Consider the following 144,179-nt stretch of genomic DNA (forward strand, 5'->3'; position numbering starts at 1 on the left):
ACTTCTTTAGGATATGCTGACTTGGAATCCCTAAGTGGGCAGGTGATTCCACTGTGGAATAGGCTTAAATAATTCTGCCATCATGTTTTAATAATGCTTTATTAGTGTAACATGCATTTAATAGAAAATACATAAATATGTGCTGTGTAGGGATTCATGTTAAATCAAGAAGTGGTCTAAATCCAACTGAGTAATCCAAGTTTCATAAAAGATGATTGAATTTCCAGTGTATTTAAATGTCACATGTATTTAATAATACAGGTGTAGTCTTTATGAAGTGTAATGCTGGAAAACATAATAATCCCATGTATTTGTCCACATACTGTATACTATGAATTTGCACCTAAAAGCTTTATAACATATTTCACATTACTCTAATGAAGTAAAAATGAGCAATCATAAAATCTGATAGCAGTTTGGACTATGGTAATTGTAAACCAAGCTAACTAATTGTTTTAGTATATTCTCTCTGTTGTTACTTGCAAGTCTGATTAGATTACAATGTGCTTTGGCACCATAGCATACTTTTAAAGTTTCACATTCTAAGCATTTTGTCCTTTTGGTCCGAATTGTCAAGGAGATGCTTAGAGCCCATTATTCATTCAGCTGTTTTCATCTAAAAATGGTTACTGAAGTATAGCAAAATGGAATTGCAGTTGTCAAAGATCTGGCTGCTCCACATGGATTTCAATGATTTTTAACTGTTTTTAATCCAGCAACAAATAGTGGACTTCCTGTTGCTATGACAAAAGAAGACAGTTCCTTTCACTGCTTGTGGTTCTGCACAGTATGACATTTGTTAGTATAAGGCATCTGTTTTCTATGTCAGCTACTAACTCCAGGCACCACTGTGAGTCCCTATGGCAGCTTAACTATGTATGGTGTCAGACGGTCACTGCTGCAGTCTATCATAAGACAAAACCAAAGGAGGAAAGCAAACTGCTTGCGTGAAGCAATTGTATTTGGAACTCTATTCCCAGAGTTCTTTTTAAGAATGTTGTTTTTTTTTTTGTTTTTTTTAAACAGCTGTTAACCTCTAACTATGGTTCGGTGGGTGGAGCTAGGCCCACCTGCATCCTATCATCTTCTTTTATCAATTAAATCTACCTTATTTAGTCGTCAGTCACCCCTATCAAACTGTCCTGTGCTTTTTCATTTTTGTTGGTATAAACCTAAGCGGATTTGAAGACTCTCAACTTCTATTGATCAAGAATAATGGAGTACTTACAGCCTCTGTCTTTTGATTTAGAGGATTCTCAGGACTTTCTCTCTATACCAGTCCACTGTCCTCCAGCCTCAATCCAGGGTCCTTCCAGCCCCTGATTTTCACTCCCCCCAGCATCTCAGTTAGATCTGATCAGGCTCCCATTCAAATTTCTCCATGTCTACCTGCCACCCGAGGTCCTACTCTTCGCTGATCCAAGTGTCTCCTGCCTCAGGATGCTCCTCCCAAGCGACTGTTGTGGAAGGATTGGACCATGAACAAGCTAATAAAAACCCTACTTAAAAATGGTAGTGCAATTCCAGCAAGGAGTGATAGAGAATCTCTTTTTCTTCTCTATTACAGTTCCACTTCAGCAGAACCAGTTTTTCTACCTATAAAAGCTCCTCAGCAGCACCCAGCCGTTTAGCATCTCCAACCAGACAACAGTCAGTCTGTCTCAAAGCAAGTCATCCCCACAGCCAGCACTTCTAACCAACAGCCAGCCAGTGAAATTCAGCAACAACACTCCATGATATTTAAAGGAAGAAAATCATTCATGCAGCTTTTTGCCAACACACTATTTTTGGTCAGTACCAAACTGTCAGATTTGGATAAAAGGGTTTCTAATATGGAACAGGAGAAACAAAATTCAGCTCTCTTATTAATTCCTGAAACAAACGCTGTAGTGGCAGTTTCTTCTGGTTCCACTTTAACCTCGGTCATTTCATCAGACCCTCCAATCTACAACCTTACTACTGCATCTGCATACCACTCCTCCTCTTCAACTTCAGCTCGACATCACTCAATATCTCAACAAATCAGATGAAACATAATCGAAGGGAAGGATGTCAATCTCATCTCATTATTGATGGCGACATCAGAGTTTCTAGATCACCGAGTTGTGGATAGTGGAGATCTATCAGTTATTTTAAAATCCAGAGACCCCCAAAAAATAACATTGGGGTAATTAATCCTTGCCTTCTCTATATTCAGAGACATTCTCTATGTTCTGTTCATCCTAATCAAAGAGCTCAACTAGATTCCTATGAATATTACATAGTGGAACTGTCTGTCAGATATGGAGGGACCATGTTTTTGGATTATCACAGATCTTTTTCAGCAAAAGCAACAGCTATTCTGGCAGCCAATAACCACATAATTAACTGGGCACAACCTGATTCAGATTTATTTAATAGAATTTTTGACGGTCTCAGAGCCAATGCATGCAGGGTCTGCGCTTCTACAGTTCACTCAACATCCGTCAACCATCATTAGCGTCAAACTCTATATCAGCACCTGGCATCTCAGTACCTCACTTCTCAAACAGAGCTTTCTTCCCTAATCCTACCCATGCTTCAGCCCCTCCAGATCCATCCTTAAGACAGGACAAATATGGGCGCAGAATTAGATTGTCCAGTGGCAGACAAATCTGTAATAATTTTGAAAATCTAAAATCACATCTAAAATCTACAGCTTTTCTTGAAATATACCCATTAGTTGCAAAAGCTAGCTATGGGGTCATTTCTGGTCTCAGAAATCATTATTATTCTACTACGATAATATAGCTACAGTGCATATTATAAATAAAGGACGTTCCACTTCCCCTCTTATCATACAATTACTGATGCGGCTAGTATGGATTTGAGTTGCCAACAATTTCCTAATACAAGCTCGCCACCAATTAGGCTTTTATAAAAATGCAATTGATGCTCTTTCTCGTTTACAGATTTCCAAATTCAACAGTCTGGTCCCTATCGCTTATTAACTATCAATAAGCTATTTAATTCAGCTCAAGATTACATGGCTTCAGCACTTGCCCCTTCTACGAGATCCTCATACTCTACAGGTTGGGCTTGTTATGTAACTTTCTGCACCCAAAACAGGATTAATTCTACTCCATTTAACTAGGACTGGATCATGGCTTTTATAGTTCATGCAAAGGACTCTCTACATCCGGCACCAGCTACAATCAAAACCTATTTATTAGGAATTCAACACCAATTTCGCTTGATGTCCATCGCTTCTCCAACTATATTATCAATCCCATCTGTCTGTCACCAGATGCAAGGAATTTGCATGTGCTCTCCAGCTCCATGTCCTGCTCTCTATTGACATTTTTGTCAACTTGATTTCAATTGTCTGCCAAGGGTGCTTCTCTCCATATGATGATTTAACTATAGAAACCATATGCCTAGCCGCATTTTGGAGGTTTTTCAGATGCTCCGAATATATTGCTCCTTCTAGTTCCAGCTTTCCTACTCTAGGTATCCACTGCAGTGACATCAAGCTCATTCCAGATTACAATTTCATCCTATTCCTTCGCATTTCAAAAAAGGATCAGCTGCGGCAAGGACAATGTATTCAGCTTTCAAAAATCAACTCTCCTCTATGCCCTTAAACTTCCATGCTGAAGTACATCACAGAACGCAAGGCCATTTCATCTTCTGACCCTTTGTTCATCAATTCAAACCGATTTATTGTGTCAAGACACATCTCTCCACTGTAGTGTCCAGAGCAGGTCTTCCCCCAAATCCTACACTCCTCATTCATTCAGAATAGGGACAGCTAAATCAGCTGCAAAAGCAAATATCAACCAGCATTTAATAAAGAATATTGGTCACTAGACCTCATCAGCAGTTGAAGCTTATATTCATTCTTCATCATTCGAATATCCTCAGCCCATCAGTCCATTGCTAGTATATCCGGAGTGGGTACAACCTTTCCGCCAGGGCCACCAAAGATTTCCTCCTAAAAAGAAAGTTTTTTTTTTTTTCTTTCCACCATGCGGAGGGTCTTCACATAGTCAGTAGGATAGAGCTTACTAACCCCTTTGTCGTGTTAATCGTCTTCTTCCCTTTTTTGTGTTGTTTTCTCTCTCTTTTCTCCTTTTCTTTATGCAATGGCTGTTCCTCTTTTTTCTTCTCATAGGTGTCTACAGCGGGGAGCCAGTTGCCCATTCTTTGGGGAGTTAGTGACTCCACTTTCTCCAACGCTTTGTTAAGTGCCATTTCATTTACGTTGTAGAGGAAGGTTCTCCAGAGGTGACCCCGGGCCAAACCCCTCCTTTAGCATGTATGATTCTTTGCCTACATTAACGTAAGGGTCCCCAAGTGGTGGAACCCCTCTTGTTTGTCGGGTCTCCTCAAAGACGATGACCCCTCTCCTGTTATGTTAGGGTTTTTGAAGAGGCGCTCTATATGTTCTAATAATTACTAAGTTTTTATTCTCTTTGTATGTTGAGTCATCTCAGAGACGATGACCTCTCTTCATCTGTCAGGTTACCTCAGAGATGGTGGCTCCCCTCCTTTGTGTCGGGTCTCCTCAATGATGGAACCCCCCCTTCTATATATTGGGCCAAGAAGAGGTGGAGCCCCTCTCCCTACATGTTTTATATGTTACTAACTCCATGTCTTAAACATTACATCAGGTGGCCTGGCTCCACCTCGTGAAACATACTTTAAATAACTTTGTGAATAGGGCCCAATTTTGTTAGCCCCCCTGTGTATTAAAACTACAAGTGATGAAATCAGTAAATAAACTATTCCTGCTTTATTCTTGTCACTTGATTCTTTTATTATTAACACTAGAAGACCCGGAGATATAGTCATACTTAGAAGCCCCACAGCAGTCTTTCTGACGACTGTATTCAAAACATTGTAAATAATAGAACGAAAAGAGAGACAGTAAAACGTAATTCATTTTTTCTATTGAGTACGCCACAAACATCTGAACAACCAAAGTGTATATACATGAACATTTCTTTTGCAAATCAAAACAAGAAAATGGAAATAAATAAACATGTGACCAGACATCAGTTTACAACATATTGTACATACAGTGCCTTAAAAAAGTATTCAGACCCCTGACCAATTCTCTCATATTACTGAATTACAAATGGTACATTGAAATTTTGTTCTGTTCGATATTTTTTTTTAAAACACTTAAACTCAAAATCAATTATTGTAAGGTGTTATTGGTTTTATGTTGGGAAATATTTTTAAGAAAAATAAAAAACTGAAATATCTTGCTTGCATAAGTATTCAACCCCCACACATTAATATTTGGTAAAGCCACCTTTCGCTGGAATAACAGCTTTAAGTCTTTTGGGGTAAATATGTACCAGCTTTGCACACAGTGTCGGAGTGATTTTGGCCCATTCTTCTTGGCAAATTTGCTCCAGGTTGTTCAGGTTGGTTGGACGACGCTTGTGGACCGCAATTTTCAAATAGTGCCACAGATTCTCAATGGGATTGAGATCAACTTTGACTGGGCCACTGTAGGACATTCACCTTTTTGTTCTTGAGCCACTCCAATGTTGCTTTGGCCTTATGCTTGGGGTCCTGCTGAAAAGGTGAATTTCCTCCCAAGCTTCAGATTTTTAACAGACTGAAGCAGATTCTCTTGCAGTATTTTCCTGTATTTTGCTCCATCCATTCTTTCTTCAATTGTAACAAGATGCCCAGTCCCTGCTGATGAGAAGCATCCCCACAGCATGATGCTGCCACCACCATACACTGTAGGGATGGTGTGTCTTGAGGCATGGGCAGTGTTAGGTTTGCGCCACACATAGCGCTTTGAGTTTTGGCCAAAAAGCTCTATCTTGGTCTCATCTGACCACAAAACCTTTTCCCACATCGCAGCTGGGTCACTCTCATGCTTTCTGGCAAACTCCAGACATGCTTTCAGATGGTACTTTTTGGGAACGGCTTCTTTCTTGCCACCCTCCCATACAGGCCAGTGTTATGCAGAGCTCTTGATATGGCTGACTGGTGCACCATTACTGCACTCCCAGCCACTCAACTCTGTAGCTCCTTCAAAGTGATTGTTGGCCTCTCTGTGGCATCTCTCACAAGTCTCCTTCTTGTTTGAGCACTGAGTTTTGAGGGATGGCCTTTTCTTGGCAGTGCCTGGGTGGTGTGATGCAATTTCCACTTCCTGATTATTGATCCAACTGTGCTCACTGGGATATCCAAACACTTGGATATTATTTTGTACCCTTTCCCTAATCTATGCATTTGTATTACTTTATCTCTAACTTCTGTAGAATGCACTCTGGTCTTCATTTTCCTTCAGATTCACAGCCTTACCAATGATCTTTCAACAGTGGGGTTTTTATCCAGAAAATGCGACAGCAACTTTAATGGTTCACAGGTGGAGGCCAATGGTAAGGTAATTGTGTCCTCGTTAGGGCAATTTCTTTCATCGGTGCAAACTGGGAGTTTCCACAGCACAGGGGTTGAATACTTATGCAAGCAAGACATTTCATTTTTTTATTTTTCTGAAAAATATTTCCCAACATAAAACCAATGTCACCTTACAATAATTGATTCTGAGTTTCAGTGTTTAAAAATAAAATATCAAACAGAAAGAAATTTCAATGTACCATTTGTAATTCGGTAATATGAAAGAATTGGTCAGGGGTCTGAATACTTTTGCAAGGCACTGTATTTATAAAACTGAAACAATAGCAATACATATTTTTTCTTTCCAACGGCAATCGGTTAATTATCATATGACCAAAAGCAACTGAACAACGGAGATAAATAAACTTAGAAAAAAAACATTTACAGAAGAAGCTATAAAAAAAGTCTAATTTATTTTTCTTTTTTTCAACTAAAGAGTATTCCTTTACCTTTAGTCTAAGGCTATTCACAAAAAATGCACTTCTCCACATCACCTTTCTGCACAACTAGCTGCAATTGTTCACCAAGGGATCATGCGTGATAGCATAAAGGGGATAGAGAATAGTAAATATTTTCCTTCGCTTGGTTTAGGTGAGAAACTGGAAGGACCGTGTGGGATGCAGAGAAAGCGTACTGAAAAATATTCTAGAGTGTTTTGTTTGTTTGTATCCGTTTAGTAACTGTCTGTGTTTGTTATCACTATATGGCTAAACACAAATCCGGAGCTGTCACCATGGGTCCGCAAAAAAATCCGGATTAACACTGCACTGCAGTCACTAAAAATAACCTGTAGTCATACACCACGAGTACTACAGCAAGCACCCGGATTTGGTGATGGTGTATTGTATATTGGGTTTACTATTTAGGACTGCACTCTGTTGTTATTAAACAGTGCAATACACATTGCTGTGTATTGCCTGGGATTACTTTTTGAATTAATCAGACCAGGAATTACAAAATAAAGCATCCCTTTTTTTAAAAACTGGAATATAATTGTCTGCCTGTGATTATTCCTGTACTGCATCACCCCTGCACCTCTTAACTATCAGCAACCACTTTGCCACAATCACAAATTAACATTGACAGTTATGGCCCTGTGAAGATTATTTTATTATTGTCTGATAAGAGTTTTTACCATTAAAAAAAAAGAAATGTAATTAGGTTGATTTAATTGAACTTATGTACACATTAGGCGCCGTGAACAACACAAAACTGTAAATCAGACTAAAGGCTTATATATATTTTTCCATTTGGTGTGTGCATTGGAGTAAGAGTGGTGTTTTATTGAATTGTATTGAAAAACAGTATTGCTAACTTAAAAACAGGTTGTATAAATAAAAGTTCTTTTTTTCTTTTTCCACTCCAAAAAAAAAAAAAAAAAAAAAAAAGCTTCTCAGTTAAAAGATTCCTGCATCAAACCACTATTACAAAGATGAAATAAATAAATACAAAAAACATTATGGACGTTTTAACACAAACTGCAGTACGTACGTATCATCTGACATTCCAATGAACAGGGAGTAGGTAATACAAATTTAATTTTGAATATAAATAACTTATATTTAATGAGAGAACAACAATATACATTCACATATCTTAATTGAAGGTACATTCCACAAATAAGTTATTTTTTCATAACATGTGCACCATTTTTTAAAAGCCAGTTCGACCTTTTAAATTAAGTTAATATAAAGTTAGAGGAAATTGATTTAAATCCACAGCTTGCATTCAGAATTCAAAATATAATTCTCCTAGCTCCTATCAGTCTCATTCAGCCATTGAAAGGTTTTCTCTGCTTTTTCCGGATACCTATGCTTTAAGTCTTTTTGATGATGTCAAGCAGGATCCGACATCGGACTAGAGAGGGAAAATTGTAATGTCGGACCTGGTCCCACTTAAGACCGCAAAGGGTTAAGTCTGGGACTCTACAAAATAAATCAGTGAAAAAAACTCTTTTACATTTAGCTAACAGATATATCTGAAATACATGATCTTTCAACATTTTAAAGTAAACTCAATCTTTGTCGTTAGCAGTTCAATCTGGAAAAATAAATCTGGCTTTTCAAATGAAATATTTATTTTGCAAGCTCAATCTGAAGCTAACATGCAAATGAGTCCCTGACAATTTAAGCGGCTGATGTAGGCATTCTATGCATAGAGGAGGCAGGGAAGCGTCGAAGAGTTCAAGGTCACCACTAAATTGGAGACCCCAGAGGACCGTTCTCATCAGTATTTATTACACAACCTATTGAGTAGAGCATCAGCAGACTTGTGCATGCCGGCAGACCACACACATGGCTTTGACAGAATTCTTTCTTTGGCACCAAATCATAAAGTTGGGACCGATGACATCTTTGATTTGTATGAGAAGATAAAATAACATTTGTCCCTTGAAATGCTTGGCCGAGTGTGGCAGTGGGGCAGGGTAAAAGCCCTGCTGTGCACACTTGTATGTGTTGGTGTGGGGAGTATGGGTTTGGCAGGGACGGAGTTACATTTCTCCCTATCAAAACACGTGGGAATGTGTATCAATAGGATGATCACAGGGATTAGATAGAATGGTTCAGGTAAATGTTGAGGTGATGTGTGTTTTGTGTTCCGTGCTGTGTCGTCCTGTATTGTGAGTGCTCTGTATAACCTTTTGTTTTGGCCCTTGTGCCGTTTGTTTTGTTACTGTGTTTTGTTTGTATCCGTTCTGTGTTTATTATTTGTTCATTAAAGTGTGCATTAGCTTATTTAAACCTGCAGCTTCTTTGTGTCTGAATCTCACTTCCTGATGGAAACAGCTTGCCAATGAGGCTACCCTGTCACATTTGGTGTCAGAGTGCCCCTAGAGACTCAGATAGGGACTGCAGGTTTGAAAAAATATAATAAAAAGAGAAATAAAGAAAGAAAATGAAAAATGGAGCAGAAGGAAAGCTGGTAGGAGCAGCAGCGCCAGTTAAAGGCGAAGGTGTCCAGCTTGCGAGGAGTTTGAGCACTGGCAGGACGTGGGCCCAGACGAAGACTCTCTCTGGCAGGATGGCTACTATCAGGATGAGGTGAGCACAGAGGAGGGATGGCTCTTTTGGGGGAGCCAACCCTGGCCTCATGCCCAAAAATGCTGGATGGAGGATGAGCTTCCATGGTCCCTTGCCGGGGCACTACACCAGGTGCTGCCCCTTTCAGTGTGAAGGGGAATTCCCACCTGCCCCAAAGAAGAGAAAGAGCTGGTGTCTCCAGAGATGAGCGAAGAAACCAGTGGCAGCTCCATCGCCATAGGGAGAAGCCCTGTGTCTCCAGAACCACAGGGAGAGGCCCAGCCGTCTCCAGAACCACAGGGAGAGGCCCAGCTGTCTCCAGAACCACAGGGAGAGGCCTCGCTGTCTCTAGAACCACAGGGAGAGGCCCAGCTGTCTTCAGCGCTACAGGGTACATAAACAGCTTCTTCTTTAGTAACCTTAGCTCCGTTTTATGTGATAAAGGACTATTTAGATCTATAAACAAAACATTTAATATTGTTTGACTGAATGCACGTTTTGAAAAATTCTAATTGAATGCATATTAAAAATATGACAGTATTAGATATATACATAGATATATAATATGTATCTACAAGCTACCTGTGTATCTATTACATTAAGTAATTTATCTAGCACAATGTTTTATATACTTTGCCAGTTTTTTTCCAACTAACACTTACTAGTCTCTTATAAAAAGCCACTATGCAACTTCAGTTGCTCTTTAAAACATTTTTTCACTTCTTATGACTTCCAAAAAGTCACAAACACAATAAAAATAATCTGTTTGACACATTTAGTAAATGAATTACCAGACATACAGTATAGTTACAGAGTAAACAATAATCAACAACTGGACAACTCCACAGGACAAAACAAGAGAAAGAAATAGAACAAGTAAAATGTAACGAGTAATATAACACACTACTTTTTTTATTAAGTAATAAGTAAGGGCATTATATTAGTTTTTTTTCTGAAGAAACAAACTTTGTAGTTGTCCATATAATTAATGAAAAACTGACACATTGAAAAATGTGACATTTTGATAACTAACAAGAAAAATAACAGTTTATCTGCATGTGAAGTGATTGTGCAATCCCAGTGCCTAAATACAAATATATATTTTAAATCACCTGTGCTACATAATCCACACCTCGTGCACCAATACACACACAGGCCTACATATAAACACCCCACGTACAACATCAAATACGCACCAGGGCAGAGCACCCCACCACACCATAGCTGTACACGCAGAATTTGTACAGGTCTCTGAATTGTTAATGTTGTGTATATAAACCAGTGTCACTGCTGCTTCACTTCATGCATTCATTTACACAAAATACAAAATTATCACATTGTGTCACCCTCCTTTATTAGCTGGTTATATATTTAACACATTGTCTCATGTTCAGGTTGTTAAAATTTTCTGGCAAAACATAAAACGGTTATATATATATATATATATATATATATATATATATATATATATATATATATATATATATATATATATATATATATATATAAAAAAAACTACATTTAAATATATTTACATACATTTTGAAATACACATTTTGAGGAAGGAATAATATACTATGTTAGAAAACATTTAATTCTTATAGGACCTTGTATGATTTGTCTTTTTAGGGGTGATGGGGTGTTTTGTTGAAATAAGGACACAGGACTCATAAATAAATGCAAGCAGGGTGGAGTTGTATTGCCCCACAGTTAACTCTGGTACATGACTGTCACAAGCTCACCCGCTTGTCCTTCTCTGTGTACAGAAACAGAGCCCTTTGATGATAACATCAGCTTATGGGCTGTACTCAAGTATATAAAAGTATCGTTTTTTAGCTGATACTGGTATTTTAAGTGACTCATTAATTGTGGGTTCCAGTTGAATGAGAAGGGTACTTGAGGGTACACTTTGAATGTAAGGTGTGGTTGAGTCAATAAATACAGTGCTTTCTGTTATTCTGTTTCTCTTTTTGTTTGTATAATATAACAATATTTTGGTTGTGGCACCCAGCATTGTTTGATGCCTAACAATGCACCTGCAGTAGCAATGCCATAATTACACAACAATGCTCACCTTGCTTAATACTAACATCAACTGATAAAAACAAAACAAAAACAAAAACAAAAACTTTATTTCAGGATAAACTCAAAGCTCATCTTCCCCTGACTTTGATTTAATCCCAACTCTGGTATGCCTTTTGCTCTAATTCTCATTCTCTGATATGACCTTCTTTCTCATCGGGCTTGTCAATTAATCCCACGGTGTATTCTGTTACACCTTTTCTTATGGTTTAATCCTGCAATTTGAATCAAAGATGTTACTTTTTAATTACATTTTTTTAAATGACTGCTGACTAAATTGCAGCTCCCATATCTCTTTCTGATAATCCTACCAAAACAATGGCTTCAAAATAAAGGAGAGCATTTCTGTTGTCATTACTGGGAGTGTCCCAGGTATTCTGTTACAGAGCGAGAGGCGATCTCCTAGAAATGTCCTATTAATATTTAACTTGATATGCCGAAGAAACAAACTGAAGTGTATAATCCTAACAATGCAGCATAATTCAATGTTGTAAAGTAGCCCAGCAATCTAGAATCGCAACTCTCCTCACAGTTACCTGAGGTGCCTCTGCTATGCTCTGGTGTGACACCACAGCACTTGACATGTTCTAGAAATGTTAAGGTGATGTGTGTGGAGGTCTTTGATTCCACTTGACATCTTATTTAGAATCAACATTAGCTCAGCTAATCTTCAATACACCATATTGTTTGAGCTTCAAACACACAGCCAGACAAAACAAAATCCAATAAGACATATAAGGAGCTTTGACTGCTGGATACAAAATAAGGTTGACTGATTATTATAATTGTGTTATATAGTCCTAAAAATATACTGTATTGATAGATAGCTTGTCATTTTACTAGTAAGGTTGAATCAATATATTTTTAATCAATCACAAGTACATTTTATTTCATTTAATTTAGTGCATAGTTTACAGTAGGTCCAAAGAATTTGAAATGTCAGACTTTCTGATGGCAATTCATACACATACTTTACATATTGTCATTTCATACACATACTGTACTTATTACAATGCTTTGCAGTTTTATTATCACAAATGTGTATGTCTGATAGCAACAGCAACTCAATTATGTTTCACTATAGATCTACCAAACATACAGTATTATATTCTATACAATAAGTAGTATAATTGTTGTATTGTGTAATTTGCATTTTAATAGATTTTAGGTTTGTCTTCAAAAAAATATGTCCTATAATTTTACACTATAATATGAAACAGTTTATACTATATATACCAATTCTTCATTGTTTTATTACATTTCCCCAAAGGGTTTTTTGCTATTGGGACATATGCTTTCTCGTCCTTGTGACGTGCTGCCTCTGTCTTTCTGTGAAACAAATGGACTTGAAACAGCAATAGGTTAAAGTCGGCTTATCTCCCCTGGTCATACCTTCGGGCCAGTGGTAAAGGAGATACTGCAACGCTCAAACCAGGAGCGGGAGGTGCCTCGACAGGTTCTTCCTTCCCGTGCTCTGGTACGGGACAGGATGAGACACTGGTGTCCGCCCGTGACACAGGCAGTGACCAGGACGGTTCAAATCCCCACTGCACCGCGTGGCGATCTGAGGCATTGCCTTCAGGCCTCAGTGGCAACTAATACCCAGAGCCGCCCACAAGGACAGGGGAACCCTGGCATTGTGCCCCAGCGCATCACCACTCCGGAAGACAGTTCCAACGGAACAGTCCAAGGCAGCCTCCAAGACATGCTCCACCCCAGCCTTAGCAACCCGAGCAGAGGCCATGAAGGCTTGCTGCCTCAGACCCACCCCTTTACACAACACTATCTGCAATACTGATGCAATTGCACCTCAGACTCTTGGGTGCTCTCCACAGTACACACCAGCTATGCGCTGCAGTCCCTCACACTCCCTCGCGATGGCTTTGATATGCTTTCTCAAAAGTATTGGTTGTCGGTTGTCTTCAAATTGAAAGGGAATGATAGGTTATGGATGTAACCTCAGTTCCCTGAAACAGAAGACAACCAACAAACCTTGCGAGGTCACATAATTCGCATTCGAGAGTTCGATGCAAAAGGGAACGTGATCTCCACGTAGGTGGGACTGAGGACGTCACTCCCTGGGGGGGGGGGGGGGGGGGGCTGTCGGCAGCTCTGATATAAAATGCTCAGTAAATATCCCAAAACTATTGGTTGTTGGTCGTCTTAACCAGAGCTTGTGCAATAGTTTATTTGTTTAAATTTCCCAAAAGGTAGTTTTAGCTGTAGACTCAGGATTCCATCCCCTTAAAAAGTGCTTGCCCTAGCTATGCTGCAAATAGGCATTATCCTGTAACTATTAATAGTTGCTGAATCTGACAAATGCAAATTATTTTATAGCTGTAGTGTTCAAAAATATAAATACAGTACTGAGAACATTGTACACAAAATAAGCATAAAGATTATATTTTAAAAATGGGGGTAGCAATCTTCATAAGGGTGTTAAATCTTTTTTTAATAATGGCCTGGAGTCTAAAACTTTTACTCACCTAATTTAAATAGTTTAGTCTTTACATCATTGAAAGATCACATGTATACTGTACATAGGCTTCCAGGATTCAGTTAAGTAATTACTTTACAATGAAATATAGAATGCAGACAATGGCACGGACAGGGGCGCCTTAAAACAAAAGGCTAAGTGCTGTCAGTAAGGCCTGTGTGTTTTGGTAACAGAGACACCCAGCAATGAAGGGGTCATTTGGAAGAGGAGACAGTTCTGTTTTTGGAAGGCATTAAAGAGAAAGTGGAATTGATCTCTTCACTCTAATGGGACACCATGAGCAGAGAAGGAAGAGGAACAGACTGATATAGAGAATTAATGCCTGGAAGTCATCTGAGAAGATAAGAGGAGATTAGTATTGCAGGGTGAAGGGTGAGATTGGGGGCGGGGGCAATTTTACCCATGGAAGATTATTTACTTAACGGTACATTTGACAATCTAATACGCAACTACATCAACCTTAAACTTATAACTTTATATTTGTAGAGTACCTGTCCAGTGACAGTTACTACTACCTTTTCCATACGACTCCCTTCCCCACACATTTATAGACGGTTCACTGTGACTTAGGGTAGAAGTTCGTTTGATCATGGTTAATAATAACAATTGTGGTAATGGATATTAATGGAATTATTAATTTTAAGACCCCTATTCTATTTTATTATGCATTAGCTGTCACATGTTGTTGAGACCCCAAAGACAATAGTTCTAATGTAACTATGTACAGTGCTAGGCAACTGTAAGGTTTAAAGGAAACACGTTGGAAATTCAAAATCCTATAGTTCAGCTTATGGTGTAGTGTGAAGAAATATTATGCACCGTATGAACATTTGCTTAGTCCTTGCCAGCCGTGTTCTACCAGACTGTCATCACTTTTAATAATAATCTTTCTTTAAGCAGACGAGCTGTGAAACAATGCAAATCAGTTTTTTGCAAACCCAGCTTGTTTGGTTTTGATCTGATTTGCCTTTGCTTGAGTAAAGCCGTGCTAGGTAAATCAGTTCACAACAAAATCAAATTACTGAAAGGCTAACCTGTTTAGCAAAGAAAACTTCCGTTGGCTTAGCATGATGGAAAAGGACCACACCTTAACGATTGCCATTAAATTTGCAAGGCACTGTATATGGTACAGTATTTTTAGTTACCTTTTACCATTTCAGATGACAAGTTTAATCTCAGTAATAAGAGGTTCTTTTTAAAAAGACTACATCTGTGATGTGTTATCTATGTTGCTAAATTCTAATAGTGCCCCCATTGCATTTTTATTTTACTTCCTAAAGCTGCAGTGAAGGTAACAGATCACATACATACCCTCCTGCTGCAGCAGGTCATAGATTCCTATTTTGTTCACAGGGTGACAGGAGGCAAAAATGCTTCAAGTATGGTGGAAACATATGCATTTGAGCATTCAGTTGATCTGAACTGTGGCCAGTCTAAATGCAGCCACTGAGATAATTTACTGTGAATGTGTGTGCCAAGAGTATGAAAGCAAGCAGCTAGCACTGAACAGGAGTCTCTTTAGAGCATCACTGCCTGTAAAAATCACACAAAGCCAAAGACAGTCCTGTTCAAAGCATGAATGGATGGTGGGGTTTAATTGAATCAACCTCGTTGAGTCCAAAGTAGAGTCGAATATGAAAAACTGCACAATGTGCATGCTTTAAAAGTCTCGGGCTAGTGGGATTGCCAAAGGCGGTCTCGAACCCACACACATCATAAACTTGTATATAACAGGCCTTGAATATAATACATTGACCAGTTTTTTTTAAGAAATGGGGGGAGACGTTTTAATACTGGTTGATTATTGTGCTTCTATCATGAGCTGGGCCAAGTTTAGCTAGCTGCTATAGTATCAGTCAAGGTATTCAAATATGGTTCTATTAATATACCAGGACACGTGCATCCTGCAGGACTGCTTCACCATTTTTAATTTTCTAAAAACAGAATTGCCTACTTTGATCATGAGAACCAATGAAGTATGTGATGTATTGTTATTGATAAAGTTTTTATATGAATAAGTGTGACATCTTAATAGACTAATTTACTAGCAATCCATGTGCTATTTCACACTGTAAAAAATCTACACAACCAAGTCTGAATGTATGTGTTTTGCTCTTCCATACTGTAATTATGTAACAATTGACAGAGAAATCTACCATTGCAGTATATTTATTCCACATTAGTAAGTGTGATAACTAAGTTACTGTGTATCATTAACTCAAGCTATAAATAACAAATAACATTTACTCAGTTAATGACATGTAGTGAAACCCCAGGCCATTAGCGCTCTCACAGAAAGTGTGTTAACTGTGGTAAATGACCGATTTTAGTGGAGTATTGCTGATATTGTAAAACTCCAAAGTATGTTTATGAATAAAAAACATTCAGTTTAAAAGTGAAGAAAATTATATTTAAAAAAAAAAGTGAGACCCGCTAAACATATTAAAAATAATAAGAAAAACACACTTATCAGAAATCTAAATTTTAAAAATAAATGAAGGCTATATAAACATTATACAGTAAATGTGCATTTCCACTGAACTATAAACATTTAGGAGGTTAAAGTGAACACGGGGCATGTAACTATCAATACTAGTAGACAATTCTCCTTGTAATTTGGTTTAGGAGAGTATCAGTGTCAAATGCTTCAAACTGCTGAGAGAGATACTTCAGTGTGTTGCTGGTCTGCTTAACATGGTTATTTAACTGATGCCACAACATTGATCCTGTCCAGTGTTACATTCTTATGCTTTTATTGCTCCTGTTGCTGTTTCAGGTTACATGGACTCTTGGAAAGCAATGGCACCCAGTCTCTGTTCTTTTGTGACAACATATAGTCTGCCTGCTGCTGCTTATTTCTGTGTATACTGTAGAAAAGTGGACACAGAACTTTATTTTTCTGAAATTTAATTTGATACAGTTTACAAGGAAATAATAAATATATTATTATGAAAGAAACAAGTGTCTGTAGTTGTTCTTACACTTATGTTCCCTAAAAAAAGATAAACACGTACAGTATCTGAAGAGAAACTTGGTATGACATATGCAGTGGATCATTTTCTGTTTCAGCCATCACATCCTGCTGATCTTTTTTCTAAATTCAGTTTACTGGTCTTCATTGTCTCAAGTGGGCTCTCAAATATGTCTTCTAAGTTGAGCTCGTACACCATAGTGTAACTGTTAACCTGTCCCCCTGCAACACTGCCCTCAGTGTATGTAAGAAACACCACATTTGTTCTATATGGTATTTATTACTGCTGTACCAATTTGATCTTTAAAACTATTTGGGGGGAAAAAAAAAAACAACATAATTGTGTAACATTTTAATAGCATAACTTGTATGTATAAAGCACTTAAAACAAGTGTTTAGAAACAAATCCTATTGTTTAAAAATATTCAAAATATATTTTATATTGTTTTAAAACTGCTGAAGCATGGGCTGGGACAGCACATTAATTATGATTTTACGAGTTGCTACTTCTTTAAAGATGTTATATTTAATTCTTGCCAAGGTCAACAGAGTCATCAATTCTCCACAGGTACACACCCACCTAATCTTATTGATTTATAAATAGCACAGAAACCCTAATAGGTTTAATAAGAGTTGTCTTTACTGAGAATTAAATTAACAGTATAGATTCACAGCTCTATAACGGCTTAATTATAGCAAAACACCACCAACCCATACATTGAAACCAGCATTGTGGCCTCTGTGGCCCTTTTGGTCTGCAGCTCTATGAAAGGTCCTGAGAGAGAACTGTCTGCTTTAATCCACAGAGGGGTCAGAGGAGTGAGGCATCTGGAACGAGGGATTTATAAAACCCCACAATCCACTGCTAAAATGATTCGTACTTCACTTGGAAGTGTCAACAGGTTGTAAGTGAGATGTTTTGACAGCGCCATCACATGTATATTGTATTGTGAATTGCACGTTACAATTCAGTGAAGGATAACTCATTTATTTGTGACAACCAAGAAGGGTGGGTATTTATTTTTCTCTTGGTGTTAATTTAACAAAGCTTAAAAAGTGACTTTTTTTTAAAAAAAAATTTTTTTTTGGTTCCGATCTTGAATTACAGAACAAGCAAAAAAAAAATAACCTTGTTGTAGACAGTTAAATTACATTTTCTGTTTGGTTGCTTGAGCACTTCATATTAACCTAAAGATATTTAATAAATTCACTGAAATCACATATCTCAAGATGGCTAATGACTGACTGTCAATGCAGGTGCAGGAAAAAGGTGTAACATAACAAAAAGTGTTAAGAATTCTTCTAAATATGCCAATTAGTCTGTGTCTTTATTTAATAAATGAAACTAATTAAACCACTCACCATGTCCTGAGTATCTTAATTATTTAACAAACCATGGTATTCAATGGTGTATAATTTACAGTACAGGAAATATCACTCGCTCCAGGCAGCATTGAGGTTAAATGTGAACTTTAGTGAAAGTTTGTTGGGCGTGATGCATTAACTTCCTATTTAAACCCAACCACAGCTCCTTCTCTTATTTTTTGCTTTTTGTCTGTATAGAGAAAGAGAGAGAAAAATATATTAAATTGATTACCGTGAATGAAACTCCCCAATTCCACTGAACTTTTGACAACCCGATCCGGCTTTTATCTTTTTTCGTACGACTTCCCAATTTGGCTTTGACATTGCAGCACGACTATTCAGTATAATATCAAACCAAGACCCAACCCGATATCCCCCACTCCTTTTAATGAAAACTGGATTATAGCTTTCATTGTTCACGCTCAGGACACACTGCATTTATCCCCAACCTCAATCCATTCGAAGACATCGTCATGGAAGCAATATGCCTAACCGCTGCCTTTGGATTTTTGAGGAGTTCAGAATTCACAGTCCCCTCATCATCCAGTTTCCCAGCCATAGGCATCTGCTCCTGTGACCTCTCTATAGTCCCAGACTTACATTACATCCTATTCCTGAGAGCATCCAAGGTCAATTCATCCAACTATCAGATACTCCCCTCTCTGCCCTTTCTCCTCTCTAACTAAGTTAATGTCCATTAAAATATATTTTAGTTCCTTAGACCCCCTCTTCATTGACTGCTCTAAAAGCATCATTACCAGACATTGGTGTTCTTCCGATCTCTTTGCTCTCGTTATCACGGCAGGTCTTTCTCCCCAATTCTACAATACACACTCTTTTAGGACTAGCACAGACTCTTCAGCAGCCACAGCCCGCATCAGCCATCACCTAATCAAGACCATAGTTGGTCCTCTTCAGCAGTCAATTCCTACATCCGAGTGTTACTGCAGCACACCAGTCTATAGCTAGCTTGCCTGATGTGGAGGAACACTCTCCGCCAGGACCACCAATGGTTTTACCTTAATAGATTTTTTTTTTTCCCTTTATGCCGAGCGGATGACAGTCACATAGCCTGTCCCACTAATCATCTAGCTTTAGTTCTTTGTTTTTCATGTTTGTCCTTTCTTGTTTTATGTTATATGTTGACACGCGGTCTTTGTTTGTCTTCACAGGTGCGGTTTCAGCGAGAGCCGGTGGTTCATTTTTTGGGGGGGTAGTGAGTCTTTCTTCCCCGACCTAGAGTTCCAGTAACTCGGCAGGCTCTTTGTGTGGTCAGAGAAAGCCACCGGCCACACTATTCTTTCACAGCTTATGTGCTATATCTTGCCTCATAAAAGAAGGCTGTGTCTTACTTCCTCCTTTATCCTCCCGAGACGTGATCCTCATACCCTTAGTGCTCAAGGCTGATAGGGCCAGCATCGACTCCATAGGGAAGACTTTCTCGGTTGGAAACCAGCCCGTCCTTTTCTCTCTCCCCTGTCCTACAGCCTCTGATCCTAAATTGCAAAAAACACTCCCTTCCTTTCGCAGGCCTGGCTCCCGCCCCATGAATTAGCCTGCATCCCTCTTTAATAGCATGTAGTCAACAAGTTATCTCATCTCTCTGCATGATCACAAGTCCTCTCTCTCCAGCCCCAGTTTCATGACCTGCAACCCCATAAGTTATTCTTACAAACACTGACCCGATATCTTGCTTGTTTCCCCATTACCAGAGTGCAATGTTTTATCAGTTACAAAAATTTGTCAATGAATTCCAGAACCACAGCCCATTATAGCTTTAAATAGTACTCCAGCCACAGCTGCCTTCCACTGCCCTAAATGATAGCGATACCGGAACTGTATTGCTGGCTACAGTACATATCTTCAATGGGTAATGTGCTTTTTAAATTATTTTTTTTACATCTTTAACATGTGGAAGCATAAGTCTTTTCATCAATTGTATAGTTCCCCTTGTGAGAACTTAAAGGATCTCATTTACATGCAAAGCCTTACTGAAGAATAAGACCTACAGCTACTGAGAGCCACCATCCATGGGCTTTTGCTATAATTACTGCTAACTCCCTTATCTCAGACACATGTTGTGAGTTGTTGCCTTCTTCATGTTGGAAAAGGCACATTCAGGGTCCCCTATACAGTAGACATCTGCTATTCCTAGCAAAGGTGGGAATGTTATTTTGACATTGAACAATGAGTGAAATTTACTTAATTGTCATTTCAAACATGTATTTAATTAAATGCAGTTAATCAGACAAACACCACATCAGGTGAACCTGAAACTGTATAGATTGTTGAAGACATCTGACAGTAGTTAAAAGGATCCCAGGTGTATGCTTACAACTATCCTCTGTGCTATAGAACTAACATCTAATATACAGACACAGCCGTGTCAAAGCTCCTACCATGACTGATTACACTTCAAAATACAGGAATATTAACTATCTGTAGTTCCACTGCACTTATTTACTAAAACATATTACATGCCCTACAAGCAAACTTCAAAGGCCCCATAACCTAAAGCACATTTAAGCATCCCTGACAAAATAAATCCCTGTGACAGAAATATAATAAGTTCTGGTTGGAAATCTCCCTCCCGACCTGTGAGGGTGCTAAGTAGCGAAAGGAGAAGTCTTTGGACGGGCTGACCTGACAGTTCATTTCCTGGGTCGGGAAGTCGGTCAGCCTGGAAGGCGGCGAGAATTGCAGGAACGTATTGACCAGGAAGGTAAATGAGGTAGCAGCTGTAAGCAATAGAGACAGCTGCAATCATTTACTAAGGGGTCATGCGTGATAGCATAAAGGGGACAGAGAATCGTAAATCTTTTCCTTCGCTTGGTTTATATTGAGAAACTGGAAGGACTGTGTGATACTCAGACAAAGCATTGTAGAAGTATTTTGTGAGTGTTTGTTTTTCATGTTGTTAGTATCATCAATTGTTCACAAATATAGCACGTATTATATTGTACTTCACCACAAGCACCAAGAGCATTCACTTTGGACTTGTGATTATGTATGTGTCTAATTGTGTGTGTTTAGTGCTTATTGTTTACGGGACTGCAACCCTTTTCACTACTGTTCAATACACATTGTTGTGTATTGCTAGCTCTTTGCTGGCTGGTCATCAGACCATTGGATTAATAACCATGAAACAAACCATTTCACCCGTACTTTGTTGTTTGGTTGTTCTTGGGATTACTGCACCAGCACTGCATCTGCTACAAACCCGCTACTAATTACCGCTTTGCCACAGTCCCCTATAAATAGAAACAAATACTGTACAGTCCATGCATTCACATTTACACATAGACAAAATAAATACTTTGGGGGTTTAGAATAAAGAAACAACATTCACAAAATATAAACATTTGCTCCGTATTTAAAAATGGAAGGCATTCTTGACCAGAGAATAATATCTGTAGAACAACACAAACTTATATTTGCTATTGGTGTATTTATTTTACTGACATACAACATAATGGAATGCATTTTAGCAGGTTTAAAAAATATGCAATTTGTTGATAGTACCATTACTTTGAACGGGCCACTCACTTTAATCCCTTCAGAATCTAATTGATGTAATATTTGTTCTCACAGCTGGAAATATGTTTGTACTTTGATGAAGAAATAATAAACCTGTGTGCTAGTTGTCCTTTTGTTTCAAGACATTCTGTGTTATTTGAAATTCTCACAAGAAGAATGCTTTTTCGCGCTTTCCAATCTAAATATTTTATACTGTAGGAATCCACAACGTGTTTGGCAGTTTGTGCGAATGTGGGTTTGGAAACTCGCCATTAAAATCACACTGTGAGGCCTGCTTTAAAGAGCAGGCCCAGCACACTGTGGGTCTCGCTGCTGTCAGAGAGTGTCTGCCAGCCTCGTCCTCAATGGAGTTTGTTTTTGGCATTCCCCCGTCTCCAGGCAGTCGTTCTTGGCAAATGAAAGCAGTGAGAAAATAAGAGATCTAAATGTCAGCGGGAAGCTGACTGCATTCTTCCAGACTTGTCCTGAGTCCAGTCACCCAGAACAACTTGTGATCCCGGGACAAAGCCACTGACAGCAGGTGGCCATATGAAGATATTTTCCTCCCAGAATTAGATAATATCCCAGGGAATCACTATTGCATCAAGTATAATACCCCCATCCTACTGGCTCGAGTAGGATTTTCATTTCAGTTTCTTTACACGACAATGCTTTTCATCTTGCCTGAGTACAATGACAGTACTCAGGCATGAAATAAATTGAACCAGCTGAAAGGCAGAATTACCCCCCGCCCCCCCCCCCCCCCCCCCCCCCCCCCCCCCCCCCCCCACACACACACACACACTAAATAAAAATGCATTGTAGTGAAAACTTTAGATAAGCAAGCATCTTTGGTGGTTCTTTTTACTCACACCTGCCTTTGTGAACAGGATTATTTTACTTTTTTTTTTTTTTCTGAGGAGAGATAAATGATGTATGAGAGAAAAAGGATAATTCTCAAAAGAGAATTGTGCTCCTCTTGAAGGTTGGGTAATCTAATGGGGTAACAACAACTTTGTAATGCATTTTTGATGTCAATTTAAAAAGGTATGCACATTTTCTTTCTGCCAACAATAAGGTCTTATAAGATTCTCATCTGTTTCAGAAAATAAATTATCCTAAACAAGCAATGAGCACTGAGCAGTATCATTTTAGGACATTTGCCAGCTTTCTTTTCATTTGTGGAATCCCCTTGTACCTGAAATTCCCTGGTAATCAGTTTTTTTTTTTTTTTTTGTTTTGTTTTTTAAATACATGACTACAAAGCGTATTGATGAGCTGCTCTTGAAAAGGCTTCATATATTGTATCTGACTATTCCTGATGCTACCTTGTTAGTAATTGAACTGGGGTTGGATTGCTTATAAACCAGAATCCAATGGAGATTGTCCAGATTCAATTTCCTTTGTTTTTAGCATTCAGTGCTTGTTATTATTTTGCATTGTATAATAAACACCAGCTCACATCTTAGTTTTTCCATAATGGGCTTTATGTTTTTGTGGGATTTATCAAGCAGTGACAGTAGTTGAAGATTGATGGAAATTTTGAACAATGCATCCAACTTTTCTATTTTGTTTCTTTGCTTCCCATTTCTACATATTTCTAAAAATAAAACAATAAAACACAGCACATATAGTTGATAAACCAAATGGCTTGAGACCACCTATTTTGCAGATTTTACTATGGACCAATTGAACTCCTCTTGGAAGCAAATAAAGCTCAATTGGCACCATATGCTTTGAAAAGTGATAATTAGTTAAAATATGTCTCATCCAGCAACCTAGTGTATTTTTATTTTAGGATTTTGTAACATAAAATATTAAGGGTCTCCTTGAAAAACAATCTGTTAACTTTTTTGTTTATTTATTTATTTATTTTTAAATAAAAAACCATTGAAAATAAAATTTGCAGCACACTCTGGAGACATTATAGACAAGAAAACACAAAATTCAATCTTCCAAAGATCAGACCTTATTTTATAGATAAACTTAAAGAACAGAAAAATAGAAAACAATAAAAAAGGGTGATCCCCATTGTTATTATAATATAGACTTTGTTATTTTAAAAGCTCACTAGAAAATATCTTCATTGTGGACATGTTTCATCTGCACCTGAAGCCATTTTGCAGCATCTTGCACTTGTGTTGTGAAATGTTCTTGAGCTTTGGTGCTTTATTGGCTAATGCAAGTCAGGGTACAGAAGTCAGTGCCGCTTAATAGCATGTTTAAAATGTGTTTTCATGTTCAGATTGTATTGTCCTATTTTCCTTTCTTGTCTGCACCAATGGCTTTAGTTAGTCACTGGATGTGGTGTATTCAATTAGCTGGAGTAAGTGATAAGTGAAGAATTCCCTTCATCAACATCAACATTTGCTTCTTGCTAAATACTGCTGTTATGTGGAGCCGTAGTTAAGAGACCACACTATTTGTGTTTCGCCTCATGATATTACGGGGTTAAATGCTGTGACCAAGCTGCCTAATAATAAATTTAGAAATAACAAAATATATATATATATTGTGATATATTTAAATGAGTTAACATTTTAAAATTATATGGAATACAGATATTTACTTACCAGCACCAATACATACTGTGTGCTGGCCCTCACAGTTTATCCAACGCTCCCTCATCCAGACGTGCAAGTACACGTTGCCAAAACGAATCAATTGGTGGAGGTTTCAGGAGCCTCCAGGGGGTTCTGGTGTAGTCCTCAAACAAGCAACTTTACCAAAATGACACCACTCGAATACTGTCAGTATATTTACAGTGAAATCTTTTACAACCGAAATCAGATACACTTTATGTTCAATTACATACAGAAAATGTGGGGAGATTACCCTAATGAGATGTTTTTTATTATTATTTGGATTTTTTTTTTTTTAACTGAAATGGGTTTTGATCCTCAATCCATGACATATTTAGTTTTTATTTTGATACATTTAAAAAAAAAAAAAAAAAAAGCCTGGTCAGACTACATCTGGCTAGTTCATCCTTTGTTTTGTTTTTCTCTGATTGAAATGTAAATAGGAAGCCAAGAAGCTGTATGGAGGTTTACCCCAGGAGGGGAGGAGGGAAGGAAGGAGGACGAGAGCATGACAAGCAACACTGAATGATCTGTCAGGGTGCTGTATGAGAAAGTTACTGCAACTCGCTTAATTGAATGAGTGATTGAGCTAACAGTTTGATTGATATGGCAGGTGAGCTGTTATTTCCTGAACCTACTCCTTAAAGTGTGACTGAAGTTGGTTTTATCAAAACAAATACAAAGGGTTAATGTTAACAAGCTATTCTTTTATTGATTGATTGATTGACTGGGCAGTTTGATTGATGTGTCATAGCAGTGGCCAACTCCTCGTGTCCTATGTTTACAAACTGTAGTACTGTATTCTGAATATTTAGAAAAAGAAATAGTTCAGAATATTCTATTTACATCAACTTTAATGATTTATCACCATTACATAAAATATCAAGTGGCTACAGACATGTATTAAAGATTTTATAATAATTACAAACAATATTTAGTAATGATGTAATATAATTATAGAATATGCATTGATGTGTGGGTATTCCAAATAATAATTGCATATTAGCATGCATGTTAACATTGTGATTGTGGAATCTTAAAATAAAGTGTGACTTCAAAATGGGAAATTATTAATACACAGTCTGTTATAATTGCACGTCTGTCACTGCTAATAAAAATCTCAGGTAAGAGACTGTACACATTTTTACATCAAACATCAGAGGTTCTGGGTAGAAGTCACTGTCGACTTTCTTGTGTGTCCTCATCATCGGATGTGAATTCATTATGCCATGCAACCATAGGACTCCATGGAAGGTCAGTTGATTTGCATTGACTGGAAGCTGTGGTGCAGTTACCTTCCTCGCAGTCGGGAGGAAGCAGCTGAATCACAGTGGCTTCTTTTGACAAGGCTCAATGGTATGGCCTGGAACACATTGCCAATGATGGTCAGTGGGGGATGGGATTTCTGCATGTGGCTGAGATACCCCAGGTGAAGAAGAAACACAGCACCTTGGTAGTAGTGTACGATGTTGAACGGGTATCATTAGCATCACAGAAAACCAAAGGTTATAAAAACTAAACTGAAAAAGAGATATCACATCAGGTTTCTTCAGGCTGTGGGAAGATGGCAACCAATGGTAATGTGTTATTGTTAGGGCTCTCAATTAATCAGAGTTAACTTCTGTGATTAACACGTTCATATTGTCATATATATATATATATATATATATATATATATATATATATATATATATATATATATATATATATACGTGTGTTAATCACCCTCTGTCTTGACCCTCTCAGCATCAGTGGTGTAACCCTAAATCTGAAAGTACCAGAATTCCAATGAAAATATTGCTTTTTCTTAAACAAATTATACAAATTCACATTTTATTTGTGCTTAGAACTTGAGGTAACATTTAATACGTATTGCATGCGACTTCTAGGCTACTCCCCCTTGACTGGTGCTGCCAGATTGGCGCTTTTCCAGCCAAATTTGGCTAGTTTGGCTATTTTATGGTTATTTTATCATGCATGTTTATTTTTCTGTTGCTTTCAGTTATATGGTCATCACTAGCGCAGAACTTCAATCACCATGATGCCCTGTAGTATTAGTATATTACCTCCTCCCCACAGTTTTTTTCTGGAGCTCTGCCTCCAATAAAATTACAATCAGATACAAAAAACAGTACTGGTACTGTAAATTGTGAGAAAAGAAAACAAGCAAAGCAGATAAATAAATACTGTATTATTCAAATTAACGGCGTCCTTGAATTAGTGCCGCACTCGAACTAACGCCACACTCAGATATTAGCTTTTTAATAGACACCACCCTCAAATAAACGCCGCTCTCAATAACGAAATGTAAAGATGTTTTTTTTTTCTACCCCTGCTCAAAAACTAAATAAAGAAATGTGCAACTCTGGCTATGTACATGTGAAGCCCCCGAAGAGACTGCAGCCTCAATCCACTATGTAATACAAACTAATGCGCACACCCCTTAGTAAGCACATTTTGTGTTATGGTACAGTCCCGACAGACAACCCGGGATGAACTGCTTACTGCACAGCAGTCCTTCACATTCTTTTTTTCCCCAGCAGAGTTCAGTGGCAACACAGCAGGGGATAAAACAAGGGCTGTCTGTTTACCTCGTCCTCAGCTTGGATGGTGAAAACTTATACTCAGAGGAACTTAAAGCTTTGCTGTTAACTCTAACTGCTATCCGAAAGCTGCCTGAAGATATCTTCTTGTAGGGGGTTGAGTTGTTTTGTTTTTTTATTCAATTGGAATTTCTCTCAGTACTGTACAAATCATCAAAGGGCTCTGTGTACACAAAGAAGCACAAGCGGGTGAGCTTGTGTCAGTCATGTACCAGAGTTAACTGTGAGGCAATACACCTCCACCCTGCTTGCATTTATTTATGAGTCCTGTGTCCTTATTTCAACAAAACACCCCATCACTCCTAAAAAGACAAATTATACAAGGTCCGATATAGAATTAAATGTTTTCTAACATAGTATATTATTCCTTCCTCAAAATGTGTATTTCAAAATGTATGTAAATATATTTAAATGTAGTTGTTTTGACATATATATATATATATATATATATATATATATATATATATATATATATATATATATATATATATATAATTGCTTACTATCTATGAGAAGATTTAGTTTCAGTTTCTCTTACAGAGAGATTGGAATGAACTATTGCCCTTGCAACTGGCTTAGTATGGCACTTTGTGCCCTGGGGGTAACATTGTAAATGTGTGTGGAAACAAGGTGTCTCAGCTGTGATTTGGTGTGGGAGGAATGAGGTGCTGGTGGGCTGGAATGTGTGTCCCTGTTTTTCCTGTGTTTGACTTAGCTGAAGGAGGTTAATCAAGCACAGCTCTAAGATGTTTTTTGCAACATCGATCAAATTGTGGAAGTAATCAGCCAAAAAGAAGCGAAATTGTGTTTTTTTAAGCCAACCAAAAACCACACTTAGGTCTAATTTAGATTACAAAACCATAAATAAGTGCTACACATTTCTTTAAAATAATAAATAAAATAAAAAAACAAAAAAACAGGTAAGTAATAATGTTATAAACTATTTACCATATTACTTGGAATTAACGCCACAGCGTTTATTTTAAATTGTTAAAAAACGACTGCGGCACTTAATTGAAGTGAGTGTTTATTCGAGGGCAGTGTTTATTAGTAATATTCTGTTTTTTCAAACGCTGCAATATTTTATTACATGATTTTAGGCAATTTAGAAGCGGTGCCATGAAAGCCTCCGATTTCCAGCAACATCAATCAATCAATCAATCTTTATTTTACATAGCGCCTTTCATAGTGGACCACCATCACACAGCGCTTCACAAGATGCAGTAACAACAAGAAAATCCATAATACTTGAAATACAGAGAAATGCAAAATACATGATATACAGTAAAGTAGCAGCAGCTAATAGCAGACATCAGGCTTAAAGAGCATGGAAAGCAAAAGAGAACACGTGGGTCTTGAGAGTTGATTTAAAGCAAGCGTCACGCACCAAAGCTGGGAGAGAGCTCCCAACAGTTGGAGCAATGAAGCTAAATGAGCGTCGTCCAGGTCTCTGTACAGACTGTTATAAAAAGCAGTTTTAAACCTGTGTTTATGTCCACAGTAGGATGTACTTTTTCTGTCTTCTTCGTCAGCATCTTTACTAAAAAAATACTGTTAGCCTTTTTAAAATAGTACTAGTTTGTAATATAATTCCTAATGTTCTCGTCATTGCATCACAAGGACGATTGACTGAATCAGACAATTGTGAGGTAAGTGTGTGGATGACTCAAACATTTAAAATACGCGCTGGTTACCAGATACCCTGTACCATGAAAACTGGTACGTAGAGAACCAGACACTAATTTGATTTCCCCAAGAAAAAGAGATGGCTTCATTGGTGCCAGGTTAATAAAAAATAGAGCAGTCCGTTTTTTAAGCCTTTTCATAACAAATCAGTAAAGATTCTTAACAATCCAATTAGGTTTTGGGTCTATTTGACCCGACTCTAGTTTCCATTTAGCTTAAATGCTATTTTTTCCTTTAATTGTCTTTATAATATTTTATAACTTTTCCTAAGTTGGGGCCATGAACTTTTCCACAGAAAATAGAACCTTTGAGATGTTTATTTTTTTTTAGAACAAGTCATGTATACAAATAAGATGTTTCGAGTCACTGCGACCCGTGCCATTTATCTGTGTAGATTTGTGTGCAGGAATGAAACAAACTTCTTCAATTTGTTATTTTATTATTATTATATGTATATTATTATCTCTGGAAATGGTTGCACCTGTGTTGATATATTTATAAACAAAAAAAAAAAAACAAACAAAATATATATATATATATATATATATATATATATATATATATATATATAATATATATATATATATATATATATATATATAAGGCAGAGCCTAATTTTCACTGTCAGTATTTCAACAGCATCCCACTGTAATGACACTCCAAAAATGAGGAGCTCCCAGGCTGGCAGTCAAATTAGTTTTATGACAGCTCCTGGACTAAAAAAGCATAAAAGGGTTAAACCTTTGCAAATAAAAACAGTTAATCAATTTAAGGCTGTTTAAATATTTGAAATTGCATTGGGTCAATATGACCCAAAACATAACAGATTTACCTAAATTCTAAACATAATAGGAGGGTTGCGGCATGTTCTGGTTCGACTGTACCGCTGCTCCGCACACTGTAATTCATTCCCTGCCACACTCTTTTAATATACTCGAGTGCATGCAATGCAGTAAGTGATGTCATAGTCTGAATAGAAAGTTAGTCGCAGAACTGCATTATGGAACAAAGCACTAAAAGGGAAGGGCTTATGAATGGGAAGCTTATTTTTAAAAAACATTCTGACAGTTCATTGGATAGAAAGACTTGTATCTGTTCATTCCAGTATCACAGAATGCATCTAGTCTACTGTACCACCTCCGTTCTGTAAACACGCTTTCACGTCTGAAAATACTCTTTCTAACAGTTGTTCTGCTACAGACAGCAACAATAGAACAAAAAATGAAGAGTACTTTTTTTTTTTAATTCAGGGCATCTGCAAGCCTGTAGCTTACGATACAGAGTGTCCCAATTGAAAGTAGCCCCGTAAGTATTTCAGCTAGATGTTGGAATTCAGTCCATGTTCATGTTGGGAGTGACATTTATAAAGCGAGTTTGTAATAGTGAGGATTCCTGTTCATGTCTGTGCTGCTCCATCGCGTGATTATTTATTTATTATTTAAATGTTGTAATACATGTACAACTTACAGAGGCTACTTTCAGTGGGACACCCTGTATAAACAATGCTGTTGCAAAATGGATTGCTACTGACTTTTAATTTTATTTCAATTACCAAATTTCGAGATATTGTTTACAATTAAGGAACATATAACCATTAATCAGTGAATACTTTATTTAGCTATTTTCAACTTATAAAAAAAATCATTAATACCTGTTTAAAATAAATTGATAAGAAAATATACGTCTTAACCTGTTAAACCCCCAGCCTCCAGGCAATTTCTGCCTGGAAATTGAATAAATAAATCACATTATCTTCCAAAGTATGCGTATCGGATAGCCTCATGCACCACAGAGATAACACAGACATAAACAAAGGAGATAGGTACTTCTGCATCCAGTGCTCAAAGAATATCACAGACTTTTGCGTAGCTTTTTGAGATGTTATAGTAATAGGAGTTTGATGTTAAAACAAGTGATCAGGTAAGGATTTATCAGTATGCAGATATTGAGGATTCTCCCATGAAACCCCAGCCTTCTTTCATTAACATTCGCTTTTAGTTTTCCACCCATCTCTCTCTTTTTGTTTTCTTTGGATGGAACCGGGAGTGGAATAAATCAGCTTGCAGCAGGACAATTATACCAATTGCTTCCCCTGCTACCCAATTGTCTTACTGGAGACTGCCTCTACCTTTTTAGTTAAAGCTTTTTCAAATTCTGGTCAGTCTAGACTTAAAATAACTTGCTAAGGTAACCTTTTGCCACGGCTTCAATTACTCAGCATTGTATGGCTTCCAATCTTCACATCTAATTTAGTGAGGGGGTCCTTGCTATCTCCATGGATACAGGAAATGACCACTGTCCCACGTGACCACCAAGGTACCCCCACCAAGAGAGTTTCCTCAATCAAGGTGTGCCTGCAACCTGAGTTCACTAATGTGTGGGTGCTCACATTACCAATCCACACGTTACCAAGAGAACGGCTGCCTTCAGCGTAATGGGGCAGTATCTGTTGACCCCGGCTTGGGTCGCTGGTCCCAACACTTATCTGAATTGCTCGACGGCAATCAGCTCGAGCATCTGTGTGGACGTCAGAGTGCTGGGGCAAAGCCACCTGGTCACCTCATCTGCCATCTTATCCAACAGAGGGTCGCTGGTTCTCCCTGAACCAGCAACGGTGCGTCTCCTCAGTGATGTCAAGTGACTGGAGGATGGTTTGCGTCACAAGATTGTAATTCATGGTGTCTTTGTGAGACAAAGCCTTGTAGGCTACCTGGGCCAAAATGGGTAGCCCACCACTCCTGAGGCCATCTGGCCTCTCAAATGCCACTAAATAGGCCTCTGGGTCATCCTCCAGCAACATCTTCACCACTTCGGGCTTCGGGAGCTCTACTGCTGGTTCGGTCTCTGGTTCCCTATGAGTGGCAGTGACCAAGGCCTGGTCGTAAACTCCTCCCAGTGCTCGACCTGCAGCTGTATCTCTCTCCGCTCCTGTGCCTCCAATACTGCTGCAAATGCATCTGGGTCCATCCCACTGCTTACACCATGTGTGACAGGATGTAAATGGTGCGGTGCAAAACAAGTAAATGTTCAGGCTTGCGTAGTCACAAAACATCTGGATTTATTTAAATGTACACAAAATAATAAATCATTCAAAATATGATGGGTTTGCAGTCACAAACAAAAGATGACACTTCTAAACCACAATCCTCTGTGCACGAAACTGTGCTCCTATAGTCCTGGGACAAGTGGTGCTGGTGTCTGTGTAGTGCTGTGCAGTGGGGTAGTGATCCGGGATAAGTGCTGGCTCTAGGCGGCAGCTCCCGATCTCCTCAACCCTCCTCTGCAACAAATAAACACAAACAATGACAAAACAACAACAAACACATACTCTGGCTGTGAATCACATTTTAGCTTAAGGGTCTGTACTCACATAACTGCATTCCTTTTGTACTACCAAACTCCTTCCTGTGATTAGCCTAGTGCCAGGGTTTATCCGATCACCGCCTGTCCTGCAGCTGACTGTAATGGAGTTGTTCAGTAATCTTGCAGCTACGTACTTGCCCAACAATGGCTGACATCCAGTTACCACCTACAGTCGAGTCAGCCCATCTATGGGAATAGGGTACTACCCCCCTTCCACTGCGCCCTTTCTGGTCAGGAGGGAGATTTACAATCAGATTCCATCTCTCCCCATCACAGCCCTTCTGCATAAGTTTGTTTTAGCAAGCTAACCTGATGACCCCCTTCCCCCTCCTCAGCTGCTGATTGGTCCAAAGCTCAAGCTCCAGACTAGCTGGGCAAAGCTGTTATTCACTGTAATATCATTTCAGCCCTAGTTTTATGTTTGCATTTGTGATGTGTCATAATTAGAAGGAATGGACATCTCTCAGTCATTGTCTGTAATGTACAAATGATCCAACAAAATGCCTGGCAGACAGTTTTATGTATATATATATATATATATATATATATATATATATATATATATATATATATATATATATATCTATATTTATTTACTTTTTTTTTAATTTTTTAAGACAATCTGATGAGTTTCCAAAGTTTTCTGAATTTACAAAAAAAAAAAAAAAACATAACATCTTCCTACTGATGCAACCTTTTTGAAAATTATACAAAATGGAAACTAATTCATTTTTCTTTTTAAATTACCTTTACGGAAGAGTTATTCTGTGTAAAGGCTGTATAAACTACAGTACAATAACTATGACAGCATGGTAGTTACATTGGTAGAAAATATTGACATGGCAAAGAGGTGGCATTTTAAGTTTGGCATCAATGTGTTTTGCAGTATCAGCAGAAAACTTACTGTGCTTGAAAGGACTACTTAGATGTGTTTGAAGCTTCTCAGTGTCAATCACTGCTCAAACACCATACTGTATGTTACCTTGAGACGCTTTTCTGTTTGCATACACTCGTCTGAAGAATGACCCAAATAGGGAATGATATAGAAAAGCAATACAATGTTATTATAAAGTCATTTTGAAATGCTGCTGTGGGAATTTTTTTATGGAAATGAATGGTGGTCGTATTTAGAAGTTAAAGTTATATTGCATTAAAGCTTTTACAAAATAAATAGAAAACATTTTAATACTATCTGTTTGATGTCATTGGGCCAGTTTACATGTGAGTTTACCTAAAGCCACTATAAAAGTCACATGGGAATATTTAAGTTACCATGGTCCAAAGATGGCAGCAGGGAAGTTCATTTTTTGTTTACAGTATTTTCCTTATCAGATTGATGTTGCAGATAACCCCACTTTTTTCTCAGTTTTCCCTAAAACTTTGCGTAATGCTAATCACACGTGGATCTAAATGTGTTTGTAAAGTATCATAGAGATTGCATTTACCAACTTTCTGTTTAAAACTATTAATAAAAATGTTTAATAAACTGCATCGTGGGCTTGTGAATTTATGTGGTTACAGCTACTGTACAGTACTTCAGAATACACTTGCAAATAGCTTTCCAAACAACTATCAAGACATCTTTATTGTAAAGTACTACTAAGTACTATGTTTAAATGTGCATAACTATACACCTATGCAATTGATCTTAGTTATGTCTCAGCAAAAGCCATGTCTACCAATCACTTACATCCTTTGGAGCAATATCCATAATAATAGAAGATGATATGATGAGGCAGCTTGATACAATGCACAACACAAAAAAAGGTTAACCCACTCTCAAAATAAAATGTGATGTGGAATTTTCGCGACTTATTTCTTGGGTATCAGCAATACTACTCAATATTTCAATTCTTTATTTAGCAGAATCAGACATACAAGTACAACATGAATGAGAATGCTATGTTTGTTATAAAGAGATACAAAATAAGCTAACGAAACAAAAATGTGGTACAAAATAAAAGTACATCGTTGGGCTACAAAAATAAAGATAGCCGTGCATCTCTAATAGCAACACTCTCTTCATGTCGCTGTTGTGCAATTCTTGCTTGCGGCTGAGGTAGCAGTTCCTTCCCTTCGCTCACTGTCAGCAGCCACTGATGCATGAATACCTCCTTAAGGTCCTGGCACAGATTGTGCAGGATACAGCAGGCAGTAATAATTTGTAGAGCAAACTTGTGGTTCTCTTCACTACGCTTCGGTAGTATCCGCCCCCGCCCTATCAATAGCCCAAACGCCTGTTCAACCACCACTCGGATTTGGCCCAGTTTATTATTAATAAAGATATAACACCCCCCCCCAGATAATGTGTGAAAAGCAGTATGGGCGACAACACTAAAACAAAAGCAGGCATGATCCATCATCAAATCAGAGTTTTAGTAACCATTTACATCAAGCACAGTGTTACGTGGATTTCATCTCTCATGTAACCTTTATACATGGAAACAATATTTTTGGGAGTTTCCTGCTAAACTTTCAAACTGGGCCTTAAGCATGGCTAATTTAAATATCAACTCCCTGCCCCTCCCCATTAATTTACATAATGTTGGGGGAAAAATTGTCATTCCCAGGAAAATGAAAGGCTTCGTAAGGAAATGCAAAAATACCAAGTCCATGTTTATTTCATGAGACAGAACTATCTCCAGTAAGAGTAAACACACATGCAAACTAAGCCATTGTTTTCTCATAAAAATATATATTAAATATTTATGCTATGTCATAAATATTGTTTGTGAAAGTTAAAATAGCATCATCTATTCAACAGCTGCTTTCCAAAACATAAGAATGCTTGTTTTAATACAATATTTTAGTGAGCTACACACAAGTTTATAAAGAAGGTATAAGCACCATGCACAATAAATATTGATTGCCTAACCAAATACTATTGTGGAATGTTTTTCTCCTTTAAAAAACATGTTAATTTAAGAGTTAAAACTGACAATATGGCCTGAATAGGACAATAGGCAGATTGGTATCTAAATAAGAGAGAGAGAAATCATGAAAATCTTGCACAGCACAAACTGCCCCACATAATTTGACACTGACAGCGTCCTTTTTAAAAGCCCAGACAGTCATGGACTGCTACATGGATTGTGGATGCAAGCAGGAAAAGTAATAATCTGCTCTAAAAGCAGAGACATGAAGAGCAATACATCAGTGCCAGCTTGGAAATGTTTACACAAACTATCACGGTGCTGCCCATAAGTACATCATTTAACAAGCAACAATATCAATATAAGGGCAGAAGAATTGCCTTTACTTTCTATCAATCCATCCTGCTGTCTATATACCAATGTGCGATGTGTGATAGTGTGGCTGTATTATTGACTGACTAAGGGTCTGATTAAGAGCAAACAAGGTCAATTAAGTCCATTAGTTTTTGTAACAGGATTATGTTTTATACAGACAAAACTAACATAAAAACAATGCCTGGAGGTAAACCAAACCACTGGTAAATGTGAGTGTTTTTATTGTAACTGACTGACAACTTATTTTATGCTAGAAGAAGGTTTAGTAAAGCAGATTTGGACTTGGTACTTCTTTTAAATATATGTTCAGAGATACTGTATAACTGTAACAACATAAAAATCCAATCTGCAGAATTCAGAGATTATTAGCAGTGACCTTGCTGCAAAATTGACTGCATTCCCTTACAGTTTTGTTCATGGAGTACTATTTACTTAGTCAATAATAATCTTCACTTCCAGAACAAACACACACAAAAATATTGGTTTTGTGTGTGCTTGTTTTTCTAATAAAAAAGAGCAGTCATTTGTGTATAAATCTCTTTGTGCTTACCATGTGATGTATGGTATTGGTAGGAATAGTGATGGCTTTCAACTGATGGTAGAAAAATGATTATACTAGGATTCAGAATCACAAAAGCAAACACAAGTTCTATATAAGCTCTGATTATTAACCTGCTTTACACTTTACACCTGCTTTACATTTTTTAAATCAAATTGTATATGAGCATCCAGTATTATAAGCTTGCAATTGTCAAAGACCGTGAATCCCAGTTTAGAGAACTGAAAAAGAATATTTTACTCTTGTCTATATATGCAGGGTATTATTGTGTATTTACATTGCAGTTACTTACACATAACTACAATGTTGTTATGCATAGCTAATTTCTAATGTACTTAATGTGTAACCATAAACTCTAACTCTAAACCTAACCCTATCCCTAACCCTGATCCTTTTCTGATACAGTTGTGTACTTACATATACGATGCAAAAAGATTTACATGTTAAGTACATTGTAACTATGCACAATGACATTGTAATTATGTTTTCACATGTATTTCTAAGTAACTATTATGTAAATACACAGTAGAGACAATGTGTTAAAGTGTTACCATAAACAGTATATACAGTACATACAATGCTGAGAAAGTCTGTGAACCCGTTAAGATTTTCACATATTTCAAATCTAAAATGTTACTAGATCTTAATCTAAGTCCTAATAATAGTTAAAGATAACCTGATTAAACAAACAGATCCACAAATGATTCAACATTCAATATCCATGTGTGAAAAAGTATGTGAACCTTTAGATTCAGTATCTGGTGGCACCCCCTTGAGCAGCAGCCATTCTTTTGTAAATCTGCTTGTATGTTTAGGATCTTTGTCTTGCTGCATGACACACTTTCGGTTCAGCTTCAGTTCGTGGACAGATGGCCGAACATTCTCCTCTAGAATCTTCTGATACAATGCAGAATTCATCGTTGTGTCAATGATGGCAAGTCGTCCAGGTCCTGAAGCAGCAAAGCAGCCCCGAACTATGCTTGACGGTTGGGATGAGGTTCTGCTGTTCGAACAGTGTTTGGTTTTCGCCAAACATAACGTTTATCATTGAGGACAAAAATTTCTACCATTGACTCACCTGTCCAGAGAGCATTCTATGTGCTCTTTGGTGAACTTCAGATGGGTAGCAATGTTCTTTTTAGAGAGTAGTGGTTTCCTCCTGGCTATCCTTCCATGAACACCATTCTTGTTCAGTCTTTTTCTGATAACTGAGTGACGAACACTCACATTAGCCAAGGCAAGAGTGGCCTGCAGATCCTTGGATGCTACTCTGGGATTCTTTGTGACTTCCTTGGTGATTTTCCGATTTGTTCTTGGAGAGATTTTGGTAGGACGACCACTCCTGGGTAGAGTGACTGTGGTCTTGAACTTTCTTGTAGACTTTCTATCTGACAATAAATTGGTGGAGCCCCACATCCTTAGAAATGGTTTTGTAACCCTTTCTAGACTGAAGAGCATCAATAACTGTTTTTCTGAGGTCCTCAGAGATTTCTTTTGATCGTGGCATCATGTGTTTCCACACACCTGTATGGTGAAGACCAAACTCACAAAGTTTCTGATCTTTATATAAGGTGGGGCCTCCCAAACTCACCCCTGAAGATCTACCTAATTATTTAAACACCTGATTCTAATTATCCCCTTAATTGAGCTGATAAACCCAGGGGTTCACTTACTTTTTCACATACCCTGAATCTTAATTACTCATTGTTTGTTTAATTCATACATAATTTTGTTTCAGAAGACATGGACTTGGTTAATAGAAACCCTATTGGATATTTAAGACAAGTCTGGTTTTGATTCAAGAAGGCTATCATGGTAAAACTATGGAATTTCCATAATTATCATTGGGGTTCACAAACTTTTTTTTCTCAGAAGTGTATATAAACTTGAACTCCAACCCCTTTAGATGATACATCCCATAAGGATAGAAAAGCAGCTCTGTTCTGTGGAATTGAGAAAGAAAATACATTTCAGAATGATGACAACAGAAACAAATTAAATTAATTATTTTGCACCTCATAACCAGGAACCAAATATGTTTTCATATTTAGCATCACCAAATATGTTATACAAGAACTTAGAAATTAAGTTGCATTTCTGGTAAGCCTTCTCATGGGTGTGTATTGCAGATACATTTAATCACATTAGCGTGGTTTCTCACGTTACTCTTTGTTTTGTCAGACCCAGAAGCAAAACAAAGATACAAGAAAGGTCAGGAAAAATGTTACTAAAATTAAATGTAATGACATCTAAAAAGAAAGAAAAAGACTAAACACTGATATAATGAACAAGAAAAATAAAACCTTCCAGTCAAAATTGTGTGGTTCAGGTTAGAGGGGTTAATTCATACATTGAAAATATTAGCCATCCAAAAAGAAGGTTGAAGTCCTGTCAACAGGGATATGACTTTTTATAATAACCATTATATTATGGTATTATACACTTTTAAATATGGTAGAAAGAAGTCCAATCAATATATCTAAGTCATTGTATTTAAAAGGTATATGTTAGTAAACTAGTTGTTAACCATTAATAATCTAAGTTGCTCATAAAATTAAGCGTAACCACTTAATTTTAAACACATAAATACAGAAAGAGTATAAACTTAAGGAACTGTTCTATATAGCATTGTGCAGATAACTGAAAACAATTTTTTAGTAAGTATATGGCATGACATACAATAGAATGCATTGATTGTATTGGTGAAGTCACTGTATTCAGTCAATGCTAATGCAAGAGGATTGTTTTTAGACTGGATTCCATTGACTTGTAGTCCATTAGGAAAAAAACAAAAAAAACAAAGAGCCCTAATTACTCAGGTATAGCTGAAAAGATTCACAAGTACAGCTGGTTAATGTGTTTTAGCAGCCATGTGAGTGTAAAATATATTCCTGTTTTAAATCAATGTAATCACTTTGTTTAATTTCCTCTTGTTTATTTTTTTTTGATTGACTTGCTATGAACATGTTTTTTAAAAAAATCAATAGCTAGAAAATAATTTCCTGTTTATTAAATGAACCAGCATCAACTTAACACACACTCGTTTTATGACAAAAAAGGTTATTTTCTACAGTATTGTAACACTCTAAAGGACACCCAATATAAAGTAGAGATGCTTGTGATTGTTAAGAGATATTCATAGACATTAAACTCAATTCAACTGGATGTAATTTAATGCAATAAAGGTAAGAGCATATGCTTGATCACTAATCACTAAATGAGGTAAATGGACTATGTTATCAATAATGCCTTTGTATACATGTTTTATATGTTTTATTAATTTAGCAAAGATATGCTTGTAAGTTTCCTCATACACATACTATAAAATTTACCCACAATGCATAAAATGCAAAATAACATGCACAAACTAATTTCATACTTTGACAAATGTATTTGGACAATCAATATATTTCGTATGAAACACATTTGCATTCGTTGTTAATTATTGACAATTATTATGATTGAAAACTAACACCTGATGATAATTATAGAATAAATAAATACATAATCATCAAGTGCTAGAAAAATAAACTGGAAATTTGTGATTCAAAAAAGTGACAGAAATGGTTAAAATTAAAGAGTACAGCAGCGATCTCAAAATGGCAGTGATACAACTAAACGAAAATGGAGAAACTTCTAGAAAAGACTTTGTTTACTGAAAAGCACTGTGGCTAACACAGGAGAAGAGGAACTACTGCAACTAACTCCAGGTGTGGAAAACCAAGAAAGATTTCTGCAAAATCCGGAAGTAGAATCATTCGAGCAGCCCGGCAAAATCCTCAGATCACTGCAAAAGATTCGACACAAGAATTGAGAGATAATGGTCAAGAAATTAAATAGCGAACAATTCAACGATACCTTCACAAGATGAATCTACATGGGTGAAAACCAAGATGCAACCATATGTTAAAAACAATACACAAATGAAAGTGATTGGAGTTTTCCATTGAATAGCTGAAGAAGCCTGATGATTTCTTCAACCAAATTTTATGGTCAGATAAGCCAAGAAAGCAACCATATTTTTGGAGGAAGAGAGGAGAAGAACTTAAAGAAATGTTAATCATGCCCAGTGTTAACATGGTGGAGGTGGTGTGATGGGATGGATTTGTTTTGCTTCCTCAGGCACTGACGCCCTTTCTATTGCAGAAAGATCAATGAATCTTGCAAAATATCAAGAAATGTTGCACTCTCATTTGTTACCCAATGCTAGATGGCTTATTGGACAGAAGTTTGTATTCCAGCAGGATGATGATCCTAAGCATTATACAAAATCTACAAAGGAATTTCTGAAAAAAAGGAAGATTACAGTTATGGATTGGCTATCTCAGACTTGAGTCATCATCTTCTATTTATAATGTTCTTAACAGTAACAGCTTGAAATAGCACCACTCCTTAATTATGATGTTTTCTCCTGGGTGTCATTTATTTATCCACAAATTAGCATTACTACATACCATAACAATAAAGGGAGATTTGATTAGCAGTATTAAGATCGCTGTTTAGATCATAAATATAGACCCCTGCGTATTTGGGTCTAGAGTATACAGTGCTCACCCGTCATAACACGCCTCGTTATAGTGCAGAATTGGTTGTAACATGGTAGGGTTGTGGCTCCCATTTGCTCCATAATGCCATTACAGTAGCCTTTTTATACTCGTTATAAAGTGGAACATAGATAGTACAGTCTTGTAACTATGGCTCCCCACTATAGCATTATAAAGGGTGAGCACTGTATATATTCAAACCATTTAGATATCTAAACTGGATAAAGAATATCAAAAATGTTGTCTTCTATTTGGTGCCATCAGTAAACTGCATTTGACTTGATTAAAATCAAACATCTCTGGGAAAACTATAGACGCCAGTTTCTTTACAAACCTTGTCATGCTCCAGCTTTCTGTCACCCAGCACAATACAATGTAAAATCTACCAGCTGGAAGTGTGGGTGGCAAAGGTAATTTGTAAAGTACTGAGCCCATTGTGACTATTCCCCTTCCCCCAGCCAGCCGCACCACTCATTAAATGGCAGCACTTTTGAAGGGTATGATCTCTCTACTCAGGGGCAATTTTAACTCATAAATAAAAGAACCACTGCACCCACTTCATCCTGTTTTTCTGTATGGGTTCAATCCTATGCATCATTTAAACCAAGCTATCGAGTCCCAGTGCTCCTTTATTCTTAGCGAGAGTGGTTGTGGTGGTGGATGACATTTTTAAATGTCTGGTATCAAAAATAAACAGGAAACACACATCAATGAATGCTTCAATAAGTGAAGTTATGGCTATTAGGCCTTTCTAAAAAAGCATAAATGATAACATGCCTCCATCAAGTTATAATAGATTTTCTATTTTTTCTTTCTATTTAAACATAATTTTCAGATATTAAAGAATTAATAGTACAAAAAAGCCAGCTCTTCCATGTTTCTGTACTGTGTGTAACATACCTTTGTCAAGGGAAAGCATGTTTGAATACAAACAGTGTAGGTACTTATAGGCTTTTGATGCCCTGGTAACTGCCTACATAATTTAAATTATAGAAATATATATATATATATATATATATATATATATATATATATATATATATATATATATATATATATACATATACACACACACACACACACACACACACACACACATATATGTTATGTATATATATATATATATATAAATTTATCTAATTTATCTTTATTTATTATTATATTATTATTATATATATATATATATATATATATATATATAATATATATATGTATATATATATATATATATATATATATATATATATATATATATATATATATATATATATATATATATTTATCAAGGAAAGTGTGGAAACACCTTTCTTCAAAATATATGTTTTACACATATTTATAGATTGTGAATTAATGCTAATGCATTGTTTGTTTTTCGGAGGCTCACAGGATAAATGTGTTGTGCTGTGTTAAATCAGAAGAAACTAGAAAAAAGAGGAAAGGAAGCCAATGAGCACCTTGCATTTGTCCACACATGAAGGGGGATGGGTGTGGGTTCAAACAGCAATAGAACATATGCAGACCAAAGAATGTGTTCCTAATAAATCATGATTATTCTTCACACAATGCTACCCTCAGAGTTTGTGAGTTAAATAATACATCAATAACTTTGTTTTCCTTTATTATTATTATTATTATTACTATTATTATTATTATTATTATTATTATTATTATTATTATTATTATTATTATTATCTCTAAATGACTTCCTGTTCATTTCAAGATATCTCTAAATTATTTCAAGATATTCAAAATAACTTTCTGTTCATTTAAAGATATTTCTAAATCATTTGAAGATATCTTCACATTAACAAGAAGCCATTCAGGATATCTCAAAATGACTCCTGTGAAAATGCTTTGAATGTTTTGAATGACCTTCCTGTCATTTAGAGATATCTCCAAATGAACAGGAAGTTATTTAGAGATACCTCTAAATGAAAAGGAAGTTATTTGCGATATCTTCAAATGATTTAGAAATAAATCTAAATGAACAGGAAGTTACATCTTGATATCTTAAAATTATTCAGATATATCTCGAAATGAACAGGAAGTCATTTTAAGATATCTTAAAATGATTCAAATATATCTCGAAATGAACAGGAAGTCATTTTAAGATATCTTAAAATGATTCAAATATATCTCGAAATGAACAGGAAGTCATTTTAAGATATCTTAAATGATTCAGATATATCTCTAAATGAACAGGAAGTCATTTTAAGATATCTTAAAATGATTCAGATATATCTATAAATGAACAGGAAGTCATTTTAAGATATCTTAAATTGAATTGCAGATACCTTTAAATGATTTAAAGATATCTCAAAAACATTTTGAGATATTTTGAAATGATTACAAATATCTCAAAATGCATTTTAGATTAAAGCTCCATTTAGAGATATCTGTAAATCAATTTAAGAAAAGACACCTCAAGGGTGATTGCTGGGAGGTGGGGAAGCACATTAGAAACAACTACAGGCACTCATTCACTTCAAACATTTATGATATACATAAAGCACCCATGTATTCTCTTCTTCCATTTGTAGAGGCAAATGATTCCACAAATAAAAAATGGTTTGTTCACAGTTTGTACAAAGACAGATGTTTAAGACTGATGTTTGACAGATTTTTGACATATGCTGCCCATTTAACCTAACTTATTTTTCAGGCATGATAACCTAATTTAGTTTTGTTTTGAAACAGCACATTTTCATTTGACTTTGAATGTAGATGATGCCGCTTGCTGAGCAATGCAAGGTCACAGAGAAAGGGGGATTGATCACGTTAGCATGTAATGCTGCCTCTCAGTCCACATGGCTTTGATCTCTTAAGATGGCCAAGATTAGTATCATGAATGAGTTACTGATGAAGGCAGCAGGAGTGATTGATTGTGTTTGCGTTAAGAGTTGAAGCATACGATCCCCATGAAAGCAAACATGTGCTGGTGCTTTCCAAAACTGCCCTCCTGCTATTTCTGTCCCCTGTCCACCCTGTCTCAATTTTTCATTAGTGGCAATTTTGCAGCTCAGCTGTTTCAGAGTCTCTCCATTTGGTACACTATTCCTGGTGACCTCTTTTATTGTGATGTAGGAGGTTTCAATATTGAAAGCCTTAAATTGCTATTATGAAAAAAAAAAAAAAAAAACTTTCACATAGCCTATAATTTTTGGCCCCTGTGATTCTTTTGATTATCTCTTGGTTATTTGCTTGTATGTTATAATTCAATTTAGATAATAATTTAGATTAAAAGTTTCTGATGCTGAAGAATTTAGGATTTTCAGGACAATAAAATGGGGATCAGGAATAATGTTAATAGATCAAAAAAGAGGTAAGAATATTGTCTTTTAACAGACTTATCAAAATGTTCTCATAAATTTTTATCATATTTTTGTGAAATGAAAATAAAGCTGTTAGATACTCAAAAGTGTTCCCTTCACGTTGTTTTATTTTTAATTTGAACATAAATACTTTAATAAATCTGATAAATAGTTATAGCTGGGAGTTTGATTTTAATTAAAAAAAAAAAAAAAGAACTGTAACAGATTCGTTTTTTCTTTGTAAATCGAGATTTAAAAAAAAATATGTAATAGTGGCATTCATCCTAATGGCACTGTTTAAAGCAGAAATCGTGATGCCTCTTCACTCACAAGTTACGAAGACACAGCATGAGGGGCGGGTTTAAGACTCTTCTGCACTTCTCAAGCATCTGATTTGCTGATGTTTCATAATTTATGAACTGCAGAAACCCTGAAAGTGACGTTTGCAGACACTATATTCCCCCTGGGAGTTCCTCCTATTTTCTGCAATCAGTGTTTAAAAAAATTAAAATCTGCCGCGGTTTTATTGACTTGTACCAGCACTAGGTATAGCGTATATCTTCAGAACAGCACCAAGCTGTCATACTGGCTATTAAAGGAGCATTTTATATCCAAACTTCGTATGTGTTCTGTATAATTCTGAAATTGTTGTCTCTGCTGAGATCATTAATTGCCTCACAAAAAATGTTTCTGATCTGACTCAGGGCTGGAAAGTGAGGTGGGGAAGCATTGCAGCATTGTGCTGTGCATGCAAACCCATAAGGGACTGACTGATGCCTGTGCCTCTTGGAATAAATAGTCAATTGTTCAATTGTACGTATTTATTTATTTTTGACTGTTCATACCGTCATAATAATAATAATAATAATAATAATAATAATAATAATAATAATAATAATAATAATAATAATAATAATAATAATAAAGTAAAACAAAGTTAATGATGTTTTAACTCTGGGGGTAGCATTGTGTGAAGAATAATCCTGATTTATTAGGAACACATTCTTTGGTCAATAATATAGAAAAAAAACGTGAAGACCTTCGCTTACAACCTTAACTGCAGTGTGTCTGAAAAAGGGGCAACACAGTTCATATTATTTACAGCACACATTTTAAATACTATTTAAATTTAATAAATCCTAAATATGAAATCTGTGAACTTTAAAGGGGAAAGTCATTATTTATTAATTCCTGGTGACACTATTTAAAGAGTTAATAATAATATTTAATGGATTCTTCACAACCTCTGTCTACTCATGGGTAATTGGTTTTGCACTATACTAGCACTTTATATTGTTTGCCCACAGAGGGGCTATTTATCCTCATAACTGTTATTATAATCAGGGGCATGACTGAAAACTGACGCATATCATAAATCAAAGCAACTAAACTGTCAGCTGCTACTTTAACCCATTCTAGCCTTTGACCTTCCATGCACTGTGAGAAAAACCCTTGCTGTTCTGTTGACCCATTGCTTCACAAGAGCCAGTGCATAGAATGATGTTTTTGTTCAGGCATAGCTATTTGAAAACAACACTGTTGTCAGTTTTACGTACAAGTACACTGTAAGGTCCACTTCATTGCATTGTAGAAATTAAGCTTCAACAACTTTTAATTAATAACTACTTATATGAGACAGACATATCCTTCTCATTCAGTGGCATGCTTTGTGTATGTAGTAAACTGTACATTGCTGGTTATACCTCAAACAGCATGGTGCCTCCGAATTTGTAAGGTGATTGGGCTCAGATGAGAATGCTCCTGCAGAGCACCCCAACACCACTCCCTGCGCTGGGGTTTTTCGTTGGAGGAGAAAGCCCAACCTCGTTTAGCTTAGAGGAGCTGACAGGATGAGGCTCCAGTACTGAACAGATATTATTTCATTTACTTAGCATTACAATTGAATTCATATGACATAATCATTCATTATTAAAGGAGAGTCTCATTCAAATTGTATTGGTCTTAGTTGAATTGAGCTCCCTGGTTAACTATGCACTTTGTTTTATATATTGGCATGGCCCTCGCAGTTTTAGCTGTTGTAAACGTGTATACAGCCCCTAATGAGTCCCTGCTCGCTGGCATGTGTAAAAGCCCTGTACTTCTCCTTCCCACAGTGCTACTGGAAAATGATTTTGCTGTGTGGTCGAGATTTCACCTCACATTATAAAACCAGTAACCCAAATTAGGACCAGTTTATATGACACTGTGACTTGAGAGAAGAGATGCACAGCCTATCAGAACACGAGGACAGCTATAATGAGTGAAGTCAAGCATGCAGTTCAGATATTTCATTTTAAAGTGAAACCTAGAAAGCCCAAATGAGACTTTGATATTTCTTAGTTATTCAAACCTAAACCTAACATGAATTCATATAGACCCAATAAGTACAGTATCATTAACTGAACTAGGGTGGTTAATATCAATGAAATACATTGGTAACAGATTTTTAATTAATGCGAAGAATAATTTATCAGTAACTATGATGTTATTAATAGCACTTGAATAACCTTTACTGTGCATGGAGTCCTAACTTCCCAGAGTGACAGTCAGAGCAGCACAGTAGAACCACCTAGTTTTTCCTCTGCAGCTTCTTATCAGCACATTTTACTTTTTTCCTCTTACTGTAAAACTAGTATTTAAGCAGAAGACTTTCCAGTTACAACTTTAATATTCTGGACTTTTGACTCTCAGAAGTGTCGACAATCATTATGGTATCGTCCCAGGAAACAGGTCTTCATTTCTGAAAAGCCTTGGTTGGGACGTTGAAGCAAATGCAGGCTCAGAAAAGAAGGAATTCTTTCTTCATCAAAAAAAAAATCTTTCATCTTTGAAGTGACAAGTTCCCAGTGCAGACATTTTCCACAATGATATATTTTCATTAGGGATGTCAGAGAACTGACACCACAGTGTGCTTAGTATACAATTGTATGTTCTTAAAACTATAGTGCTATAAAATACATGTGAGTTTCATTCTACTTACACAATCTGCAGTGACATATTATGTGCTATTCTCATTTTAAGAATTATATTAAAAATAATGGTTTACTGTGTCCTAGAACTGTCATTTTTTGCGTTTATAGATATAGTTGATCCTGTATCGCAGGTTTAACCAACAATAATAAACAAATGTTACATTAACGCTTCTACAAGGGAAATTTAGTGAAACAACATCTCTTATATATATGTGTGTGTGTGTGTGTGTGTGTGTGTGTGTGTGTGTGTGTGTGTGTATATATATATATATATATATATATATATATATATATATAGATATTTATATATATATATATATATAATATTAAATCACAAATAAAAATTAATATAGTAAATAGAAACATGAATGTAATCAATTGAATACAGCCCTATGTTTGTACCTATTAGTTGGTCCAGTAGAAGTGGAATGAGATGCTTACTGGAATGGATAAGATACTCACTTGCTATAGCCTTTATAGCAAGCATTAAACAAGACTATGTTACTAATACTCATTGAAAACTAAAGCAGTAGGATAGTGTGCCTGGTTATGACTTCTTACCCTGCAATCAAAAGATGCCATGCTACAGTCTTGTCAACTGTTGGCATGTCAAATAAGCTGGCTTTGATATATTGGCTCAGATTTATATCCTATGGTGAGGAAAAAATAGATCTGTCAGTTTATGAAGCAGTAACAATGGATGCTGCTGTCACAGGCACGTGTGTGCCATCGCCTACAGCGTGTGTGGGTGAGAAATGTGCTAGTAAGTGGTGGTGGAGGAGGAAAATATTACCTGTCTATGACTAAAATGCATATACTAGCATAGTGACTTACTCCCCGTAAAAGGGCACATACTGAGATCGACAAGGAATGGCCTTTTGGTTATTCTAAGATCTCGACTGAGGGATTTTAGTTTTCAAACTCCTTCACTGTGGAACTCATTTTGAATTCAGAATATTGCTAAGTCTGTCATTATTTGTAAATCTAAGCACAAAATGTATATCTTTGTTTTGGCCTTTCACTAGCGAGTAGTTTGCAGCTCTTTTGGCCTGTTGTTTATCTTTTTCTTTTATAAAGTGCCCTGGGATGCTTGCCCATGATGGGTACTGTATAAATGAAATTGGTATCGTATAGTATGGTATAATATGCTATGCTATGGGCTTGAACTTTGCGGGTTTTATTTTCCAAATCTCTACCTCTCTTTAAATGTTAATGTGATGTTGTCAAGCTGCCTCTGCACCTTATTAAAGAGAAAACTATTCATTTCACTCTGGGTTTAAGATGATTTTTCTTCTTTGCTACAAATCAAAGAGATTTTAAATAATGCACATGCTATCAATGTACACTCCATACTGGGTAAAAATCTGTCAGAACAACTCTGTTAAACAAGTGAAAATAACAAGAGCACACGATAAACTAGGAGACTGCAAGAATGAAATGCAGTTAGGATCAGGGATGAGCAATTAATGTAATTTGAAATAAAAACAATTTGAAACAGATTCAGTATCAGTGGCATTGTATGCTATGCTATGCTGTGCTATGCTATGCTATGCTATTATATGGTATGGTGTGGTACGGTGGGCTACTGTATGGTATGCTATGCTATACTGTGCTGTGCTATGGTATGCTATGCTATGGTGGGCTGTGCTGTGATGTGCTGTGCTAGGCTATGCTATACTGTACTTTGCTATGGTATACTATGCTATGGTGGGCTGTGCTGTGATGTGCTGTGCTAGGGTATGCTATACTGTGCTGTGCTATGGTATGCTATGCTATGGTGGGCTGTGCTGTGATGTGCTGTGCTAGGCTATGCTATACTGTGCTGTGCTATGGTATGCTATGCTATGGTGGGCTGTGCTGTGATGTGCTGTGCTAGGCTATGCTATACTGTACTGTGCTATGGTATGCTATGCTATGCTATGCTATGCTATGATATGATATGGTATGGTATGGTAGACTGTGATGTGCTGTGCCATGCTGTGCTGTGCTAGGTAATGCTATGCTATACTGTACTGTGCTAGGCTATGGTATGCTATACTATGCTATGCTATGGTGTGCTGTTCTAGGCTAGGTTATGCTATATTGTGCTGTGCTATGGTATGCTATGCTATGCTATACTATGGTATGGTGAGCTGTGATGTGCTATGCTGTGCTGTGCTGTGCTATGCTATGCTATACTGTGCTTTTCTATGGTATGCTATGATATGCTATGCTATGGTATGGTATGGTGGGCTGTGCTGTTCAGTGCTGTGCTGTGCTGTGCTATACTGTACTCTGCTGTGCTATGCTATGCTATGTATGGTATGGTGGGCTGTGTTGTGCAGTGCTGTGCTGTGCTGTGCTATACTGTGCTGTGCTATGGTATGCTATGCTATGCCATATATCTAGTCACAAAAGTGAGTCCAGCCAAGCTGGAGTGGATAGAGACAAACTATACAGTAGTACCATGGCTCTATATTCACTAAATGGACTGAACTTTGTTGCCACAGCTTTTCCAAATGTCGGAATTCTTATATCATTATTATTTCTGAAATAATAAAAATATGAAATGATAAAACTGCATTTTAATATTTCTGTTAAGGATTTAAAATAATAAGCAAGAAACAATTGGGACTAATCTGTCAATCAATTTTTAATATGAGTGAAGTATAAAGGAGGACCAAGGTTATTCCTCCCTAAACCTGTTAGGAGGACACAATAAGGTAATCAAACTAATTAGCACCAACTGTACAATAAAGCTATCTAAAAAAAAAAAATCAGGATGTATAGGCTGTTTAGTTTTTTTTTTTTAACACAACTTTTAATAAATCACCTTTTTTTAAGAATGTATTTTTAGAAAAGCAAACTATGAAGGTATGAAACAGAGACTAACAGAAGTAGATTGGAGTAAAATAGAGAAAACACCCACAGAAGAAGGATGGTTGTTCTTCAAAAATGTAGTACTAGAGGCTCAAAACAATTATATCCCTAAAGTAGACAAATCTAAATGTAAAACTAAATTGCCAAAATGGTTTAATAGATCAATTAAAAAAAATATTCAGCGAAAAAAGGCACTTTACAGAGCATTAAAAAAGGACCAAAAAGAAAGTACGCAGAAAGAGTACACAGAACTGCAAACGCAAGTCAAAAAGGAAGTTAGAAAGGCCAAGAGAGAAATAGAAATGAACATTGCTAAGGGAGCTAAAACCAATTCCAAAATGTTTTTCCAATATTACAACAGCAAGAGAACATTCAAAGAGGAGATTAAATGTTTAAGAGATACAAATGGCAAAATCGTAGATGAAGAAAAAAAATAGCAAATATATTAAATGATTACTTTTCACAAGTTTTTACAAAGGAAGATACTGACAACATGCCCCACATGTCATCCAGTTCCTATCCAGTTTTAAATAACTTTAGCATAACTGAGGCAGAAGTGTTAAAGGGACTAGGAGCTCTTAAAATAAACAAATCCCCTGGGCCGGATGAGATCCTCCCAGTAGTACTCAAAGAAATGAAAGAAGTAATTTACAAACCGCTAACCAAGATCATGCAGCAGTCTCTTGACACAGGGGTGGTACCGAGAGACTGGAAAATTGCAAACGTAATACCGATCCACAAAAAGGGAAACAAAACTGAACCAGGTAACTACAGACCAGTAAGCCTGACTTCTATTATATGCAAACTTATGGAAACTATAATAAGATCCAAAATGGAAAATTACCTATATGGTAACAGGGTCCTGGGAGACAGTCAACATGGTTTTAGGAAAGGGAGATCGTGTCTAACTAACTTGCTTGATTTTTTTGAGGATGCAACATCGATAATGGATAATTGCAAAGCATATGACATGGTTTATTTAGATTTCCAGAAAACTTTTGACAAAGTCCCGCACAAAAGATTAATTCTCAAACTGAACGCAGTTGGGATTCAAGGAAACACATGTACATGGATTAGGGAGTGGTTAACATGTAGAAAACAGAAAGTACTTATTAGAGGAAAAACCTCAGAATGGAGTGTGGTAACCAGTGGAGTACCACAGGGATCAGTATTAGGTCCTCTGCTATTCCTAATCTACATTAATGATTTAGATTCTGGTATAGTAAGCAAACTTGTTAAATTTGCAGACGACACAAAAGTAGGAGGAGTGGCAAACACTGTTGCAGCAGCAAAGGTCATTCAAAATGATCTAGACAAGATTCAGAACTGGGCAGACACATGGCAAATGGCGTTTAATAGAGAAAAGTGTAAGGTACTGCACGCAGGAAATAAAAATGCACATTATAACTATCATATGGGAGATACTGAAATTGGAGAAGGAATCTATGAAAAAGACCTAGGAGTTTTTGTTGACTCAGAAATGTCTTCATCTAGACAATGTGGGGAAGCTATAAAAAAGGCTAACAAGATGCTTGGATACATTGTGAAAAGTGTTAAATTTAAATCAAGGGAAGTAATGTTAAAACTGTACAATGCACTAGTAAGACCTCATCTTGAATATTGTGTTCAGTTCTGGTCACCTTGCTATAAAAAAGATATTGCTGCTCTAGAAAGAGTGCAAAGAAGAGTGACCAGAATTATTCCGGGCTTAAAAGGCATGTCATATGCAGACAGGCTAAAATAATTTAATCTGTTCAGTCTTGAACAAAGAAGACTATGTGGCAACCTAATTCAAGCATTCAAAATTCTAAAAGGTATTGACAGTGTCGACCCAAGGAACTTTTTCAGCCAGGGGTCACAAATGGAGATTAGAAAAAGGGGCATTCAGAACAGAAAATAGGAGGCACTTTTTTACACAGAGAATTGTGAGGGTCTGGAATCAACTCCCCAGTAATGTTGTTGAAGCTGACACCCTGGGATCCTTCAAGAAGCTGCTTGATGAGATTTTGGGATCAATAAGCTACTAACAACCAAATGAGCAAGATGGGCTGAATGGCCTCCTCTCGTTTGTAAACTTTCTTATGTTCTTATGTTGTTATTTTGGGCACTCATTAATAAAAATAAACATTGAAAAGTTGCAGCCTTATACTATGCTGTATTCAATTCTGGATATTCAAATATTTTTTTGTTGCCATTTTTTTTTTTTTTTTTTTACTCAAAGCTAGTTATTACCGGGTGGTGGGCAGCATTTATATACATATTTAAAAGCAGGGATTGACAAATGTTGCAACCCTTTCACTCCAGAGTAATTGTTATTGAGCTGAAGAATTGAAGAATACTCCTTTGAGTATACATGAGAACCGGACAACATTTTTTTGCATATATTTATCCTCTACCTCAGACTGGGAACTAGATGTAAAAACCCGTCTCCATTCCCTCTGTTGGATAGAGTGGGTCAGGAAATTAAATAGCTGGTGTCATCCAGTGCATTCACTGACCTTATTGCATCTGTCAGGTTAAAGAAGTCTATTTAAAAGGTGGTAGATTATATTATTTGAAGCATATTGTGCGACAAAATACAAAATTAAAATATTTCTGGTCCAGCTGTTTGTAGTAATATTTTCATTAAAAAGGTGTATTTTTGCGATATAGATTCTTACCTTGAAAACAGACTATGGCTGAACAGTGAATGCACTTACACATAACCTTTAGCACCTTTTCTTAAATAGGGTTAGGAAAAAATATGTATGTTTACTAAATTGTCAGCTTTCCATTGAGAGCAAGTTGAGTTAGGGATAGAGAGGGATGGGTGGACAGCTTGTAGAAAATATGGGATAAGCAGAATGCGTTAGCACGATGAAGCTTTATTATAAAGTCACAGCATAGAGCTACAAAAAATTATATATGTCTGTAGTAGGGCAGTAGGAAAGCCCTGCTATTTAAATGTGGTGTTTATTTATTTTTAGAGCAGGGTCTCCCCCTACGCCCCTCTGTTGTGTTGTATTTGTTTTATGATTTATTTATTGTATTTGTGTTTAAATGATGGCGTAGCCGCCTTTGGTTTTGTTATTGTTTTGTTTTTATGTTGAAACCTTTTCTAGCAGTGGTGAGGGAGTAACTCTTCCTCTGCCAGGAATGATTAAAAATCTTGTGCAGAAGGTGTGCATCTCCCAAATTAATTAAGAGATTAATTTGTTGCTAAATCAGGAGATGGTCACCTGCATAAATACCTGCAGCTCTCTACACTCGGGGTGGGGTGTTCAGAGGAGAAATGAGAGCGAGAGATTAATTTGAAAACTAAGGAAGTTTAAGAGATTTGTTTTTTGTTTATCTCTTTTATTTGTGCTCTGTGAGCAAGTGATTTTTCTTTAAATGTTTTATTTCTTTTTGTTGTTAAGTAAACTGCGCACGACGCATCATTTGAACTGCAGTACTTGCCTGTGTGTATTCAGTTCCTGATTCTGGCCTGACGTCACAACTCAGCGTCATCCTGTCACAATGCCAGTTTGTAAAGGTACAAAAAGCTGTTAACAGCATGAATGAAATACCCCTTTTCAGCTGTGCAGCAGTATTGATTTTAGCAGATCAGGAACATTTGAAAGGATTTACAGTAGTTAGAGGGTGGCTGAATTTAGATCTAATGGTATCTAGGTTATTAAAGTGCACCTCAGTGTGTGCAGTGTCTACAAGGTAATTTACAGAGAACCTCTATTAAACAGATTATCAAAAAGCAGACTCAGTTCCCTCAGTGCCATGCTGGGACACGTTAAGTCTGTAACATCTTAAGAGACTGCCCCCTACTTCCAACAGAACCTGATGTTCTTTAGTGGTATTCCAGTGTGATGAGACTGCAGCAATAACTAAGGGATCAATTAAATTAACTTTATCTGTGAAAAGGGGTTTTAGAAAAATGTAGATTCAGAGGGCATCTATTTTTTACTTTGATGTATCCTTGATGGTGTGGTAAAAAATACAAAATAAAGTAATTTCACATTTGCAATGCATATTGCATGATTTAAAATGTCCCTTACATTTCTTTGAGTCGTGCTCTTATAAGAAAATATTTCAATCATTCTCAATCCATTTTGTTTTGTAATCACCACAACAATGCACATTACCATTTTTACCAGTTGTCAATTTAAAATTGCTATATGCTTGCCCCCGATGGTAGGTTCTTCTTTAAAGCGCAGTATACTGTACAGCTCACTGGGGATCCTAAACTGTCTGTTAATTCCATTGAGAAATGGGAATGCTCATTCCGGGATTGGTCACTAGGACACTTTCTAATGGTGCAGTGTTTTCTGTTGACCAGTGTGAAAGGGATTAGTAATTGCTATGCATATTATTCAGATCATCTTTATTTCTTGAAATATACTTTTGAAATGGGAAAAAAAAAATGTCCTTGTAAATGAGAGATAAACCAGGCACAAGTATAATGGCAGAGCTGGACCCTCAGAAAGAAGATGTATCTTTCCAGAAACAACTATTGCACAAATTCATAAGAAGCATAATTCTAACACTAAATAAACTAACTAAATAAGCATTGGTTTCATAAATGTCAAGAGGAATTCTGCCACACCAGTTATCACAGGTTAAATTTAGTAACCTACAGTAAGTGCTGGGATGATGTGTGCATTGCATGGATATAATGGTACTACTCTTAGGTTACAATATAGAATAGTTTGAGTGTATAAAGAGAATTGGGATGACATCTAATATCTTTAATAAACTGACACAGTCAGTGCTTGAGGCAGATTGAACTCTTGAACACGACAGGCTATAATGTAAACAAGTAACAGAATTGCAGTATATCTCTACAGTATGACTGTTGTGGAGTCTCTAATAAATGTCGTTAGTGAGTTCCAAAGAAAAGGAGCTAAAACTATACCCTCCGAGCATAACACGTTTTGAAAATGCGTATTATCATTACTACATGCATATCTTTAATAATGATAATCTCACTTGAGTCAAGGTTGTTGCAATTACACATTGCCATTATCTATATTGATCTGATCATCTTTGTTAGCTCTGACAAAAGTAAATCCTGCTAAGTTTCTAGCCTGCCCCCTTATGTTTTCAATTCGACTCGAGTTGTTCAGACTTCCATTGCTTTCCAACATTACATAAATATTGGTGACATTGCAGTTAGATACATATCACTATTGTGAAATTTAGCAAGCACATTCTTTTTTAATTGTTTGTATTATTAGCAGGTGAGAAAGAATATAATAAATGAACTTCCCTTCTATTAAACTAAAGTTGAGTCTGTGCAACCTAGGGGTGGAATTTAGTGGCAGACAACTCATTTATGGCCCTGCATATAGACAGATGCATACATTACCAGAGAAGGGGAGTATTAGATCATTATTTATCTGTCTGTTTAATGTAATTAGAATTATACCTTCTGCAATGAGAATGTACTGAAAAGCTGAACATCCAACTACTAATTAATCAATTTAGACAAAGAGACAGACAGTTTTTATATTGTACTCTTAAACAAAGAGTTCCACTGCACCAAGAAATATGCAACTGCTTCAACCACATACAGCTATGGCCAAACATTTTGCATCACCTAGAATTTTTGGATGGAGACATAATTAAACAAAATAATTTACCTATATGAACATAATTTCGATATTTTATTTAATGTCATCTAATCGAAGAAACTATAAATTGATATTGCAAAAGTCTACTGGAAACCATAATAGCAGTACAAGTTTGTACAAGTAGGGTGATGCAAAACGTTTGGCCATGGGATCATTAAGAAAAACAACCCATGTCCAAAAATATGAGCAATCATAATTTAATTTAAAGATGATATTGAAAAGTTATCTGATGTTTCAAACTCTAAAGTGAGAGAGTGGGATAAAACACACAAGGGTTAAGCAACTAGACTGCTCAGATCACTGAAGGGCAGTCTGCTTTGAAATAGCAAATCCAGACTGAGGATCAACACTACTTTTATTTGACATACTTCTGGTACAGAAATAAACCAATAATATTTACGTTACTGCAGGCATGTACTTGGAATCCTTTGAAACAGCTTGTTTTTCATCCTACTACGCAAATATTTAACTTAGCTAATGTCATTTAGAGGTGTCATGGTCATTGAAGACTACAGTACATGACAGTCTTTTACTCAAAACAATTCACAGGAATCATTCGTTCTCAGCTTTCAAAATCTGCCACACTGTCAAACTTTTATTTTCTAGCATATAAATCACACAACATGGGACATTTCAATGACAGCAGATGTATACATAGTTCTCAAAAGCATGATCACAAAGAACGAGGAGAGTTATTCTTAACACTTTGTGGTATTATAAACATGATTACATGGTAGAAGAAAAACTAATCTATGTGCTATCAGGTAGCATCCTTTTCCTATCGCTATGAATATTTGATCAGGGCTATTTTACAGTGTGAAAGAGCTGTTTGAAAAGCATTAACACCCTCCATTGGATGTGGTCGACTCTGTCATCACTTTCATTTTGCTGCTGGCATGAAGATTACGAGTAGAATTCAGTGCATCTGGGCACTGCTAATATGCCCCTTGTACTGGGCTAGGAGTTGCTGTGATATGAAAATAAAATTTGAATGAAATTGAAATGTTTCACGCTTTTTGAAAATATTAAGACATTCTTGAAGACATTGTTTAAGCAGTGTGATGCTAACTGAACCAACACCATGCAGTTTACAAATTATATCAAAAACAATGTGCATCAATTGACAAGTGCTTCTGATTTCACCCATGATATAAATTATAAAAAAGATCAGTTTAATTATTAATTAGAGTATGACTGACATTATTCTGCATCCCATTACTGAATTATACATTAAATGCAAAGAATAAAAATGAATTGACTGTCTTTCAATTGTATGTAACTGATCTTATTTGGATAGCTAGTAAAGGTTGTCATCAGTTTTATTTGTTATAATACATTAGCATTCTTTCCGTCACGAGACAAACCTATATCTTTTATTTTTTTAGATCTTTTTTTTTACATGTTCCAATACAATAAAACGTCATTTTACACTCGGATAATTCCTTTCTTGTAGCTCTTTGCATTTATTTTCTACACATTACATTTTCTCATGCAGTGTCAAAATTCAATAATATTCATGTCAGAACATTGGCAAAGACATTGATTTTATTTGAAATCGTCTTTTTTCTGAAAATTGTGCCTGTGGTTGTTACCCAGTATTCTATTCTTAACGCATTTCAGGTACTCTTGGGAATATTCCCTCCTCCGCTTTGTAGCGTTTCACATTAATAACAGAGAAATCTCATCTGTATATGCATGTTCAATTAAACTTTGTGTTTATGAAAATGCATTCAAGATTGTAAGACCAAACATGCCTGCTTTGTGTCTGAACAAATGTTTAAGTGACTTAAACTTGTACTATAAAAACAAAATTATACCCAACAAATAACAGTATACACTTGTTATGCTGCTCCCTTCTGTTCTGATTATTCTACAGTAGAAAGACTGAAGACCTCATAATCATGTTCTTGTACTGTGTTAGTGTTTTAAAGTACAGTCTGTTTTTGAACCTCAAGCAGACAAATGATGGGAGGCAAATCTGTGTGTATAATAAAAGTAAGCAAGTTTATGGATTTTTGTTCTAAACAATTATAACGTATATGCATATTGCTAAGGGGTATGAATTCAGCTTCTCAGACCACAAATTACAGTTCAGTCTTCAGATCATGCCATTGAGGTAACTAATGTAAATAGTACATTGATTGTATTTGCATTTAGGACATTGAGTGTTCTTATATACAGTAGGTATCTATTTTCACTGGTGTATTGTATGTTACAGTGCTGAAAGAGAGAGATTATGTTCTTCCATTTGATCATTGCGGGTATGCCATTGTGGAGGTAGGTGTGATGTGTTTTCATTGGAGGAAATCCGTTCTTTGCTATCTGTGGGTGGTAAGTCTAGTGGTTGAAGAGTATACTGTGCATTTCTATTATTTACTAACATGTGTTCAATTTAGGATTAAACAAAACCTGCATAGATGTGTACTGTAAGTGTGATGAAAAAGCTAATACTTTGGTTCTTGGGAATGTTGTTTAACATTTCCACTCAGTTACGTATGAACATTATAAAACACCCTATCACATACACACATATAGAAAATTAAAAAGTTCCTTATTACACTGTGCTACTAAAAAATCATATCATAATCAGTGCTGGGGTTTTAAAGTGAAATCTTTCTTAAAAGGTCAAAACAACATTCAACCCAAGAAGCTTATTTTTCTTTTAAATGTAATTATGTGAGAATGCATGACATAGTTTAATCCGATTACCACCAAGTAATTAGTCCAATCTGGGTCTTTATTTGGGTACAGGTTATTGCTATGCATAGGAAAGCATTTGTGATTCCTACTGTTGCTGTTTGTTTGATATAAAACCTGACCTGGAATTCTCAGAAGGAATATACCCAGTTCTTGACCTTTGGACTCTTCTAATGACACACTATCGGTTATATGATGCCAGGAGCTACATTTCATGGCTTTCAAAGCAGTCATTGTTTTCACAAATGGTATAATTTTCTCTGGACTACCAACATGACAGAATTTGTATGAAAATTACATTCCACATAAATGTAATTGAACCGAAATTCCCAAAGTGAAAGGGTCAGTTCATAAATGACGTGCTAAGCTCAATTATGGTAGTTTGTTTTAAGAAAAAGAAAATAAGTGTAAGTCAGATTAGTACATAATTACTTGGAGAGGTTAAACCTTCATGTCTATATACTAAGAATTCACAGTCTATCCATCGAAAGACATTCAGGTTTGTTTAAAATTGTTGCTGATTTAGTGTCTGGAAATACCAAGGTGGCGGATATAAGACACTGGGATGGAGCTGGAACACAATAAACATTGTGCACTGTACATAAAACGCCTGGCTATTAATTACACCACTACAGATTTCAATATACTGAAACCCTGCTGGTTGCTGGCATGTAATAAGCAGGCAGGTATTTAAACCAGGCAAAAAGTTTGTTCTGGGCAGTCTCTAATCTGTGTGAAGAGAGGCTGTCATTTGTGAAGAAACCTGTGTGGGTTTTAAAAGATGGTGTGTAAACCTTTTTGTCTGTTGTGTTTAAAAACGGTTTTGTGTAATATAACAGTATATATAATACATATACTTCTGTCTACAGAGGTCATCATGGAGTGAATTTTATTAAATGGTTGGGGATTTAGAAACCAATAGGTATCTGGAGCATATGAACAATGCTTGCAGCTTAATCGTTGGTTGATGACTTTCAGCTGTAGACTGGGTTCACCAGTTTATGCAATTGAATGAGTCAAACCAAAAGTCCATGCATGGGGTACTGAAGACAGTTCAAGGTATTCATATCTCAAATCAAACTAACCTTGCAGCCCTAATACAAATATCTTCAGCCAATGGCAAAGAATATTGTTTTCTCCTGTTTCTCTGGGGAGATTTGGAGCATTGGTCGATCAAAGCTTTTCATCTGCAAAAAGTCCATCACAGCTTTCAGTTGCCAGCTCAAATCTTTCGGTGGTAGATAATGGTGCTCAAGTGCACAGGGCTTGCTCAGTCACCCCTCAGACACAAATTAGCAAATCTCTCAACAAGACCCCAATAAAACACATTTGGTTTGTGATGGACATGAACCTCAGAAGGTGATCTCCCAAGGAGTGGAGAATCACCCCCATCCAGGATTATGTATTTATTTATTTATTTCACTTTGTCCCAACGGACCAGCACAGGTACATCTCAACAGTGCAACACTAATACAAAGAGAGATCTAAGTAGAGCATACTCAATAATAAACAACACAAATATACACACATACATACATACAATACACAAATATATTACATTACACAGATATTTATATTGAAACTGCATTACAACTAAAACAAGTTCACCAGAAACACAGATTACACTGAACTTCACTTTTAAACCCGTAGAGGCTTGATAATGACACAATGGAATCCAGAAAGGCATTCCATAACCCCAAGGCTGTACCAAATAAAGAATAAAGACACAACTGAAGGTGAAAAGGACTAATGGGCAGGGCAGCTCTGTGGAGCACAGATTGAGGTAGAACACAGTAAATGCAGAACCTTATAGAAAGAAGGTTATCATAAAATAGAATCCCAATTCCAGTTATTCAATACAATCCTACAAGCATTTTTTTGCACAGACTCAAGCTTCTTAATACTGTATTGTTAAAATGGGTCCCAGACAAAAATGTTGTACTTTAAAAACTATAAAAAGAGATTTTTTTTTTTTTAATCAAACTCTTGTAAAGATGTATAACAACTGGAGTGGCCTCTCTACCTCACCGAAAAAGATTTCCCCCCTTTTTTTATTTTTTTTGCTACAGACATAATTTGTCATGGTGTGTGACCACAGCAGGTTATCATAGTACCAATAGTCTATCCCCTACGAGGGGGGGGTGGGGGTGGGGGTGGGTCCTCGGAGCTTAACTGAGTGACCCCGGGGTCTGCCCCTAGAGACAAAGGCATTATTGGAGCTGGTTTCCTGGATGGCAAAATAATCATAGGTTTAGTTTTGGAAATGTTCGGTTTCAAATAATTAATTCCAAACCAATCAAGATTGACACTGTTGTATAATTGTTTTATGCAATGTAGTGTCATCTGTAAACATAATAACACTGGTACATTCTGATAAGTGTATATTTACCAAATCATTTTCATACACATGAAACAGCAAAGGGCCCAAAACAGGCCCTTGAGGAACACCAGATATCACTGCTAACTTAGAAGTGTCCCTGGACAGCAACACTTTGCTAACACCCCACGAGAGAAGAAGAACCCCCAGCCCAAAATGCCTTCACCAAAACCCCTAATCTATTGTTTATTTATGAGAATCTTTGTTATGACAATAAATGGTTTCCAAAGCTTTTGTGAAAATGTGATGTAAGTGAAATAAACACAACTGAGTCCAGTATTAGCAATTCAATGTTCATTTATCATTTCAAAACTGTAAATAAAGTTTGTTCGGGTGGGAAAATAAAACTTTCACTAGTCCTTAGTTTAGGTGTATGCCTTGTATGATTGATTTTTTTTAGATCCTAATCCAACTTTATTCACAGTACAGAAAAAACAAAGACGCAGCAAAAGTAAACACAGGAGGTTTATAAGAGACGAAAATGATAAGTGGAATATGGTTACAAATCTCCAGCAATTTTTCTTTTATTGGTTGTCTCATGTTTATAATAGTGACAAAGCAGTATGTTTGAAGACAATATTTCAAATGACTGAGCTTGTGTCTCAAAAGTGTTGACAGCCATTGCATTTACTTTTTGCATGGTCGTCTGAATATGTTTTAAAACTGTCTCACCATCTTTGCAGATGTGTTAGAAAATCTGAACTTGAAGGTTAGAAACTTCAGAAATCAGATATATGATGACTGGTAAAAAAAAAAAAATCTTACATTTTAAGTTTTCTTTCAGAAAACCTCTTATTCCCCCTTGTATTTCAACCAGCAGATACAACATTAATTTAAATAGGTGGATATCTTAAACACTATCCTTATAGCTTTGTTTCCTATATGTAATGAGCTGACTGGACTTCCCAACATCATTGCACTATATGGTTCAACAGTATAATTTGTTCAGTAATGACTCGATATTTCATGGATTTGGTTAATTTATGGTTAGGCCAGTTTGATAGTCCATTGCTATATGTCTCTGTATTTTACTTTATCAGAGCCAGTTCATGGTTTGGATGTGTAAGCCAGAGAGAAAGTTGTTATCAGTTACCTTTTCCTTTCCTGAAGCAAAAGTGATTACTTGACTCCTTTCAAATGCATTTACATGTTTGTGGTACATCATTAAGGGGTTATATAGCTGATCTAAATAATTCTATTAGTCTTACATGCCGTGCACTTCCATTTTCTATGTAGGTCTTACATATTCAGTTTGAGAGCACACGTTGAAAGCAAACATAAAGCCAAATAAACCTACTGCAGGTACTGAGACCTTTTGTTAAAAAAAACAAAAAAACAAAACAGTTGGAATAAGACAAGGGAAAGCAGACCACTAGGAATTTGAGAGTGAGATTATCATGTGACAATTAATTAATTTATTACATTAGAGGTAGAAATAGCAAAGCCATGAGTCTGACACCAAGCACATACAACTTCATGGTTAACTCCTATCTGCTTCATTGCCAAATACAGTACATTACATTAGGGTTATGTGTTTACTGTAGAAAGCTAACTCATGAATGGCCTACATCTCTGAAAGTGATTGTATATTATAATCAGAGTGGCACATCCAGTAAAGGCACTCCATATAGAGAGGAGGATGTGTCCTATAGCCTGGATGTCGCTGGTTCAGATCCATGATATTCCACTGTTGTCCACAAGTAAATAATTGAAGGTTTTAATAAGGCAGGTACTACTACCTATTTTTTTCTTTGAAATATAATTAAAATTATCCCATTACAGATGAGTAATGTCTCCTACTTTGTAAAACACAACAAGGGTCCTTGTTTTAATGTATTCTTCTTCTTCTTCTTCTTCTTCTTCTTCTTCTTCTTCTTCTTCTTATACTACTACTACTACTACTACTACTACTAATAATAATAATAATAATAATAATAATAATAATAATAATAATAATAATAATTAGTAGTAGTCATAATAGAAATATAATACAAATAATATAATAATAATTACATTTAAAGTTTTTGATCAAAGTTGACACCCTCCCAGATATCGATACACCTGTTTATTTTGTATTTAAGAGTGAATAAGACTGAGTTGTTTTGTTTCTTTGGGTGTACCGTTTTTACACATACACTATTCTGCCTGTATATTAAATGCACACCTCTCTTGACTTTCAATTGATGTGCTGAACTGATTGGAATGTTTAAATCACATGTTTGTACTTTTATAGATACAAATCCTCTGTACAGCTGTACAGTCAGAGGTATTGTTTAGTTAATATATAAATACAAAAACTCATGTAGGTCTATTGATTAAACCATAAAACAGGCATTTAAGAATGACATACAGACAGCTGGCTGGGCAGATTGACTGACAGCTTTCATACACCTCCAGATTATAAACACTGTCAGAACAGACGGATGGAGACAAACATCTTCTTATACACTGACATTTTAATAATAATCACAATAGGAGAAACAGTTGTCTATGTATTGTATAACACAATACATTGTCCATATAAAAACACTTGCTTTATAGTCACGTCACCATTTACATACACATATTATATACAGGTTATCATTTTTTAATGATTATTCTGTATTATTTCACACAGCAGCATTTTATTTATTTATTTATTGCTATCATACCCAGATATCAAGCATCCACATATAAATTACAAGAAAAGAAAAACAGCTGAGTCAATAGATATGTGTCTTCAGAACATTTCACTCGGCAACTAAAAGTGACAATACATCTTGTATTATAACAAATTTATAACACACAATAAAACCATTTGTATTCATTGTTAAAACGTGGATGCATGTAGACAGTGAACTTACGCATGAAGTCCCATTCATTGTATGTGTGTTTGGCTGATCTGGATCCCTTGCTGCACTCGGAATGCATGGCCCTCACATGCAGTGTATTGTCTGGTGTGACTAAACATCCAGTGTGGCCTATTCCTCAGTCTGGTCCTGGCATGTCACACATTTTTTTGTCTGGGTCATGTTATTGGGTGAAAGTGATTGGATTGATGTGTACCATACTCTTGAGATTGTTTGTTTTCTTTATTCAGTGTTTTTACAAGAAACAAATACTCATTGTGTGCACTGTGGGAAAAAAGATATAGAGATTTCTGCACGGGGTAGTGTCATCTGAGAACGTAATGCCTACCCAAGGGGTGGGATGCTATATAAACCCAGAGGATGAAGCACAAGGTGTTTATCCAAGCATCCCACCCCGAGGGTGGACATTGGATTCTCATTTATCACACACTAGACCATGCAGTATTTGATATAATCTCTATAAAGTTCTGTGCTGCTTGTTGTGGGGAGCTTACTCAGTCTACTGTATGTCAGTGAGTTATTCACTTGCACTGGGGCCATGCTCTGTTGCTGGTGTTATCAACTGGAGGAGCCCATTGAAGCAATTGCTCACCAGTTTTTATATATATATATATATATATATATATATATATATATATATATATATATATATGTACATACATTGTGAAAGGGCAGAGGCCCTGCACACTGCAGAATCTGTTTCAGCCAGAGGTTTGATTGTTTAATTGATTTATTGAACCAGCATGGAAAACAACTAGGCACACTTAGCCACTGCATAAAGGGAAGGGAATCCCTCTAGTCGGGACTGCTGTCTTTGTGAAGGCCAAAGTCCTGTGTGGGCTTAGAAAGGTACTATGTGAACTTCAGAGTATTGTTTAACCTCGGAATATTGTTCAAGTTGTGAACTGTCTGTAACAAGTGTTTCTGTTACCAGTAAACTTCTTAGCCGTCCAGATTATAGTTTAGATCATATTAAAAGGTTTCGTTAGCACTCCTAAGTGGGAACTAGGCTTTTGTTTTTTGTTTTATTTGTTTTTGTACAGTGTGAATAAACAAGCAGGAAAGTGCTTAAAAGCACAGTTCTTGTGTCTGGGTTCAGTATTTTACAGGGTCAACGAGCTTGGCTGAAGGCTTTGTTACAATATATAAACAGTGAACGGATATTTACATTAAATCACATTTCTAATAAAATGCTACTCGTGTACATGATAATACTACATGTGCATTGAACGTGTTTGAAATTACCCAGGCTGTTCGTATTAATGCACTTTAAGTTTCTGATTATTATTATTATTATTATTATTATTATTATTATTATTATTATTGTTGTTGTTGTTGTTGTTAACTGGAGAATGGACACCCTCATCAAACAGAACAGTATACGATAACCAGGTTACCTTTACTAGCTAATACCAGTCATTCTCCAAATATGGGTAGGAGTTGGGGTTTGGGCCTTGAAAATAACCACTTGGTATATTTCAAGAAAAAAAAAAAAAAATCATGCAAAATCAATCAATTTGAATCTCAAATTTCACTCTTTGTAGAGGTTCTCATGAAATATTGCATTGTTATTATAGTGGAGTCCACATTGAGAAAGCTGAAAGCTGAAAGCTGGTCAAAGCCCAAGGGTCCTTGTCACCTCGGGATATGGATTAATTGAAGGCAAACTGTGATGAACTGAATCCGCAAGAGAGCCCTTCTGTCAAAGTAATTCCTTCCATTGAAGAGCTCCTTTAAAAGGGCCTGGTCAGATCTTAGTGAACTGTGCTCATGGCTAAGACAGTAACTAGACACTGATCTTCACATGCCACTATATATGCCTTTTATGTCAGACACAAGAATACAAGATGTTGCCAATAAGAATGTAAACAAAATAAATTATATCAGGAAGGAGTTGGACATTTTATAAAGCTTGCAAAGGTTTCAGGTAGGATATCTATAGTACAAGTGCCTAGCACATTCATTGGTCAATGTACAAACCAATTACCAGCAAGTTCCCATCAACCTGTAAGGTATATAACCCTATACAAAATCATTCCTGCCATGGTTATAAATTTACCACTTGTTGTTTGTTTAGTTAAGTACCTCCACCGGTCGTATCGACATTGTCCCTTACCTTCGCACTATGGGTTCGACTCTCCAAGCTTAGACCAGTCCAGGATTCAGGAATCATGCAAAAAACTAATCCATCTTACAACTAGTGGTGTAATTGGCACCCTAATTTCGTATTTGATTATTGTATAGGCATTTATTACGATAATCGATGCACTGATGTTTTATTTTTCAAAATAAAGAACAAACATTAGTTTTTTTAAGGCACAACTTGCACTCAAATCATGGACTTGAGTATTTAATAACTGGAAAGAATATGCATGCGTCCAAATCAGATGTTCCTTTAACACTAGAGGTGCCACGGTTATATGCTCATACCTAAAACCACCACAGGCAGTCATTATCACTGGCAGTCATTATCACTCAACTTTAGAGTTGTATCCAATAGTTTGTCTTTCATTTTAATACTCATGTTTAAAATGTAACCGTCATAATGATTGCCTGCGGCAGTTCTAGTATTAACATTGTAATAATAATAGTAGATAGATGAAATGGTAGCCGTATTAGTCCAGAGATGACAACTTGAAAGCTTGTGAATAACTATTATTTAGTTATTCCAATAAAAGGTATCACTTCACCTTCTCTTTGTATAATAATATAAAATACTATATTTAACAGAAGTAATTTATATCTGAACTATTGTTGTTCATTACTGTTAACATGTTATAAAGCAAAGGAAAACATTTGAATTAATCTCCCAAATCCTGACAAATGTAACTATTGTACTAAATTCAGCTTCTTTTTAAATAATATTGCCATATAATCCAAACACAACATGCTTTGAAACAAAAGCTAAATGGGTAGAGTTAATAGATTACAAAACAAAAAACAACATTTTGCCTTAATTTTTAAATCAAGAAAATGTGAATACAATTTGCCTACTTCTGATTTGGTTTGTCCAACGTGAATGTAGAGGCCTAAAGTGTATATCCTAGCAACACGTTAAGTAATCTAATGTACTACCACTAAAAGAAGAGCACTCTCACACACTCAAAGTTTTAATGCAAACCAGCAACAGGAGACTTCAAACTGAGTTCTAAGTTGATGCATCGATTCACCAATATGTAATTGAAGCTCTGGAAATTTAAAGACAGATGATCAATAACACTATGTAACACAATTTTTGTTCCTGGGTAGTAAGTGTTATTTCCTAATTGCTTATACCTCAAAAGTATAGAAAATGGCTATTATTCCCCACAAACTTTGCTTTTGTGACCGGGACAGTGATATTTCAAAATATCACTATTTCCAATGGGAAAATGGGCAAATGTGTGTCTTTTCATTCACATAAACTCAGAAAAAAACAACATATGAATCCAAATTAACATGTATTTATACTAAAGTAATACAAAGATGACTACAAAAGATTTAGAAGTGAGTAGTTTTTCGAGATTTACAATTATACTGTAAATACAGTATAATTGTAAATGGTTTGTGTTGTTTGTACTGTGTATATTAATGGTGGTATCCTTGTACACATTTGCCCGTTTTCCCGTTGGAAATAATGATATTTTGAAATATCCCTGTCCTGGTCCCAAAAGCAAAGTTTGTGGGAAATAATAGCCATGTTCTATACTTTTGAGGCATAAGCAATTAGGAATAACACTTACTACAGACCAAAAAAAAAAAAAAGACACACATTTGCCCATTTTCCCATTGGAAATAGTGATATTTTGAAATATCACTGTCCTGGTCACAAAAGCAAAGTTTGTGGGGAATAATAGCCATGTTCTATACTTTTGAGGCATAAGCAATTAGGAAATAACACTTACTACCCAGGAACAAAAAAAAAAATAAAAAATTGTTACACAGTGTAATCGATGCATTGATTAATTTCTGTCGTCGAACATTTCTTGTTCCAGCTCAAAAAATCCACACAGTAGGACTTCAAATGTAGGCATATTGTTACTTCTCCTTGAAATGCATGACAGCAAATTCAGGACTGTGATACTTTGCTTGTGGAAAAAAAACCCAAAAAAAACAAACCAACATCTTTTCCAGGATTTTCGTCTTAGCTTAGCCACAGTCCCATGACACATATCCAACGCGGCGTAAGGACTCATCAGTGCCATGGTACATACCCGAATGCAGTCGCACATCAGGATTTCAGAAAAAAACAGTTGTTTCACCATTGTTAATGTAACACAGGATCACAATATAACATTCATACTTTACAAGTTAGTCTTTCGAAATTTTAACAGAATAACTGATGTCCGCTCCATAGTCAATCCATTTTTTCTTCAACCATGATTAATTTATATAAAAGGTGTTCCCAGTATTTAACAAAAATATAATGTTCAGCTATAAACAAATAAACAACACCGATTCACCATTCAGTGATGTTCATTCCGTTCCATATGCCAGCTTTCACTAAAGGTCACAGTCAATTCTTCAAGATCAATAACAATTCAAACAGTAACAGGCTATATGAACTTACCAGAAGTGAAGACTGGGTTCAGAATGTTCTGAGCAGGATCTTTTACCCTGTGGTACTTCAGTTAAGTTACAAAGATACATTTCTGCAAGTTTTCACACAAGCTGCTTGTCACCTTAAAATCTGTTATGCTTCTCTAATTTATTGCTACTATCCCCTGATAAACTAAATGTCCTATCACTCACTCATTCACTCACCAATCCTCCAGATCAATGAACCATCTCAACCGATCTAACAAAAAAATCTATTCTGCTCCAACCTTCAGGATACAAATGTTTGTGAAGGACATCTAAAGATCTGCTACACCCTTCATGTTCCAAACCACCCATAACAAAGGAGTCCTGGAGTTCTGTTAACTCAATGCGCTCCGGATGCTTCTCCTCATTCAAGGATGTCCTTCTAGAAACAACGTTCATCTCTGCTACTGTGGGCTCCTCTGGCATGGTGAAATCGCCACTGAAACCAGGTCCTTAATTATATTAATTGCATTCGGCTGGCGTCCTGCTGCAGTTCATGTGGATTTTGGGCTTCGGTCTCGGCTGCCTGTCGAGGCGTCCTGCTGCAGTTCATGTGGACCTTGGGCTTTGGTCTCGGCTACCTATCGAGGCGTCCTGATATAGTTCCTGTGGACCTTGGGCTTCGGTCTCGGCTACCTATCGAGGCGTCCTGCTGCAGTTCATGTGGACCTTGGGCTTTGGTCTCGGCTACCTATCGAGGCATCCTGCTGCAGTTCATGTGGACCTTGGGCTTCGGTCTTGGCTGCCTATTGAGGCATCCTGCTGCAGGTCATGTAGACCTTGAGCATCGTTCTCGGCTGCCTGTTGAGGAGTCCTGCTGCAGTTAACGTGGACCTTGGGTTTTGGTCTCCGCTGCCTGTCGAGGCATCCTGCTATCATGTAAAGAGTCATGCTGGTTGTGTTTGTGCATTTGGATCGTGTACAGGGTCATGCTGTTTGTGTTTGTGCATTTGGAGCAAGTAGATTGTCGTGCTGGTTATGTTTGTGCATTTGGAGCATGTAGATTGTCATGCTGGTTGTGTTTGTGCATTTGAAGTGTGTACAGGGTCATGCTGGTTGTGTTTGTTCTTTTCTACTCCCTCTGGCTGCCTGTCGGGGTCCTGCTGCAGTGGATGTTTTCTATCTTTTATAAACAAAGTAAATGTGATAAATTAAGGGAAGGAGAAACTGTTCACATTGCTTGCAATAATTCTGCTTTCTGTCCCCACACTGAGATATCTGGCCTCTACACCCTGATCCGCACCTCCAGACAGACGTTTCTATCTGCACAGAACCTGGCAGTCTGCAGATCCTGTTTTTTTGCATGACTCCAAGATCTCCAAAAAGGCGGCCTTCCTTTCTCGAACTATTCGTGCCATTCTTTCAGGATTGGAGCTGCAACCTCAGCTAAACATTCCTGCACATGGCATCAAAAATCTTGGTTGGTTGTCTTCAGATGCTTATGAGATTTAAATAGGGAGCAATATTAAACACATTCTCATTGCCTAACAATAGCTGGAACCTGCATCCTAATGAAGGACTGTTCCAGCTCTCAGCCTTCCTTTCCTTTGGGGGAGTATATGATGCTCGTCTGCCTAATATTTTTTGTTCACCGGGATGAACCTATAGATTCATTATTTCATTGCTTGATTTTTAGCAGGCAGCATCGGGAAGCTCCGAAGGATGAGGCTGTGTTCTAAATATTTTTTACTTTACTTTTATACTATTTTTCTTCAACCATTGTTTGGGTTCAATGTTTTCGGAATCTGTATGATTTTGTATTATGATAAAGACAGTTATTTAATGCAAGCTTCTCCTGACTGAAAGAGCAGTGATCTATCCAAACTGTACACATGAAGGATTGTTGTGTTCCAGAACAATGATTCGGGTGCTCCTTTTGTGCTGATTCTCCACCACTCCTTCTTGCAATAGTATTCTCCACTCATCCTTCACTTTTATTACAATTTTGGCACAGACCATTGCTTGTTCTATAGTATAGTAACATCTGAGATGAACCGAGTTTATATTTGTCATTACTTCTACCATTATTTACAGTTATTTAGTAAAATGCGGTTCACTAAAGGCCTAATAGATTTTTTATTTTTATTTATTTTTTTTGTAATGCACCATTTTATTTGTAAAATATCTTCATACTGAACTAATGTGTATATTGGGGCCTGAGGCTCTACTGGTACAGTAGTATTAGTAACACTTTTAAAGGATGTTGTTCTTGTTCAGTTGCTCAGTGCAAAGCCATATGTTAAAAATGTATAAGACCTAATAAACAAGTCAGTTTTTTTTTTAAATATGTCAAGTGTTGTTCTTTAAAGTCTTCTTTGTTCTCACTATTAAAAGATAAGCAACATTGTTTGTGTTACTGTGGCTGTTAGTATTAGAATATGTATTTGTGTTCTGTTACAATGCACAACAAAACTCTACAGAAAAAATGTAAATGTCTTAGAATCTGGAAAACAATCGTGGACGTCCTAAATATACTGTAGAATAACAGTTTTGTTCCTAAATGCCCATCAAATAATTATGCTCAGTATTACCTCATGCAAAATTAATTCATTAAACCTGTACCAACATAGCCTAGTATTTTAAGAAGTGGCTTTTGAAATTCAGGCCTAGAACAAATCAATATAAGAGATATATAACCAGTCTCACTCAAAGAATAAAAACCAATGTAAGAAAAGCATCTACTTTAGAAGTGGATTTGTTTTCAACATTAATCTGAACACCAGTTTCACAATTATTGATTTTTCATACTTAAGCTGTCAAGAACTGTAAAAGGCAATGATTACTTGTTTTTGTCAAATTCATAAGCAAACTTATTATCTTGAATATTCCATGACAAACTGCCATTTTATTTGTTATTAGCTGCAAAACCACTGCCAAAAATGAGTGGGATTTCACTTATTTCCTTTAATGTATTTGGGGATGAAAATCCACATAACTGGTAAAACACCAACTTTCTGAGTGAAGACAGCAGTCCATCTGAAAAATAAATAAATAAAATAAGTGCACCAGCAAGAACAGACACAACAGTTGATGAGGAACAGCTAAATTAAATAGAAGAAAACAGATTGAAAGAACACACACACACACACACACACACACACACACACACACACACACACACACACACACACACACACAAACTACAGCATGGGCTGGTTAATGTATTTAAAGAAAAATATTATGGACACTCATTTTATGGAAAAAAATCTCAACAACATAAGGGCATTTTATGCCAGTGCAATAAGTTAAACTAAGGACCAGTCTCCAGTTTTATAACGCTGAGCTGGACTAAACACATATTTTAACAGTAGAAGTTTTAACATGTCAGTCATCAAAACTCTTAGAAAAGCAGGAATGACAAGGCCAGACACGACCCGCCGAATTACCAGCCTGGATTTTAACATCGGCGGGAAACTGAGGTACTGTCCCCTGACACTGCGGTCAGATTGGTGCGTAAAGCCTGGTTCGGTTGTCAACTTAATCTGGCACGACTTGGACTCGAGGGTGTCTGACAAATAACAAAAACATATTTTGAGATCTAAAAGAATGAAAACATACTACAACATGTGTAAACTTTATAGTAAATGCTTGCATGTAACGAGTTAGCAAACTCACGTTAAAATCCAGATTCAGTCTCTATCAGCTGCTCTTCTTACTTCTTTAATGTAATTCTCTATTAACTCTGATTGAAACTCTGATTGAAACTCTGAAACTCTGATTGAAACTCTGATTGAAACCCAGATTGAAACTCTGATTGAAACTCTGAAACTCTGATTGAAACTCTGATTGAAACTCTGATTGAAACTCTGATTGAAACTCTGAAACTCCGAAACTCTGATTGAAACTCTGATTGAAACTCTGATTGAAACTCTGAAACTCTGATTGAAACTCTGAAACTCTGAAACTCTGATTGAAACTCTGATTGAAACTCTGAAACTCTGATTGAAACTCTGAAACTCTGATTGAAACTCTGATTGAAACTCTGAAACTCTGATTGAAACTCTGATTGAAACTCTGAAACTCTGATTGAAACTCTGATTGAAACTCTGAAACTCTGATTGAAACTCTGAAACTCTGATTGATTGAAACTCTGAAACTCTGATTGAAACTCTGATTGAAACTCTGAAACTCTGATTGAAACTCTGAAACTCTGATTGAAACTCTGAAACTCTGATTGAAACTCTGAAACTCTGAAACACTGATTGAAACTCTGAAACTCAGATTGAAACTCTGAAACTTTGATTGAATCTGTGGGGTATTGTGAAACTCAAAAACGAAGAACTTCTGCATCCCCGAACTTCCTTGAATTTGGAAACTCCCTGATTTGAAAACCTCCTCAACGCCTCTTGATTGGAAACTCTGATTATGTTAAAAACTCCCCTGATTGGAAACTGTGAAAACCTCCCGGATTTTTTGAAAACTCGGGAATTTTGAAACTTCCTGAAACAACTCTTGATTTTGAAGACCTCGTATTTGAAACCGGGGTTGGGGGGAATTTTTGAGCAAACTCCTGAAAACTCTCTGAATGAAAACTAACTCTTCAGGATATGTAAACCCCAATTTGACAAATACTTCATGAACTTGAAAAACCCCCAGATTGAAAGTTGCTTGGTGTGTCTTGGAAACTCTGAACTTTGAAAACTACTTATGGGGTTGAACTACTCCCCTGAAACACTCTCTGAATTGAAAACTCCGTTGTATCTTGAAATTGACCTGGAGAATCTCCTGCCTTTGAAAAACCTCTGATACTAACTTTTGAAAAACTTTGGACTATTACAAAACTAACTTTGATTTGAAACTCTGTACGGAAAACCTCCATAAAACTCTTTATCTACATGCGAAAGCTCCGAACTTAGAAGATACTATCTGAAATCATCTTCGATTAATAGGGAAAACGTAAATTGAAGCGATTGAAAACTCTGGATGAATTGATAACTCCTGTATTGAAAACTCACTGATTGAAACCTCCCTGAACCTGGACTCCTGAGTGAAACCCACTTTTGAAAACTTCTGCCTTATGAAAACTCCTTATTTGTTTAAACTTTGACGATATTGAAAAATTGTGAAACTTTCCTTAGGACATTGAACAACACTGATGGGGAAACCTCCCTGAAATTCTTAAATAACATTTGATTGACGAAACTAACCGTTGATGTACATCCCCTGGGATTAGTAGACTTTGATTGACTCTAACTAATTGGGGACGTGGACTTTGACGATTCTTAGTACTTATTGTTAGACCTTAACTATTGAGATAACTATCTCGGAAACTCTGAAACTCTGATTGAAACTTTGAAACTCTGATTGAAACTCTGATTGAAACTCGGATTGAAACTCTTATTGAAACTCTGAAACTCTGATTGAAACTCCGATTGAAACTTTGAAATGCTGATTGAAACTCTGAAACTCCCACTGACTAGTGGGGGAGAACTTCACTCCTTTGAAGACCTAACGTGAACCCTTCATTGAGATTGTCACTGATAATAGAGCTAACAATTAAATAAGAAGATACAAACATAAACATTTGAGGTACGTTTGATACCAATCGCGCGTTTTGAATCCTGATTGAAATTCTGATTGAAACTCTGATTGAAACTCTGATTGAAACTCTGATTGAAACTTTGATTGAAACTCTGATTGAAACTCTGAATCTCTGATTGAAACTTTGATTGAAACTCTGATTGAAACTCTGAATCTCTGATTGAAACTTTGATTGAAACTCTGATTGAAACTCTGATTGAAACTCTGAAACTCGGATTGAAACTCTTATTGAAACTCTGAAACTCTGATTGAAACTCTGATTGAATCTGATTGAAACTCTGATTGAAACTCTGAAACGCGGATTGAAACTCTGATTGAAACTCTGAAACTCTGAAACTCTGATTGAAACTCGGATTGACTCTGATTGAAACTCTGACTGAAACTGTGATTGAAACGGATTGAAACTCTGATTGAAACTCTGATTGAAACTATGATTGAAACTCTGAATGAAACTCTGAAACTCTGATTGAAACTGAAACTCTGATTGAAACTCTGAAACTCTGATTGAAACTCTGATTGAAACTCTGAAACTCTGATTGAAACTCTGAAACTCTGAAACTCTGATTGAAACTCTGATTGAAACCCTGATTGAAACTCTGATGAAACCCCAATTGAAACTCTGATTGAAACTCTGATTGAAACTCTGAAACTCTGATTGAAACTCTGAAACTCTGACTGAAACTCTGATTGAAACTCTGATTGAAACTCTGAAACTCGGTGATTGAAACTCTGAAACTCTGATTGAAACTCTGAAACTCTGATTGAAACTCTGAAACTCTGATTGAAACTGATTGAAACTCTGATTGAAACTCTGAAACTCTGATTGAAACTCTGATTGAAACTCTGAAACTCTGAATCTCTGATTGAAACTCTGATTGAAACTCTGATTGAAACTCTGAAACTCTGATTGAAACTCTGATTGAAACTCTGAAACTCTGATTGAAACTCTGATTGAAACTCTGAAACTCTGATTGAAACTTTGATTGAAACTCTGATTGAAACTCTGATTGAAACTCTGATTGAAACTCTGATTGAAACTCTGAAACTCGGATTGAAACTCTTATTGAAACTCTGAAACTCTGATTGAAACTCTGATTGAAACTCTGATTGAAACTCTGACTCTGAAACTCTGATTGAAACTCTGATTGAAACTCTGAAACTCTGATTGAAACTGATTGAAACTCTGAAACTCTGATTGAAACTCTGATTGAAACTCTGAAACTCTGATTGAACACTCTGATTGAAACTCTGATTGAAACTCTGAAACTCTGATTGAAACTCTGATTGAAACTCTGATTGAAACTCTGAAACTCTGATTGAAACTCTGAAACTCTGATTGAAACTCTGATTGAAACTCTGAATCTGATTGAAATCTGAAACTCTGATTGAAACTCTGATTGAAACTCTGAATCTCTGATTGAAACTCTGATTGAAACTCTGATTGAAACTCTGAAACTCTGATTGAAACTCTGATTGAAACTCTGAAACACTGATTGAAACTCTGAAACTCAGATTGATCTGAAACTCTGATTGAAACTCTGAAACTCTGATTGAAACTCTGAAACTCTGAAACTCTGATTGAAACTCTGATTGAAACTTTGAAACTCTGATTGAAACTCTGAAACTGAAACTCTGATTGAAACTCTGATTGAAACTCTGAATCTCTGATTGAAACTCTGATTGAAACTCTGATTGAAACTCTGAAACTCTGATTGAAACTCTGATTGAAACTCTGAAACTCTGATTGAAACTCTGAAACTCTGAAACTCTGATTGAAACTCTGATTGAAACTCTGATTGAAACTCTGAAACTCTGATTGAAACTCTGATTGAAACTGATTGAAACTCTGATTGAAACTCTGAAACTCTGATTGAAACTCTGATTGAAACTCTGAAACTCTGATTGAAACTCTGATTGAAACTCTGAAACTCTGATTGAAACTCTGAAACTCTGAAACTCTGATTGAAACTCTGATTGAAACTTTGAAACTCTGATTGAAACTCTGAAACTCTGATTGAAACTCTGACTGAATCTCTGAAACTCGGATTGAAACTCTGATTGAAACTCTGAAACTCTGATTGAAACTCTGAAACTCTGATTGAAACTCTTATTGAAACTCTGAAACTCTGATTGAAACTCTGATTGAAACTCTGATTGAAACTCTGAAACTCTGATTGAAACTCTGATTGAAACTCTGAAACTCTGATTGAAACTCTGATTGAAACTCTGATTGAAACTCTGAACACTCTGATTGAAACTCTGATTGAAACTCTGATTGAAACTGATTGAAACTCTGAAACTCTGATTGAAACTGTGATTGAAACTCTGAAACTGTGATTGAAACTCTGAAGCTCTGATTGAAACTCTGATTGAAACTTTGATTGAAACTCTGATTGAAACTCTCTGATTGAAACTCTGATTGAAACTCTGAAGCTCTGATTGAAACTCTGATTGAAACTTTGATTGAAACTCTGAAACTCTGATTGAAACTCTGATTGAAACTCTGAAACTCTGATTGAAACTTTGATTGAAACTCTGAAACTCTGATTTAAACTCGGATTGTAACTCTGAAACTCTGATTTAAACTCTGAAACTCTAAGTTTCCTTGTACTACCCTGTCTACGTAAGAAATAAAAAAGCAACTATTGGTGTACAGAAATAGAAAAGATCAGGTCTTTAAACTTTTGGGGGGGCTTTTTGCAATACCAGAGCATACATGCACACGTAAGCAAGAGAATTTATGAGAACACAATAATATGCTTTCGTTTTGGGGACTCTCTTTTGGTGGATCCTATTTGTGGAGTGGTGGGTGGAGGGAGTTGTTTCTTCTTACAGCTTCTTTGATGTATTTATGTTGATTTAATAACAATGGACGCTATAAATATCAAAAAAAAAGAGGCGAAAACAAAAAAAAAAACTTAAAAAGGGGGTAAAAAAGGGTTAAAATTGTTTACCACACTGTACATTTCATGTTACATAACATAAAACAAACGAAATACTATAGTTTACCTTTTAAAATGAAATCCTGTGTGAAAATTTTACATAAAAAAAAAAAGCAACCTGTCCTAGATAAATGTACAATTAAATGGCCTTTCCACTCCATGTGCCGCGCCAGACAGAAATGCTTTACATAAAATGAAATGTGTTGTCACATTTAGTTACCTCTCTAAAAAAATTACAGTTACACTTTACACATCTAGCCACTGTTTTATCACTTTCTGTTGCCACTTTCCTGAGCCCGTAGAGATGCCTTTTTCCAGGAAAGTGTAGAAAGTGAGTGGTTGGAGTTCTTATATAGGACAACCTGCATAAATCCTGCAAATGTAAAATATGTTGAACAGAGAGGTGCCGGAAGGAAGTTGAAAACAGCTCATACATTTGCTTCTGTCTGACCTATATTTTTCACAAGCAAGGGGATTTCGATAATTTTGAATTTAAAAAGAAAAATATGGCACAGATGGTAAATTAATTTCTCCTATTATCGCATAATAAAACTGTGTTTCCATTTTAGGATCAATTTCCGTAGCAAATCAGACTCCAGAACTCAGATTTAACCACATTATCTAGACTGTGTTTCTCTAAAGAGGCGTGGAGCATTTCAGATGACTGGTTACTCTTAAGAAATAAAAGTCGACTGTACAGAAGAATAAGAAATGATGAGGTCTTAACTTTGGCTTGTTGAAATACCAGAGCATGCCACTGAGCAAAAGAATTTGAGACACAATATATGCTTCTTTGGGGGTTGTTTCTTGATGTTTTATGTGATTTACTATAAAAAAAAGGGAGAAATAAAGGAGTTAAAATTGTTTACTGTACATTTCATGTTATAAAAAAAGAATTACATATATGTTTTTTTAAATTTAAAATCCTTCAAACAGAAAGATTTGAGGAAATCTAAAAAAGCCTCTTTGATAACCTTATAATTCCAGGCATGTTGCCCTCCGCTTCCTGTGTGTTGATTTGAGTTGTTGTCGACCTCATTGATGGAGATGTGCATTGTATGCTACAGCACACCTGTTTCACTACATCAGAAAAAAATAATAATTAAAGAAGGACGTCATCAACTCCATGCCTAGCGCATTGCAAATGTGGTCTTTGGGGAAATCATATCTTCTTTGTGGTAATAAGCATGACTAATCACACGCACATTAGCCAAGTCCCTCTGCATTTGACCTCTGCTGTTCACAAGGATAGTAAGGTGTAAGGCTTTACAGATTTCATGCACTAACATCTGATTTTCCTTATTTCAACTAACTCAATAAATAAATTATTCATCACACCATCAAAATGCCCACAGCTGAGATTTTCATGGTGCATACAAATGCACATAGTAATAACCTATATTACTTCAGTTTTAGACAGTAGTATAGGGATGGGTGAACCCCAGGGAATAGTGGTTTATTACAAAACAATTCAAAAGCCAATATACTTCGAGACTTGGGAAGGTTCCTAATTAATCAGTTACTGAACCTAGTTATTCGTTCTCCCAAAACAGTGCACTAATCCTGAAACACTTATGAGTTGTTTGTTCTGTTGAAATCACACATTCATTAGGCCCCACTGACTGCAGCTGGAACCTGTCTGGGCTTTATGCAGTGGCTATGTTTCAGAGGTAATATTTAATGACTCCTTCATCATGCCATGACTCAAACCAAGGGGTCAACTTTAATAAAGGCCCCATTAATAGAAGATATATATTTTACATAGTAACAAATACAGTAACTAAAAAGGTAACACTTAACATAATGCTTCTCTAATGACTGTGTATTTACACATAAGTGACTTAGTGACTTAGTAAATACATGTGTACTTACACATAATTACAGTTATTATATATAGTTACAATGTACTTAATGTGTATTTTTTTTTTTTGCATGATATGACCCTATCCCTAACTCTAAACCTAATTCTAACCCTAACCCTCTTTTCTGATACAACTGTGTATTTAGAAAAAGATTTACACGTTATGTACCAGTACATTGTAACTCTGCTTAATGACATTGTAATTATGTGTAAGTACACATGTATTTACTAAATAACTACTATGTAAATACATAGTAATCAGAAGCACTTAATGTAACATGTTACCAATAAAAAAAAAATAGAACTTATTATATATATGTTTTCAAAGTAGCAACTCTTTTGGAGCAATAATCATTCAACATTTTATAGCAATAATCCATTTTTTAATACAAGCAATGCCTGGAAATCAACACAGACTCCATGTTTGGCAGTATTGGTAGGACACGACTTCTCTACTTCATACCTGCCAGTTTGCTTTTTAATGACATTTTCAAATTTCAATACGCTGTCACATAACAGGGATGGACATAGTCTTGCTACTGCAGAAAAATGAAAAAGAACTCAAAAGGATAAACAGAACACATAGTCACAATCACAAACAAATCAGGAGATGGAATAATCCCCCAGTGTAGGCACAAGGTACTGGTTGCATTTATTATACCACAGCAAGCTGCATGCACCAGAGCACCTCTAGATGCCTACACTTTTCTATGAATGGGCCGCGTTCCGAAGCTCCAGATCTGCACTAGCTCTGTCCTTTAATCAACACTGTTGATCCTCTTCCTAAATCAATTCCTTAGTGAGCTGCATCACAGCCCAGCCACCAATAACATGCAGTCCCATATGATCCATTAAAACAAAGCAAACCACAGGGATTCATTGAGCAAGGGTCCCTCGTCCATCACGCAAGTGCAATAAACTTCTCCAGCTGACTAGAGATTCAAAACTAGAACCCAAATTACAGGGAGTAGTGTTTGAGCAAGGGTTCAGTTAAACATATCCCCTTTCTTTAAATCCTGAATACTCTGACTTTAATGATTATAGAACGTGAAGAATTATAATTCCATTACTTACAAGGAAGTTGAATTAGTATGATTAAAGTTGATTAATAATGATGATGATGATGATGATGATAATGATTGGAAAGTAATATATTATTTCTTGAAGTCGACTGAGCATGAGGCTATTACTGAAGTATAACTGCCAAAATATAAAATTCTGGGTAACTAGGTCAGAGATACCAGAGACGATTTCTAAAATAAAGCATTCAATGTAAGAGGCCAGACCACTTCAAGTCTTACCCATCTTACCCTGTAGACCATCAGCACTCCTTCAGGGTTCCTTGAGAAGGAATATGGATGACTTAAAAGGAATTGATTCCCTTGTACCAGGCTATAAATCTTGTTCTACTCTACAGTCATTTGTTCCTAAGGGAAATCAATATTGTAGCGGATTTGGGAGTTATTCCAACAACGTGACAGATTTTAAGGGTGACTACTCATGCTAGCCCCTTGGTTCGGGTAGTGGGTTTGTTTTGGGTTACACTGGCCTATCGACACACTTGTGGGAAGGTGTTAGGTACTAAACGCCAAAATAGAAGGAGAAAAATAGCTGACCCAAAGGGCAGTTAGACAGAATCCAGTGGAACAGGTAATGAAGAGGATCTATGGGTGCGGCATAAAGACTGTATTGTATCTATTCTTGAGCTCCATTGTGCAACTTTCTCACAGTGTAGGATAGGGATCTTGATGTGCGCTCCAGTGCTTGTAACCGTTTCTCTGCTGTGTTATTAAAAGAACCAACTTCCTGAGTAGGAGGGGGTGTTGTACAACAAGACTTGACCTCCGCCTCCTGATTGTTCTGGGTTGGGACTGTTTTTCTATGAGGTTTCATTCTTATTTAATTGCCTGTGCTAATGCGGCAACACCCACCCCCATTATGTGATGATATTTAAATATTCACAGTTTTATTTTGCACGCTATGTTTAAATAGTAAAAAAAAAAAACACTTTAATCTCTATCTCAGCCACATGCCTCCTCACTTTATCTTTCATCTGAAATGAAAAGATTAAAGCAAAGCAACAGTCTCTGTTTTAAGAAGTGCAAGCCTATTTTAACTGCACTACATGAGCTTCAAATGAAAGTTGACACCAGAAAGGTCTCTTAAACTCTTTCACTGTCAATTTGCAGTTTACAATGTTTTACCTGCTGTGCTTTTTCAGAGTTGCACTATACAAAGTGTAACTATGCTTTTATAATTAATAATACAGGTCAGTTTGATGCAGCTCACCATGAAGTATTTAATGATTTTTGTTTTTTTCATATTTTTACAGTGCCCTTTTGTTTTCTGATGACATTTTCCTTTATGCTATATTTATTTATAAATCTCTTTTGTGCAGAATGAGTCCCCTTATTTTCCTAAGTGCCTAAGTGTTGATTTTGTTTTTAATAAAATAGCTGAGTTGTGTAAGGTGAGATTAACCAGTTTTACATATTTGTAAAATGATTTGGGATGTCTTAGCATGAAAAGAGCTGTATATGTCCAAGTTTTCACATGCAGGAACCTCACTGAGCATAAGACTGTTTTGATTTTGAAACTAAGAACAACACATTGAGTAACAACTCCATCAATATTTATATTATAATAAACAGCACTGTCTTCTCTCTGTCACTATGTCTACATCTCAGAACAGCAATTGTTGGTAGACAGGATACCCCATTCAGATCTCAATGTTGTGGTTAGCAGCATGTGTATTACAAACAGAATATAATCACATTACCATAATAAATAATAAATAGAACTTTACTATTTAAGATTTAGGCTAGTCAGTAGTGGTGGGAAACTTGACAAGGCTGTGATGGGGTGACTGTTATTATTTTGAGCCAGTATGGATTACATGACAACTGGATTTGTTAGACATGGATTGCAGGAAAAGGACCATTTTAACTGACTTATTTAATGGCAGAGCCATACAAAGGCCAGGTGTTTTATTTTATTTTTTTAACAGAGGTTTCTGAAGTAGTGTTCAAAGGGATGCCTTTGCAACACAGCTCTGTAGATAAATAGAAACTTTCAACCCCAGTGCTGTCAATCGTCCAGCTTTGAAGCTCCTCAAACTCATAATAAATCCCAGCAAAAGAAAAGGGAGTTGATGTCTGTATTTTACATGATTGTGTGGAAGACAATCCTTAACTTTATAGCATTGACTTCCTGCATTTAATAAGCATAAACTGCACACCAGAGGGAAAAAAATCTTGAAATCTGACATTGGAAAATAACAGCAGGCATAACGCTGCAGTTTTAATTTGCTTTTCCCAGTTATTTTGCTATTTATGTTGGCTAACATTCTGAAATAATGCAGTGCTGTCACAGGGAGAGCCTGGGGGATTATGAGTCACTTACTGCATTGAAGACTTGGTCTTAAAAATTACCCATTTTATTTAGTCATGTAATAGCGCCTGGAGATTATTAACAGCACGAAAACTGTGCTCTACTGAAAATGTGAAAATGACTGATATTTCCAGCAACCCTCAATGTACAGGTATTTAAAAAAAAAACGTAATGCTGTTATAGATTGCTGTTCTAACAAAGCTAACAAATGATGATTTTTGAAATAATTTCTTGCAAGACTGACCTTATTCCAGATGAGTGAATATTTAGCAACTCTGGTTGCACATTGAATAAACACCTAATCAAAAGATCTCATTTAACATTGGTGCTGCCATCATCCTGGATTTACATTATACACTGCATACAAGCCCAATCCCACTCACTCACTATGCATACATGAACAGGTTTATAATGTCTTATTTACCGCATTATTTGACAAATAGGTTTCTTAATAACTTCAGCATTGTACAGCCATCTTTTTAGGCAGTCAAGTTTCCACAAAATCATGGTTAACACTTTTCGTAATTGGGTCCAAAAGACAGGACATGACAAAGCCTTCAGGACAGATACATGTACAGTAACAAGGTAAGATGCAACAAACCTTTAATTAAGATGCACCATTTAAAAAACATAACACTGTCTGGCAAGATTGGAGTAACACTGAGATAAAGTAATACTGATTGCAGTGGATACTGAGAGAATGGGTCGGAATCTTTAGTGATGTAAGTGCTTACATTTTGTCTGTCTTTGTGTAGATACACATACAATAATTCATTTAGCTTGTTTAAATGCTTATATTGTGCAGTGTTTATTCATTACATGATTTCCATTACATGTACAAGAAAGTGACAGAGCAACAGTTTTCTTCACTGTTAAACTGTTTATTGAATGTTTCCTTATCACTACTAGGCTAGCTGATAAAAACACACTTTATAAGTACAGTGGAGGAAGCATGCTTTTTAATACTGTAGGTGGCGTAAACAAAACCAGGCCTCTTCCATAACATAACACTTTAATAATATTGAATTGCAAATTTAACATGCTGATTAAGTAATATAGCAACATGCTTCTTTTAAATGAACTATTGGAGGTTACTGTAAATATTAAAGAAAGAGATAATTTTTAAGTACTGCATCACAACATTGCTAGTTACTTTATATATACCATGAAATCAATTGCATTATTGATCAGTGGCTAACTAGATGAGAGTTAAAGTTTATAAATACTTTTGTGTGAAACAAACATATCAGTCAGTTTACAAGTATTGTTTTTGAAATACATGTTTCTAAATCATTTATTGTTGTGGGGAGACAGGGCAATCATCATATGGTACAAAAATATACACATTTATTGTCTGCATGTAATTGCAACAAAGCACTTGAATTGTCACACAATAATTAAATGAGGCTGCTTTATTCAGCATTGTGGCAAGGCGTAAGCCCTGCACATGGGAAAAATATGTAGTTTATTGTATGTTTTTGGGTTAATCGTTAATATATTGATTTAATTAATTGTTTAGCTGCTGTGGCGTTAGTATAAAAGCATGGCGATCGCTGTGATCAGGGCTGCTGCAAGGCCTGCCGTTTTTACGGCACCTTTGATTTATAGTTTGTGGTATTGTGTGTTATTTTGCACTTTTTGTACAGCTTGATGTACTAGTCGTCTGTGCGTTACCGTCGCTGGTAACGTCACATGACCACCTTTATTTTCGTTTGTGTTAATAAATCCTGCGCGTCTGTGCCGGCATTTCAACATCAACACCATGCCTGTCTCTCTGTGTGCTTGAACAGCTGCTACCCACACACGTGACACGAGCAAGACCCTGTCACAAACATGTATATCTTTCACATAACACATTTAACAACAGAAATTATTTGAACATCTAACAAATAAAAATGTATAAAGAAGATCTTATTTAATTACCAAATCCTTTAACCATTTTTAAAAATCCTGGTTACCCCTACAGTTGTTTATTATTTAGAAGGTGAGTTCAGAATTACAAAGTCATATCTCAGATATCAACTTCAATTACCCACATGTGTTCTACTATGATTAGACCTTTATAGTTTGGGAGAAAATTAATGCACAATTCACATATCAAGTGCACTCAAGAGACTCCTGTGTATATTAGTTTGTTGTGCTGAATAACAATGTGTACTTCCAATTAAAAAGAGTAAATTGGAAAAGAATATGTAGCACTTCTAAATACACATTGTGGAAAGGCAGTGTTGCGGTCCTGGCTAGAGGAGGAAACAGCAGAGGTAGAAAGCAGGAGATTCCAGTTTCAAAAGTACTTTTCACACACCTTTATTCACAGCAAAACAAACAAAAGGTGTAAACCAAAATACAAAAAAATCAGCACCCAAGCAAAGGCTCTGTACAAATACATCATCACACATAACCTGCTGTTGCCAGTCTCTTTCCTAAACTAACTCCACAGAACAAATTGCATAATTGGGATCAGATGAGGGATTGCCACATGCTTGGGTAAACGTATTCCAAACGTTCAAATATAGATAAATAACTATATCAAAGCAGCTGGCTATATGTTAGTAATAGGTTATATATGAATATAGATTTTTAAAAATGCATGCCTTGATCACATACCAGACTGCTGTTAAGTAGTAAAAAGCTGTTTTCATTCCTAATAATAAAATGCAATGAATGTGCTCTGAAGCAATTCCTGGATAATCCTTTCAGGGGTTCTTTCTGAGGACTGCAAGCTGATGAGCCCCTCGCCCTCAATGACCACTTTACAGGTTTCAGATTCAGGCAGGAGATATAAAGCATTGCTTTCTGGCATGTGTTATGAAGGGCAGGGTGAGGGAATCCTTTTGAACAGACACACAGTGAGACTTCTCATTGCCTGCCTCACATTCTATTGGGAAATAGTAAAACCGCCACCCATGTCAAATAAAACATTTAATGATACAGTACATAAGATACAACAGGGAGTGGGTTGCCACTAGATAAATGCATACCTAGAGCTACTGGGGACACCTCCCTACAGCAATACCCTGAGGGAAGTGGTCCTCTTGTTGTAGAGCATTCCATGCTGTGCCTTTCAGATTCATGCTCAGCCCTCTTAAAGTACTTACAGGTGTTAATGGAAATACCTGATACATAAGTGTACCTCACATGCTGTTTGACATCCTCATTTGTTAGTGGCAGGGAGACCATTTGACTTTGTGTGTGGGTGTGGTTTTAAGTAGCAATGCTGTAAGTACTGCAGCAATTTGCAGCTAGTATATTTAACAGGACATTTTGCATAAACAATTAACATTATGTTATTTTCTGGTCACACTTTTATTTTAAATGAAATTCAACTACTAAAATATTTTACTGGCTGGGACTGTGATTTGTTCACCTTTTAAAGAAAGATTCAGACTGTAAGGATTTATTTCCCTGACCTTGTAGCTCCAAAAACACCCATGTCGGAGTGACATGTCGGAATCTTTTCATAACTCACAGTGCAGCTGTGACCTCGTGGCAGATAACGCTTTTGTTTCTGCTTAATAAGCTGTTTTGAGCCCATGTACAAACCATTTACTTCTGTTAAGTGACACGCTATAATTTTAGGTAAGTGTTACAGAATGCATAATAACACACTATTCGAACACGTAGGCTTTTTCTGATAACCTCAAGCTTGTGTGGGGCAGTGTGCACATTGTCCCAGCTATATGACACAAGCTCTTATTGTTTCATCAGCCTTTGTTCCTTTTCATTATACATTATGTTACTTATGCTTCCCATATAAATGGTAAAGAAATAATTGAAACCGCCTTTAAACATTGTGTGATTTTCCTGTGTTTAATGTAACCTATGAATCAATGCAGGGTTAATGAAGTATTAAAATTAAGCTGTACATAGCTGGTGTATATCAGAAGTTTGCAATCACCAGTATTGTTGTTCAACCAACCTTGTGATGCACCAATATCACGAACTGCTATATATATATATTATATATATATATATATATATATATATATATATATAATATACGCTTTTTTTGTGAATATACATTTTAACAAATGTTTACAAACCCTTACATTATGTGCCTGGGGAATTATTTTGGTTCAATTGCAGCCTACCACTGGGGAACAGAAAATCCTATAGATCCTATACATCACCCTATAGAATTAACACATTTTGCTATATAAAGTTTAATGAAAACTGCTGAATAATGTTATGTTCACATATTAAATTACATACAGCTTTGTGATTTAAAAAATGTGACATTTTGAAATGTAACATGAAATACTATACTGGTATTATGGCTTCCAGTACACTTTTGCTATATCATTTTGTAATTTGTACACAGGGGTGTCATTTGCGAAAAATTCTGGGGGTGGGGGGGGTGAGGGCAAAGTTTGTCAGCATTGAACATTCTCTGTCCCAAATAACATCATGAATGAGAAAAAGCAGGCATTAATCGGTTAATAACGAAAATAAAAATGTCATTCCACTAAGTCTCATTGTATAGTAATAAAGTGTGTAATGTTATGGTCATCATTTAGACTGAAACTTTTGTGTTTTAAAAGTGGGTAAAGGCTTTAGTGCCAACCAAATTGCTTTGCTGCCAGCTTCTGATATCCCAGTTAAGTAAATATTTCACATTTACATACTGTAACTACTGCTACAATAAACAAATAGCGGTACAACATTGTTGTTTAAAATTGTTTTGCAGTAGCACTAGCAGCTAGGGATATTAGAATTTTATTTCAGATCAATAGAAAAAATTAAAAAATATATTGCATGAGCTTTACAAAAAGAGCCACGGGTAAGAATGCAATTTAACTCTATTTTGAGCATCCATCTGAATACATTTCATCAGATTTGATACATACTTACAACCTTGAGTTAAATTTGATTTAAATTTGTTTATTTAGCAGACGCTTTTTATCCAAAGTGATTTACAGAGACTAGGGTGTCTGAACTATGCATCAGCAGCAGAGTCACTTACAACAACATCTCACCTGAAAGACGGAGCACAAGGAGGTTAAGTGACTTGCTCAAGGTCACAGAGTGAGACAAGCCCTTTTCTTTGACCACCAAAGAAAAGGGCACATTTCACCTGCTTTCCACAAAGACTGACACTTTATATAAAATATAAACCAATGAACTAAATAATCATAGCACGTTTACACAGACAAACATGAATAAACTAAAATAAAAGGGGTTAGGGTGTCTAGATTTCATCTTGGCAAATTTATCAACACCACTCTGTAAGTCTAATGTTTTTGCTTTGTCCAGTTAGCTTGCAATAACCAAACAATCTCTCAATCTCACATCCCCAGTACCTTTACGCAGGTGTGCTTATACCCTTTTCATGCATGTAAAGAAGCCTTCATTTACTGAACTAATACCAACATTTTCATACGGTGAAAATCTGTTAGAAAAAGAAATCCATTGATTTTCATGTACAGTGCCTATAGGAAGTATTCACCCCCCTTGGACTTTTTTACAGTTTGTTGTGTTGCAACCAGAAATCTTGATGCATTTAAATGCATTTTTTCCTTTGATTTATACAATCTAGTCAACACTTTCAATATGTGAAAAAATGGGGGGGGGGGGGGGGGGGGGTGAAAAAATAAATCAATTAAAAATAAAAACCTGAAAAGTCTTCATTAGATAAGTATTCATCCCCTTTGCTATGACACTGCTAAATAAGATCAGGTGCAACCAACTGCCTTCAGAATCCACACAATAATGCATTCAGGGGGTGCGACTTGAATTCAAGGGTGACTTAAATTCGAGTAAACATGGTATATAAAGGGGTGCAACAATTAATTGGTCATTATTGATCATCTGTCCTGAGCTTCGATTACGTAATGGTGAAACGATGTATCAAATTAGAACCCAGTTTGAAGTCTCCTGTTCCTGTTTTGCATTAAAAATGTGTGTGTGAAAGAGCGCTTCTTTTAGTGCTAGTATGTTAGATTAGTGCGTTGCTAGGATACACACTTTAGGCCTCTACATTTGATTTCAACAAGCCAAATCAGAAGTATTCATGTTTTCTTGATTTAAAAATTAAGGAAATACAGTTTTATTTTTTGTTTTGTTTTAAATGCATTAAATGTACCAATTACATTATTTAGTTACAAAGCATGTTGTGTTTGGATTATATGGCAATATTATATATATATATATATATATATATATATATATATATATATATATATATATATATATATATATATATATATCTGTCTATATATATATATATATATATATATATATATATATATATATATATATATATAAGCTAGAATTTTTGTATGATAGTTAAATAGTCAGGTAAAATTTTTGCTTAGCTTTTTGGACATAGTTAAATTAGTCAGGTAATGTTTTGCTTAGCTTTTGGACATAACATTTTAACAATAATGAACAGACATAATTCAGATAGAAATGACTTCTGTTAAAATATAGTATTTTTATTATTATTACAATGTGACCAGACGTCCCATTTTGGACGGAGCAGTCCCACTTTTGGAACACTGGTCCCAGTGTCCCCAGAACCTTGTCTGAACTCTCACTCTCACTGTCCGAAGAGGTTAGACTACTGTAGTCTACCAATAACTGCTGACACAGGTACCATTGTATTGTGTTGAATTATTGTCCTCATCCATGATATTTGTATATCTGCCTGCAGACAGCATTGCTTTGTGTGTAACTATAGGAGACAATTGCGGAAACCAACGCTGTCATGTTGCAATGTTTACAACGCAGTGCACTGAAGCTTGTCATGGTTTGAACACTTTGTGCATCAAAATAGTCCATCACAACAATAGGATGAGGCTGTAAAATATGAAAAATGTATTTGCAAACATATTTTCTACTGAAATAAGTCTATGTTCACTTTCAGTTCACTACAGGTAAAGCCTCTAAGAAGTGTATGTTAGTGAATAATACAACATTTATGAAGTTATTTTCACATTTGTGAAGTTCATGTTATAAAAACATTTTACAATTTTCAGAACATTTCTTTAATTGTACATTTTATGTTTCAGCAAAAATGAAATACAATAGATTCAGGTCTCTAGGTGCCAATTTAATTTATTTAAAAAAAAAAAGAACATTGATAGTTCAGTACTGTATTATTTTTATTTCTGTGTTAAATGTGTTATATAAGTATATTTTATCCTGTGAAAAAGAAAATAGACAATGGAGCGTACTGGTATTCATGATTAATGCTATTGGTTGCATTGGTTGTGATAGCTAAGGTATTTTACAGCTATTAATTTAACAGAAGAAAAACAGCACATTGATAAAAACATGTTTTTAACATAGTTTAAGCCGATAGGTATCACTTAAAACAGAAAGAAACCTGTCAATGTGTCAATTGTATGATGACATTTCCTGCCTTGTCTATGCAGTTTTTTTGTATCAATCAATGATATCTTTTCAGTACCAATCAATGATAATGAATAAGTGGCTCTTGACAATCAGAAAGCTTCTCTGTATTTTACATAGGCTAATGTTTATATTAAGGAAGATTAAATAGTATTCCTTTCATAAGTAGTGACATTTCATTTGATTAGAAAAGGAATACGATTTAATCTTATTACAGCTTGATCCATGCCTCAGCCTACACTGTTGACTCAAAAAAAATAAACAGCCTAGATCAGCAAACAAATTAGCCTTGTTAAAATGCGTAGTTATCTAATTTAGATTGTCAAAGCTGCTTTCTCACAATCACTGATTGGTACCAAAAAATGGAATAGGCAGGAAATTTCATCATGCAATTAACAGGTTTAACAGGTTCCTTTCCATTGTCAGAGATGTCCGTCAGTTTACGATACATTAAAGGGGGGATTTGGAAATATAACAATTCAGAGAAGCTTAAAGGGTTTGCCATGTGGATTACTGTTTACCATACTTAATAACTACTTCAGAAGGAAATTCATATTTCTGCAATCAGGACAGCTTCTAAACAAAACTCAGGGCTTCATTAATTGCACACAGTCAAGATAGGATATTTAACAGATTTCATCACCTAGTAATACTTTAATAGTAGAAAGTGGCTGAAAATAAATCCTAGTAACTATTAATCATAGCACACTAATGATCCAAGCAGAAACTGCAATAGAAAAATATACAGAACAAATACCATTTCATATTAAATGGTAAGAAATGAATTAATTTGAATAAATATATGAAGTAACCATTTATACATAGAAATGTTGTTGAGGGCCTGGTTTGCAGTTTGGACACTGGTAGATAGAGATAAAGAGAGAGAGATAGAAAGGTGTAGAGTGGAAATCAAAGAGAGAAGATCCAATTTCTTAGGCAGAAAAAGAGACTTGATTTGCAGCAGTAACCAGCAGTGAAATAGGATCTCGGAATATGATATTATTGAATTGCTATTGTGTAATGTAATAACTATATCTGTTGTGTAGAACTTAATGAAATTACAAAAACAATAAGATCATTTATTCACAAAAGTTTTTGAAAGTAAAAGATTCCACTCTGAATATCATCATTAGTCTCTGCATTCACTTTCAATATGATATTAAACATTGCCAAAGTGAAAATAAAAACCCTAGAGCTTCCCCGTAGATTGGAAGTTATTCACAATACTTCCATACTGCCCCAGTTTAAGGACTTAAAAATCTGGTCATCATTTTATATATATATATATATATATATATATATATATATATATATATATATATATATATATATATAATATATATATATATCGTAAATATTCACAGCATTTATTTAATACCTTCACTAACTACTTCAAGATGTGGATAGTTTATGCTTATTTTTTATTACACAATTTGCAGTATTTTTTTTTTTTAATTATTTCTCAGGTTCAGTGTGAAATCTGCTCTAGATGGGCCCATCTACCATGCTTGCCTGAAAATGAGAAGCAGAAAGACTAGGGATAAAAATGTGCATTATCAATGTAATACAGAGAGAGGGAGAGAACACACCCTCACCCAACCTCTGTGTCATCGCCATGATCGACACGTGGATCTTGCAGGGCTCCAGACCCCTCCCCCGCAGAATCATGTACACATCAGCTAGCCAGCACAGGTCTCGCCCTCTTACATATCCTCCCCTTCAGAATAGCACCACCGGTCCATTTGAAAATCCTACAACCCTATGCCTTCCTGAGACAAAAAATCTGCATTTTGATGTAGTTTCCCTGCTCAGTGGACTACCCTAAAGGCTTAGGGCTGCAGCTCCAAGTACTACTGCGTGATCCTGGCATTGTTGTCCTTCATCCACTGAAGCCATGCTAAGGAAGCATGATCTGTTACCAGGGTAAAGTGTTGCCCCAGGAGGTAGTACCAAAGTGAATCGACTGCCCATTTTACTGCGAGACACTCTTTCTATAGTTTTCTATAGTACTATAGTTTTTCTCACAGGGAAGGAGCTTCTTGCTAATATACAGGACCGGGTGCTCACTTCCCTGCTCCTCCTGAGACAACACTGCCCCGAGACCTGTCTCTGACGCATCTGTCTGTAGGGTGAATCACCTACTGAAATCAGGACTGCACAGCACTGGCTTGCGAAACACACTTTGCTTCAAGGCAAGAAAGACCCTCTGACATGATTACATCCACTGGACCATATTTGGGGCAGCCTTCCAGGTGAGCTTCGTTAAAGGAGTCACGAGCGTGGCAAAATCCAAAATGAACTTGCATTAGTAACCCGCTAGTCCCAAGAAGGCGCGCACCTTGGTTTTGGTTGTAGGGATCAACCAGTCAGCCAAGGTTTTCATCTTTGCAATCAGCGGTCTTATATGGCCACTCACTACTCAATACCCCAAATACTCTCACTCATTCTTCCCAATGGCACATTTCTTTGGATTAGCAGTGAGCCCAGCCTCCCGCAAGGATTGCAGTACTGTGGATAACCGCGTCATTTATGTAAGCAGCAGCGTACTGATGATGGGGCTGCAAAATGCGATCCATCATCCACTGGAAAGTGGCTTGCGCTCCGTCCAACAAAAACGGTACGGTCCTAAATTGGTATAAACCAAAAGAAGTCAAAAATATTATCTTCTCTCTGGATTCTGGGGTTATGGGTATCTGCCAGTACCCCTTCGTTAAATCCAGTGTCGTCATAAAATGAACAGTGTCTAGATACTCCAGCAAATCATCTGCTCAGGATAAACATCAAGCTTTGATTTTTCTTTGACTCGTCTGAAGTCAATGCAAAATCGAGTTGATCCATTTGGCTTATCCACTAACACAATTGGACTGTTCCAGTCACTCTGGGACTCTTCTATTACCCCTAGTCTGATCATCTCATCAATTTCTGTTTTATTACCTGCCTTTTTCATTCAGGTATACGGTATGGCCTCTGGCGAACTGGCGTCCCTTGCTCAACTTCAATGTAATGGTGGGCTACACATCAAAACACATCAGGAAATTCCGCCACCAGCGTCCAAGCCTGACATTTCTGTGTTGGTGTCTGCAATCTGTACCGACCCTGTTTTCGCCAACACTGAAAGATCAGGTCCCAGGTCTGTGACGTCAGCTGCTTGAGCCACTAACAAAGCCTCAGGGCTTCAAGAGGTTTACATGATAAATATGTTTTTCTCTCTGTTGGTCCGATTGGCAGATCTCATAACCACTGTCCCAATCTGGCGTGTAACCTCAAACGGTCCTTGCCACTTCACCAGAAGTTTAGACTCAGAGCTGGGCAACAAGCACTTTATCCCTTGGCTGAAAGGTGTGTAACCGGGCTCTCCTGTTATATTGGGTCTCCTGTCTGCATTGAGCCTGCTGCAAATTATCATGGACCCACTTTCCCACAGACTCAAGACGTTTGCGTAGGTCCAACACATACCGGACAGTACTGGTCGAATTATCCTGCTGCTCCTCCCACATCTCTTTCGCTTGTGGGACGGATCTAGGGCTGGCCTTCTGACAGCAGCATTCACAAAAACGTAGGACATCACCATCTAACCCCAGCCAATAGAACCGTGTCCCTTCCTTAATGACCAGGCAGAGGAATGAGCCTGTGAAAAGCAGTAGTGAAAGCAACAGTGAAAGCAGTATTGAAAGCAGTAGTGAAAGCAGCAGTGAAAGCAATAGTGAAAGCAGCAGTGAAAGCAATAGTGAAAGCAGTATTGAAAGCAGCAGTGAAAGCAGCAGTGAGCAGTGAAAGCAGCGGTGAAAACAGCAGTGAAAGCAATAGTGAAAACAGTAGTGAAAGCAGCAATGAAAGCAATAGTGAAAGCAGTATTGAAAGCAGCAGTGAGCAGTGAAAGCAGCAGTGAAAACAACAATGAAAGCAGCAGTGAAAGCAATAGTGAAAACAGTAGTGAAAGCAGCAGTGAAAGCAGACAGTGAAAGCAATAGTGAAAACAGTAATGAAAGCAGTATTGAAAGCAGCAGTGAAAGCAGCAGTGGAAGCAGTAGTGAAAGCAGCAGTGAAAGCAGCAGTGAATGAGCTAGTAGGATGTTGGCTTGACAGAATTAGACTAGTGAACAAATTACAATAATTAAAAGCTACTTATATTAAAATCACTGAGGAAAAAACATTACTATTATTATTATTATTATTATTATTATTATTATTATTATTATTAAAGTAGCGGTCGATGAATATACAGTATATTGAAATATTTGCACAATTCCAGTGTACCGTACTTTATCCCTATGGTAAAAAACAAACAAACAAACCTGTGTGGATTTCACTTGCAGAATTGCAAGAAATAGGCTTAGGGAGTCTCCTCATCGGAATAAAAACAGCATGCCACAAATAGATACAAGGTAATTACCATCATTTAAAATTAAAAACAAGTACAAAAATATTAATATTTTAGGCAGATCTTTAGTTAGTTTTTTTTTTCCCCCCTGGATTTGACTTCTGTTTAAACAACGCTCAATTCAAGCAAATTGTAAAATATATTGTATTTTTCAGTATAAGTAAAATAAATAAATAATAAAAATAAACACCTTTGTTGATACCATCCAAGAAGACATGCATGGTCAATGTGGAATGCAAGGCATTTATTAACTAGCTAACGCAGTGCTGTAAGCGATTGGCAAAAACAAACACAAATTATCTTAGTGTAGCCCCATACTGTTAAAGCCTATTGCACTTAAAATACACATATCTTTATAATAACTGAAAAAGTTATATTGACACTTTGTTTTATTAGATCTCCAGCCATACAAGGTTCTAATTCAGGGCACATTGATTCACTATGACAAACTGACGTTCACCCACAACATCGTATGTGTTTACAATTTTAGATAACCCAATTTGCTGAATTGTAAAAAAAAAGTTGATATTAATCAGATGGGCGCTTCCTTGTTTTCTGAGCTCAACTCATTTGCACATGCTCTGGCAAGCACAGAACACTGTGTACCTCGTACCACAAAACAACACCACACAGGTATGCAGGCTACACGTAGGCTCACAGATTACCTAAATTCACCTCTCACAGGGTTCCCACGAGTTAAATCATTCTTTACACCCATACCAAATGAAAAGCTACACTGCTTGTTTTCTTTTAAAGTAACAAAAGCCACTGACAAGCTTTTACTGGTTTAGCTTTGTGTCCAGTGCACAACTCAGAATATCAGAATATCCTGTAATTCCGAACAATCTGGACTGAACAACTACCTTTTCTGTGGTGTGACATATGGTTTTTAACACTGAATTGAAGAGTTTAATTAATGTGCATTTCCCTTTGGCTGCTACTGCTGCTGGGACCCTCTATAATTGGATTAAGTTGCTTGAAATTCCAGTCAGACTACAGCTTAACAACTAGATTTTTTGTTCCTTATTCTACACAGTGTCCAGGTGACACAGGGGTCCAATTCAGATAATGAAATAATTTCAGTCCAGTGCATTTTCTTTTACTTAAAGAATGCAGACTCCAATGTGCTCCAGGTGTGCCATTCTTACACAACTCTACGAGAGCCACTGCTGATTTCATGCTTCAGTTCTTTAGCTTTTTGTAACAAAATAAAAAAGATCAGTGTAAAATGCAATCATGTAATATACTGTTAGAGTTTGTTACCTGGGGGGTTTGTTATTGTGTTTGAACCAGTACCAGTCCTTTCTGCCTGTTATCCAATCTCAGGTTTAGTTATTAACTGGAAACAGTATGAGAGTAGAATAGAGAATGATGATGTTAGTTACAGTCAGCTTATTGCTTGTAGGCTTATGGTTCGGACATGGACACACCCGTTCTGCAACTCGTTCCTACCTGCGGTAAGGTACTATCGTTTCGCCATCCTGTCTGAAAATAAACATCGGTTCATCATTGCAATTGTTCTGTTGTCGTGTGTATGTAAATAATAGCAAAAGCAAATGCCTGACAATATAGACAGGTGTTAAGAAATCTAGCTTTAAATATCTTTTTAGTACTAAACACTACTGAAAGTTTAATTATTACTTTTTACTGGATCACATTTTGGAATCTATCTTGCAGTCATTTAAAGCCAACAACAGAATGTAGAGGTGAATTTCATTGTTCTAAATTACACTGTGTTGCAAAGCAGAATTGATCTACAGTAAGTACGTTATTTATCTGAATTTGTCTATTTAATTTGGGTTTAAATATTCTTTATTTTTCATACATTGTAGTCCGATGTTCATGGAGTTGTAATATATTTCCTCCTAGTGGCTGATGAGTTAATAATACTGACATCAGCATAAGATCGTACTTGCCTCACGACTACAGAGCTTGCTCTTCATTTGAATGGTAAAACGTTTGCCTTTGAACTGTATGGTTTGCGGTTTGCACCCAGACCTTGCCTTTCCATGGAATTCAATGGACTGAGATGCCAGTTCGTTAAAGTGGTGCCCTATGGGAAGAATCCTGCAGTTCATGTCTAGCCTTTGCCTTTCCATTCTGTTCAATGGACTGAGATACAGGCATGGCTGACGTATAAGGGGTGCTGGGCACCGCCCCACCAGTTTGAATTCAATAATAAGTCACTATTTTGTCGCTGGCCGCTAGTAACATCATTACGGAAATCATTACAGTAATTACACTGCCTACTGCTACCACCGCAAACGAGCATGAGCATGTGTAGTAAGGACCTTGAGCAGTTACCCTGCTGCCCCTGTAGCACATGCGCAGTGGTGATTCCTGAGCTCTGCGTTGAATGGCAATGCTCGTTATCTATCGCCCAAACGCAGTGTTTTGCTGGTAAAACAGCCGTTACCTAGGAAACTGGCAGTATATCCAAGCTAAGGAAGCTGTTGCAATTGTGTTGACAATTTACTGATGAATCCATTCTTAGGAATGAGTTTCCAGGAGAAGCTGAAACTGAAAATATTAGGACTCCAGCAGCCTGATCTGACACTTCAGAAACATGCAAATGAAAGGGGTAAAGAAGTTTGCAAAGTTGTGGTATGAGAAAAAGAAGTGGCAGTGTGGCAGCACTACTAGAAATTTACTGTTCTGCTTCCTATGTTTGGAGGAGACTGCTTGAACTAAAACAGGAGTGAAGCATCTTTCTGAAATGTTTAAAAAACATTAATCATGTAAATGTCACTTGGACACTGCAATAAACGTGTCATGCTGGGAAGTGTAAACATAGCAACAGAGTTAGATGAAAGCTACCGTGTCGGAATGAAAAAGCGCAATGCTGAAGTCAATAAAAACAGATACATCCTTTCAAAGTTGATTGACTGTGAGTGATTTTGTGGTGCTTTTGAATTGGCATTACGTGGACACAATGAAACGGAATCATCTTTTAACCCAGGAGTGTTTTGGGGTCCGGTGGATTTGTGTCTAATATAGATAATGCAATGCAGGAACACTTGAAAACTGCAACTATTCTTAAAGGCACTTCAAAACAGTGCAAAATGAACTGGTGGACTGTATGCTTGACATAACCAAGGAGTTCATTGTGCAACAGTTGAAAAGCACTGCATTTTTGCTCTATCACTGATCTGTCAACAAAGAGCCAGTCAGTACTGGTGTACCATTATATTGATGGAAGCGGTAAAGTGGAAAGGTTTTATGGTTTCAGTCAGCTACAAGACTCCTATGCAGAATCAATTGCTGTGGCATTGCTTGAACAACTGTATGTGGTTTTCCCCAAACAGTCTGACAAGGAAAAGGTGATTGCTCACAAATATGATGCCAATGTGAAGCAGGGTGATCAGGGGGGTGGACAGATACCAAAATGCACACTACATCCACTGCTATGCCCATCAGCTCAACCTAATAATACAGCAAGCTATATCAAAAATCTCATGAGTGAGGGCTTTCTTTTCTGATTTGTTTGGCTTTCCCACTCTCTTTTCATTTTCCCCCAAAAGGACTGCAGTTCTGGATGCCGTAGTAGGGAGGAGGCTTCCAGGAGGGGCAGCACATTGGAATTTCAACACTTGGACTGTGAATGTAATATTTGAGCACAATGAAGACCTCAGGGGATTTCAAGTCCACTGCTATTTGTGAAGCAAGAGGACTCACAAGAATGATAGAAGACAGGGAGTTCCTTTTCTTTTTGTTTCATGAAATAATACCACACATTGATGTGTCGTACAGTCAGCTTCAGAAGCAAGACATTGACACAGTGTATGTTGAAAAAGCAACATCGGCAAAGTGCAGGACTCAGTCAGTGAGCTCAGCTCTAAACTGTGCCTCCACTATCTGAGTCATCATGGCTAAGCACCATCGTGAGGAAAAACGAGAGAATGGCTGAAGAAGTGAGTGACTTAATAATCTTCAATGCAGAGAACGTTTTGCAATCACTAAACATCTTGTGAGTGCCAAGTTGCTGCAAAGTGAATTATTGGAAAGGCTTAGTAAATGTTTTCTAGCTACAGTGTTGACCGACACAGTACAGGCCTATCCCATGCTGGACAGAGGAACATTGCAAAACAGACATTTCTGTCATTTTTAAGAAACCAGAATTTCATTCTGCCAGAGGCGCTGTGGCATTCTTTAGTTTATTCACTGAAAATAACCTACAGGACACATTTTCTGAGACTGTGACATTGCTGCGTATTCTGACCACAACACCAACGACAATTGTAGAATCCCAAAGATGTTTCTCCACGTTGAAGAGAATTAAAACATTCTTAAGGAAGACAGTGTGTGTGTAATATTAATCCTCATGTTTCAGCCATTCTCGCGAAGTACTCCATGAAAGTTCATATAGTAAGGAGCATTTTGTGTGTTATTAAAAATGATTTGTGTATATTAACTCCTCATGTTTCAGAATTCACTATATATATATATATATTATATATAATATATTCTCTGTGTATATATATATATATATATATATATATATATATCGTTTTTATATTAACTCCTCATGTTTCAGAATTCACCTGGGATGCCATTTTATTACAGAACGCTGTAGTAATATTAATCCTCATGTTTCAGCCATTCTCGCGAAGTACTCCATGAAAGTTCATATAGTATGAGGTGAATTTTGATAATTCTGAAGCACATTTGTTATTAAAAATGATTTGATAACACATTGATTTCACATTATAGAAATGAAAATTCCAATTGATCGATTTTGATCGATTTAAACCATGTTGACTGTTTCCCAGTACCCTGTACCATATAGGTAATTTTCCATTTTGGCTCTATTATAGTTTCCATAAGTTTGCATAAAATAGAAGTCAGGCTTACTGGTCTGTTGTTACCTGGTTCAGCTTTTGTTTCCCAAAATCTGGATCAAGCAGCTACTTTTAGGATTCCCACGGGTGTCAGCTTCAACAACCTTACTGGGGAGTTGATTCCAGCATCCCCGGTCATTTTGACCGTTTTGGAATTTATATTTAAATGGCGGTACGTGTATTTAAGATACGGAGCTGTGGAAAGCCCTGTGTTTGATCGTATTGTTTGTTTATATTTAGAATGGGGTCTCCCCCTCTGCCCCTATGTTATTTATGTATTATGATTTATTTATTTGTTTATGTATAGATGATGTCGAACAGCCGTGTGTTTTGTTTATTTATTTATTATTTATGGTATGACGGCGTAGCTGAGTTTTAGTTTTATTATTGTTTTGTAGCGTGGATGGGAAGCCCCATAAACATTAAAAATCCGTGCAGAAGGTGGCCATCTCCCAAATTAATTAAGAGATTAATTTGTTGCTAATCGAGAGATGGTCACCTGTATAAACACCTGCAGCTCCGGGGTGGGGTGTTTGAGTGGTGGAGAGAGAAGAGAAAACGAAACGTGAAGTCTACTGCCCAGCCAGACCTTAACAGTTATTATTGTGTTCGTGATTTGTTTTTGTTTATCTCTTTTATTTTGGGGCTTTGTGAGCAGTGTTTCTTTTGTTTAAATATTTTATTTATTTTTGTTGTACTTAAAATAAAAACGGTGCACTGCAGATTTTTGAAACTGCAGATACCTTTGTGTGTTAAGTTCCTTCTTGTGGTTTGACGTCACCATAATGCCATTTCCTGCCACAGGATTGCACAGCACTTCACATGCAGGTAAAACGTTACAATGTGAGCATGGGGAATTGCGCTAAATAAATTCACATGTAGTTGTACCGAGACTCCAGTTGAATGATTGATTAGCAATAACTACAACTGCATAAAATTGGCATGTTGTCACTCACTCGGGGTTGTGTGTTTGGGAAGTGGAGAACAGGTGAGAGACTATAATATTTACAATTGCTACGAGTGCTGGAGGGCCAGCACTGTGCTTGTGTGTTTAGTGTTGTCAGTTTTGTTTACCTTTTTATTTTGGCCGCAAGTGCCGTGTCCTTTTTTGGTGTGCTGTTTTCTGTTCAAACCTTTTATTTCTCTTTAAATAAACGCACAGCAATGCATTCATCATATCATCAGTCGTCTCTATATTACTTCCTTGTTCTGACGTCACCACTCTACTGTCCTTGTGACATTATTCCAATGAGGAGCTGTCAAATTGACCGCTACAAAACATATAGCAATGAAATGTTGCTGTTTTATTTGTATTTATCAGTTGTAATGAAGTTTAGTTATATCAGTCTGCATTCCTCAAGTGAGCGGTATTCTGACACTTCTATGTTTCAGTGAGCCTCCAGATAGCCTATCAATCATCCTTGACAGCTCACTGCACCTATCTGTCTGCACTCTGTTTACTATACAAGTCACTCATTTTTCAAAGTGATTCATTGTTACACCAATACACATTGAAAATGGATCACGAAAGACGCAGGACAACAAAACAGTGTTTGGAATTACTGAATTTTACCAGACAATGATTCTGATGCAGCAGAGGTGGACAATGACAAATCTGGCTCTGAAGCAGATTGGGTTTGCAAAGAGTAATCTTCCAGCAGCAATGACAGTGAAAAGGATGGCAGCAGTGCCCGGACCGAGTGGGCGAAGAGAGCGCAGGAGGTCCCATGAGAAACGAAGCAATACCGTGTCAGCTCTTGCTAGGATGCCAGCCACTTCACCTGCATCAACCCCTGTGCTTGATCCAGCCTATACTTCACTTGAGGCAGCCGCTTCTCCAGCAGTAGTGTCAGTTGCCAGGTCTCAAATAATCTGCTTGTTCATTTTCCAACATTTTGCATATGTATCCTTATTAACCAGTGTATGTAAAAAGACTGTAATAATGCTTTCACTTTATTCTTGAGGGTGTGCAATACATTGTAATTTTATTATAAAACAACTGTTACTTAGTTCCCACTGCCACACACCATTTTAACAAAGTTGCCAGAATGTTTAAATTAAGTTACAATGTTGCTACAAGGTCGTGTGTTAGCGGCTTCTCAATGACCTCATGAAGCATGTGAAGCTAGAGATCTAATATAAATTCCGGTCTCAAATAATCGCCGGTCTCCAATACACGCTGGCTCTGCTGGCAAATATTGTAAGTAAATGCCAGAGGCATTTAATTAAAGTTTTATGATAATAATAATAAGAGTAAGAATAACAACACAATATTTTGAGGGACGTTCCAGGGCCCGTGGCATATGCAAACACAATATTGATGAGTTTTCACCTATTGATTGACATGCATCTGCTTCACCACATACAACATTGCACTAAAGCAGAAGCTTTCATTGAACTAGTATATGCCCAGGGAGCATTTGGTGCAGAAGCCTGGGTTACTGTTGATAGCTGCAGGGCTGTCAATTCTATGATCCAGTCTTCAGTCATCCTTTAGTTGTGCAGGAGTCCCCTGTTACATGGGGTATGGTACGTTTCAGAAAGCTGAAAATAAGAATACAAAAATTCTTCAAAATATTGGCACTGTAACTTCATTGTAGCTACACTTTTCTTAAATGTAATTACATTATTTAATGAAATGCTTGATGGAGAAGGAACAAGAGCCTCGCATTGATCAGTACTTCTTAGTTGAAGTCAGTCGAATGAAATCCAGCGACATGTAACAAACCAAAGTTCACAGGATATCGGCACCCCTGTCATAAATGAGAGGAGGACTTCAAATAAATACAACTAGTGACGAACCTAATGATCCTTGTGAACAGAGTCAGACAAACCAGTGTAAGAGAGAAAAGAACCTCAACGGGCAGAAGCCTGGAGTTAAATGACCAAGAGCTTGTGAGAACACTGCGTGGGACATAGTAAACACGGATCTCTGTTTTGCATTAGAATGGTTAAGTGGAACAATTGGAAATAAGCTGGATAAATTTGGGGACATCATCTACGCATATGGAAGCAAGAGGTTTGGAGTTGAAAAAAATAAGGAAGAAGTATTCCTGGAAAGTCTAGGCGGCAGCAGGAGATTGAATGCTTACTTAGAGACAGGAGGCAGCTGAGAAAGCAATGGAAAAGAGCAGAACAAAGTTAGGAGGGACTCAATCTGTTACAAAGGGTCATAAAAGATAAGCTTGCAACCTTGTGCAGAGCTGAGCACCTATGGAAATTCTGTGTGCAAAAACTAACTTTTATAAAGATCCGTTCAAATTTATAAAAAGTTATTCACCAGTGAGAAAAATTGCACTCTAAAATCATCAAGTTTGGAGAGATATTTGGAGGAAACATACAGATTCAAAAAGGCAGGAGCCTATGTCAATTCCTTCAGACATCCCACCTATCAATCCACCGGAACACCAAATGGAGGACTGTGTACATAAGTGGAAAGAAGTAGAGCAAGCTGTGAAAAAAACAAGGGCGTCATCATCTCCAGGGCCTAATGGAGTTCCGTACAGAGTGTGCAAGAGTGCTTCTGGAGTTCTACGAATCCTGTGGAAATTGATTAAAGTGGCATGGGAAAAACAGGTTGTACCAAGATCATGGCGCTAAGCAAGTGGAGTCTTTATACCAAAAGAAAAAGATTCTACAAGCATCAGTCAGTTTCATCCTATTTCCCTATTAAACATAGAAGGCAAGATTTCTTCAGCATTATTGCTCGGAGATTGTCAACTTACCTATTAAAAAGAACTGCTTCATTGACACTTCAGTACAAAAAGCGGGCATTCCAGGTTTCCCAGCATGCTTGAAACATGTCAGTGTGATCTGGCAACAAATTCAATCAACTAAAAAGGAGAGGAAGAAGCTCCGTGTGACATTCTTGGATTTGGCTAATGCATGCGGCTCAGTGCCACATGAACTTCTTTGGGAAGCATTTGATTTTTTTCAGTGTACCGATGTCAATAATAAATTTAGTAAAAGCCTACTTTGGAGAATTGCAATTTTGTTTTTAAACTTCAGAATTCAGCACTACATGGCAATGCCTAGAAGTTGGAATAATGGCAGGATGTACCATTTCTCCACTGGCTTTTACCATGGCAATGGAAGTAATTATTAGGGTATCTACAATTAAAGGTAAAGTAGTAGATAAAAGGTTCTAGGCAATACCAACAGTGTCTGAGAAAAACTGTGGCACACTCTACAATCCGGTTTCTCAGATGTCAGGTTCAGTGGTCAAGACTTGCATCGAACAGTGTTGTTCTTATCTGAAGCAGCAGAAAGGAGCAACAGCTGTCTTTGGTTGAGACAGAATGATTCTGGCCGATCTCAAGTACAACAGAAAGAAAGAAACGGTGATGTACAGGTAAGTAAGCTGGGCTGAGTTGAGTGGGGGACAGAGGGGGGTGATGCTGGGATGCCAGAATCACTGTCGAGTAATCTTGAGGTGTCGTGGGCTAGTCGACAAAACACTGAGGATGGAGGATGCCCATTTGAAGACCCCAGTGATGTACCCTACTTAGCTCAATCCAAACGGTTGCCATGCTGATGCCCTGGGGAGACCGCACTGTGGTTGATCCCCGGAGCCAGCATTGCAGCCATTGTGTGTGCTGATGCACTGGGGGGGCAAAATAAGCTGATCCCTAGAGCCAGCATTACACTAAAAGCCATCGACACCAGGCAGAATGATCTCTACATCATCAGATGGAAAGAAACGCAAATGGATGGAGATGTGATGGATCACACTAGTTTACTGTAAAGCTACATCTTAGCTGGTGCTTATCTTGGCAAGAGCCGAGTTCAAATCAGCATGGTTTTAACACCTATCTTATGTAACGGAAATCAGTATTGTAACACTGGATGAAATTCCAATCGGATAAAGAAGGCAGTCTTGACAACAGAGCAGGGTTCAATAGCCGACAGACTCTTTATTTACAGTAGCAGGTTCACAGCAAGTAATACAACTCACAGCACATGATTGTCAACTCTGAATCTACACACACTCACACACCTGATGCACTCTTGTATCCCCCCTCAGATCCAGACACAGAAAACACAAAGTTACCAGTATGTGAGGCTCGACCAATCAGCGCCCACTGACCTTTAACTAACAAGAATTTAATAGATTATCATGTTCCTCACTCAATCCATGTCCTTACAGCCACATGGGGTTCGTGAACAGCACCTGGTGATCCCCATGTAGACTGCCTAATCCAGCACCGTCCCAGCATCCTGCCGCATGGTTCAAGCAATTGTCACTGGACCCGATAGGTCACCTTTAAAGTCATTCCAGGACCCAGCAAGCACTGTCCAGCTTGGGGCAGCGTTCCCGCTTACGGCAGGGGCAATAAACCCACACAAGCTCAGGGCCGTCCCATCAACTGAAGGACATAGCTTTCCTGAAATGACAGCAGCCACTGCAATGCATCATGATCTGTACAGATGAGGAAGGGCAATCGACACAGATAGTGACAGAAATGGCAGACTGCTACCACTACTGCAAGCAACTCCCATCAGATGACACAGTACCACCGTTCTGTCTTGTTCAGGTATTGGCTGAAATAAGCCACTACCCGCTCACTGTCTGAGCCCTGCTGTGACAATATGGCTCGGATCCCTTCATTGCTGGCAGCTGTGTCAAGTAGGAATGGGAGAGTTGGATCAGGGGAAAGCAGTACAGGTGTCAGCACCGCTCGCATGCTGTCAAAGGCACCCTGACAAGCCACAGTCCAGCCATAGTCCAGTCATATTTTCCTTCCTCAGCAGCCATGAAAAGGGCACAGCGATGGTGGTGAACTTGGCGATGAAGCGACAGTAATAGGAGATGAGCCCAGGGTTCACCAATCGAAGAGCAGCCTGCAGGTTCTGAGGGCATTGCAGTCATTGGTTTGTGAAGCTCTCTGGTCTTGAGTACTCTAAGGATTGTAGCCTTGCTTGTTCCTGTTCTGTGAGGGAAGACTCTGCATATGCCCGCTGGCTCTCCCTCTCCAGCTCTGACGCAAGACTGGCCAGTATCTCCTTCAACCACCGCAGACACTGTTGCAGCCTCAATTTGCACTCCTCTGGAGGCTCCTGGGGGGATGGTTTAACAGGACCAGCTATGCATCACCCCTGAGCTGCACCACAAAGGCTTCCCAGCTGCTCCTGATCCAGCCACATGGTGCAAGCAATTAAGCAATTAAATGCAAGTTATCAGTTCCGGAATGCATACAGCCACAGACAAAACCGGTCCACCTGCATCCACCTTACCTGTGTGTGTGTGTGTGTGTGTGTGTGTGTGTGTGTGTGTGTGTGTGTGTGTATATATATATATATATATATATATATATATATATATATATATATATATATATATATATATATATATATATATAAGATAGCAGGGGAGGGGGTTGGGATTACTCCCTGCTAAAACATGTGAATATGCACTTTTGGGTGAATGGGCTAATGGATTTTAATTGTGTTAATTGTTTTATTGTTTAGTTAATCCCCTGCACCTGGTGGTAATTGCAAATTAGAGCCAGGTGCAGGGCATTTAAGAAAAGCAGCCAGACTGCTAGGGGCTGAGAAGAACCCGACTGGGTGTGAGTGAGAGCAGTCGTATCCAGAGAGGTAGTGTGTGGAATGTGTGTTAGTTTTTGTGACAGGTAAACGGCTTAGCCGTCCTGTGAGTAGTCAGGAACCAATTTGTGTTTAGTCAGAGCTCTAAAGAGAGCTAGGTGTTTATTTCTGTTTTGTTTATTTTGTTTTGTGTTTATTAAAAAGTGCGTGCAAACGCCGTGAGAAAACTAAATTTCTGTGTATTGGGTCTGTTTTTAAAGGGGCAACGAACTCCGTGAGTGCGAGGATCATTTACAATATATATATATATATATATATATATATATATATATATATATATATATATATATATATATATATATTGCTGACATGAGTAAAAAATGAACCTAATATAACAAAAAAAGCTAAACAACTAAGAATGTCTGTACATTACAGGCATGTCAGCAGGATTGTTGATGTGTGAGATAATTAGATTGATTCATTAACAATGTAAAATGCTATTAAGTGACTAATGCAAATTAAAAAGAAAATATGATTTGTATGTTTATTGAAGTCCAACTCTTTCAACACTAAATGTTCACTTTACAGAAATACAGCATATACTGTACAAACTGGATGCACTACAATTGATAGAAAACCATGCACTCCCCATTGCCAGACTATGCATCTCCTTTCAATTTAGCAGTAACACCATTATAAATGTTAACGGTTTACAAAGTAACATCTGAAAGGTATATGTGTATGAGAAATAAAATACAAACTGCGTGACTTTTCTTATACAATAAGATACACCTTACACATGGCTATAAACTTACAATGTAGTATTGCCATTAAAAAGAAAAAGAATCTGAATGTTGTAGTCAAACAGAGAAAAAAATATCACCCATTTAAAAAGAATGTTTCGAGCCAGAGCACTGCTCGCTCAGAATGAGTCCAGCAGCGAGTGTTTGTAAGAGGGGTCGATAGACTGATCCTGTTGATTGAGTTCTTGTTCATGCTTTAATTCCTGACCACACAAAGAGTCTCCAGTTCAGGGGGATTGGTTGCTTAGAATGCAATTCACATACATAAAACAAGAAAATAAATGCTCCATCTAAGGGAATTTTTCATGCAGGTTGCTTTAAAATCCACTGAGAATGCAATGCCTGGATTGAATTGAATTCAATTTGAAAAAGAGATAAAGAGGAGAGATTTATAAAACCCCAAAGAGTTGATTAGATGTCCTGCCTTGAATGATTAAACTAAAAACATTCACACTGTGCAAAGGCAATTTACTTATTAATAACGCTTTGTCAAAAAGAAGGACAATTGGCATTGGAATCACACATTTTAAAGTTCATTCCCAGATCACTTCCAGGCCCTGGATAGCTATTTATGTTGTTTTTTGCATGGATAATTTAACACTTTTCAATTGCAGAAAATGACATGTTATTGTTGTTTTTGCTTGTTCATATGTATGTATTAATTCTGCAAATTTAGTGCAAATAAAAGGTTATGGGCCAACATACTGTTTAATAAAAATTGAAAAAGCTATACCACAACAAGATACGATGTTGAAATCCAAAAATGCTAAATGCTTAAAGTATTGATCCCTAATCACTGGTCAAACAGTTAATTCTGTGCAATTATTTAAACTTTTGAAAATGTTAACTTTTGAAAAATGTACTTTTGACAAAATGATTTAAGTAGTGGAATACAAGAAAAAAAAACACTTTTAAACATGTGAACACCTCTGTCAAATGCCTTGAACATCTATAAAGTATAAACTAAAAATTAAACGGCACACACATCAGTATCATTTTATCCTCCTTGTATTTTTAAATTGTATGGCATTATTAAGGAACCTATTTATTTACTGATTTTTTTAATTACACAAAGTGTTGTTTTTTTTTCTTCTTTTACATACTTGCCTGCCAGCATTGGTACACAAGAGCTTGTTAAGAAACTCCAGAGTCTACAATGCACCTGACTGGACTTAACCTTTTTATATAAATCTGAAGCCATTTTATTGCCAAAATAATATTAAAACTTAGCTGGTGAGTGCTTAATATTTGCTTTATGGATACTAACGATAAGGTTTTCCTAATGCTCTGTAGTCACCCACAAAAGTACGTGTGAAAATATTTCCTCATGTATCCATTTTTTTCTACCTTACAAAAAACTGTATTATGTGCTGATTAGTACTACAGTAAATGTGAGGTCATGTTTCAATTCAAACGTAATTATTATTATGTTTTTACTTAATATACTAGTATTTCTTTTTTCTTGACAAGACCTTGCCCTTTGCTTAATCAATCAATCTTTATTTTATATAGCACCTTTCATAGTGGACCACCATCACAAAGCGCTTTACAAGATGCAGTAACAACAAGAAAATCCATAATACTTCAAATACAGAGAAATGCGTAATACATGATATAAAGTTATTAAAAAATAAATAAAAAAAAAACACTAAATACAATGGTAAGTACATAATACATGAAATAGTACATTAAATACTGTGGAAAGTGCATAATACATGATAGTAACATAATATGTGAAATAGTAGCAGCAGCTAATAGCCGATATAAGGTTTAAAGAGCATAGAAAGCAAAAGAGACAGGTGGGTCTTGAGAGTTGATTTAAAGTGAACGACAGTGGGAGCATCAAGCACCAAAGCTGGGAGAGTTCCAAAGAGTCAGAGCCATGAAGCTAAATGAGCATTGTCCAAGTGTGGTGCACTTTTGCTTGGGGATATCAAGCAGGCCAGAGTCGAAGGACCTCTGCTTGCAGGTAGGGACATAGCAAGTCAGCAGGTTGAGGAGGTACTCGGGACCTGTGTGATGTAAAGCATTGTAGAAGAGCAGGAGAGTTCTGAAAATAATCCTGAAATTTACAGGTAGCCAGTGAAGCTGGGCAAGACTGGGGGTGATGTGAGCATGTTTTTGGAAAGGATCCTGGCTGCGGCATTCTGGACTAACTGCAGTCGGTTTATGGTCACCCAAGGGAAGCATGTAGATATTGAAGAGAAGGTGCACAAGAACAGATCCTCGGAGGACACCACATGTGACTGGGTTTGCAACAACACCTATCCAGATAGGTAAGAGGACATCCAGGAGAGACAGGTTCCAGAGATTCCAGCAAACTTCTGAAGGTGGTCAAGAAGAATGCCATGATCTATGGTGTCAAAAGCAGCTGTTAGGTCAAGGAGGACAAGCACTGAGGGAGCACCAGCATTAGCATTGAACAGGAGATTATTCACATTCCAGAGCAGAGCAGTTTCAGTTCTGTGATGTGGTCGGAAACCAGACTAAAGATTCAAGCAGATTGTTGTCCGTGAGATGTTTCATCAGCTGACTGGCTACCATCCTTTCAAGAGTTTTTGAGAGAAAAGGGAGATTGGAGATGGGACAGAAATTAGATGTCAGCCAGGTCAAGGGAGGGTTTTTTGAGTACCGGCATAACTGGCAAGTTTGAGGGCAGCTGGAACCGAGCCGGAGTCCAGGGACAGGTTGAGAGTGTGCATAATGGAGGGAGCAAGATCAGAAGCACAGAGAATGACAAGGTTAGTCAGCCAGTCGTCGAGGGGGCAAGTAGTTGATTTCAACAGTAAGCCAGAAGCATCAGCAATGGAGAGAGGGGAGAAGGATGAGAGGGCAGGAGGGGCAACTGGAAGAGTGCCAAGGTGGTCAAGTAGTAAACTAGGTTTGTGGTGAGCGAGCGTAGAATAGATGTTGTCGATTTTGTTCCGAAAGAAAGGAGAAATCATGACAGGTAAGAGAGGAGGATGGATGGGAGTTGGATCTCTCGGTGGGGCCTTTGACAGATTGAGAAAGTCCAAGTCAGTCCAGAAGCATGTTGAAGTTGGTCACTAGGGGGAAGGCAAGTCAACATAAATGTTGAAGTCAACTAGGAGTAGGATTTTGTCAGTTGGAGTGCAGACGAGGGAGAGGAATTCTGGAAACTCTGCAATAAAGAGTTGCTCAATTGGGTGGACGGTAGATAACAGCAAGGGTGAGGGACATGGGAGAGGGAAGTTTGATGGCAAGATGCTCAAATGAAGAAAAGGCAGGCAGAGAAAAAACTGAGGAAGCGAGCAAAAGATTTGCAATAACAACAGTGCCCCCGCCTCAGCCAGTGAGGCGAGGTTAGTCAAAGAGGGAATAGCCCTTTGCGGTGGCTAGATGCAGTGAGTGCTCGGTTTCAGCTAGACAGAGAAGAGCGAGATTGGCATCAGTTATAAGTTCGCTGAGAAGCCGAGATTTGTTTGTCAGAGAGCAACAATTGAAAAAGGAGATTTTCAAGTTTGTAGCAGACAGCGTAGGGGGGGATGGAGTTAGTAAGTGTATGTGGAGCAGGTACTGGAGAGATTTGTAAAAGGTACTCGATCCACCTGTCCTCGCTTGGACTGCCACAGCTCAGACTGCCCTTGGACTTCTGGTGCTTAGAATGACTGGCGCTCTAAGACACTAATTGCCAAAGTATAATATCCTGTCGGCCTGGAGTGGTATACTTAACACACCTTTTTAATTAGCCTCCCAATTCAACTCAGCCCAGCACACAAAGGAAATCTAAATTACTATTTACGAATGTAGCCTGATTTACCTTAACAATAAACAATTTAACCTATTTATGAATTGTAATTCACTTACCTATTTCAATGTTGTTTTTTTCACCAGCAGCTGGAAGCACACACCCTTTAGTTTTTCGCAGGTAGTTTACACATTTGAAATTTATTTTTATTGTGTCAGCCCTAGTTGCAAAAAGTGCATAGATAAAATATAGACATTATACATTGTTTCTTGCACACTGTGATAACACCCATGTACAATACAAAAATAAGCATGCATTTTGGCAGTTGCAAGCTTATGTTGTAATTGCACTGTATTTACACATGCAGTTTTGTATATACAATGTAATTATATAGTAAGTATGTTGTATTAACACATGCAGTACTGTATGTACAATGTAATTATATTGTAAATACACTGTATTTACACATGTAGTGTTGTATTAACAATGTAATTACAGACATACTCCTTTTATAGAGAGCTGGAGGGAGGCAGTGCCCATTCCAGCCAGTTCAGAATGGACACCACACCCTGCTGGTAGGTTCCAGAATGACAGCTTTATGGAAATCCCCAGCCCAGGTGTCTCAGTCTGAGGATTGGAACACTCTAGATGAAAGGGGCGTGGCCCCAGCCTGACTGCAGGTAACCTCGCTGGATGTAAAAGTGCAAGCTGAGTTCTCCCGTTCACTCCGACGCGCTGACCATGTCCCTGACCCGCAGGGCACGGTCTTCCGGGTTGTTAATAAGCAGTCAGAACGCAGGCCCCACCCATCTCATCAGCCCGCCTCTGGACCCATCGTTACAATATTTTAACAATAAAGGTCTCAAAATAATGGTAATGCTTGCTCTTCTTAGACAAACAGAAGCAACATGCAAAATATTTAACGGAAGAGCCTGTTTCAAACTGAAGAGAAGCCAATGCAGTATCTTTGAATTGCTGATCTGACACTGGAAACGTATAAGATAATAATGAAGAAACGATTACCCAGGGATATAGCAGCTGTGCATCTCTCCTTCAATCTTCAAAATTGCACAGCACACAGAAAAGAATCCTTTAAAACTGACCAGGAGGATTTTGAAGCAAAGGTCCACACTTAGTGAAAAATAAGTGCTAGTAGATTTGAGAAAAATAGCAATGATGGTTTGATAAATCAATAGTGAGACTGAAATATGTATACTGAATACAAGTTTTCAGAAAAAGCAGGCCACTATAACTATTAACAGACTTCAATTAAAGTGACACTTGAGCTATGCCTTTCAGAAGCAATGCTAAATTGTAATAGCTAAAGACCAGCATTTCGAGCTAAACTAGAACATTGACAGTTTTGAGTTCAATAATAATGCTGCAGTCACGCCATGGAGCTTTTCTGGCAATGTTCTTATTCCTATGTCTGAGAAGCATGCAGGTTTCAGCCAGTGGCAATGTGTTATAAACTAATACCATGTGTGGCAAAGCGTAAGCCTTGCACAATGGAATGTGTAGTTTATTGTATGTTTTTGTGTTAATTGTTAATATTGAGTTAATTGTTTAGCTGCTGTGGCGCTCCACTGGGGACGATTACCCGTCTGCGTGGAGCAGCAGCTGAAAGCAATCAGCTGTTCCCGCAGGCGGGTGGGCGTGTCTCAGCGGAGAGTCAGTATAAAAGCATGGCGATCGCTGTGATCGGGGCTGCTGCAAGGCCTGCCGTTTTCACGGCACCTTTTGAGTTATAGTTTGGGGTATTGTGTTTTATTTTGCACTTTTTGTACGGTTTGCTGTATTTGTCCTCTGTGCGTTACCATCGCTGGTAACGTCACATGACCGCCTTTATTTTACTTTCGTTTTTGTTTGTTGTTAATAAATCCTGCGCGCCTGTGCCGGCGTTTCAACACCACCTCTGTCTCTCTGTATGCTTGAACAGCGGCTACCCACGCGTGTGACCCGAGGAAGACCCTGTCACATATGGTGTCGGAAGTGGATTCCGCTGCATCCTGCCGAAGCAAGGCTAGATGGCTACAGAGAGACAGGAGGAGCAAACCCCTGAAATTTTTTGGGGGGGACAAGGGCAGACCGCAGGTAACCCTGAGGGGCTGCTGAAGGAGAGGGATGGAGCCGCTGTCCTTAAAGGCACTAGGAAGGAGCCGAGACATCCCGCCCGAACGCCAGAGAGGCCGAGGAGGGTCCGTTCCCGAGAGCTGCAGAAGGAGGAGTTCCGGTCCTGGAAGCTGGCGAGGGAGGAGGAGAGAATGCCTGCCCGGACGCCAGCGGGAGGAACTGCCTGCCGAGCGTCAGCGAAGGAGGACCTGTCGTTTGTGGGGGATCGTCACAGAAGGAGGCGGGTCAATCCTCTGGAGAGGAGCCCCGTGAAGGGACACTGGGTTTAGGGGGTAATAATTGTGGGTGTATTGTTGTTAATTATTGGTATGTGGATAGTGGTTGTATGTATGTGCATGTTTATTGTTTATAGTAATGCTGACGTTGGAGCCTGGTGTCTGGTATGATGGTATGGAGGTTGCGCCTGGCTCTAATGTTCCTTCCCACCCACCCTTGTGTTTTTTTGTTTTGTCGAATGGACCCCTATGGGTTCCATTCTGAGCGGGAGGATATGTGGCAAAGCGTAAGCCTTGCACAATGGAAATATGTAGTTTATTGTATGTTTTTGTGTTAATTGTTAATATTGATTTAATTGTTTAGCTGCTGTGGCGCTCCGCTGGGGACGATTACCCGTCTGCGTGGAGCAGCAGCTGAAAGCAATCAGCTGTTCCAGCAGGCGGGTGGGCGTGTCTCAGCGGAGCGTCAGTATAAAAGCATGGCGATCGCTGTGATCGGGGCTGCTGCAAGGCCTGCCGTTTTCACGGCACCTTTTGAGTTATAGTTTGGGGTATTGTGTTTTATTTTGCACTTTTTGTACGGTTTTCTGTATCTGTCCTCTGTGCGTTACCATCGCTGGTAACGTCACATGACCGCCTTTATTTTACTTTCACTTTCTTTTTGTTGTTAATAAATCCTGCGCGCCTGTGCCGGCGTTTCAACACCACCTCTGTCTCTCTGTATGCTTGAACAGCGGCTACCCACACGCGTGACACGAGGAAGACCCTGTCACATCGAGTGGGTTTGTGTCCTTCTGGGTCATGTTGGGTTTGGTCATTAGGGTCATTTTAAATACTGATCCCACATGTCTTTCAAATTCAAGTGGAAGACTTTATGAGGCAAGGCAAGAATCTGTTCTGAATAGCGGAGGGGAATTGAGATTGAATAAAGCATATGGATGTTGGAGCCGGAGGGAAATATATTGTGCTTTTGTGTCAAGCTTGGTCTGGCCTCTTTTTTTCCCTTGTAGAAAAAACAAGAGGAACAAGGTGGTTAGGGATTACTCAATTAAGAAAAGAACCTTTGCCAATCAACAGCTTAACCACACTGTTACTAGGGGTCAGAGTCTTTCATTAATTTAAATCCACAGTGAGTAGTGTTGCTTTTTAAAAATGAACTTCTGAACAAGGGATTACTGGTGCGAGATTAATCACTCCAAAAAAGGGAACTTTTAATGAGTTTTTAATAACACATTAACTGTGGAGAACAAGGTTTATGGACAATGCATCTTCAAAGAAGGAAGACGTTGTTTTACAAATAATGTGTGTTTTTCTGGCCAAATACTACATAATGTACTTCTATTTTTGTTTAAAATTATCAATAACTTATCTAAAATTGTCCAAATTCCTTTTCATTAACAGAAACAAATCCTCAATTGCATTGTTCAACAAAAATTATTATAATTATATTATTTTTGTTATCTGAGATTCAATCTCATGGTACATTATTTGATGTCATAGAACCCCTTTGTATCATTATTTTCTTCCACTAATTTAAAAAAGGTATATGTACAGGTTGCGCTAAAATAAAAATAAAAAAACAATAGAAAATAAAAAATTAGGCCTGTGACAGAAAGGCAATGATTCTTAGTAGTAAATCGCCCTCCCGACTTGTGAGGGCACAACGTAACTGGAACAGAATACTCTGACTACGTGACCTGACACTTCATTCCGAGGGTTAAAAGGAAGTCGGTCATGTAGAGAAGAGACAGAGCTTCGGTACACTAACTCATTGACCCAGAAGGCAAATGATGTGGCAGCTGCAGATCATAAAAAGCAGCTGCAATCGTTTACCAAGGGGTCATGAGTGACGGTATAAATAGGGGTCGAAGCAATGTTATCTGTTCCTTCGCTTTGGTTGGTATTAAGTAAGCCGGAAGGACTTGTACTGTTGTTGGATAATCGTGAGTGTTTGTTTTGTTCTGTCTATTTGTTATGTGTAATCACTAGACAGCTAATACGTTCTGGAGCTGTCGCCAGAGTCCAGCACAAACCCGGAACAGCACTACACCTGTATCACAAATAAAACTGTATTTGCACCACTAGCACCACTAATTCACCCACTAACGGACTTGTGTATGCATTTTGTGTTTTGTGTGGGTGTATAATAATAACAGGATTATTATTTGCCGGGCAATACAAATATTTAGAAGTCATCTGTCTTTTCTGAGCCTGTCTGACACACAGTGTATGCAGCAATTTTGCCTCAATAGAAAACAATCACTGACATCTGCCAACTGCTTCAGGCTGACCTGGAAGGAAATATGCAGAGAGCAAACTGTTTGTCTGTAGGCACTAAGGTACATGCACCAACACAGAATAGACACTTCTTCATAAATTGTAAGGAGACCTATTCTATCAACGTGCAAGTAGTGTGTGATCTGTGATGCCAACAACTGCATCACACATGTGCATGCAAACTATCGTTGCTCTGCTCATAACTTGTTTATCCTCATTAATTCTCAGGTGGCAGCTGTGTTTCAGCGGGATGACAGTCTGAGAGGCTGGTTGATAGGGGATGAGGGGTATCCACTGAAGCGATGGCTACTGACATCACTGCTGAACTCCACAAACCCTGTCGAACAGAGGTGTAACCATACCTATAAATGGGCTTGCATTGTAATTGAGCAAATATTTGGAATACTCATCCTGGTTTGTTGTGTTTTACACAACATAGCTTTTCACAATGGTTGTTGAACTTACAGAGGAAAGATTACAGGGTTGAAAGCAGATGCTGAACTTGAAGCCCCAGGGTTGGAGGTTGCAGATGCTGCAAGTGACAGACAGGTCAAACAAAGCCTTATAGACAGGGGTACGCAGGTATGCAGACCAATAAAAAAAAAAAACGTGGACTTAGTTATTGTTGTATAAAATGCAACCATCAGTATGTTTTTAAAAGGAAAGCATTTATAATAAAGGCAAGAATGGTGCTCACGGTCCGAAGGTGAGATATAAATGCCTAACATAAGGAAAACTGTCACCCACTCAGCAAGTGAAACAGAAAAAAATATTTATGTAGCTTAATTTTGGTTATAAATTACTTTTTTTAATTCATAAGTATTCATTCTTTCCCTCCAGGCTTCTAAAAAAATTGTAGCCTTGTGTGACTGGGACACAATGATTCTTGGTGATAAATTAAACTCCCGAACTGTGAGGACGCAGTGTAAAGGGAACATAGTGCCTTGGACTGGATGGCCTGTCAATTCATTCCCAGGGTTAGGTGGAAGTTGGCCATCTAGAAAGGGAGCTCACCAGCGGTACATTAATTCATCTCCCAGCAATGTGGCAGCCGCGGATTGGAAGAGAAACAGCTGCACTCGCTAACGAAGGGGGCGTGACTGAAGGTACAAATAGGGAACGTAGTTAGGTGATCTGTTTGTTTGTTTATGGTTAATAGAAACATTGAAGGATGAAAGTAAAATAACTGTGAGTGTTTAGTGTTTGTTTCTTTTGTCAAGTCTAATTCTACTGTTTGTTATTTAGTAGACAGTTAACATGATCTGGAGCTATCGCTACAGGCCAGCACAAACATCAGACAACACTTCATCACTGTGCACGAGTAAATTGTATTTCACCACGAGCGCACTCATTCTGCACTTGTGACGGTGTTTGTGTTCTGTGTGTGTTGAAATACAGTGTTTATTATTTGATAACTGAACCCTGTGTTGTTTAACACTAGAAATGCCATGGTGGTCATTTTGACAGTTTTCGTTTCTATATATAGAGTGTGTGTGTGTGTGTGTGTGTGTGTGTGTGTGTGTGTGTGTGTGTGTGTGTGTGTGTGTTAAGTACCCTGATTGCGTTTGAAAGTCAGAATCGCAAAAATAAAAGTTATAGGCACTTCTACCTAGAACCACCAAAAGTAATCATTTTGTCAGCTTGTTACAATACATACTTTTATTGTTAATATATCCTACAATACATTATTTTTTACATGTATACAAGCCAGTTTGTTATCTCTATCTCCGTTGTGTTTACAGCAGTATGCATTTGAATAGAATATTGCTCTTGAAGTCTAGATATGTGTTATGCAAATATCTATTGTAATCCTATCAATTCCTTGGAGAGCTGCCGTCTGGCTGTCTACGTGAGCATGTAGTCTGCTGTCTTATAATATTAATATTACAATAATTTTTCAAGAACTCTTGATATTTTTGCATTTTGATTTGAGAGCAACTGTAGATATATTTGCCTTGGCATCAGAAATTTGGAACGACTTAATTGGAAACAGCATTGCCTGTTTCAAGCAAAAGCACGGTGTCACTGGACAAACAAACATGTCAAATTTGGGATCAAGTTTTAGCTGGCAGCGGACCCTACCCCTACCTGTGCAAAGATGAAACTCGCCTAGCTGGTTAATGTATTAAACTGATGTAACCGTGCTTAGGAAAAGGGATGAATGTTACCAATATAATTTATTTATTTCACTATAATTAGCAAAACATTTGAAGAAAAAAAAAACAGCCTGGTTGGAACAGTAAACAAAGTGAGAAGAGAGAAAACTGAAAAACTGAAAAAAAATCAGAAAACTGCAAAGCAGTAGGGAAACACAGCTCAATCTAGATACAGTGACGCACCCAACAGAAAACTGCCAGGTAACTAAATACAAGAAAATAAAACTTCTGATATCTGTGGCCAGTAAGGAAGAGCAGTATGTGGTAAATGCACAGAAGTTGATAAGTGTTACATCTGTGTGGATTGTGCTAAAATGGGGCTACTCTGTTTCCCTGAATGCGCAATCCCATTTCACAATGGGAAATTAGTTATTTACTTTTATGTTATTTTTCATAAATAATCATTTCGACTTTACAATTCTGTATGTAGGCCTACAAATAACCAGTTTACATCTGGTTACACAATATTTTCTTTTGAAATGTTTATTTTATTACAGTTTTTCATTTTTTGAAGTCGTGCTATGCAGTAGGCTAATGTGAAAAAAAAAGCTTTCTGTGTTATTTTTGTAAATAAATACTTAGTTTTTACAATAGCAGTTTACAGTGTTTACACAATACCTTCTTTTTGAAATGCTTATTTTATTATAGTTTTTAATTTTTTTAAGTCAGCGTTATATGCACTAATTTTGAAAATAAAGCCTTTTATGTTTATTTTTTCATTTAAATACAATGTTTCTGCTATGCAAATGTTAGATATGATGTTCATAAATACAACTTTTCAGTTGTATCTGATAGTTTGGGTCACATTTTCATATCGAAGCTGTTTAAAATGTACCCATCAAAATGTCTACTGCTGGTGGTTCTAGGTAGTAGCATAAACACAGCAGTTCTAGTGTTAACTGTGCATTACACATTGTTGTGTATTGCCAGTCCTTGATCATTATTTACTGTTGTCATCAGATTTTGGATTACAATTAAACCACCATTTCACCAGTACTTTGTTGTCATTGTAGCCCGTCTGTACTCAGGCTCCTTTACACCCTGAAGCAGCAGACCCAGACACCGAACTTGCAGTTTCAAGCAGTTTTTATTATTTTCCAGACAAAATAAACTAACAAAACAAAACCTAGCTCATACATAGAGCCCAAGTATACTTTGCACCATCCCTGACTACTCACTGGACGGCTAAGCCGTTTACCAGCCAAACATTTTATTTCACACACAAGTGTAACTTTTACACAATACCTTTCTCCTCTTAAACACAATACTTCTCTTCCCATTCCAGCTCCCTGGTGATCTCTCCTAATGGAGCTGCAAGCTCTCTTTTTATAGTATGTGGCTGGTCCCAATTGACCCCAATTATCTCGTTTGGGAACAGCCACATTCTCACATGTTTTTGGCAGGGACAGAGTTAATTCCACCACCAAAACACATACAATACCTACGCTATTTCAACACAGAGTTCTTGATCAGCCACTATATATATATATATATATATATATATATATATATATATATATATATATATATATATATATATATATATATATATATATATCAGTAATTCACAAATATTGTTATCGTTTTTATTTTATTTTATCAAAGTATAACTAAAGGGAGGTAACATGCATTCTTTGTTTATACTAAACTTCTTATTAGCAATAACTGAGGACTGGCTGAACACTTTTCCACAGCTTCAGGTTTAATAGCTTCCTTTGATCATAGGACATACATTAGTGAAATGTTCTTTTTTCATTGAATACCATTGCACAATGCATTTTATAGTCAAAATCATCACAGATGTTATCTTCAGGTTCACACAGGATGTCATTAGTAAGATAATATGAAGCTTTTACACTTCACATATTACATTAGACTGTTATTGATATAACCTGATGTCACTACACTTAACACATTACTGGAAAAAGAAACTTAAAGGTGAAGTAGTTTAATGGATGCAGTATAATACAGCTTCCCTCATAAGAAACACTGAAATAGAAATGGCTCCTCATTCGCAAATTGAGATGTACTGTAAGAAATATTTCTGACAGCATAGTCAGTGGTTTAAAAAGAAATGCTTGGCACGTTGGACTGACAGCCTCTCTGGAACCTCAATAATGCTTTAATGTGCTTACAAGCAACTGAAAAATAATGTGATGAGAAACCCTTAAAGAATTTCCCTTCTGCAAGAACTCATCTTCCGGGATAATAAACAAGGTGAAAATATGCTGCATGCTATTAACAGAAGCATTAAAAAAAATGTGAACCACAATACAAATTTAAGCCTTTTATCAGATTTTACAGAATACCATCAGCCACCAGGCTTACATCCTGGTTCTTTTATTGCAGCCCACATAGGAATCCAAAACCTTTCCTTTTCTGCACACTTTGAGCCTGTCATTTCAAAATCAATTGGAAATGGTGGCAGCCTTGTCCCATGGGTTAAGGAGATTAGCTGGGCACTTGCTCAGCTGAAGCCATCTCTCAGTGTACATTCAGAATGAGCTTTTTCACAGAACAGTGAGGCAAGTGAAAACAACAGATGGTAGATAATCACAGACATATCCCCCACCCCCCTTACTCCCTCGTCACCTCACTTCCCACCCCCTGGCACACAGACATCTTAATAAGAAGTGTGGAAGTTTGTGATGACTGACTGAAAGCGTTTTTTTTGTACTATGGTCCTCAATGAAGAAGTGAATTTGGAAGTGCAACACAACTATCACATCTAGGACAAAAGGTCATAAGTTCAGTATTGCAGACAGAGATAATCTGGGCAAACAGCAACATCCAGCCCTGGCACTGTTTGGTGTTCTTCCAGTGAACAGGCTTTTCATATGGGATAGAAATCCAGTGCCCAGTCTGTTTTGTAAATGATAAAGAACCCCTGCCATTCACTGATAATGAGCTGGGTACTGACCCCCCGAACCTTGAACACATTCCCTGGAGAAGCTCTCATTCCTCCTCTAGCATGCAGGCAGGAAACGAGTATGTAAGTTAAATGTTCTGGTAAAACCTTGAGTTTGCTCCAAGTAAGTGAACTGCAAAGTCATCACAAGTGCATATTAATAAAATGGAAATCTTAAATTGCAATGGATGTTCCAGTAACAGTAATGTGTAGTAACACACCAGCGACAGCAGAACTGCCCGCTTGTAAACACTACTACATATTACCTTGATACAGTTTGCATGAATTCCAATTGGTCTCCTGAGTTCCTTGATGTAGCTCAATGGATAGTGAACCAGCCTCTGAACTGTGAGGCGATGACACTGAATCTCTTGGAAATCCATTGTATTTATTCCATATTAAGTGTATTTAATTACTGTGTACTTACATATATCGTGCAAAAAGATGTACACATTAAGTACATTGTAACTATGCATAATAACAGTGTAATTATGTAACCAATGCTGCATGAAAAGATTATTAATGTAATCGATTAATCTATTGTTTCGATAAATACCAACACATCACTCAGTATATAGAAAGTTGAATCATTTTATAGGTATATGCTTTTGGTACATTTTTATGAACTTTTAAATGCTATGCAGGTGTGTGGCAAAGTGGCTGCTGAGTGAGAACAGGTGCAGAGGTGATGCAGCCAGGAATAATACAGACAAAAACTGTAATCTGGTTTGGAAAATCCAGGTCTGGTGACCAAAACAATAACTCCTGGCAATGCACACCAATGTGTAATGCGTGGAGGTAATAATAACAATGGGTTGCAGCCCAAATACTAAACACATGCTGTCTGCCCCACAAGAATACTGAACATGGTCACTAGTCCTGGGTGCATGCAGTAGTGGTGGGTGATAGCAGGTTATTTTGTGACTGTGGTGAAGTGCTGTTTCAGCTTTGTGCTGGTCCAAGGCAACAGCTCCAGATATGTGTTAGCCGTCTCGTGGTTTACAAACAAGACAATTACTAACAAGCACAAATAAACAAAACACTCACAAATATTTTAGCCATTTTCAGTGGGGTCTCTCACACTCTTTCTAGTCTCTTTAAACAAAAACCAAGCAAAGTTATAGATTGCAATTCTCCATCCCCTTTTATGCTGTCACACGACCCCCTGGTAAACAAGAGCTGCTGTCTTTACAATCTGCAGCTGCTACATTGTTTTTCTTCCGGATCAATACGTTCTTGCAACAGAATCTCACCTTCTTCTAGAATGACCGATTTCCCGAACCTGGGAAAGAACTGTCAGGCCAGCCCGTCCAAAGAACTCAATTTTTGCTGCTTAGCGCCCTCACAGGTTGGGAGGGAGATTTACAACCAAGATTCATTGTATTTTTGTCACAAGGTGTCAGCGTTTAAACGTTTAAACCAAATCTACATACACATACTCTCTTTATATTACATTCTGATGCATATTGACAGCACTGGTTAGTATTTCCCAAGCAAAGAACCCCTAAATAAGAAATAATGTTTTAACATTGCAAAGAATTAACTACAATATATAAAATACATATATAATAAATAAATAAATAAATAAAACATGTACACACCAAAGTATATATTGAAATTAGGGTTGTCACTGGATTCAAATTTTGTATCAGTTAATATATGGCCATGTGACAAGGTGAGAATTAATTGAACTGTACATCTCCCACCGGACTTGTGAGGACACTACTCTCAAAGATAGGGGCACTACTGATCGGAAGTGCTGGCATCCGGAGGTCGGCCATCTTGGTAGGTCCCGAAGCTGTTGTACTGCTGGGCGTGTTCCTCGTAGTCAACGCTGCACTGCGCTCCGATTGGGCAGATTTTGATGCAGTGCTGATTGCAGGAAAGCTCACGATCAGGTTTTTGGAGCCACATCGTATTGCCTTTGTTGTTTTGTGCCTTACTATTTTGCAGACTGCGAGGACTGAAAGGGATGCCCAATGCAGAGTTACACTCTTTGCATGTAATATTGATTGGCCATAGACTGCTGCGCTGCGCTGCATAACCCTGGTTTTGTTTAGGAATTTTCTTAGGTTTTTTTAATTTTTTTTATTGCAAAGTATTTAACCTGGATATAACCATTGCTGGCACAGAAAGCTTTTTTTTCACATTAGCCTACTGCATAGCACGACTTCAAAAAATGAAAAACTGTAATAAAATAAACATTTCAAAAGAAAATATTGTGTAACCAGATATAAACTGGTTATTTGTAGGCCTACATACAGAATTGTAAAGTCGAAATGATTATTTATGAAAAATAACATAAAAGTAAATAACTAATTTTCCCATTGTTGGAAAGCGGCTGCGGTGATGTCATTTCTATTGCACCACCCATTACATCCTGACAGGTATTAGCTGATTAACTGGTAGATTAATCAGTAGATTAATGAATAGAAAAGTCACATTTTTAATAAAGGTTATGATCTTATAGCAGCTGCCCTGCATGTAATACTAAAAAATCAATAAAGTTGAAAAATGTTTTTAAAAGCATTTCTATTATTATTTTTATCTTAGTGAATGTCTCTATTTGTATTTTGTATTGCGCTACTGAGATGTACTTGTGCTGGCCAGAAGAAGAGGGACAACTTACATATGCTACAGAATCGAGCAAATGCACCAATTCCAAAACATTGTTATATTAACTCTACTGTTCAGGGATCGGTGCCACAAATCAGGAACTCCTTTTTCTTTTTATTTAAATTAAAGACCATACATCATTTGTTTACACTTATGCATTCTCTGAATTAATATTAATAATTATGTTTGCTTTTTACTGCATTCAGTGACTCCATCCACAGTAATTCTGAATGTTTTCATTTCAAACGAAGCACTGAACTTGTGTTTTTGTGGTACAGCAATTTTGTTTGGCATAATTATTTACCTACCAGATTTCTCACCTGGTTCCTCAAAATAATTCCAAACATTTTGCTTCGTTCCTTTGTTTAGAGATGCAGTGTTATTAAAAACATATAACAAATATCAGAAAAAAACTTTCTGGACTGACTACCATACCACACCCACTACAGCATGAACACAGAGTAAACGCACATATGAACCACCAGGTCGGCCAAGAATAATCGACGAATGCCAATATTTCTGTTGCACTGTGGCAGGCTGGCGAGTGGATAGAGATAAATTACCAGAGACAGACTGCATTTTAAACACAAAAAGAAAATCACTTTTTACTGGTTATACATATAGCATTTATATCAGTGTTTAACCACACTTCTTTACAATTTAAATGTTTAAAATTCCCAAATTTTACCAATTGAACACATTTTTCTACATGTCTTGAGATGCACTTGCTTTGCTTCTCTATTGAACCAACAACAAATATTAATTGTTGTTTATATCTAAAGTAAAGTATTAAATAAAGAATACTTCAGTGTATTATCCTTGTGAAAATAAAAAAAAACTGCCAGGTTAAATGATGGTTTTAATGCACTGATACCATTAACACACCACAAATGAACTTCATAATCCACAAGCAGAAACTTTATATTAAGTTGACCACTCATAAGAAAGAAAACAACTATGTATGTTATTTTTGCTTTTTATCCATTTATTTATTTTTATAAATGGCGTCCCCCAAGTTGTGCTTAAATTTTCTATCACCAAATGGGATGTACTTTAAACAAATAACCTGTTTTGTTTTCAAATCTTAATAGCCCTTTTAAATAATTATTTGTTGAGAAAACTATAGACAGTGGATAAGGCTCTTCAGATCACGTGGAAGTTCAAAACTTTTGCTAGTCCACACTATTTGAGTGCAACACCACATATCAACATGAAAGGGCACAAGAGGCTGCAAAACAAAAGCAATTTAAACACAAAAAAGATTTGCCTTCCAAAAAGCAAAACTTACAAAAATAACAGTTTCCAGGCTGGGCAATGCCTTCACTGGATTCAAACTTTCTAAACAACCCAAACCCCCCCCCCCCCGAAGCATATAACACAAGTGGGGAGAGTGATAAAACGATTTTTGTTATATTAGTGGTAGAGTTTAAATAACAAAATGAAACAGAAAAAAATATACACAAAATATTATCCTTACATTATTATAATTATTATTCAACGAAGGGGCTTTGTTGAAAAAATATTTGCCGCTTGAGAGTCACTAGCGTTTGAGATGGATGTTATCCTTACATTATAATCACTTAATTAATAAGGGGTGTTTGCGAAATAAACAGCTTTTGCTAAAGCGTTTGAGGAATATGATCCAACGATATTTGTTATTTGAAGGTTCGAAGCATATAACACAAGTGGGGAGAGTGATAAAACGATTTTTGTTATATTAGGTCTTTAACTTACACAATATTGAACCAACACAACTTAATGTATTAATTACATTGCCGTGAAAAAATATTTGCCCCCTGTCTGATTTTCTGAATTTTTTAATATTTCTGACACTGAATGTTATCAGATCTTCAAACAAAATCTAATATTAGATAAAAGGGACCCCGAGTGAACAAATAACACAACATTTTGATACTGATTTCATTTATTTATTAGAGAAAGTTATGCAACACCCAATGCCCCTGTGTGAAAAGGTAATTGCCCCCTTAGACTCAAAAACTGGTACACCATCTTTAGCAGCAATAACTGCAACCAAACGCTTCCTGTAGTTATTTATCAGTCTCTTACAGCTCTGTGGAGGAATTTTGGCCCACTCCTTCATGCAGAACTGCTTCAACTCAGTGACATTTGTGGGTTTTTGAGCATAAACTGCTTGTTTCAGGTCCTGCCACACCATCTCAATGCATTTTATGTCAGGACTTTGACTAGGCCATTCCAAAACTTTAAATTTCTTGTTCTTCAACCATTCTCATGTAGACTTGCTTGTTTGTTTTGGATCATTGTCTTACTGCATGACTCATATGCAGTTCAGCTTCAGCTCAAAGGACATTCTCCTTTAGATTTCTCTGATACAGAGGAGAATTCATGGTTCCTTCAATGATGGCAGGTCGTCCAGGTCCTGATGCAGCAAAACATTCCCAAGTCATGACACTACCACCACCATGCTTGACCGTTGGTATGAGGTTCTTACTGTGGAATGCAGTGTTTGGTTTTCGCCAGACATAACGGGGCCCATGTTGACCAAAATGTTCCACTTTTGACTCATCTGTCCATAGACAAATTGTTCCAGATCTCTTGTGGATCATCCAGGTGCTTTTTGGCAAACTTGAGATGAGCATTCATGTTCTTCTTAATGAGCAGTGGTTTCCACCTTGCTACTCTGCCATGAATTCCATTTTTGCCTAGTCTTTCTGATGACGGAGTCATGAATACTGACCTTAGCCGAGGTGAGAGAGGCCTGCAGATCCCTGGATGTTGTTCTAGAGTTCTTTTTGACTTCCTGGATGATTTTATGCCTTGCTCTTGGAGAGACTTTGGCAGGACGGCCACTCTTGGGAAGATTCACTACTGTCCCAAACTTTCTCCATTTGGACAACATGGCTGTACTTGTGGTTTGATGGAGCCCAACAGCCTTATAAATGGCTTTGTAACCCTTTCCAGACTGATAGGCATCAACAACTTTTTTTTTCCAGAGGTCTTCAGGAATTTCTTTTGATCGTGGCACAATGTGCCTAGGACCTGTGTGCTGACAACTTCACTCTGATGGTAAGGGCCAAAGTTAGTGAGATTTACATTGGGCAGGGCTGGCCCAAATCAAGCCTGATTGTTGACCAAAGTACTCAAACAGCTGACCCTAATTATCACTTTAATTGGGTTGAGTTAACTAGGGGGATAATAGCTTTTTCACACCTGAAGACTGCATGTTTGATTACCTTGCACACCAAACAAATGAAAGAAGCACCAAACTTTGGTGTCATTTTTTATCTCAGACTCCCTCTATATACTACTACAACCCACAAAAAGATCTGACCAAATTCAATGTGAAAAATGTGCAAAAATGCAGAAAATCAGACAGGGGGGCAAATACTTTTTCACGGCACTATACATGCAAGGTTTAAAATTGGCCCTTTTTAATCTGGTCATTTACTTTCTTACATTTAGTGATCCGATTCAAAATCTTTTTTTTTTTTAAATTATTATTATTTTTTTTTGTTATAATAAATGACCAGATGAACATAAATTATAAATTAAAATGTTTTATTTTGATAAGAAAGTATTACTTATGTGTCGGCTTTCGTTTCATTCTTTCATTGATGGGAAGGGGGTGGAGTGGGGAAAAAAAATCCTGATGAATGAGGAAGAGATTTTGATCCTAGTGTAAAAAAATAGGAGGGGGTGAATCGATGATAAAAATATTTATTGATAATGGCAAAGAACAAGGCACTGTAAATCTTCATCGCTGCCTTCTTATTAATTTACCAAACCAAAGAAGTAACAGTAGCTATTATCTATCCTATCAGTCAAGATAAACACAGTAAGCACACACCAATGTAGATAATCAAAAAGTCTATTTACTACTATATAACTAAGCCTAAGATGTTACAGGCATTTATATTATTATTTTTTTATTTTTATTTTAAATGGTACAGTAAAGATGTTGCCATCTCCTCGCGTTGATAGTGTTGTATGGATTTTGGTTAATACTCTAGCATGCACGGGGGAAGGCAGCAGCAGGGCTGGTAGGTGACTTAATCATATACAAAGATCTAAACCTGATATACGCTCCTTGCAAAGGAGCCAGCTCTTTTGTACAGCGGTATCGACGCTATTCTTTAGTGCAAGAGGTCCCGGGTTCACGCCCGCCCTCCGCCTGTGTGTGAAGTGCCTCACCCTGTATGATGTGCCTGCCTGTGTTAACCCAGATCATTACAATACAATTAATACAATTTTATTTCCATTTAACTTTGCTTAACTTTGCAACGGTGTCATACCCACCTTAACTTTTCATATTTCCTTTGTGTTTGTTGCTGTTCACATGCAATGAAAAAAAAAAAAAATTGCATGCACATTCTTCTCATCATTAAGTTTTGCACTGGAGTGACGGGCATCCCGGTGGACTCACAGAACCCACGGGATTCTTGCAGTACAGGCAAACAGTTGTGTTAAATTTTGCGGGACGGGATGATACTGGAGTGACGCTCATGAAAACGGGTGGGACCAGGAAATAAACAAAATAAAGCTCTCAATGAAGCTCAAAATAAATCTCGGCTAGAGTTTGACAGAAGGCATGTGGGAGACTCTGAGACCAAATGTAAGAAGATTCTGTGGTCTGATGAGACCAAAATAGAGCTTTTTACCTCAACGCTAAGTGCTATGTTTGGCGCAAGCCTAACACCGCACATCTTCCTGAGAACACCAGCCCTACCATGAAGCATGGTGGTGGCAGCATCATGCTATGGGGATGCTTCTCTGCATCAGAGCCTGGAAAGCTTGTGAAGATAGAGGGCAAAATGGACGCAGCAAAGTACAGAGAAATCCTGGAGGAAAATCTGCTGAAGTCTGCAAGAGACCTGGGACTTGGGAGAAGATTTATCTTCCAGCAGAACAATGACCCCAAACAGTCAAAACCCGGACCTCAATCAAAGTGAGAATATGTGGAAAGAGTTGAAAATTGCTGTTCACCAAAGGTCCCCATCCAACTTAACAGAGCTTGAGCAATTTTGCAAAGAATGGGCAAAAATTGCAGTATCCAGATGTGCAAATCTGGTAGAGCCTTATCCAAATAGACTCATGGCTGTAATTGCTGCCAAAGGTGCCTCTACCAAATATTCACTCAAGGGGAGTGAATACTTATGCAATCAATTATTTTCTGTTTTGATGTTTGATGTTTCATTTAGAACAATTTGTAGATTTTATTTTTCACTTTGACAATATGGACTTTTTTGTGTTGATCAGTGGCAAAATCCTAATTAAATCCATCTTTATTCCATGTTGTAACACAATAAAATGTGGAAAAGTCCAAGGGGGGTGAATACTTTTGAGAGCCACTGTACTAGTTTATTTATTTTTATCTATCTATCTATCTATCTATCTATCTATCTATCTATCTATATATATATATATATATATATATATATATATATATATATATATATATATATATATATATATATATATATATATGGAGAGAGAGGGAGAGGGAGAGAGAGAGAGAGAGAGAGAGAGAGAGAGAGGGTATGTACTGTAGGCCAAGTAAAACCTCAATAGGTACAACTGTGTCATTATTACTTTTAGAAAAAAAATTCAGACTAACAGGAACTTTCAGGTTTTTTTTCAATTGATGACAAATCTTATCCTACCCCTATGCCCCTGAGTTAAGAGTCACATACTCAGTATACACATCTGAATCTGTCCATTTCATTCAAATATCATTAAATATCAATTGCATAGAAATGGCCTAAATGGTATTGGACATCTAGGGCTCCAGAATAAAACCTTACATCATTGAACAATATGCATTTCTTTACTTCAAAATGCATTTTGAGCTAAAGGGAAGTGCTTTAAAATTCATTAGTAATCTCTGACTTTTGCCCTTTTGTCCTTAATGAAAGAACATGGAGATCGCACAGACTGTGTTATTTTATTTATTTATTTTTTTATCAAAGTTAGTAAAAGCATTACTTTAAGCATTTATGAGAATTTCAGTAATTGACTCGGCCTTTGGCATACTTTTATCGATTTTTGCTCTTAGTTTTGTCATTTAGTCCCGCCCAGGTCAATAAACTATCTGTCTCAGTGTAGACATTGATCATTTGTGTTCACCTTAGACCTTGAGGGAACTTCATTTATCTTCATAATCTCTGACACCTTGTAACAAAATACCGTGGCCACTGAAACTCTGACCACACACACATGCTCAACATTTACACTGTAAAAAGAACGTGGATTGTTTTGTATGTTTTATGAGCAATGAAATATTGTATTATTCATGTGTTGATAAAACATAGGCTCTAGTAGGGGTAATATAACCAAGGCATTACAAAAACATTTCCTTTTTTCTTAGTAGCTTAAAACAAGTCGTCTGTGGTTTGTTTTCTTATCTAAACATTACTGTGACTGTAGAACCTCTCTGTCTCCAAAAAGTCCTTTCTTGTTGCATACAGGACTTTGGTGGTGTCATCGTGGCTTTGATACCAGCTACTCAGAGTGCCATCTAAATGATATATGGGTTTCACCAATTCAACGGGAAAATAAAGTGCAGAAAATTTAAACATATACTGAAAAATAATAGTTCACGAGATACTGTAGTCATGCTATTCCTAACGAGAGTATAAAATTGCTACTTGAAAGTACAGCATATAGATGCTTCATGAGATATTAAATCAAGACAACTATATCACTGTGCATAATACATTTAGATTTCAGGTTAGGGTTAGTCTGCTTCAGACTGCCAGTGCTTTACTAGGTGGCAATGTCACAAGTGATGTTTTATCAATTATTATTATTTTGTGCACTGAAATGATTTATTATTGTGTTTTCTGTTTACAGTGTACCTTTACCTGATTCATTTTTTTCTGTTGTATTTTCTTTTGTTGTTGCACTTTGGAATCTGCACGTTTAAATCACTGTTTATTTTTGTGTGCATACTGTTTTACCATCTGTATGAGCACTTTCGCTACATTAGTAGGAAGTCCTGCCCTATACCCAGTCAAGCAAATGAGAGTATCCAGGGGGATATAAAAGAGGAAGGACAGGAAGGACAGGAAGGAGGAAGGAGCGGTGTAGGGAAGCAGTCAGGTTGTGGCTGCTGGAATCGTTAAACGGATGGAAGAGGAGGAAAAAGGAATAGAGACTTGGCTACCCTGAAAGTAGGATTCTGGCTGAAGTGTAATTAACGGATCTGAATTCCTTTGTTTTGCTGTTTTGGGATTTTTGTTTTGGGACTGTGCTACAGTTTTTCTGTTTACTTTTTGGATTTTCTTTTTTTGTTTACGTACCGCACCTACTTTTAGTAACTGCTTTCATATCCTGTCATATTGGGCCATTTGTTGAAAGCTACCAGATACTGTGAAACTCATTGGTATTTAAGAAAGACGTTTTTTTAGAGCTGTACACCTTTTTTAATGTTTTTTTCTTTATTTTCCTATCGTGTTTGCTTTTGGCTGAGTTACATTGCAGGGGCTGTCCAGGTTTCCTGTGACCGGTGAAGAGAGAGAAGGGAAGTGACTTTAATTATTTGCTTATTTCTTTATGACTTTATATATTACAAGCTGTATATCTATAACTTATATTTACCTACCATGAGTCAGCTCTGTAAGGGTTCACCTGAAACCCACCAGGGTGATACTTACCAGTTCCACGTCGGAGATCGAAGTCCAGGGGTCCATTCCAGGGTGATACATACCTGTCCACCATTGGGGGACGAAGTTCAGTGGTCCAGTCCAGGGTGCAACAGTTGGGTTCCAGAACAGGAGAGAGAGGCAGATACGCGGGAGTCAGAGATAAGCTAAGGGGAAGTAACCAGCTGGAACACAGGGGTGCATGAGAAAGCTTTACTTACTGTTGTACATGTCTCTGACAGCTTCCTTCCCCCCCCCCCCCCCCCCCCCCCTCAGGTTTCCCGGGATCTTGATCTTCTTCAGTGGGTCCGCGTACGTTGTAGTGAGGTCCATTGGCGGTTCGATATGTGGGATAGTGGACATCGGGACGAGTGGGCAGCTGAGCGGTTTTGGAACCAACTTTAATCGGACTTCCAATACTTTTACTGGACTCTTTGTGTGGCAGCGAAACACGAACATTACTTTTATGTATTTTTTAGAGACTTTTACCAACAGGAGGGGATTACCTCAGTTTGTATTTTTTGGGGTTCTCTCTCATTTTTAACTGTTTGTAGTTGTTGCGAGTTTGTGTGTGGTTTTTAAAGACCATTTTTTACCTATTGAAAAACAATACAATTTGTTTTAACCTACCTGGGTTTCCCTTAGTGGGTGTGTTGGACCCCCGAGGACCAAAACAACCTGTTTCAGAAAGGGTTTTACTACTCGGTCATAAAGGTCCTTGCCCTTTTCAAACTCAAGGTGGCGTAGTTGATATTATTGAAATTATTTATTTACTTGTGGTTACCCCTGGTCACCCCACCCGTGACATCTGCTTCTGTAAATTGATTAAATAGCATTGATAAGACAGACAATGAAATGCTGACCTAGAATTGTACCATCAGGGAAACTAAGCAGTCTATTAGAGATGAATTGGGTGTATAATTGTTGTTCATTTACAAACAGCAGCTGATATTGAAGTTTTAGTTGTAATTGTCTCTGTAGTACAATAAAGCTATTTTAGCACCTTAATGAAGCAGCTCTGTGGCACGGCAGTGTCTTTAACTAAACATAAATTGCTAAGTGATTTTTTTTTTCACAGTAGCATTAGTTTATTTTTACACTACTCACTGTCTTCGTATTCATCACATTTTGAAAATGTGATTTTGGTTCAAGTGAATGGCAAACATGTGGTTTCAGTGTGTTGACCATAAACTATTTAGGTAGTCTGGAACTTATCGAGTGGAATCAATGCATACAACACACATTTTCTTCTTTTCTTGTTTTTTTTTTTTTTTTGTTCCCTCTTGCAAAGTTGCTGTTAAATTAATTAACACATTAAAGTCCAACCTGCTGATTAACCGCAGTGACAGATAGATGTCCTGAGATTTATGATACAAGTAGGGTGACCAGATGTCCCGATAAAAATGGAATCGTCCTGATATTAGTGGCTTTGTCCCGCATCCCGATTAGTATTGTTGGGACACCATTTGTCCTGATTTTTAGAGTGAACATTGAAAACCCAGGCGTAGAACGTGACATTTTTATTTTCTTGTTCGGACATTTCGTATACTGCTGTACTGTCTCGCAGTGCAATAGCATACTCTACTGGTTTAGGATGTGTTGCTTGAGTGACTTCTTCTTTATCTTCATCTATGCAGCTATCCAATCACCGCGTCTGGTTTTACTGGCGAATTGTCTTGATGGCTGGTGTTGTTGACGAGCCTGTCACTAAAAAGCAAAAAAGACAGTGCAAGTACCGAACACAGGGGAAAAGATGGATTCAATCATATGCACATGGTCAAGTCCTCCAATTAAGGTTAGGATTATAATTAGGATTTCACCGACATTTTGCGGACCTGTTTAAACATTAAATGCACCTAATATTTCAGAGCACCTTACTAAAACAGAGTGCTGTCATTTGTTAAAGGCAAGCATGCAGCATCTTCCAACAGCTGCTGCCGACCACCTATGTCTGCAGTTGACTTGCCCATACATTGAGACTGCACTACTGCATCCACTGAATTATTTGGAAGTGGAAGGCAAAGGTTTGCCAAGTTATACAGATTGTGGAAATCAATTAGAAACAGTCACAAAACTTGGTTAGCCAAAGGCATCTGGCATAAGTTTGTATTTAGCTTGTACTTAATTGGTTCTACTCCGATGAAATATTCATCAATAAGTGACTGGAAAAGATTGCAATCAAGAGATGGTGTTAACTACAGTACTGTTTTTAATTAGACATCTCAAACATCATCTTGTTTTTTGTGTGGGTGAATCAATCAGACTTTGGGTTACGAGTCAAACCCATGGGATTATAAATCAGAAGTGATACACGCCGCTGTACCACTTCCAACATTATTATTATTTACAGGTTCACTATAAGGCTCTGGACATTACAATCATTTAATAAACACCCTTGCACCTGTAAATCATTGTCTGTGTCATTTATCCGTCCTGCACTGCACTCACCTGCATGTATTTACCACTTTGCCACAGGCTGGCACAGAATGAAGAGACCTAGGGATATATTTATCACTTCCCTCCAAAGTGCAGTTTACACCACTTCTTGTGAAATGCATTTAACTGCTAACGTTGTAAAACTCAAGGGGTTCATTATAAAATTGTGCCTAATGCCTCTCTTCCACTGTACACCGAGTCGCGGCAGGGCAGTACCGAGCCCTCACTGTGTGGTTAAGGACAGTCTGGGTTGTTTTTCCACTGCAGAGTCTACTGACGTCCCAAGCAATGAAAGACAGCTGTTATTAATTAACTCAGTTTTCCAAAACATGCACAAACAAATCGTGTTCAAAAATTAATAGACCAGCGGTACAGCTGTATCTTGTATTGCTATATTTTGTAAATATATTTAGAAATGTGTTTATAATCCACACATTTTATTGATTACATCGACTTAATAAAGTTCAATTCATTCTGCTGAAGGGAGAAAAAAGAAGGTTTTAAAAATAAGATTTGCCAACGATATCCCGTTTAAGGACAGCTGTTGTTTTTTCTAGAGTGGTTTTTGTTTGGGTGCTTAATAAAACAATAAGCTGCACAAGCACAATGAGAGCTGTAGTTGTATGCCTAGTACAGCTGGATTTTGTTTTACTGTATTTTTGTAAATATTTAGTTTTATTTTCTGCATTTTTTTTTTAAATGTTAATATAATAAAGGTCAAGGATGAGAAAATTGCATGAATTAAATCACTTGGCGACTGTGGTAAAACAATTTCTGTAGAAGTAAAAAAAATTACTTTCTCTTAATAGAAAGTAAAGAAAATTCTTTCAACAGTTTCATACTGCCTCACGCATTCCTGCAGGTCCATTTTGTCACATATATCTATGTGTATAGATCAGTAATCTGATCATGGGAGTGCTTTCTTTATCTAAAACATCTGTATATAGTTTTTTTTCTTTGCTCACATAAATACTGATTATTGATTAGGAAGCCACAACTCTGAGTCAAGTAAGACATATTTGACCTTTACCATATGATTACCAGTGTTATAGCTCTAGAACCTGAGGGAGATTATACAGGGTCTGCAGATAGACATGTCATAATCTTTCTAATTCCTTGTAGAGACAATCCTGCTGTTCACAATTTCTGCTGTTCCTTTATAAGCTTTAGTTGAGTTCAGTCTACAGTCACTCATCTCATTTGCATTCAAAACCATTGCTTGATTAGTAGTTGACACTATGACATTTCCTTCCTCTATATTCCCTTGTCACTTGGTCTTGTACTCAAGGCTCAGCTAAACGTAGTGAATGAAGACAACGGGCTTGTGCAGCTGGGGGACACTCATCAGCACTCAAGACAGATTCAATGAATTTATGCAGGTAACTCAAGGCAAAGGTCCTGTTTAAATATAATACCATTTAACATAACGGAAATGTTGCTTAAAGAAAACATGCCTTAGACTTGGCATTAGCATAACTTGGAAACCAACCCTCATTCTACAAATTGCAATACTCTATGCAACAAAACCAAAAAAAAAGAAGAAGGAAAACACCTGTGGTTCTCTGGTGGTTTAAAGGGTTATAGAAGTTGTACAGGATATTTGCATCATGTGTTGACACCACAAAATCAGACCACACACTGATTTGGCTACCATCTACTGGGACAAAACATTGGTGAAAAAACATTGTTGGCTACACCAGTAACCCAAATGAGGATTAATTAATGTCACTTTGGTAACAAACCCATTGTTCTCAAAACTATTTCAATGAACATTTTATGGGTGATGAATGAGTTATGGGACCACGAATACTCATTATTACCGGATAAACCAGACTATTAATTAAAAAACGCTCCAAAAACATTTTCACTTCCATCAACGCACAAACTTTCCGGGGCAAACATTTTAAGTTGGACTGAGCATGTAGTGCCAGAGGGTGATGGTAGATGACAGGGGAGATGGGGGTCTGATAGAGGCAGAAACTTGGAACACTGCTAATGCATCCTTTAATAAGCACAATGTAACCCTTGTATCTGTTTAAAACCTATCCTGTAGATGTAGCAATCTAAGCCTGTGGTGTGCTGTAGTTAGCAGGATGCAGCATTTTTGACGGTCAGCAGTAAACAAGGTTTGTACATGATGAAGCAGGCAAAGAGAAAGTAACATTTATACAGACAGTATAAGTGATGGTTCCATAACCATACATTTAATACACATGACAACATATTATGGGGGGATTAGTTACAAGTTCACACTTATTTTGAACCAGTCATTTCTTTGTATTAGAACGTAAGAAAGTTTATAAACGAGAGGAGGCCATTCAGCCCATCTTGCTCATTTAGTTGTTAGTAAGTAGCTTATTGATCCCAGAATCTCATCAAGCAGCTTTTTGAAGGATCCCAGGGTGTCAGCTTCAACAAAATTACTGGGGAGTTTGTTCCAGACCCTCATGATTCTCTGTGTAAAAGTGCCTCCTATTTTTTGTTCTGAATGCCCCTTTGTCTAATCTCCACTTGTGACACCTGGTCCTTGTTTCTTTTTCAGGTCAGAAAAGTCCTGTGGGTCGACATTGTCAATACCTTTTAGAATTTTGAATGCTTGAATTAGGTCTCCGCGTAGTCTTCTTTGTTCAAGATTGAACAGATTCAGTTCTTTTAGCCTGTCTGCTTTTGACATGCCTTTAAAACCCAGAATAATTCTGGTCGCTCTTCTTTGCACTCTTTCTAGAGCCGCAATATCCTTTTTGTAGTGAGGTGACCAGAACTGAACACAATATTCTAGATGAGGTCTTACTAATGCATTGTACAGTTTTAACATTACTTCCCTTGATTTAAATTCAACACTTTTTAAAATTAAACACTTGTTGGCCTTTTTTATAGCTTTCCCACATTGTCTAGATGAAGACATTTCTGAGTCAACAAAAACTCCTAGGTCTTTTTCATAGATTCCTTTTTCAATTTCAGTATCTCCCATATGATATTTATGATGCACATTTTTATTTCCTGCATTCAGTACCTAACACTTTTCTCTTTTAAATGTCAATTGCCATGTGTCTGCCCAGTTCTGAATCTTGTCTAGATAATCTTGAATGACCTTTGCTGCTGCAACAGTATTTGCCACTTCTCCTATTTTTGTGTCGTCTACAAATTTAACAAGTTTGCTTACTATACCAGAATCTAAATCATTAATGTAGATTAGGAATAGCAGAGGACCTAATACTGATCCCTGTGGTACTCCACTGGTTACCTCAGTCCATTCTGAGGTTTCTCCTCTAATAGGTACTTTCTATTTTCTACATGTTAACCACTCCCTGATCCATATACATGAGTTTCCTTGAATCCCTACTGCATTCAGTTTGAGAATTAATCTTTTATGCGGGACTTTGTCAAAAGCTTTCTGGAAATCTAAATAAACCATGTCATATGCTTTGCAATTATATATTATCGATGTTACATCCTCAAAAAAATCGAGCAGGTTAGTTAGACATGATCTCCCTTTCCTTAAACCATGTTGACTGTCTCCCAGGATACTGTTAACATATAGGTAATTTTCCATTTTGGATCTTATTATAGTTTCCATAAGTTTGCATAAAATAGAAGTCAGGCTTGTTGGTCTGTAGTTAGCTGGTTCAGTTTTGTTTCTCTTTTTGTGGATGGGTATTACGTTTGCAATTTTCCAGTCTGTCGGTACAACATTACAGTAATAGTAACCTTCTTTCTTGTTATTGCTACTGTAATACTTTCATGCTTTACCAGAGGTGTAAAATTTAAAATACTTATCTGATTTACTGTGCTTGCACTGTGCATTCTTTGCATGAAATATGCAAAAAAAGAAGTAGTTCAAAACTAGTATAATAACGTTTTAAAATTGGTATAATAGCATTGGAGTTGAATAAAGGTATAAGAATAGATAATATGCAATTAGGATTTCAAAAAATTCACTTGCACATATTAATTGGTTCATCCAACATGTTTGGTCTGTCTCTTTTTAAACAAGGAGAATTCAGAGATATACTGAGCTCTAATCTTTAAAGTGTAAGATAGGTGAATGGCTATATACTGCATCCCTAGTTTCATTTTGAAGGTCAATTATTTTCAGTCTTTTTTTGCTTCTATTACTCATATGCATTTAACCCATTTGCCTTTTATAAGCATCACTAAAGAATGAATTCAGAGGATAGTAGATTCTGATTTAGGTCAAAGAGATTCTTAATCCCATCCTTTAAAAATGCATTTTTCCAACTAAATAGGATTTACTTAGCTATCCCGACTGCCCCACTGTTGTCATTTTAAACACAAATCTAAAACAGATGCTAGTCTAGTTAAAGTGGGTTACACCCACAGCCTTACAATCAAAAGACATGCTGCTGATTGCTACACTGTTCACTTGTTTAAAAATGTATCCAAGTTGTTTCATAGTAATGGCTGTGACTGTGCTTTTGATTTTTATTTACTTTAATCAAAACCTATTCAAGTACCAAATTTACCCTTTACTTGCCACCTTAGAGTTACATCCCTGACCAAGAAAGTCAGACTAAGGAAGTCTAACATCAAATTATAACACACACATATATATAATATATATAGTATATATATATAAGATATATATATATATATATATACTATATATATATATATATATATTATACATACATACACACACACACACACACACACACACACACACTGAGTGTATAAAACATTAGGAACACCTTCCTAATATTGAGTTGCACCCCCTTTTGCCCCCAGAACAGCCTCAATTCATTGGGGCATGGACTCTACAAGGTGTCGAAAGCGTTCTACAGAGATGCTGTGATGCCCATGTTGACTCCAATGCTTCACACAGTTGTGTCAAGTTGGTTGGTAGTGGATCTCTACTCCGAATAGCTCGTTCCATCTCATCCCACAGATGCTCAATTGGATTAAGAGCTGGTGACTGGGCAAGCCACTGCAGTAAGCTGAATTCACTGTCATGTTCGTGGAACCATTCCTGGACAATCCTGGCCATGACATGGGGCATTATCCTGCTGAAAAAATCTATTAGCAGATGGATACACTGCTGCCATGAAGGGATGCACCTGATTGGCAATGATGTTCAGATATCCTGTGGCATTCAAACTTTGCTCCACTTTTATCAAGGGGCCCAATGTGTGCCATGAAAACACACTCCACACCATCACACCACCACCACCAGCCTGCAAATTTGACACGGGGCATGATGGATGCATCTACTCATGTGGTTTTCTCCATACCCTAGTCTTCCCATCAGCGTGAAACAGCAGGAACCGGGATTCATCAGACCAGGCAATGTTTTTCCAATTCTCCAGTGTCCAGTGTTTTTGTTACTTAGCCCACTGCAACCGCAGTTTCTTGTGTTTTGCTGAAAGAAGTGGAACTCTGTTAGGTCGTCGGCTGCCATACTCCAATCGTGTCAAGGTACGACAACTTGTGTATTCTTTTATGGGTCTTTCGGCACCAGTGTTGTACTCGACTGTCAGTTGACTAACTGTAGCTCGTCTGTTGCTCTGCACAATTTGTGTCAGTCTCCTTTGGCCTCTTTCATCAATGAGCTGTTTTCAACCACTGACCTGCCGTTGGCTGGATGTCCTTTGGGTGCTGGGCCATGGGAAACTGTTAAGCATGAAAAATCCAGCAGTGTTGCCGTTCTTGACACACTCAAACCAGTGCACCTGGTACCTACTACCATACCCCATCCATGTCTCAACTGTGTCAAGACTTAAAAATACTTTTTTAACCTGTCTCATCTTCATTTACACTGACTGAAGTGGATTTAACAGGTTACATCAATAAGGAATCATAGCTTTCACTTGGATTCACCTCGTCAGTCTATTTAATGGAAAGAGCAGGTGTTCCTAATGTTTTGTACACTCTGTGTATATAGTGATAATGCTGCACTCACTGACATTCGTTTGCCCCTTTTAAAACACTGATCCAACAGCATTAAGTTTTCAAAAATAAATAAAAACAAAACCAAAACCTAACTCCATCTTTGAGCACTAACTTTTGCAATTTCCTATACTACACACTGGATGGCTAAGCTGTTTACCAGTCCAAAACACTAACACAACACCACACAAAATGGTCTTCACTCTATCTTTCTCACACAGGTTTCCTCTTCGTGACAGCCTCGCATCACACAGACTGGAGACTCCGTCAGTTCTTGGTCGGTTCCTATTACATGGCTGATCTCAAAACTTGTAAATGATCCCGGTGATTCAGCTTAAAAAAGAGCAAGAGTACGGGGAGAAATATCATTGGCTAACAATACCAGCTTGGAACTTTATTGGCTAGGGCTTAAAAAAAAGTCCTTTAAGTCATTAAACTCAAAGTGTACATCAGTAGAGGGAAAAACAATTGCAGACTAGGTGAAATAACTGCAGATGTAAATCTCACCTCATCTCCATAGCATCTCATTTGTTTTCCATTACTTGTATGTTGTTCAGTGAAACCATATCACTTATCATTGAACTTTTATTCCAATGATGCTTTTGGTTTTAAAATCCATAAGGCAGCTGCTCACTTTGTGAATAGTGTAACAAAGGACCAGCTGCAGTTGTTGATCATGCAGGTAATCAGGTCATCACAAATGACACAGTATATCCAGTAAACCATGACATGACTCAGCGTCTAAGCAGTTACAGCCTGAAGCACAGCGGCTGCAAAAACAACCCAGAAAAATCAATACAGTATTACCCCAATGAATGCTGCATAATGACAGTGATGATGATGAGCCGATAGCATAGAAAGGACACGAACATAGCCAGCCCATCATCTTGTGATAAGTGTTGTGATAAGGTTTTAATTAAGGGTCATTTTCATGTGTGTTTGCTAGCTTGGCAGTGACCACAGCTATCATTGTATGTCAGATATTTGGAGTATTTTGAAGCAATGCGCAGGTTTTTGTAGATTGATTGTGTGACATTCACATGGATGGATATGCACCTCCATATACTGCCACAATCTGATAGTCGCAATAACTTATGCTGAATAATGTTAATACCAAGTTTCATCACAACGGGATTAGCAGTTTTACCGGTTTATGTGAATTGTGTGGCATACATAAATACTGTATGGGCATACAGATTGTATGCCCTGCGGGGGTTAAAATGAACACTTACATCAGCAGTCTTGATCGTCTCTCACCCTCTTGTTATCAACCTGGTTTGTTGGCAAGTAGATTGTAATACTGTGTGCCACCTTGAAAGTGTCAGAGATTAGGAACTGAAAATAAATGATGGGTTGGCCAGGATGGCTATCCAGAGGTTACCTGTTAAAATGCACAGTTAGAGGCTTGCCACAGACCTACAGATGTCTTTGCTATTATTTGTTCCATTGAGGTGTCAAAAAAGTTCCCCACAATCAATCAGTTATCTGTTATTCTACTGTGCAATATAATGACATTCAAAAGAACTAATTACTCGGCTGGGTTCCGCAATTCTGTCTCTGCTGGAATGAAGCTTGCTGTTAAAGAAAGTTATTTTGTCTCTCACGTCAAGATAGAGGGGTTGAATTAATATCTTTAATAGAGGCCTCAAGCTGCCACAAAGCTATACCAGGTGATCTTTTAGCAGAGAGTAAGTCAAGCTGAAAGTTACTCAAGCAGCATCGTTACATGTATTACGTTAACGTTATAAAAAATTGGCAGGGGCACAAAAATACGGGGATACAGTATGTTTACTCAGACGTTTTACTGCATCTTTAAAAAACACTTTTTATACCAGTGACTTGTAAGAAACATGTTTTTGAGACCGTACAACAACAGCATACTGAGTTTTGTTTTAAAAGATCAAGTAGTAACTTCATATAATGTATATTCACTCATACGCCAGTCAAGTGTAAGGTACTGCACACAGGAAATAAAAATGTGCATTATAAATATCATATGGGAGATACTGAAATTGGATAAGGAATCTATGAAAAAGACCTAGGAGTTTTTGTTGACTCAGAAATGTCTTCATCTAGACAATGTGGGGAAGCTATAAAAAAGGCTAACAAGATGCTCGGAAACGTTGTGAAAAGTGTTGAATTTAAATCAAGGGAAGTAATGTTAAAACTGTACAATGCACTTGTAAGACCTCATCTTGAATATTGTGTTCAGTTCTGGTCACCTCGCTATAAAAAATATATTGCGGCTCTAGAAAGAGTGCAAAGAAGAGCGACCAGAATTATTCCGGGCTTAAAAAGCATGTCATATGCAGACAGGCTAAAAGAATTGAATCTGTTCAGTCTTGAACAAAGAAGACTACACAGAGACCTAATTCAAGCATTCAGAATTCTGAAAGGTATTGACAATGTCCACCCAAGGGACTTTTTTGACCTGAAAAAAGAAACAAGGACCAGGGGTCACAAATGGAGATTAGACAAAGGGGCATTCAGAACAGAAAATAGGAGGCACTTTTTTACACAGAGAATTGTGAGGGTCTGGAATCAACTCCCCAGTAATGTTGTTGAAGCTGACACCCTGGGATCCTTCAAGAAGCTGCTTGATGAGATTCTGGGATCAATAAGCTACTAACAACCAAACGAGCAAGATAGGCCGAATGGCTTCCTCTCGTCTGTAAACTTTCTTATGTTCTTATGTTCTTATATACAGGATATGCAATCTGCAGTATAGCATATTTCTTTGTTTCTTTCACACACTGCAAGGAAGGACTGTGTGTGTGTGTTTTGTTTTCGTGTCGCAGGAAAGGATGTGCTTGAAAACAAAATAGCAGCATGTTTTGTCAGAATATAACTGCAGGTGCAATGAAATAAAACATTCCTGGTTAACAACAACAACAAAAAAAAATAAAAAATAAAGCTGCAAAAGATACAGGTTATATACATGAAATGCATATAATATTGTAGGCTAGTAATGTCATTACACAGTCATGTATTGATACTGATCTTTATAATATCATCTCAGCTTGGATGCTGATTTAGTCAGACAAATGCAGACTCCTCCACAGCAGTTCTTCAGTCTCTTATTGAGTGTGGTGTATATGGTATAAATGTGTGTGTTTTGCCTCACCTTGCATCAAGATTTAGCCCAAATTGTGTTAAACTTCCCTTTGTTGACTTCTAAGCTAGTGTGCTTATTCATTTGTGACAAACAATAATTAACAAAAGTAATAGTCATCCATTAGAATCTAAACTAGCAGCACTGTCCACTTAAAACTTGTCAAGTTACTGTATAACTTACACATAATTGCTTCAAGTGTTTTCTGGGGCTGTAGTCTCTAGTGTTGATCTTGCAAGCCAGTTTACAAAGACTTTATTTTAACTTTTGGGTATATACCCAATCAATCCACTGTCTGACAGTCAATCACCACTGTGAATGTAACTTTGTAATAAGACAACATGACTATACACTTTCTATTGCACTGTACTATAAAGTACTGAAGCCCTGTAGTGCCGTTTTCAAGAGCAGGTGGTGAAGATGAGATCTGGAGATCTTTGGCCCACTTTCAGAACTGGTTTTGTAATGTCTGCAATGCCAAGGAAGTAATTTTATCAGTTCTGACACATAGAGGTCTTTATAGGTGAATAGTTACATGTTCCCTTAGGAATCGAAAGATTAAATAAACATACTTCATTGACAAATGGGATTCCATATGCATTATGTAATGAAGATCTCATTACAATTAAAGAAAAGCAGGAAGATGCTCATTCTGGATTCCAAGCAAAAATGTTTACCTTTTAAACCCAGTTTGAACAAAAAATTGCTTCACCATGAATGAATCAATGCACATACAATTTATCAACCAATGAATGCATATAGGGTGAAAATACACTCTTGAAAAACTAAATAAGACTATTAATTTTCTGACACTACATATTTCTGTGTTTTTACATCATATAATAATTAATCCAAAATCACTTTGTTTTTAAAAAATTGCATGAATTTAACTACATTGACTCACTAAACAGACCAAATAAGAAACCATAGGCCTATTTTGTGTCACCCTTTTTAATTGACAGTTGTCTTGACAAGTGAAAGGAGGACAATTATTGGTTTATTAATATTATACAATGGAGTTTGAAAGAGATTGAAATAGATATGTAACATTTTGGATTTGAAGATATTGGATTTGAGTCACCCTTGCCTAAAACCGCAATTTGCAGAGCTTAGATAAGACACCCTTGCATGATATCCCCAGCTAAAGCTTTAGGCCACACTGTCTTTATTGTAGGCATGAAATAATTACCATTAGACCATGTTAACAGCTACAGGACAATCGTCGGGATACATATTTCTTTAGTTAACCTTTTTTATTCAAGTATCGTAGAGTTCTTTGAATGATAATTTTCCTCTCTACAGTATTGGGTAAAAAACAGTAAAATATCTGATTAAGCTTTTACCTTTATTTATACTGATAGGTCTTGGGACTTTATATCAAAACCCCCTTTTACCAAGGTAGCTCATAACAAACCATTGTGCCTTGGTACATACTGTATATGGCTCTTCTGCCAACCTTATGGAGACTATTAGTTCTTGTTGGATGAATCCATTTGGATTCTGAGGCAATTGTACTGTTATTGTCATTTGTGATTTCACCATAAAACAACCCATGGGTTTAAGTAGATATATTCTCATTACTCATTGGAGAAAAAAACTATGGTAACAATAGACAAGAAGTCAGTTCGTAAGCTTAATTTTCCCTTATAAATTCTGAGTATTACTCCTTCAATGTGTACTTAAAAGTAAACTGCATTAAGGCTTCAGGAACAGTTTAAGCAGAGTACACATTTTCAGGTGAAATTTTTATACCTGGGAAGCAAATTACTCCTCCAAGGCATCTTCTTTGGATAATTGACAAGCAAATCCTAGCGACAACATTTTAATATATTTTTAAGCACACATCGCCGGTCATAAATCAACTGGAGAATACATTTCTCAACATTTATTTGAAAGCATCCGCTGGAGAAAAAATAAATAAATCTACGGATCGTAGTGTATCTAGATCACACTCCCTCCTGCAACAATGCTGGTTTTCTGTTCCCACAACATGCCACTCCTTCCAGTCAGAGCACCAGCATTGTTGCAGGAGGGAGCAGGAGACACTGCAAGGTTTGGAAGAAAACATTTCTTTCTCCTGGGAAGCGTAGCTTCGATGTGCTAAAGCAGGCTTGCCACCACCACTGAAGAAGAACCATATAACCATGAGTAGAGGCAGTCCAAATCCACAGGAAAATATGACAAAATCTGTGGCGTGTTCTTATAGAGCACCTTATGTGTTTAGTATTAGTATTAATAATGGCTTATAAAAATGTAAATCAAGTAACCATAATCATACAAAACAATGTATGGATTAAGTACATCCAATTTAATATATCAAGCATTTTTGTCAGTAAAATCTTTAAAAAAACCACCCAAAGTCACACAAAAACATCACATCCTATCACGTAAGGGCTGCATTTTCAGTCTTAATTCCAGTCTTTAATTAACTCCTGTTTTTTTTTTAAGGAGACAGCAGTCTGTTCATGATAATTATGATGACGATGTAGATGTAGAATATGACGAATCTGTGCAGACTGAGAAGTCCGCGGGAGCCTACAAATTCCGAAGAATTCTGTTATCCACAAATTTGGACTGACTCTCTCCATGGGTGAACATTACTGGGCTTTTTACATCAGCTTTTGCTTCCTCTCATCGGTCACAACACACACCACTTACTCCAGCTTAACAACATCAAGACACACATGAGACAAGCTTGGAGAACACATTTAGAACAGCCACCCTGGCGTTGTCACACTGGGAGCTGCCTCATGCACGTGGGGAGTAGTGTCATTCCTCTTCAACAAAACCAGCCCTACACGTGTAAGAATCTTGATGATGTTAATGTTTTTTATTTCTTATTCCGGTTTGATTTGATAATAGCATTTCATGGTAATTTCCTTCCCTCTTCGTCTTACTACTAATTGTTTTAATATGATATGAAAATAACAGTCTATAAAAACACCTGGGAAAAATAAGGCCAGCTGAGCCACTTGCAGAATGTTATAATCCAATTGTAATCTGATTAAACTGACGCCCTGATTTGCAGAATGCAATAAAACAGCAAACACTTTGCTCTCCCAGGAGCTTGGAGGCTGGTAGGTTATTGACACCCTTTGAAAAATAGGCTGTCATACCACAGGGGTACTGATGAGTTGGCCATTGAAAGCACAAGAGAATCTGGGGCTGGAGCTAAAAGGAATAAAAAAAAAAAATACTGGTTGTGTGCTTTTCCGTGCCTTTGATAAAAGGTGGTGCAAAGCAGAGAGGGAACTTGAAACAAGCTTTGCATTAATATTTCAAAAAGGGCACCAGCTAATTCTGAAGTGCGGACCTTCATGCAAACCATGTAGTATGATTCGGGTCCCAGTAGGAAATATGCTACTTTATTATTTCAATCCTGCATCTTTCCTGATGAATCTAACAAACTTTTCACACTCCCTGTGCAGCCATCTGAGCTGGAGAGGAAGAGAGTTAAACTCTCTCGGACCCAGCCTGCAAGAGATATTATAACCCTGTACAATTTAAAAGCCTATAGAAAATGACATATCAGTTAAGTTTTATTTAGTTATTTATTAAACAGCACTACCAAATAAAAAATGACTTAATATTTGATGATGCTGGCTTATATAAAGTTTAAAAGCAGTTCTCAATTTAATAAGGAAAAAAAAGCAGGGATTGTCTATATACTCTGTACACTGCGTGTTGTGAAGGTATGTTAATGCAAGTTTAAATTCAAAAGTGTATCGATATAGAGTCTGTGGTAAATCTATCTGAATTACTCTTTTGTTTCCGCCCTGTTG

Source organism: Polyodon spathula, chromosome 5 (genome assembly GCF_017654505.1).
Source record: "Polyodon spathula isolate WHYD16114869_AA chromosome 5, ASM1765450v1, whole genome shotgun sequence".
In the NCBI taxonomy this organism is placed as follows: Eukaryota; Metazoa; Chordata; class Actinopteri; order Acipenseriformes; family Polyodontidae; genus Polyodon; species Polyodon spathula.